At 43.7% G+C, this 134,365-nt stretch overlaps 1 protein-coding gene and 1 long non-coding RNA gene across 2 annotated transcripts; one reads left to right on the plus strand and one right to left on the minus strand.

Moving 5' to 3' along the window:
• Positions 1-8,299: 8,299 nt before the first annotated feature.
• SLX4IP (SLX4 interacting protein) lies at positions 8,300-80,823 on the minus strand. Its single transcript, XM_057529279.1, is given in 8 exon segments — positions 8,300-12,772; positions 12,774-13,239; positions 14,286-14,386; positions 30,674-30,762; positions 35,287-35,364; positions 71,588-71,708; positions 76,301-76,390; positions 80,419-80,823. Coding segments are annotated over 8 exon segments (1,410 nt in total). The 5' UTR covers positions 80,635-80,823; the 3' UTR covers positions 8,300-12,523.
• LOC130704879 (uncharacterized) lies at positions 27,991-39,510 on the plus strand. Its single transcript, XR_009005428.1, has 3 exons — positions 27,991-28,412; positions 37,971-38,058; positions 39,400-39,510. It is a non-coding gene; the product is annotated as an uncharacterized LOC130704879 (long non-coding RNA).
• Positions 80,824-134,365: the final 53,542 nt, after the last annotated feature.

A 134,365-nucleotide genomic window follows, 5' to 3' on the forward strand; every position in this document is an offset into this window, starting at 1 on the left:
CATTGAAACAGAAATCTGCTTCCTGAGGTTCTGTTTTTAAATAGATAGTTTGCAAAAACAACAATTATTTTTCTTAACATTTTTTTTCCCATCCCACAAGCAGCTAAACATGCCGGCTCGGGCTATGTCAGGCTCCAACTATGCCAACAGACAGCTTGGTCATCAGAGGTAGGAGGGTGCCCCGAGGCCGTTCCGTGGGGTTCTGGCCCCAGAAGTCTTAAAAACAAAGTTTAGAAACCATTAGGGCAATCGTGTTGTGTCACTTTAAGTCCATGAGATATTCCTGGGTCTGTTAAGAATAACGAATTTCCCTTTGTGAACAACTGCCTTCTGATGGTGGTTAAAAGTAAGGGCAAGTGGGGGTGATGCTCGCAGGGCTGTGGGTGCCGCTGCCTGGCACAGACGGGCCTGCACACCTGCACGGCACCCTCTGAGATCGTGTCACGAGGGTGCGGCTCCCTGGCTTTGGACATGAATTCTACCTGTGTCACTTGCTCCCGCATGCCAGGCACAGCCTCCTGGCTGACAGTGTGTTTCTTTCAAGTCCCAGGCGGCTTTTACAAGTCTTAAATTCTGTATCATTATGCACGGGCCCAGTATTAACCTGTGATATGAAAGTTGGGGAAATTAACTTGGATAGTAAAGGCTCTTAAACCCAATGAGGACCTTGAATCGAGGCCTCCCCGCCGTCCCGCCCCGCCCCCTGCAACTGTCCACATCAGGACACCCAAGGGTTGAATTACGCCGAGAGCAAAAGCAGATGCCAGCAACATGAAAGTAACAGCTTTGTTTCAAAGAGAAGCTCTCCTGGCAGGGACAGTGGGGCTCCTCCACGATCCCCAGGGGAACACAAGTTAGCAGCTGGCTTCCTAATGACTACTCAGCACCCAGACGGGTTGGCCCTCGGCTCTGTTTTGCACCTGAAGAGTGAAAAGCTGCTTTCCTTCATCCTTTCTGAGAAATGTGCAGTTGAAAAGCCTTCACTGGAGACTCGCCGGGTATTAATGCAATCGGTGACCTTACCAGTGAAAGGATCCATCCCTCCTTACTTTCCCAGAAGGGGAAGCTGAGGCCTAGAGAGGATCAGGGACCTGTCCCAGGCCACACAGAGTTAGCAAGAGCCAGGACTAGAACCTGGGGCTCCTGCTAGCTGGGCTGCTGCGTTTTCTGCGTCTTTCGGGGATTTGCCAGGTTTATGTCCAGATCCTGCCCTGGATGTGAGTTTCAAAGGTAAAGAATTGGGAGATCAGCAATTAACAAAAAGGGAGGCTGCAGGAAGCTGCTGTAAAGACAGTGGCGTTGATCTGAGCTGTGCCTCCTCTGGGCTTTGCCTAGAAAGTGACATCTTTATAAATCCGTGAGCAACAGATATTTTCCAAACCAAAGGCAGATGAAGACGCATCCCTTCGGAGATGATTTCCTTGTTCTTGGGCAGCTTCACATGTCCTTTTTAGTTTCTGCTTCATAGAATTAGAAGATGAATCGCAGGAAAAGAGGCTCAGAAAGGAAAGCAAGTGACAGCCCCCTATATCCTACTCCTCCCTGTGCGTTGCACACATGTGCACGCCCTTCCACAGGGGTTTTCAGGATGATCACGACGCTCTCAGTGTCTGAGGCAGTTGGGAGGGTGCCGGCCAGTCAGGTGATTTGCAATTACAACAGGCCTCCTCTCACACCCCCTAACCACGCTTGCCTCCTGGGCAGGCTACGTCCAGGTTATGGAGCCAAAAGCCCCTGAGCAGCTAAAAAGATGAAAAGCCAAGGCAGTTGAACATGATGCCACGCCACGACGGGGTGCAGCCACGCCACGACGGGGTGCAGCGGGGCTGGCACAGACGCACCTGGGAATTTCTGGAACCGCCCGTGGGCCGCTCTGCCTCTTCCACCAACACCTGTGCTCTCCCCACCCGCCGAGGAGGGATGGGAGCGGGTCCCACATCTCTAACCTGTTTGTCATGTTGGGGAGGCCAGAATTAGGCGTAGTATGCTAAAGTTTCCTATGCGCTGAGGCACCAGCGCCGACCAATTCGGGAAAACTCCATCCTGGGGACAGAAATGTCACCCCTCCAAGTTCAGGACATGGACAACCAGATACCCTCAGGGGGCTCTCTGGCTTGGCAGGGATGGTTTTTGGAAGTGTTTTTGAAAGAATCCAAGGCACAAAACAGAAAGGAAGGGCACAAATGTGAAACAGCTACAGTTTTGCACAGAACTAAGGACATGGTGGCTGAGATGTGAAGGAAAGGGAGTGGGAGGGGCAAGTCAGGCCTCCCCACCCCCTCTGCCCTCCCAGCACCCAAGGCCGGTAACTCGGCCTTTGCTTCCTGTGCATTCTTGGTCCAACACTCAACAAAAGAGGCCCTGAACAGGATGTAAATTGATGCAGCCACTATGGAAGACAGTCTGGAGGTTCCTTAAAAAACTAAAAATAGAGCTAACCATATGATCCAGCAATCTTACTCCTGGGCATACATCTGGAAAAGATGAAAACTATAATTCGAAAAGATACATGCACGTAAATGTTCATAGCAGCGCTATTTACAACATCCAAGACATGGAAGCAACCTAAGTGTCCAACAGATGAATGGATAAAGCAGACGTGGTGTATATATATGCAATGGAATATTACTCAGCCACAAAAAAAGAATGAAATATTGTCATTTGCAGCAACATGGATGGACCTAGAGATTATCACACTAAGTGAAATAAGTCAGACAGAGAAAGACAAATATCATATGATATCACTTATATGTGAAATCTAAAAAAAATAATACAAATCAACTTATCTGCAAAACAGAAACAGACTCACAGACATAGAAAAGAAACTTATGGCTACGAAAGGCGAAAGGGAAGAGGGAGGGATAAATTAGGAGTATACGATTAAAAGATACATACCACTATATATAAAATAGATAAACAACAAGGATTTACCGTATCGCACAGGGAACTATATTCAATATCTTGTAATAACCTATAATGGAAAAGCATCTGAAGCTGTACACCTGAAACTAACACAATATTATAAGTCAACTATAGTTCAATTTAAATAGATAGAAAGGCCCAAACATCTCCTCCTGGGTGCTCTGCCACCAACTGGGCCTGTCACTTTCACCTTCTCGGGCACAGGGCCAGGATGAGCACTGAGCCGTCAGGGGCCTGCACTCTGAAGCTGCACTTCCTTGATTCCCCTGCAGCTATCCCATCCCAACTCCTGGCGTTAGTATTTTCTGCCTGGGCGGCATGAGGCACACACTAGAGCGGCCCAACAGCAATTTCTGGGCTTTGGGTTTGGACAGGCCTGGATTCTAGGCTCTGCCACTTACCAACTCAGGGAAAGTTTCCAAAATTCTCTGTGCCTCAGTTTCCCCATCTGTGAAATGGTGATAAGAAATGTGTGCCACTGTTAGTATTCATGAAAAAGGGCCGCAGGAAGAAAGAACGCTGCTCTCAGTATTTCTCTTAGCATCCCATGAGACCAGAGAGTCCATTAAAAGATGAAGGAATCCAGCTAGATTTCAGTGACAGCCTCCGCTCTCACCATTGAACTGGGCCCCTGTCAGAGAAGAGCCAAGGGCTGCTGGATCTGGTGGTAGATGGCTCCCAAAGACTCCTGGTCCCTGGTTCTTTGACCAAACCCTAATCTAAGTCCTACTGTGAAGGGATTTTTCAGACCTAATTAAAGTCCCAAATTCAGTTAGCCTTAAAATATGGAGATTATCCCAGTGGGGCTGACCTAATCACAGGAGCTTTAAAAGCAGGGAGTTTTCTCAGGCTGGTCACAGAAGGAGAAGTCAGAGAGATTCAAAATATGAAAGAGATTCAGCACAAGGGGTTTCTCCATGACTGAGATGGAGGGGTAGGCATGTGGCAAGGTCCTGAGAACAGCCAGGAGATGCTGAGCAAACCCCCCGGCCAACCCCCAGCAGGACCCCAGGGTTCTTAGTCTCACAGCTGCCAACAACCCAAAGGAGCCTGGAAGTGGGTCTTTCACTAGTCCAGCCTCCAGATGAGGACACAGCCCAGCTGACGCCTTGATTCCAGCCTTCTGAGACCCAGAGCGGAGGACCCAGCTAAAAGGTGTCAGGAACCGAGATAATAACTATGTGTTGTTTGAAGCTGCTAGTTTGTGGTAATTTGTTACGCAGCAACAGCAAACCAGTGCAGGCCTCTTGTAAAGGGGATGGCACCAGGCCGTGTCTGGTGTGGGTGCTATACCGTATTTGGTGCTGACGATATAAATCGTGGACTTTTTCCTGGATCAGTTCAGTGTCTGCTACCAGTGTTGCAGATAGAAAAGCTCATTTAAGACAAGAATAAACTACAGGGCTTCCCTGGTGGCGCTGTGGTTAAGAATCTACCTGCCAATGCAGGGGACACAGGTTCGATCCCTGGTCTGGGAAGATCCCACATGCCGCGGAGCAACTAAGCCCGTGAGCCAAAACTACTGAGCCTGCGCGTCTGGAGCCTGTGCTCCGCAACAAGAGAGGCCGCGATAGTGAGAGGCCCACGCACCGCGATGAAGAGTGTCCCCCGCTCTCCGCAAGGGGAGAAAGCCCTCGCACAGAAACGAAGACTCAACACAGCCAAAAATAAATAAATAAATAGATTTATAAAAAAAAAAAAAAAAGAATAAACTACAGGATCACAAAAAATCTTGGTGCCCAATTAAATTCTACAACAGTGTGTGGTCTGAGAACGTAGATGACTCACTATAGCCTCTAAACCATACTAATAGAACATAGTTCTTCCATATCCATCCTCTTCACTGTTTTATAAGATTAAGGCCAAACAAGGTAAGCTCAGGTGCCTGGCCTTGCAGGACTCCAGGACACACCGTCTTGGGCCAGTTTTCTCTCCTCATGAAACGTGATAATGTCTGACTCCTGTTTCCTTGCTGATGCTTTCAGTGGACTGGACGTCTCAGGATCACTTCGTAATGCCTTCCCCTGTAGGGATATTCCTTCCCTGGCTGTCCTCACTGAGCTGTGACCCTCTCCTCTGCACTGAAAGGGGCTAAATGTCGAGCCCAACTTTCTCTCCCACCATCTCCTCTCTCCTCAGTTTGTGCTCTGATGGTGGGCGCTGGCCTGGGTGGGCATGCAAAGCCAGTGGCAGAAAGTGAAGATTCTCTCAAGTATGGTGCGCTTTTCTAAAACATTACTAGGACCTAGAATTAGACCTTACGATCATGAGGAACAACAGCCAGAGTCGTTTCTACAACCAGGACCCAGAACATGCGATTTGATAAACTGGTACTGAGAAACACTGTCTTCAAGAGAAAGGAAGGCCAATTTGATGTAGAAAATTCACAGATGGACTGAGAGTCTGCTTGTCTTTGAGCCTGTACAGAGACTTCAGGTGAGATCCAGAAGGTTCTTCCAGCTGGAGATTCTTATTAGCATCAAAACAAGAACTCCAACAGCACACCCCCTGCAGTTCTGACACAGAGAGCACTTCTTCCCACTGGAGAGCTACCTGAGGATGCTTTTCTAGCTGCCCCGGGCTCTGCCCAGGTAGGCTCCACCCTGCTCTACAGGTCGCTGAGCTGAGCAGGAGGCGCTGGGGAAAGGCTCACAGGCAAGCATTTTAAGGAGAATATATTACACAAAGCAAAGCAGGATTGCCGTTTCACAAGCCCCCATTCGCGCTGACATCATTTCGGGAAGGTCTTCCAGGCCCCTCCCACCGGGACACATTCCAAACGCACAGCCCGTGTGTCATGTCAGGCCTGGAGGTCGCCCTAATTTACCATTCCCCCTCCTCCCACCGACAACAGGAATGGATGGGCTGGTCTTAGTCCTCCCAGGCACCCACAGTGGGTTCGGGAAAGAGCCCTCCACATTCTTCTCACCAGCTGAGCATGTGAAGGAGGAACTGAAAAGGCCTTAGGAGCCACTGGGCCCAGAAAAACCCCCTTGCCAATCCATCACCTGCCTCCTCTGGAGAAGGGTCTGCCTGTCCATCCTGCAAATCCAGGGGCACGTGGAGAGAGGGGTGTGAGGCAGTGGGGGAAGTGAGGGCTGAGGCTGTGTCCCGGAGTGTGTGTGTGTCCATGTGTGTCCACCAGTGTGTGTATCCATGTGTGTGTGTCCGTGTGTGCGTCGATATGTGTACGTGTCCGTGTGTATGTCTATGAGTGCGTGTGTCCACAAGTGTGTGTCTGTGTGTGTCCGTGAGTGTGTGCGTCGATGTGTGTGTCTAAGCGCAGAGACAGGACTGGTAACAGAAGAACAGGCAAGAGGGCGTGGGAGACTGGGCCCTTATTTATAAAAGCTCTTCTGCCCTGAAGCAAGTCAAACTCCCTGCTGAGAAGCTGCTTTTTCTTCCTCCCTTTTGAGTCTTCTTGCTGAACTGACCTCTCCCCCGCAGAGGTCAGGGCTCTGCTCACCCTGGGCACCTCGCCTTCTGGGGCTGGATCGCCTTGGAAGCCCACAGAGGAGAGAATTCTTCAGCTCTAATTTCTGAGAGAAAAAGCTATAGTAAATCTCGTGAAGAAGCTGTGTTTTTTTTTTTTTTTTAAAGAAATATATGCACGTTATGATCTTTGGGGAACTGTGGAAAGAACAGAAAGCAAACATGAAAGCTGTACATCACCGGAGTCTCCTCCCACAGCCTGCTTCACCACCTAAAATAAATCAGTGTGGGTAATGAATGAGGTTTTAAGAAATGTAACTGAACTTAAAATACAAGGTCAGCATCTCATCCTAGGTAATCCTTTAGAGGATGAGAAATTCTCCTGATTTTCCCACAGGGTTATTTCAGATGCGCTTTCTGAGCCAAACTATTTTAAAAGCGTTCTTTCTTCCACTACCCTGCCAAATGTGAACTTGAGATTCACACGCACTTTTCGAGAGCTTATTAACGATATTAATGATCGTGGATCAAAGGCAAACCCCAGACAATTATTTAGGTGCTTTAAAAACTCATCTTCTGTACGAGGGTAACAATTTCTCAGTGCTGGCAAAGATGAAGGTAGCCTCATGTGTCGGGTCTAAAGCAGCAGAAGTAACGTAGGGGGCCTTCGGGAGAAAAGAGAACACGTCCCTTGTAGGATTAAAACTTACGCCTATTGATACCTTGTCACCTAAGCCCTTCCCATTTGTTTGAAAGTAGGCCCATTTCTCATTTGCAGAAAGCCTCTCTTCTAAAGGATACTCAGCTCTTCGCAGACCCTGCCTCTTTTAACATCCAGTTAAACACACTCAAACCTCCACCGCCACTTTTATTTTTTGGCCACGTCTCACGGCTTGCGGGATCTTAGTTCCCCAACCAGGGGTCCAACCCGTGACCCCTGCAGTGGAAGCGCGGAGTCTTAACCACTGAATGGCCAGGGAAGTCCCCACCCGCGCTTTTAAACAATAGTTCTTAACTATGGCATCTCATGAGAACTTGAGGAGCTTTTAAAACTGCCAATGCCTAGGCCAATAGAAGCTACCCAGGTAATTCCAATTTCAGTGTCAAGAACCCATTTTTAAACGGATGGTGAAATTAATACACGGAGTGGTACGCTTACCTCGGGGCTCTATGGAGCCAAGTGTTGCACTTAAACTATCAGAGATTATTTGACAGATGAAGAAACTGAGGCCCGGGAGGTTAAGTGACTTGTCCCCAAATACATGAACCAATTGGTGGTAAAACAGCAGGGCTGTCAGCAGCACCAGGCAGGGCAGGGCAGCTTTCCTGGGCCGGCCACACGGCACCCATGACCAAAACGGCAAGAAGAAATGGGCTTTGCTTTGTCGAGTGCAGCGGTTCTCAGCATTTCACGTACAGCTTTCAGATGTATCATTCCAACCTGATATTGAAATGCTTCTGAAAAATTATGTACAGGATCTGAGGGGAAATATATGTACAAGCAACCAGAGAGGCCTGGGATCCTGTCATAAAAGGCAGTGCAGAGAAAGAGTCAGCCCAGAGCTTCATTCGGTGCTGAACTAGGACTAAATTCACTTCGAAAATGGAAATGAATCCACTTGGGAAATGTCAAGATTCTCTGGAAAGGAGTCAAGGTCACATACTTTAACCCCTCACGAGAGGAGTCTATCTTGGCTCACAACTGGGAGCAGAAGCGGTAACATAGCTGCAGTGCAGAGACCACCCCAAGTCTTACGGGCCAATTTAATCACAACATCCCGCACAGGATGTTCCAGACCTAAATCTTTAGGGCCAATGGTTCAAATGAAGAGCCCCTTTGATTATTTTAACACAGTCTTCAAAACCTCAGAATTGCTGCAAGGCGGAAAAAGTCTCCAACCAATAGAACATAATTTTATAAATAGCATGTTCAGAAAAGGGCATTTTGAATGTATATTCCTTGGGGTTAATTCACTCGCTTTAAAGAAAAGTGACATACACTAATTTACTTTTTTAAAACAATTTTACTTTTTATTCATAAAACAGGCTCATTTACACTACATACTAGTTTCATCCCCTAGGCATGCACAACTATTTAAACTATTTTAGCAGTTTAAACAAAACAAATGAGAGGATAAGGCTAATGGGAGAAGGGAGCTCTCCTGGTGATGCCTGCAGTATTTGGCTTCCTACCTTGACTGAAGAAAGTTTATTCTGGGGATCTGTCAAATCCATACCTTTAGTTGCCTGGTCAGGTGCTTGGGGATCAAATGTATGGTTTCACTGATTTTTGTTTAATTAACAAGATTTTTGATAAGTAACTGTAACAGCAATCATCAGGTAATATCATGCTGCATAATACAACTTATGTGATTAAATCCAACCCCGGTACTGAGCAGTTCTCGACAATTAAAGGCAATAATTTCATCCACTCAAGTTCCCTCTGCTAAGCTACACGTTGACATGTATTTGTTCCTTGCCTTGTTAAGTAAACAAAGAAACCAAATTAGAGGGAGTTCTGCAGATTTCTGAGAATTTAATTGCATCATGAATTGTAATACCAATGATATACATGGTTAGACTTCTGCCCTGATTTTCTGAATTAACTTCATTTTACAACGCTTAATTTATTTTGTACCAAGGAAGACTTTAAACTGTTTAACAGAAATCAGCTTAACTTTGATTTCTTACTTGTTGCAACGCGTTTCAATTCATTTGTGTTTCAATAACAACGTTTGAAGTCTCTTGTCTTGACAAACCAAGCGTGGAAATTTCCTCATAAGAGAAAAGAAGAAATTAAAAGGATTTCCATACTCAAGCCACAGCACAGCACACTGAATAGAGAGGTTTTGGCTCTGAGGAAAGCCAAAGGAAGGCCACTCACCAGAATTTTGTGGAGATATTACAGTGGGTCCTGCCAAGAAGGAATTCAAGGAAACTGGGAGCGGCCACACCGTGATCCCAGGCCACTCTCTTGGGTACAGAGGTTTCCTTCCCTTACGTGCTCTGCTCTCTCTGAGCTCTTTCTGAAATCAAAAGCCACTGATAGGCACAACAATTCATGCTAAAGTCCAAACATGACACTGAGAGCAAACAAATTAACTGTGATCCCATTGTTGTCCCCAAGATATACCCTGAGATATCTCATTCAGAAAGAAGCTATATTCTCCAAAAATCAAAATACAGAGAGTTTTTGTGACTCTTGCTTTTTATAAAATGAAATACATTTTTCCTATTTTTTTCATTTAAAATAAGTGAGCACAAAAGCTGCAGCATTTACTCCTCTCTCCCCAAACGTTTGCTCCTTTGCAGTTAGCAATTTATATGCATATCTGGATGACAGTTAACCTCCAGAAGCAAAGAAAAGAAAAATGTGTAAGAAAAGTCACACTGACTGTTCTCAGACATTTGTGGACATTAAAAAAAAAAAAAAACAACCAACACCAATCTATTAAAAAGTCATTTGAAAGCACTTGGAGGTGACGTAGAAGCCATGACATCGAGAAAGTTAGGGAGTTCAAAGTTATAACATTAATCAAATTGGATCCATATTTCTTCCAAGCATCAGACTTACGGGAACTTGACTATACATTTAATTTGCTTTATTAAGTAAGTGGTTGAAGAACTTATTCTTTTTAACTAAGAATACTGACAAGGTCTCAGATTTTCAGATGCTGGAAATTATTAAGATTATTAAGAATATCAAAACACACCCACTTCTGGCAGTAGAGAACCAACTCTTCATTTCCCACCTAATAAGCAACAAAAAAAACCTGGCAGCCCTTTTCCACTCCGTACTTCCAAATATCCAAAGAATCAAAGCACCACTCAAGTAACAAGAGATCCATGGGTGTTTCAGACATGTGGAAGGAAAATGCTTAAAGGTGAAATTCCTCAAACACATGCCCTATTGCGGAAGCAGAGAGCTGTTCCCTCTGTTAATCCTGATAAAAATCCCACGTACATGATGGCTGTGAGAAAGACCCTATCTATCTACAGCCAAAGGTGCTATTTTCCCTCTAGATCACAGTCATTGTTAGGTCCACAAATACACCAAACTCTAAAACAAGACTTTTCTTGAAGGACGATCACTAAGCGTGTTAAGTATTGGCTTTAACCACCAGGCCTAGGTTAACTAATGAAATAAAAACTCGATAAAAACTTTCTCTGGTGCCTCCAGTTCAAATATCTCCTAGGTCTGGGGTAGGCAGCAGCTATTGGAATGGCTCTTTTTAATTCCCGACTCTTCCAGGGAGCTCATTGTTTCTTGGCCTATTCCCTGGGTTACTATTTGTGCCCTCTCTGCTTAAACTGTTCCAGTAATTGTTTAAGGAGATTCAATGACACACTGTGGTTCTGTCTTTAGTGAAGCGCACACCGAGAATAGCATCGCTCTAAGAGAGGGGCCCAGGATGGGCCACGTTCTACCACCTTCTCAGGAGGTTTCCACCCTGTGTAGTCTGCCCCTATTGGAGGAGCAGAATCTGCTCCACTGTGGTTGGTATTCTGTTGGGCTCCCTCTCCCATAGAATCCTGTGACTGGAATCACCTGGGGCAGGAAAAAAGCTAAATGGGAAGCGGAAGGGGCATCCGTGGGCGGGGCCATGTTCCTGGTGTGGGTGGTGAGGCTGGGACCATAGGAAGGGAACAGGCTACCAGGAGAGTCTGGAACATCAAAGGCCTAGCACCTGTATCCACGGCCAGGTATGGCAAGCAAGACTTAGCTTCATGATGCAAAATGATGCCATGAAATATGGTTGCCTCTTAATGAGCCTTGCCCTGCAATCTAAGAGGGGAAAGGAGAGTGGGGAAGGACACAATGAGCTGGGAGAAACCACTAATTAATCTTAAGCATGAACTTACACTGTGTCTACTTCCATATTCTTTTATATTGTTGGGCTTTTTCTGGGTTATTTTTTGCTAACTCCTACACTTTGGGGAATATACTTGATTTTCCTTGTTACTAGGGAGGTACTACTTCAAAGGACCACCCAATGTTGAGCAGGAAAAAAGATACATTTGATGGGTGGCCTCTGCATATGGTTTCTTCCTTATTTTAGAATGAAACTGGGTTAAGAAAACCTACTGTAGGTGCCCATCCAAAATAAGTCATTGCTATGATTCACTATGTGACATTTCAGCAAGCCCACTGGAGACAACAGTGGGTGATACTGCAAATGGAAGGCTCCTGGTTTGAAATTTAAACTGCCTGTGAAGCCTTCCAAGTGGAAAACTGCAAACTCTGGCCGCTGAGTTCCACTTGGGTTCTGGTCTGTCCTGAACTTAAACCAGAATCTTAGAGGTGGCAGCAAGGGCAGGGACATGCCTGAGCTACAAGCAAGAACAAGCTTCTCCCACATCTTCCCCTAATGTTGGGCTGAATTATATGTAAATGTCCTGCAACTCTTAGGATAAAGTCACAGCTCCCTGGGCTCTGTGGCCGCCCTGCTTAAGAAGCTGGGAACAGAGTGACTCATACACTGAACCCAGGTGCTTTACAGGTTTGAGGGAGCATGATGGGTGCATGTCCACACGTGGGCCCCTGCTGATGCGCTGGAGGCCAGAATTGCCAGGCTGGAGGAGATCAACACTAGGGAGTCTCCAATTAACCCGGTGGTTCTCGAACGTGGGCAGGTTTCAGAATCCCCCCCGAGCTTCTCATTCTGTAGGTCTGGGTGGGACCCAGGCTCTGCATTTCTTCCACAGATTCAGACCATGATGCTGGTGCCACAGGCAGACGGTGTGAACCGCTAGCCTGTTCCTCCACTGCTGCCCTCCTCAGGCTGAAGGGCAGGAGAACTGACCAGCAGCACCGTGGCCCGTCGTGTGGTCCGTACAGGGATGTGACAAGGAGGCACAAGATTGGTTTCTTCATGCGGTTCCTTCATGGACACTGTCACTGCCAACAAAGCGAGTGGCTATTTATCACTCAAGTAAATTTCTGAAGACAGTTATAAAGTGTGAATGAGAAAGTAGCAATGCTGTCAGAACAAGCATGTAGGCTCCTGGAGGCCGCTGCTTTGGAAGCTGACCCAACGCAGGTATGTATTTTCTATTTGAAACAATCCTCCGAATTCCTTTAAAATCACGGCATCTAGACACACTGCTCGTTTGTCACAGGCTTGGCCACTATATCCTCAACTACGAGTTTGCAATCTTCTTCCGTAAGTTAGTGGCCTCTTCCGTACTTCTTTCTTTTCTTGCTTGGGCTGCCCTGAGTCGTAGCTAATCTTTCAGTGTTTGTGGCTGAGCCGGTTTGCCGTGCCTGCCCTGGCTTATTTTTCATAAGATGTCTGGAGGAGAGATTTTCCAAAGCATGCAACTCTTCATTAGACGCGGTTTCTGCCAAATCTCGTTTCAAAAGTAACCCCGGATCTGACAGCTCCGAAGTTGGCAAAACCTTGACAGCTTTGCTTTTTTTCCACTATTATTTCCCTCGGGACTAATCGATCACTTCCAAGAGAGGCTCTCTTGCGGTGGTCGGCGTCTTCCACAGAGCCGCGGCTCCTGCGTTTCTGTTGCGCTCCGGCCCCTCGTGTACTTTGTTTTGGACCCGGCGATGCTGACTCACAGCTACAGACGGGGCTCCCGCGAGGAAGCCCCGTCTCTAACCGCGCCCCAGGATGAGGTTTCTGCTGGCTGCTGGTGCCTGCTGGCGGGGGCTGATGAACTCTCTCCAGCTTCGGAACAGGAAGCCCCCGGTGGCTCTCAGCTGCATTTATGGAAGCCTTCGCCTGTCCTGCGGCCGGGGGACTGGATGGGGCCTCGCTGTCCCACCTCTTCCGTGCTACCTCTGCAATCACTGAGCCACTGGATGTTCCCACACTGTTCCTGCTGCTCTGTGATCTGCTCACGACGCTCCTTTTTGTTTCAGTTCTGTTCACACTAAAACAAAGAAAGATTTTTTGGTTTTGTAAAGCTGTAATGGCCAGGTTTCCTCCAGATCCCCCTTGTCACACTTCTTACACTTGAAGCAGGACGCATGTGCTACTCTCCTTTGTCCTCACCCCTCGGCCAATCTAGGAACATCCCCAAGTGTATATTTACATGCAGACCGGATCAAGCAAGAGCCATCACATTTTCCAGTACACGAGGAAACACTATTTATCGATCACTGGGTTATCAATGGAGTTATGATGGAGTTCATATTTTAACTAAGGCTGAGAGGCATTCATTTCAGATGTTAAAGATCAATATTGCCTACATTTAATACATTGATTTTTTTCCCAGAAGTAAATGCTCAAATACATCCAAAGCACAGGCTGTGTGTGTGTGTGTGTATGTATAAGAACATGCTTGTACATACACAAACCCCTTTTCTACAACACACATACAACTGATAATGCAAACTGCACTCTAAGTAAGTGTGAAATTCACTTGGAGGAGCAGGATAGAAGCTGCCCACGGAGAATTCAGAGACTGGAGCCTTGTGAATGGCAAGAAGTTTCTTAAACCACCAAACCCGAAATATTGAGACTAAAATATTTCTTTAGGCTAAGCTTTAGTCTGGGAACCAATACGTATGTCTGTGTTCTTACTGTTGCTTTCAGGGCCCCGAGGATTATCACAATGACACGAGGGTCAGAACAGGCACCTTTAGGAAAGGAGTGTATTTTTTCAGATCTGTCTGGGGTTGCTCGGAAAGTTGTACGAAATACCCTCAACAGGTGCTTTTCATCTTCAAAGCGCTCGTCATTAATTACTCTCTGCAACACACCTGTGAAGCAAGGCCTTGCTCCCCACTGTCCAGAAAGCGAGAGAAAAAGAGTTTGGAAGGAGGAAAAGCCAGTCTGTGACTTAAGAGTAGGGTCAGCACCAGAGGGGCTTCTGTGATTAGGGTCCGAGCACTCCTGCTGAATTCTAGACCTCGTGTTATGTGCCAGTCCATACAGACAGTCCAGAGGGAGGAAAAGGAAACTCGTGGGACCTACAGGTCTTGCAGAGCGTTTCTCCTGAGCTCTGCACCAGGAAGAAGCGGCCTCTCCACGCACGCAGCACGATCCTCTGACGCTCCTTGGAGAGCTCTTCCCGGCTATTCCAAAAGATAACAAAAGTTCAACCAGAAATCTATTAGCTGAACAGGAGGAAAAACAGTTCCACTACAAATGCCCCAGTGAACAGATTTCATTTGGTGAGGACTGGATGAAACTACGTCGTGTTAAGCTATTCTAATGTTTTTTAGTTTAGAAATTTTTGGTAAATTGTCACTTCCCTTGGATTCCCAGCACACGTTTCATACATGAACGTGCACCACAAACGTGCAAGGAGGTGATTCCAAGCCATCTGGGAACTCTCGGCCACTATCTGATATCTCTGTGGCCCTGTGACGACGCCCAGAGTCAGGAGCCAGGCAGCCGTGTGACTGTGGGCCTGACCTTCTGGAGAGACCCGGTGGCACAGTGGTCTGTACCCTGATGAGCCTCAGAATTCTTACATTTTCTCTATTGACAAAAATGCAAAATATGGCTTTTGCAATACTCAAGACAGTGTCAAGAGTTAAGCCTTTCAATACGGGTACTTTGAAAACTGGAGTTTGTAATCTTGCTTACTAAAAAACTGGGAGGTTTTTTTTTTCCTTAAACTGACAGCACTAACATGGTTTTAGATAATTCTTAGGTAATCTATCTTATCTATCCTTATACATTCCCATGGAAGCTTCATAAGGAAGCAATTACAAAACGTAAAAACCTCCCAACCATCACCAACATTGACCCATTTCTTACTTTTGGAAAGTTGTTTCCTTTTTGTTAGCACGTAGATCATTCAGAAAAGGTGTTAACTTCTTTTATTTTCTGGTACATTTCTAAGTACCCTTCTCCATCCAATTCCACAGTAAAATGTTGCTGCCACAAGGAATGGTCTTGGTAAGGTACCAGCAGGTCCTTGCTTTAGACCTACACTGGAATTCAGAATGACAGCCCCAGAGAGCCTGGTAGGCGGCAGCCATCAGTGTGATGCCCGGGTGTCCCACAGAGCGATGCCATGAGCTTCGTCCAATCACTGCCCTGTGCCACTGAGCACCAGCCTTTAGCTCTCACTAACTCTGCCTATGGTTCAGACCTGGACCAATGTCACTCAGAGTCATGTCCAGTTATGACCCAAGTCAGTTTTAAGAGTCAGTGAATAGAATACAATCGGTTTTATTGGATTATACTGCATTTTGATGCTTGTCCCTTTTCTTTCCCCTAAGACTTACTAGATGACCAAAAAGGGCTAGTTTAAAAGTTAAATGACAGAGAGAGAGAGAGATTGAGATTTATGTGTGAAACACTTCTAAACATGCCCTATAAGTACAGTAGATCTCCCCCTTACAACCACACCCTGTAAGTGCTGTATTTTCAGAGCTGAACAATTAACATAAGGAGCATGAGTCAGGCTTTGAACAACTCTGTGGGAACCAGAAAGCCTTTTGCTATTAGGAATGATGTAAATTCCCCAAGGCTGGAAGAAGTCCACAATGGAGGCAGACAGGGTCATAAATAACAACAATGGATACTGCACAGACCACATAACATACGATGCTGTGATAGCGACACTCTTTGCATCTCACATTCGATTCAACCACTGCCTTTATTTATTTATTTATTTATTTTTTAAGCTTAAAGAGCACTCTGCATTTCCTATGGGAACTTCAAAAACATCTCTAAAAAACACAGGACAATTGACTCTCCTCCCGAATTCCTCTGACAACAAACAATGGGGGAAATGTCCTTGGAAGAAAACAACAACAGAAAGAGTGACAGAGTGACAGAAGGAAATGTCCAGCTCAAAAAGTGCAAAACCTGTGACTTCGTGTTAAAAAAAAAAAAAAAGAAAGAAAGAAGGAAAGAAAAGAAAAAGAAGAAAGAAAAAGGTGAGGCAGGGTCTCCGGCTTCCAAATTAAAACCACATTTGGCAATTTGTTGAAGGAGGCATATTTACATTTGTATGAAGACTGGGTGGGCAGGGGAGAAAAGAGATTAGACTCCTTCAGCCCTTGAACTGTCAGATCTCATTAGAAATCTCTCACTCTTACATTTTAGGGTTAATTCGCTCCCCTTTGTCACTAAATCGCAGCCTCCGGTGCCCCCCAAACAAGTATTCCAGAGGAAGCAGCTATCACCTGGGAGCAGGATTTCCCAAGGGACTTGTCCTGATTACTAATGGCTTCTCACATCTGGCACCAAAATGCAACCGCGGCTTATCCAGAAGCAAAAGTCTTAAGGCTGAGGTGGCAAATGCCTCCAGGGCTTACCCGGATGACACTGCTGCTTTTCAGATTCTGTGTGACTAATGACCCTGACATCTTCGGCAAAGAATACAGACAAACCCAACATATTCAAGAAGGCTACCGGCAGGCCATCCAAAGTCCAGAGTGAGCACTCCACGGGGACTCAGGATTTAGGAAACAGGTTAACCAAGAGGATTGCTATGGATCATCATCAATCACCAGTGATTCTTCACAACCTGGACGCTAGCTCTGAGTCTAGCTAGGGAAGAAAATGCTGCAACTATCCTTCCCTGGTCACCTCTCCCCGCCATTCATTTATTTACCTTTGGTAATACTCTGAGGATTTTGGTTTTAAAAATGTCCACCTGTAAGGACTTCCCTGGTGGCACAGTGGTTAAGAATCCACCTGCCAATGTAGGGGACACGGGTTTGATCCCTGGTCCGGGAAGATCCCACATGCCGTGGAGCAACTAAGCCCGGGCACCACAACTACTAAGCCTGCGCTCTAGAGCCCGTGAGCCACAACTACTGAAGCCCGCGTGCCTAGAGCCCATGCTCCACAAGAGAAGCCACTGCAATGAGAAGCCCGCGCACCACAACGAAGAGTAGCCCCTACTCGCCGCAACTAGAGAAAGCCTGCGCGCAGCAACGAAGACCCAACACAGCCAAAAATAAATAAATGAAATAAATAAATTAAAAATAAAATAAAATAAAAACGTCCACCTGTAAAGGTGTATCTATATACAGTTCCAGGGAGAAACCAAACTGAAGTGGGGCAAGGCTACCAGCCCCAGAAGTCTAATTAGGGAGATACCCTCCTCTGCACCCAGAGCAAGGGGTCAGGCCTGCCTCCGTTCCTGGGGATGCTCTGGAGACCAGTGGATGCACCGTATGTCAAGGACAGCCAAAGCCCATGCGCCCCAGCACAGGTCCAATGGGGAGGCAGAGCAGGTGAGTGTCTAAGTATGATGGGGGTGGGTATTACCCCCAATGCTGTCTGGTCTGACCTGGGAAACATATTTTAAATTCCTGGACAGAAAGGACTACAAAGAGAATACCCACCAGAATGAGCTGGGTTGAAATGTAGTTAGAAATACTAGCGGATGTTCAAGTTACAAAGCAAGTTGCAATTGTGGATAAATCAAGGATTTAGTCACTCCACAGTGACTTACTGAGTACTACTTTTGAACAGAACACTGTTGGATTAATGAGGGATGGGGAGTGAAGGTGGCCTAAAAAGGACATTAAAAATACCCGCTCTTAGGTTTATATCCTCCTCAAGGAGTCCATAAAACATACCCAGGCCTCCCAAAGGCTAGTGGGAAGATTAGCTGCTATCAGAGGCACAGGGGGATCTATTGATTCTTGGGACCCATCCCTGGAAGTTCTGAGTCACAAGATCTGGGGTGGGGCTAGGAGATCTATATTTAGGCTCCCAGGTGATTCAAGGACTGCTGATGTGCATGAAACAAAGCTCAACAGAGCAGAGCAGCAGGTACACAAATGTAAACTGGCACACCAAGGCAGCATCTGGCAGAGAGCAGCCCAGGTGTGCAGCATCAAAATCACCTGGGGAGCTTGTTCAAAAACGTCCAGGATTCTACCCCAGAATCTACTGCATTTGGGTTTCGGGGGTGGCGGTATCAGGGCACGCGCATTTTAGCAAGTTCCCCAGTGATTCTGACACCCGGCAGAGTTAACAAACTTCTGTTCTTAGGGGCATGGAATTGAAAACCAAGCAAAGTCATCCAATCAGGCACCACTGAACTCCGCACCAAGCATTGTCTGAGGTCCTTGCAGAGACGGACATGGACCCACAGAAAATGTTCTTCCCCTCATGGAGTCTCCATCCCAGTGGGGAAGACAACAAACAAAAAACCATACAATGTCAGGTGGAGATGATGTTATGAGGAGAAATGAACCTCTAAAGGGTTGCTGGGGTACAGTGTTACATACGGTGGTCAGGGAAGGCTGTGGGAGGTAACAAGGTAAGCTCTACCCACAGGCCTGAGTGGAGGATGGGCCGCACAAGCACCTGAGAAGAGCATTTCAAACCCGGGGAGGGGTCAGGGAGCAGGTAAGAGGTGCGTGTGTGTGTGTGTGTGTGTGTGTGTGTGTTGATGATGGTAAGGCCACTGGAAGGTTCCAAGAAGAAAAGTGACTTGGTATTTTAAATGGATCACCTTGGGTATAACAGCAGGACAAGGGTGGAAGCAGGGAGACCAGTGATGAGGCTACTGCAGCGGTCCATTCAAGGATGGTGGGTCTTGGGGGAGGCAGGTGGTGGTGAGAAGTAGTCTGACGGGAAATACAATTTGAAGGGAGACCCAACAGAATGAGTTGATGGCTCGGATATAGAGAGTGAGCAGAAGAAAAAAGTCGAGGATAACTCCATGATCCGTGCTTTAAACAGCTGGACGAAGGAAGTTACCCTTTACCAATACAGGAAGTACTGGGGGAGGGGCGGGCTTGGGGAAGCGAAACCAAGAAATCCGTTCTAGGTATGTAAGCTTTAGGAGCTGTCCTGGATGAAGAATGGAGATGCGGAGCAGGTGGCTCAGCTACAGCTTCTAGGAAGAGAGAGAGTTCTGTCTGCAGACACAAAGCTGGGAAGTCCACAGAGACGGTGCTTAAAGGCATCTGTCTGGATGAACTCCCGGGGGGAGTGCATTTGGACGAGAAAAAAGAAGTTGAGAAGACGAGGAGGACTCAGGAAGGAAGACTAAGAGGGGGTCGTTAGTGAGGAAAGAGAAGAGTCAACATAACATGGTGTTCCTGGAGGCAGGAGGAGAAATGGCTTCGTTAAAAGTGACAACCGTGTCAAAAGCTGCTGAGCCTTCAGGAGTGAAAACTGACCCGTGGAAGGTGACTTGACGAAAGCTATTTTTGGTGAAGCGCTGGGACCCAAGCATACCTGGAATGTGTCCAAGAGTGAAGTGGAGGCAGAGTGGAGACCAGCGCTCTCCAGTGGAGATATGACCTGTGCTGTACAGGTGACTTTAAATCTTCCAGGGACCCATGAAAAAGTAATAGGAAACTGGTGACATTAGACTTCAATAATGCATTATTTAACTCCAAATGTTACCTTTACAATGTGTGATCCATATACAATTATTGAGAGAGTTTATATTTTTGTGCTGCCTTTGAAATCTGGGGTGGATTCTACACTTCTAGTATATCATTTCTGACCCGCCACACTTCAAATGCTTAATAGCCAGATGTGGCCAGTGGCCACGGTACTGGCCAGCATGGGTGCGGACAACACTCTTGAAGAGTTCTGCAGTAAAGGGGGAGCGGAGAAGCTGGGTGGTAGCTGGACTGGGCGAGGTGGGTAATGGAGGGTGAGTCTGGGATGACCCTGCAACAGGCATATTTGGTGGGATGTGATCAGCCACCATGTGTCAACCTGCCACTGAGTTCCAGGCACTGTTTCAGCAGCTTTGCATGTATTCAGCAATGTCACCCTCAAAACAGCTTGGGGAGGCAGGGAGTTTTCTCATTACCACGCCGCATTCGTGGTCCAGCAGCACGAATGCAATCCCACTGCTCATCGGACAGCACGGCTTCTTGGGAACACGTTCCTGCCAGGCCCCTGGCACCTGGCTGCAGGCCCCCGGGATATCAGTATCAGTCCAGGGTGGATAGATCCTGGGGGCCATGATGCCGGCAGACCCTGTGTGGGCACCGGCGTCACAGCTCAGGCCAGCTACTGCCTGCCGCAGCCTGTTGCACTGGCCCCCCTTACAGCCCTGGGTGGAAGGTATGGCAGAAGTTATCCCGCCAAACTCTTGTCTCCAGGATTGTAGAACATTCTGCCAGATATGAAGGCAGTAACGGGAGAAGGGGAAAAAAAAAGATTCTCAATGCTGTTAAGATTTTTCTCACAGAGGCACTTAATGCAGTAATACGGTACTCTCAGTCTTCATCTTTTGAGAGTTGGATCTATTTTCTCATGGTTATATACATGAGTTTCTTCTGATTCTGTTTTGTTTACTCCAAATGAAAACAGCTAATAACCCAACCAGGATATTTTAAAAGTAATTCATAGAATATTAGAATACATAGCCGTTAAATCACATTCATAATGTGACTGTATCTGAATTCCTTGTGATCACATCTGCTCAGAACGACACACCCAGAATTGATCAGATCAGGTTAACGCTCCTGGGATGCAAGGTGGAGCACAGAGGTGAGGGGGACAGAGGCCAAGGAATGGCATCCCTTGGTGGCTTGTCCCAGAGCCAGTTCCTTAAGCCCCTCACAGTTGGTTCATGATTGTTTGGGGAATTTAAATGCAGCAAGAGGTATGAAACACACTTTGGAAACTGGAAAGCATTGAGCACGTTTTCTTGACATGGTTGTGAAAGAAAATCTGACGCCTGCGCAGACCACATGGGTTTATGAGAAGGTGAAGGATGCTTTGCATCTGTAGGAAACTTACATGATTAAATTCTTTCCCCACATCTCACTGGGGCCTCACTGAGTATTTGGCAGACAGGTAGTGTCCCTATTTGACAGAACGAGACCCAGGAGACTAAGCGTCTAAGGCCACACGTTTAGCTGGGGGCAGGATTGAGCCGAGAAGGCCTGGCCCTGGTGCAGCACTCTCCCCACTGTGCCCAGGGGGTCATTTGCCATCTTGGTTGGAGATGGAGACGGAGGAAGAGTACGGAACACTGAGCCTGAAGTCCGTGGGCCCAGCTTCCCTAGGTCACTATCTCACTGTGGCATCTGGACAAGCCCCTTATCTTCTCCGAACATCAGTTTCCTCATCTATTTTTAAAAAACAGGGGGGGAGGTGATAATAGCTATATAGGGGGCCCTCACCCATCTCCTGGAAACAATACACAGATTTTCTTCTAGGGAGTCGTGTCCCCACTGTTCATCCAAAGTCCATGCCTTTCAGGAGGACTCATCTCCAAGCCTGACTCCAGAAGCGGGCCTGTGACCCAGGCCAGGCGAATCGGAGTTCAGAATTCATGAGCCTCATAGAGATGCAGGGGCTACAGTGGCCCAGGAAGGGGCCTGCTCTCTTTTCCCATGAACCTGCAGCCACCAGGACCAACCACCATGTGGAGGCTGACCATGAAGCCAAACAGTGGAAGGCAGAGCCGACAGATGGTGAGAAACAGTCCTGATGAAAGTCTCTGTCCTCTGATCAACATACCTGAAGTCTGGGCTTTTGAGGCGCATGAGCCAAAAACCACCCTTTTTTCCCTAAGCCGTTTAGAGGTGGCCTTCCTGTCCCTTGAAAACTAAAAGGTTCAAGACTGATACCATCTCTTCTCAGGTTTGTTGCACTTAACAAGTTATTGTATGTGACAACACTCGGCAAACATAAAAGCCTTTTGCAAACAATAAAAGCAGCACAAAGGTAATATATTATCAGCTTATTCTGGGGGAGGGGCAAATACTAATATTAAAGTAAAACACTGGAACTACTGGGCTTCCGTGGTGGCGCAGTGGTTGAGAATCTGCCTGCCAATGCAGGGGACACGGGCTCGAGCCCTGGTCTGGGAAGATCCCACATGCCACGGAGCAACTGGGCCCGTGAGCCACAACTACTGAGCCTGTGCATCTGGAGCCTGTGCTCCGCAACAAGAGAGGCCGCGATAGTGAGAGGCCCACGCATCGCGATGAAGAGTGGCCCCCGCTCGCCGCAACTAGAGAAAGCCCTCGCACAGAAACGAAGACCCAACACAGCCAAAAATAAATAAATTAATTTAAAAAAAAAAAAAAAGGAACTACTTTCAGTTCTTCATGACTTTATAATAATAAGGCAAAAAGAAGTTTTCCTCCTAGTTTGGTGTGATGCCTGTTGACTTCCAGGAGCATCAGCATGGTGAAATGTGACCTGACACAAAAGGAGCTGCTCACAGAAAAGCAGCCCAAGTAGAGCATGAAATACGACAGTGACCACAGTCTTAGACGGTGACGCAACCTGGTCATGCAGAAACCACACGTCTTCAAATGAAGAGGTCTCTCTTTCCCAAATTTGACTTCTAAGATTTTCTTAAATTATTTGATATTTAATAAGTGAAGGAAGTGAAAAGGACAAAACAGATGGGACAGCGTAGTAACGAACAATTAAAAGAAAGTATAGAAACATACATGTGTGTATCGGCTCAAAGGAACCAGAGCAAAAAGAGGTACATGAAAAGGAAAGTGGTATCTCAAGAATCCCACTGTGGCCTGAAGGCGTTTTCCCTGCAGGTGATAACGATGGAGGACGTCTGTACTGAGATGCCGCAGACAAAGCCCTTGGTATAGGGACCAGTCCTCATGAGGCACCCGCCAGGCAGACATGACCTCCCCCATCACAGAGACGAGGAAAGTGACACCCAAGAGGCCATGTCATCTGCCCGATTCCCAAGGGACAAGCCTTTCCGCTTCACTGGGGTCCTCTGGCCCCCAGGCCCTCCATCTCTCTGCCCTCCCACGAAGGGACAAGTCTCTAAGGGGAAGAGGAGCACAGCCTGGCTGATGATGCTGCCACTTGGGTTAGCAGCAGATACCCTAAGATACCCTAGTGTTTTTTTTTTTAATAATTTTTTTAAAGTTTTCATTTCTTCTGAATTGATGACTATGAAACTAGCTTGTGCAGATCTAGGGAAGTACCAATAAAATAGTTGAAAAGAATGTTAACCTGAAAATGAAATCAGTGAAAAAAAAAAAAAAATCAAGGAAGTGATCTTGCAGTAAGTACACATTTCATAGGGATTTTCCAGTGTACACTTACCTAACCCTCGAGAACCTAAAAATAAATCCTAAACAGCCTTGGGCCCCACAGTGGAGCCTCTGGTGCCACAGAACTGTGAGAAAACTTGGGTGCTTGAAAGAATTTGTAGGTTTGGGGCCAGTGCTTCTTAAGAAGGGAGAGTACTCACTGACCACTCTGAGAATTGAAGAGAGCTATTTCACTTTGGCCAGAAAGACATAAAAATACATACCACTCTTTAAAAAAATGTCAGATAATTCATGAATCATAGGTTAATAATGTCCGGTTTAAAAGCTGAAGGGAAATAGCTGTGAAAAATAGAGAGAAACTTAACGGCAATTACCCCAGGCAGAACTACCCTAACCCTTGGAGGTCTCCTTATTCAAAAATACCTTCCCTCAGAGGCCTGTGGTTGAAAACTGCCGACACCCACAGGAAGGTTGCCAGCCCTTCGTTCGTGGTGGTGATCTTTTCCCTGACACCTCCCGTGGCCGAGCATGTGGGTCTGGACAGGATGGGAGAGGAGGGAGGTGGGTAAATGTGCAGAGCAGCCAGGCAGGTGGCGGGACTGGCCAGGGAGGGCCCACTGTGGCCCTGGTTGCCGGTGGGAAGAGGCGTGAGAGTCAGAGCGAAGACACCGCAGATGACTGTCTGATTTCACAATTCTGCTCAGAGCTGGCCCTCTGCCCAGGGATGCAGAAGGAACTGCTCTTCCCATCTCCCTCAAACACAGACAGTGAGACCCCCTTTCCAAGTCTCCAGTCTCATGACAGTAACAGACTTCTGTGGACTCGTCTGAGAACCTCGCCCCATTTATGGCATTGCTTCCTTGGGAAAATGAGCACCGAATTCTAAATCATCTGTGCACTAGTGAACTTTCCCAACATAATCCCCTTGCACGTCGACTCCGTCTGTGCTATCGCCGTGGGTGTTCTGATGGCCGTGTGGCTTTTAGGAAGTCGGCCTGAGAGATCTGCTGGTTCCCAACTCCTCTGTACCTCAGAGCAGTGACTGGGTCCTTCCTCCAAAGCAATGTCTCACTGGGAGCATACTGGCAGCTACTGGAAATGAAAGGCGTTTTAACCGGTGGTCTCTACTCTACCTCCTCCTCCCCTGGATGGTGGTTAACAGAGCTCCCGAGGGAGGTCTTGAGTTTATGCTCTTGTTGTATCCCTTTGTCCGTCACTGACTTGCTGCCTAAACGGGGCTTTGTCACTTAACTCTTTGGTACTTCAGTTTTTATAGTTGCAAAATGAAGCTGGGTTGGCAAACGGAGATGAAAAATGAGAGTGCTGAGCTTCTTGAGAGAATCACATGTGCAAGTATTTTTCTCATTTCTGGCACAGGGGGTAAGGTGTTTAGCTATCTGCTACTCTGGTGTCAATGGCATTTAAATTAACTCCTCTTTGGGGAAGAATGGGAATGATGGTGATAATGATAATTAATATTGCATTGGCCCTTTAGGATTTACATTTTTGTATTCATCATCTCACTTGATCCTTGGGAAGGCTTGCATGGCAGGCATCACCTTTACTTCTGCTTAATAAGTCTGGGGATGGATGCTCCGAGAAGCCAAATGACTCGTCCAAGGTCATCAAGTGAGTGAGGGGAGAGGCAGTGGTCAAAGTCAAGTCTTGTAATTTCACGTTTGATTCCTTTTTCACTTGTTCTATTCCCTGCCATGTTTTGCTTAATTCAATCGATCATCTAGGTAGTCATCAAAGGGAGATTATAAGGCCTCTCACAGGAAAGGTACATTATGGGGAAAAGGCACAAAGGATTAGAGGCCCCAGATACATCCTATTCTAACTGACCCTATCTAACTATTCTAACCGAGATACGCCCTACCCTAAGTTATCTATTCTACCTGTTCTAACACAGCAAAGGGCAGGTTCCTTTGGAGGGCTGGAGATGGGGGCCAGGAGACATCTCATTCACAAGTACTGCTGGCTAATCGTTTGGGAGAATTTTATTATTAGGAAGGGAGAACAAAACCTCAGTTTACTGTAACATACAAGCAAAGGATAGTTGATCTTGAAAGAAAATGACTGCCCCCGAGAAAAAATTTTCTTATGGTCTCTGTCATTGTCTAGAAAAACTATTCTAGACAGACCAGAGCAACCAAGAGCATCTTCATCGCCCGCGGCCCCCGCCCTGCAGCATTTTCGTTAGCGTCATCCACCTGCCGGTCCACACAAGGGAAGGGCAGGCAGGTGATGGATGCCGCTATAGTTCCCATCCCTATCCAGCCCATCCACAGGCCCGGCCGAGGACACAGACACCTACCACACAGCAAAAACGTCATGCAATTGAAAAGTAAATGATACACTCACTGAAAGTTATTTTCCTTACTATGTAAGAAGTTTTTATATAGTAAGGAGTTTGTGAAATACAAAAATACCAATAGAAAAACTGACATAAACAGACAATTCACAAATGAGTGGGTCCTAGTTAAAATAAATACAGACCAAACTTAGTTATCAAGTATGAACTACAGAGGAGTACAGACTAGATCATTAACAGAGGTTATCTTTGGGTTGGGAGTTGTGGGTAATTTTTAGTTTCTTCGTATATATTTCGATTCTAAAATCTTTTGTACAATGAACATGTACGATTTTGGTAAGCAGTTATTAAGTAAAAAACTAAGTTCAGAACACTGTGGGAAATGTGAAATATGGAAATGACCTCTTCCCACTCAAGGAAATTTTCCTAGTGCTACAGGAATCTCTTGTTAATGGCTTCCATGTAATTTACCACTAGCACTGTTTAGGAAATACAATAAGATAAGAAGAATGGATTCTTGAAGTCTATGATATAGTAAGAAAAACCTAGAAAAATCATCCACTACTTATTTAATTTTTTTGGTACAAAAAAAAGAGTTCCTCTCTTGAATGATCTGTTTTAAACTTGCGCAGAAGTTTCCTCAAGGAAGCTAAATAATTCTGTCATCAGGGTACAGAAGTTAGTGCACAGTCAAATTGTTGTTTACTTCTTCTAGTCTAAAAACTTAAGGACTTAAATGTTTCCTTATAATTTCTATTTATCTTTCCTAAGATTAAACTATAACTCTCCCCTGAATTTTTTTTTCAATCACAATTTTTAAAGCTATGAGTAAAATGCTTTTGTGCAAAATCATTTTGTGGTTTTCATTTAGCTACATTTTCATCTGTTTTCTCTGATAGAAATTCAGTGTGAGAAAGTATTTTTGAGATAATCTGATACCCTCCCCCTTGACTGAGAGGAAGGCTAAGGCCCACAGAGGTTCAGTTACGCACAGCTGAGAAATACGACAGCCGAGCTAAAAATAACCCAGGCTAGGGCAGTTTATTGCTTCTTTAGACTCATTTGCATTTCAGTTTTATACTCATAAACTAGAAGGAGGATTCTTTAACATTAAACAGTAGTTTGACCTAAGAGAAGTGTTCAGTTTAGTGCTGAAATATTGTCTTTTGTCAGGGCGTGCCAGCAATCCTTCCACTCTGGGCGAGGGCCTAGCACTTTCTGAAGAATCTTAACAGCTGTTTTCACAGCTTGGCCACAAATCAAATGAAGGTGAGGCAGAGCGTCTGAATATCTTAACGTACACATCCACTTTTCTGCAGCTCTAGTGCTAAATGCCATTTTTAAATTTCCCAAACAATCACAGACTTTTACAGCTTAGGTTTAAAAGAAAGTAACTTAGAATTTTGGACTTTCCTTCCCGAATTGTAGAGAGGAGCTGAATGAACCATTAAAGTACAGAACGGGTAAGGCTTTAAGAAAAAAGGAGGCTCTGTTAGAATTACAACTTTTAGGTCACCTGGGTCACCTTCAGTACCCTTGATCTGCCATACTGTAAGCTCCTTGAGGGCAAGCACACTGTTTTTCTTTTTCTTTGTTTCTGCAGTGCCTACCAGAGCTCCTGGCACAGAGTCAGCACTCAGCAAACTATGTTAAAATGTGATGGTGAGAGCAGATGGGAAGGGTCTCCAGAGACTAGGAGCGGCTGTAACCAATGTTCTATGAGACAGCAGCTTTGTGCTGACTCTGAAATGTCCCAGATATATAGAGAGTTCTGTGATTATTTACACAATAAAGTTATTACTTCGGAAAGTAAAGCTATGACTTTGGTTATGATTCGTTATTTCCTTTAATAAAGGAATGATAAAATGATAAACAATTTTAAATTTCCCAAAGCCCCCCTGGGCTTTACATCTGAGGAAGAAAGCAGTCTTTACATGGGGACCTGGGTTTGTAAACATGAAAGAAAACATTTGCTGGAATGGGATACACTGAGCACGATACAAATTTACTTTCTGCTCTTGGTATTTCTAAGGAAAATAAGGTGAAGGGAAAACAAAACTATGAAACTGAAGGTAAAAACTTGCAAAAAGGTTTCCCAGCTCCATTTCTAGCAATAGGTCCAAAACAGGCTATAAGGGCTTCAAGATTTCTTATGAGAAACTGTAGTAAGAAAAATACAATGACTCATCTCGTAATAATGCCCTTTCTTCCCAAAGTACACATCATGATTCCCACATCCCTGGCACGTGGGCACTCAGGGCAGAGCTATTGCAACACGGAGCACCTCCCCGCACGGAGTCCCTGGTGCACGGGGGTGTGCGTGTGACAGACCTCCCTGGTGCTGGGGGTGGGGGGGCAGCATTGACTGCACTCCTTCTGCCCCCAAAGGAGGGGGATTACTCCCTCTGGGCCGCCTGATCAGGAACAGTGGTTCTTTTGTGCGGCCACCTTTGGGAACCTGGGAGCTGGGTGCATCTGGCTTCCCTGTGTCCAGGCAGAGCAGCTCTGAATAGGCACTCCCAGATTTCCTAGCTGACTGTCATTTAGACACTGAGGATCAAGGAAAGGAAAGGAAAGGGAAAAAGGCAGGAGAAAGGGCATCTCTACTCAAGGCAACAGCACGAGTAAGGGCGCCCTGGCTGCTGCGCAGGTACCGACTCACCCCCATCACTTCCGTGGCTGGGGAAGAGGGAGTTCAGTAAACAGTTATAGGAAAAATAATTGACATTTATACCAAAGAAGTACCTCTGATACAGCTGCTCAGGAAGCCCATTCCCCAGGCCTCGCCCAGTCAGACATTCCTGGAGAGTAACTACCAAGAGAAAATGAGATGGATCCGGCCCTTCGGTGAGTATCAGTGTAAAGTGATAAAAGAATTCGAAGCTTTAAGGAATGTAAGGAAGTTCAAGGGATACTCAGAGGAGAGCCAGACCTCACTGGCTTTGGGCATCTGAGGGAGAGTAAGAATAACGGGAGTAACTTTGCCTTCTCTCTGGCAGAAGGCAATTCTGGGAGGGAAGGATTGTTTATTGATCCCTAAGTAGCTGAGACTGGAGGGATCTGCAGACGTCAAATATCAACGAGGACAGAGTCCAAGGCACTTGTAATGGAAGGACTGCGGCCTTGGCTGGACGGGCCATTTGTGGGAGAGAGGGCCCTCTGCTTGACCTGGGTATGTTATCGGTTCTGGGAGAAGGAGCTTGAGGAAGTGGTGGACAGGCCTGTGAGGAGGGGCGCTGTACAGGCAGGCTGGCCACGCAGAGGGGCGCACGGAGCCTGCGCCTGGGATGAAGCCATCTGGCGGTGCCAGGCGTTAGCTGACTTGTACACGTGTGGCTGGGAAAGCGTGTATGGGAAAGATGGTCAGAGGTGGGGAAAAGGGAAGCTCAAGAGACAGAGACTGACCACATCTAAAGAGAAGCGCTCCAAACAGTGAAAGATCCTCATGATGTAAATGGCACTTTTCTCATAAGCTAACGTGGTTCAGTCTGACAGTGTTATCCCTGGATAGCAGAACATTCTGAACATGAGAACACGGAACTGGCTCACGCAAAAGGCTCAGACCAGTCAACTTTTCAGAATGACAATTCTTAACATTTAGGATGTCCTCCAGATTATAAGATTTATATGACAGCAGCTATAGGAAACTTACATCTGTATAAATACCAATGCCCCTAAGGAGGATAATATTTCATTTGTATGGAGATGTTTTAACTCACCCTTAATAATTTAAAATATTACATATTAATGTAACATATCATACAAGATCTAATTTCTTCTGTATTCCATCTGAAAACAATAGTACTTTGTGGTACAATTAATTGTTGTTTTCTCAAACCACAAATCAATTTCTTCATTGGTCTGAGAATCAGTTAAGCTATATTACATTACAGTTGTTTGCCAACAGCATTACGACTTTAGTATTTATTAATTTACTAAGATAACTCAACATCCTATAAATACTTCACAAATAAACTTTCAATACTTTTCACCAGATCTGCCCCATTTATTTCACTTAATGTGTATACTTAGCGTTTAATTGATAGATGAAATAAGGGTCTCACTGGCTTTTCTGAAGGGCTCATCTGCTACAGACGAAGGTATCTGAATTTAAATCTGCATTCTCTGCTCTTTACTTTTGCTGGGTCTCTGTTCACCCTTCTAGTCTCTAAAACACTTTTCCTATGTATTTATTTAAGATAAGATAAGAAGCTGGTTTTAGACCATGTGGGCCAAATTTCAAATGGATTAAAAAAATAATAAACATAAGGGATAATCTAATATCCCTATAAATTATTTTAGAAGCATAATAATCATGTCATGCTTCATGTCCACGTTTAACGTCTGCTAGATTTTTTTCCCTCTTTGTTAAAGTTTCAAGTCACAAGTCCAAGTCCAAAAATATGAAAAAAAAATTGGTACAGAGGTAAGTTCTGATAGATTGAGCTGTGACTGCAGCAAGATACGCACACACACACCAAGGAGACTCTCAAACGTATATGCTAAGCTTAAAAGACAAAGCTGTAAGCTATAACATTAGGAGTGAATTTTCAGTATCCATTTGTCTGCGTAGAGAACTCCAGCGAAACAAAAATAGGACTGATGGAGCTCAAAACTTAGCACGAGAAAAGAGAGAGAAAACAAACCCTATCAGCTAAGAAATAACACACTGGGGAAAAGTACTGGTTCTCATGAAAATGTCAGTGATTCACCATGGAATAAAATTCAAAAGCCACTGACCCCAATGAAAGCTTCTAGTGGAAACATGTGGATTTTGCTTCATTTCATTTAAAGAATGCTTTATATTTCATTTAAATACTATCATAAGCATTTTCACAGTTTTTGTGATATGTTTTCTCATTTTTATACTGCTACGGAAGAGATACTATTGATCATGCTAAATTTTCAAGGGGCCTTCAAGAAAAGAAGCAGCACATCAATTAATCAATATTAATCATGCAAAATAGGTAAGACTTTTTGGTCCCTTAAAACATGCACTGAGGGCTCAACAGCTGAATGAGAATAGACGACAATACTCTTTTCTATTTTTCATAGTAACTCATCATTTAAGCAGATTTATTTGCTTACAGAATTTTTTTCATACGTACCAACTCTTCACTCTGACTTGCCAAAAAATCGTGACTGAATGCAAGCTGACTTACGCAGACCACAAATCTGTCGGGAAATACCCGGAGTTCTGTACAAAATGAAGGAAATCACATTACTAAAGGTATCAAAAGACTAAACACAGAAATGCTTGGTCCCAGACTTTTGAGTTACAGCAATAAGCGTGTATGTATCAGACACGTGTCTTCCCCCCTCCCCTCATTTCAGTGTTTGCCATCAATACTGCGGGGCAAGCACAAACCTCTAGGGATGGCCGAGGAGGCTGCAGATTGGTCCACCTGAGCCCCTGGACCATTATATCACATGAAACCCCCAGGCAGGGCCTTTACAGCTTTCCCGCTGTGTCAGTTTGCTGTTTTCTGTTCAGAACTCACATTTAGGAAATAGGGTCAACGTTTACTAATGAGTGTTGAGACGTACACAGGAAGATGACGAAAATCTGAAAACGTGACTCGACAGTGTTCTTACTAGATTACTTATCCTCTCCTCGGTCACCTGGTCTTGGAGAGGTTCCCCTACAACTGATCTGAACCAGGCTATGAAAACAGCAGTGTCACTGATTAGGAATTAATGATCAAACTTAAGGAAATGGTTAAATGTGCAATAGTAAAGCTGATACAACAATACCACAGTTGCAGTGATCTATTATTACAACTTCTTAAAGCAAAACCACTGACTTCCGGGTGGGGAAGGCTGAATGAATCACAGAACCAGACTTCTCAACACTCAATGAAAGGACTATAAAATGGTAAATGCTACCTGTGTGCCTCCTCCTCCACCTGTCTATCCATCTCTCCATTCATTCATGCAGCCTCCACCTATCTTTGGAGGGATGCTTAGCTGATGTTAACAGTGTACCTTCTGGGGGGTGGGGGTGGGAGGGTCTTCTCTCCCCTTCTTCTACTTGGTTGTATTGCCTGAATATTTTTTATAATACATATCATATTTATAACAGAAATAAAGCCATCTTTTTCTAAAAGAGAAAACCTTCCTCTTAGATGTGACCAATTTTTATTATGAGTCATGAAAGTGAAACCTTTTACATACATTGCACGCTTCCAACAACAGATGACAACGGGAGAGCACTGAAGGTAGTGACGGAAGCCAAGCATGAAGGTGTCAGTTACACAGACACACAACTTCTGCACAGTTAATGCCTCACACCACTCGGGGAGGTTAAATGATACCAAAAGGCCTAGTAAGCTGATGTTCCGGGATCTGCTCTCTCCTCACCAGGACCACTGTTGTCTCCTTGTGAGGGTCACTCTTCTCTATTCCAATTCATTCTACTCAGGGCAAGTGGGGTAGCAGTTCCAACAAGAGCTCCGCTTACCCTGCTCAGAACCCCACCCTGGCTCCTCACTGCTCACCATGTGACGGGCAAACATTCAGTCTCCACGACTGGGGCCTAACCTGCTATTCTGATCTGACTCTCTCTAGTCCTTCTCATGCAGAAACCCCCATTTCAGGGGGTCTAGTGTGTTTAAACTTTGACCCACATGGGTGCTATATCTGGCTAGGTGGCGAGGGAGGACATTGAAAAGGCAGAAAAACAAAGTTAACAAAGCAGTTAGTATTTATTCACTAATTCTTCCAATATCTTATTGAGATAAAAGGTGAACAGTCTACTTCCTGCTTTATGGAAGGGGTAACTGAGCCTCAGAATTCATTATTTGCACCCCTGCCCCCCAATATCACAATCTTGAAATATAGTTCATTAGTGGATCAGAACTAGAATTCAAAATGATCAGTTCTATCAAATGATTCCTCTCGAAAATAAGAACGCTAGGGCTTCCCTGGTGGTGCAGTGTTTAAGAATCCGCCTGCCAATGCAGGGGACACGGGTTTGAGCCCTGGTCTGGGAAGATCCCACATGCCACGGAGCAACTAAGCCCGTGCACCACAACTACTGAGCCTGCACTCTAGAGCCCGTGAGCCACAATCACTGAAGCCTGCGTGCCTAGAGCCCGTGCTCTGCAACAAGAGAGACCACTGCAATGAGAAGCCGGCACACTGCAATGAAGAGTAGACCCCGCTGGCCACAACTAGAGAAAGCCCGCGCACAGCAACAAAGACCCAATGCAGCAAAAAATAAATAAATTTAAAAAAAAAAAAGGAAAGGAAAGAAGAATGCTAGAATGGCAGATTTTAAACAATTTGGTGCCAGGTATTATATAAACAGAAAGCCACTTATGTACCCTTTCACTCTGCTTAGGTTATAACTGAGATTTATATTATGTCAATATTTAAATAAAGTAAAGATTTAGGCAATGGCAGTCCCTACCAGGAAGGGTAGCTAGGCTGTATTTTAACAGATACAAAGTTAACTGGTTTATTTTACTAAGAGAACTGAACAGAGTGGAAGGCCCCACTGTGAGAGTAACATAGTCAACTGACGCTTAAAGTTAAGAGAGTGCAGGAGGGTTCCTTTTTCACCACACCCTTTCCAGAATTTATTGTTTCTAGATTTTTTGATAATGGCCATTCTGACGGGAGTGAGGTGATACCTTACTGTAGTTTTGATTTGCATTTCTCTAATAATTAGTGATGTTGAGCATCTTTTCATGTGCCTCTTGGCCATCTGTATGTCTTCTTTGGAGAAATGTCTATTTAGGCCTTCCGCCCATTTTTTAATTGGATTATTTGTTTTTTTGATATTGAGCTCCATGAGCTGTTTGCATATTTTTGGAATTTAATCTGCTGTCTGTTGTTTTGTTTGCAAATATTTTCTCCCATTCTGAGGGTTGTCTTTTCGTCTTGTTTATGGTTTCCTTTGCTGTGCGAAAGCTTTTAAGTTTAATTAGGTCCCATTTGTTTATTTTTGTTTTTACTTTCATTACTCTAGGAGGTGGGTCAAAAAAGATCTTGCTGTGGTTTATATCAAAGAGTGTTTTTCCTATGTTTTCCCCTAAGAGTTTTATAGTGTCTGGTCTTACATTTAGGTCTTTAATCCACTTGGAGTTTATTTTTGTGTATGGTGTTAGGCAGTGTACTAATTTCATTCTTTTACATGTACCTGTCCAGTTATCCCAGCACCACTTATTGAAGAGGCTGACATTTCTCCATTGTATGTTCTTGCTTCCTTTGTCATAAATTAGGTGATCATATGTGTGTGGGTTTATCTCTGGGCATTCTATCCTGTACCACTGATCTATATTTCTATTTTTGTGCCAGTACCATACTGTCTTGATTACTGTAGCTTTGTAGTATAGTTTGAGGTGAAAAGGGAACCCTCCTGCACTGTTGGTGGAAATGTAAATTGATACAACCACTATGGAGAACAGTATGGAGGGTCCTTAAAAAACTAAAATTAGAACTACCATATGACCCAGCAATCCCACTACTGGGCATATACCCTGAGAAAACCATAATTCAAAGAGAGACATGTACCACAGTGTTCATTGCAGCACTATTTACAATAGCCAGGACATGGAAGCAACCTAAATGTCCATCGACAGAGGAATGGATAAAGAAGATGTGGCACATATATACAATGGAATATTACCATTAAAAAGAAATGAAATTGAGTTATTTGTAGTGAGGTGGATGGACCTACAGTCTGTCATACAGAGTGAAGTTAAGTCAGAGAAAGAGAAAAACAAATACCATATGCTAACGCATATATATGGAATCTAAAATAAAAAAGGCACTGATGAACCTAGTGGCAGGGCAGGAATAAAGACACAGACATAGAGAATGGACTTGAGGACATGGAGGGGGGTGGGCGGAGGGGGAAGCTGGGGCAAAGTGAGAGTAACATCGACACTACCAAATGTAAGATAGTCAGCTAGTGGGAAGCAGCAGCATAGCACAGGGAGATCAGCTCGGTGCTTTGCGATGACCTAGAGGGGTGGGATAGGGAGGGTGGGAGGGAGGCTCAAGAGGGAGGAGATATGGGGATATATGTATGCACATGGCTGATTCACTTTGTTGTACAACAGAAACTAACACAGTATTGTGAAGCAATTGTACTCCAATAAAGATGCATTAAAAAAAAAAAAAAGTAAGTGCAGGTAATTGCAGATACCAAGAGCAAACCTCCGCACAGTTAATTTTTAAAGTCCCTGTTTCATGTCTTATGTACTAAAATCACCCAAGGAAGCTGAGCTAGATTTTCTTTCCGGTCGTTAGCATCTGACTCTGTTGTCGTTGGCTGGACACGTCCGAAATCATTTCCTCAGTGGGCGTCTTGACCTGGGGAAACGGGGGCTGGGGCGGGGGGAAAGCAGGCCTCATCACACACCTAGGAAAGCATCTTCTTGTGCACGTGCTTGCTCTGTACTCCTGGGCCTTGGTGTGCACGGACAATGGTGAAGTGAGTCACAGTTTAACGGCCTGTCCAGTCTCTCTGGAAACTCAAGGAAAGTGCTCAGATGCAGCAGGAAAGGAAAGTGGAGCGTGGCACCACTCACTGCGCTCAGGCAGGCAGTAAACAGTGCAAGATGAAACCCAAATAATCGTAAGTGCTTGCAAATACTAAGTGTCCTGAAGGCTATGAGGCAACTAGGGATCTTCATTCCTTAGTTTTCACCCCTTCTCTAAGGACACGTTAATTGTACAGAATGCCTGACGACCCAAGAAATCGGCTTCTCACCTGCATTCTGTGAGCCCCCGAGGCAGCGGAGACGTATCCCTCTCTTGAGGAAGTAGGCTGTGATTTGAAAGCCATAACCTGTAAAGGGAATATCATATGATATCACTCATATGTGGAATCTAATTTAAAAAATGATACAAATGAACGTATTTACAAAACAGAAAACAGACTCACAGATTTCTAAAACAAACCCATGGTTACCAAAGGGGAAATGTGGAGGGGGAGGGATAAATTAGGAGCTTGGGATTAACATACACACACTACTATACATAAAATAGATAACCAACAAGGACCTAATGTACAGCACAGGGAACGCTACTCAATACTCTTTAATGACCTATATGGGGAAAGGATCTGAAAAAGAATGAATATGTGTCTATGTGTAACTGAATCACTTTGCTGTACACCTGAAACTAACACAACTTTGTAAATCAAGTATACCCCAATAAAAATTAAAAAAAAACAAAACAAAAACCTGTAAAGTGAAAGAAGACAGCATTAGATAATAAGCTTGTTTGTGACTGAATCCCACGGGCCCAGCCCAGTGCCTGCCATCCAGTAAGCATTCAATGATTACCTAGTGAGTAAAAGATGAAGAGAATCCGTACAGGGCCTCGCTTAGAGGAAGGGGTGAACAAACAGTGTACGCTTCGCTCTTCCAGGAGGCCCGGCCACGGCACCTGGAATAGCCTCCAGTCCCTGAAGCAGCTCAGTTACTTTATCTGTAAATTGGAATAAATGAGGTCTGACCAAACAGGCCTAACAACCAGTCCCTTCAGGTTGGAGGATTAATTCAGGCTGAGCTGGTGCACCAATCTTGGCCACCTTCTGATGCTCATTACTTATCAGCTCACAGAAAGAAGAGTTTAATACCTATTTGAAGATGGGTGTATTTCGCCCGTAAATAAGTTATTCTAATTCAAGTACAGTAAAGCCTTTATATAGGATGAGATGAAAAGAAATAGGACATGAACCTCCCCCCCAACCCAAGAAAAGAGAAGAGGCAGAAAGAAAACTCTCCAATCCACCAGAATGGCCAAACTGAAAAAGGCCAAGAGCACCAAGTGTTGGCAATAATGTGGGCAAATGGGAATTCTCATGCACTGTTGGTGGAAGTATGAAATGGTACAGCTTCTTTCAACATCGAAAGCTGAACTTAAGCATAAACACACAGAACATTAAGAGCACTTTTCACAATAGTCCCAAACTGGAACCAATGCAAATACCCATCAAAAGTAGAATTTTTAATTGAAAAAAAGGGAGGAGGTAATAGTCACACAGTGCAATCCTACTCTGCCCCTAAAAATGAATAAGCTACAACTAGAGGCAATATCAGAACTGAATCTCACACACATGATGTTAAGTGAAAGAAGCCTGGTCCAAAGGAGTGCATTCCATCTGTGATGATGGAGACATTACCATTCACCTTACAGGGTGGCAATGGAATTTCAGGTGGCTCACAGGAAGTACCAGCATAGTTCCTTCCTTCCTTCCAGCCCCCCTCCAGGTATAAACTACACTGCTGATGACCTTCCTGAAATAATCAAGTAAAAACGTCCGGTTAACACAGTCCAGTACTTGGTGGAAGAATCAGAAGTGAAAGGCCCACCAAAGATTGGTGAGGGTTCCCAGGTCCTAAAACAACCTCAGAAAATTGCTAACTCTTAAAGACAGTATTTTATTCATGAAATTGGAAGGTCCAGGAGTTAAAAGAGGTGGTCTCTAGGCCCACTGGATTCTCCAAAGACTGTCATTATGATTGTTTTGAAATAACTTGTACATAAAGAATACAATTAAAGTTTCCAGTTCTACATTCAAGTATCCTTCTGTCACCCTCGTAGACAGATCCAGAACATCAGTGACCACAGACTTGATGTTCTGTCTACACAAGCTACGGCTCTGACAGCACAACTGCTTCAGTCACGGGGATTTCGAAATAACAGTGACATCTATGATGGGATTATCTCCACATTTACTGAGATGAAATATATTTTTTCCTAACATACTTGAAGTGGATTGCACTTTGGTCATGTGGCTTTCTTCTGCTTAAAGTGTCAAACAAAATATGCACACCACTGGCATTATTCTGAGTGCTTTAAAACAAATACTTCAGCCCTTAGGTCACCGAGAGAGTGGAAGTGACATCCACATCTGTTTATTTGTCCTACTGCTGGGGGAGGGGGATGGTGAGAGAGGAGTCCTTAACAATTTGGGATTTACAAACACACAAAGAAAGGTGATTTTCAAAGTAATGATTTATCATGTAAGTCTTCCAAAGGACTGACAACAACAACAAAAATGCAATATCGAAGTCATTCTGCCTTTGCTGGTGGATCACACTTAATGCTTATAGTTCCAGGTGATCAAGAGTCCGATGGCATGCTCAAATTTTCAAAACTCTTTTCCCTGTACAAAATCTCCAGCGATAAAGTGTTATTAGTAGGAAGGGGCTAAATCTGAAGTCGACTAGGAAAGCTCGAGCTCGAGCTCAGGAAGCCTGGTATCTGGAGATACCACTTGAGTAATAACTAAATCCTGCTTGGTCAGCTGTCTCAGTAGGACACTTTCCTCTATAGAAAAATAAAGCAGTATAAGTCAAATTCTGACTGTTTTACTACTGACATTACTAGGAGAAATGAGTTTATTGAAATCTTTCCTCTTCTGTCCCCCACCCTCCCGGACAGGATTATGTTAAAGGCAATCATTCCTCAGCTGGTGTCTTGTTATGGTTTCAGTGGAAAACCCTGTCGAATGGCACCTATAAGAGAAATGGTAAGTTTACCATGTAAAAGAGATTTGCACCTGCTTAGTTCAAATTCTACTGGCTGTAGGAAACCTTATTGTTTAAAGAGACACTTGAAGAGAGAGAAAACACAATTATTTATGTCAGTTCTTACGGCAAACTAATTTTGATATGTAAACGAAGAAACTCACTGCTGTTGAAATATACTGAACTGAAATGCTTAGGGAGTTGTACTTCATTTATCCATAGATAATAGGCAGTGATAAAGACTACATTATCTTTGCTCTTTAATGAGACTGGCTTCACAGACTTGAGCAGGCTACTGAGATTCTGTACTTATCCAGGGTTAATGTAAAGCTGCACTACTCTCGAAAGCTAAATAGCAGCTTGGCAAAGAATCCAGGAGGCCCTCTGCTTCCCCTTCTTGGGCACCAGCTTGCAACGCTGATGTTCTAAGTGCCCGGAACCAGGGTCAGGGCCAGCGGGGGAAGAAGCAAAATGGAAATCATAAAGTGATATTCATCTGAAAACTACATGGCAATGGTATTCCAAGATCCAGAGGCACTTATAAATCACACTTAAGGATGCCTGTTTTCTTTGAGCTACTGTGGGCCTCCTTAATTTGAAAAAACTGTCTGTAGCCACAGAAAGAGACTGGGGTTAGAGAGAGGACTGCTTTGTAGTGGAAGCACCTTTCCACCAGGAGTCTTCAGGTATGTCTACTTCTAGAAATAATTTATATTTCTGCGTTGCTTAATGTCATGAGATGTCCAGTACCAGCAGAAGGCCATCGTCTCCCATGGTCCCCAAGCAGCCCCAAAAGTCTCCCATCCCTGTGCCTCCCGCATTCCGTACTTTATAAAGAGCTGTTGCACTTCCGGCTACCTTTCTACAGACAACCTTGCAACCCCCAATGAAGCCGCAGATGACGACTTGTTACCACATGTACTTCCTTCTGTTCTTCACCAAAGAACATTAAGTATCCAAGAAAAAAAGGAGGCAGGGGTCAGTAATACTTGTGAGAGAAAGAAAAGGTGGTCCATGTTTTAAGGACAGAGTTCTGCTACTATTTCATTTCACATTCTGTCTAAAATAAACTGTTCCAAATGGCTTTATTAGAAATTCAGAGATTTCATGAATAGAAAGGGAAAAAACAAACAAAAAAAATCAAATATGAGTTGAACAAATTCCATCCTGGCTTAGCAAGGCAATAGATTAGTTTTAAGTAGTACTGTGCTCCAATGAGTAATACTTTTGAAGGGAGTGGTCGTTTATTTGGGGTGTTACATTTCATAGTCCCAAGACACTAAGAGCAAATATCCAACATGGAGTTTTTACTGTAAAACTATCCAGCTTCCCTTGTTTTCCAGGGGATTCCTGGCCAACATGACTTGAGCTTCCCCAAGACTGCCAAGGGGAAGCTGTGGTCCAGTGCATCATGGTGGGAAGCCCTCTCCCACGGCGACTAGGAGACCAATTCACGGGGAGCCTGGGAAACTGCCTTGGGTCAGCCTGCTGAGCCCCTGGACAGCCGGGCAGGTAAGCACCCTTCACAGTGGGCTCCACCCACCACTTCATGGCTCCCCTCCAGCAAAGCCTTCTCCCAAACCACAGGGTAGCCTCAGCAAGACATACTGTGTCCCACAACACTTCTCTCCCGGAGGTGACTGCTTCCTTAGTATCATCACGCACAAGCATGAAAAATTTCAAATACTCAGAAAAGAGGAAAAACAGTGCCATGAACACCCAAAAGCCCACCATCTATACTCAGTAATGGTTAATATTGTATCATATTTCATATACCCACTTGCTATACCATTTCAGAGTAGACATCATAACGTTTTACTCCTAAATATGCAAGCACAGACTCCCAGACAATGACATTCTCCTATATCACAAAATACTATGATCGTAACTGACATGACATTATTGCTCAAATAGCCAGTCCATGTTCAAATTCTCAAAATGCCCCCAAAATGTACATCACTGACTTTCCTCCTGAACTAGAATCCAACCAAAGGTTATGCATTGCATCTGGTTATGTCTCTTGCACCTAGAATAATAAAATAATCTCTTCCTTTTTTCCATAACTCTGACCTTTTAAAGAGATCAGGCTAGTTTTTCTGGAGAATGACCCCCATTCAGGATTTGAACTTTAAAGAAAAAACCTCAGTTGCCTAAATACAAATTTTCAACCTGCATGCTATTTTAGAATGCCAGTCATTTATTAATTTTGATGGCTTCTTTAGCAGCTGCAGGAAATTGCAGGTTCAGACTAAAGCTATAATTACAATTCGAAGTCTGAAACACACACGACATGAAGATTCAGTCCTAAAGTTGATTTCGAAGAAACCAAATCTTAAATTTATAGATACTTCAATTTTCAGCAAAGGTAAGCAGGTGTGATAGTGGTCTCATATTGGTCTACATTTGTTTTACAAAAGGGCACTTGGTGGCAATCAGGTGACTATGGGCTGAACTAGAAGCAGCTCCATACTGTGCACCAGTTCAGACGTGAGACTCTCCAGTCTGAGGTCATGAGTCAGTGCTCATTCACTAGCTGAAGACTTGGGTGAGATTTAATAAGACAGTAGGAAGGAAGGGTCTGATACCTATCAAGTATTGACAATGTCTTGGTGCTAGACTAGGCCAGGAACATATAATATATTTAAAAGATGGGTAATATGTGTGTTTTAAAGCTATTTAGTTCAGGAGAAATGAAGTTATAACTCATGACTTCTGAAACTGTGCCTATTCGGAAAGTCATACCAGTCCTTATCAGACAGTCAAGGGTAGAGAAATCGTAAGCTTGATGCCATCTCTTGAAACATAAAGGAAAAACTAAGTATGAGACCCCGTCTTTGAAAAGCCTTTATGGAGCCCTTTGAAACATTTTGTAGGCCCAAGTGCGACCTTCACCATTGCTGATGTAGGTGGGGTTGTAGAAAGAAACTGTTCTGTGGGAACCAAAAAACAAGAGTCCTGTCCTAAGTTTAAGAATACACACACAGGATCCTAGTCTAAGACCACAACTGGGAAACAATTTGGGTGGGTAAGTGGAATATTTGATCCTGGGCTAAAAGTTTCACTTATTACCCAAGACATTTAGAGACTCCAAAAAAGTTCCCTTGAGATAACATTTCATGTCTTTAAATAAGGACAGAACTGGACTCTGAGTCACAATAAAGCTATGTCTATTTGATGCCAAAACAAATGGGCAAACTGGTTAGTTCCATTAAAAAAAAAAAACAAACCTGTGAACAAAATAATTACTTGAGGCCACATTTACTTAGAAAAAAACAAATTTTCTACCTGTAACTTAACTGACTTTGTAGGTAATACCACGGGCCACATGTGCTATTAATTTTATTATCTACAGGATCTATCAGAGATTGTTAACACAATGAGAAAGCTTCTCAGGGCAGACAAAAATTAGAATAAAACATACTGAGAAACTATCACTTTAGATTTCTTTCACATACCACTTTCTCACTATTTTGTTTATAAAAATATGCCCTTAACATTAAATATGAAAACCATGATTAGATAACATTCAAGCACAGATGAAATGATATTCAAAACGATGGTCCCCACGGTAATGATGGGAATGATGTGATACTGAGTACTTATAAAACTCAAAGTTACCTATAAAATCCTTCACTCACATTTATATAACTATGCATAAAAGCAACACAGTTTTAACAAACCTTCTAAATGAGGTAGCTAGTTGTTTGAACTGCTGGTTGTTGAAGCAGGTCCCTCTGCAATAGCTGTCAAACTTCCTGTGCCCAAGACGAGGATGCCAGATGAAGCATGACCTCTGTGGGCTCCTTGTCTTGCACAGGGCCCACTGCAGCTTTGATGACCATGTACATTGAGAAAAAGAGTTCTTGAACCATGGGATTTATTCCAACAGGATCGCAGACTCACAGGACAAGAAAGATCTCTGAGAAGTCACCTACTCTACTTCCCGCTTATTAGGACCATATTTATTTATTTATTTATTTAACATCTTTATTGGAGTATAATTGCTTTACAATGTTAGTTTCTGCTGTATAACAAAGTGAATCAGCTATATGTATACATATATCCCCATATCCCCGCCTTCTTGCGTCTCCCTCCCACCCTCCCTATGATACCCTCCAGATTTTTCTCAAGATATATAATCACATATATATTCTCTCTTTTTACAAGTTTCTGCTGTATAACAAACTCAATCAGCTTTATGTATACATATATCCCCATATCCCCTCCCACTTGCATCTCCCTCACACCCTCCCTATTCCACCCCTCTAGGTGGTCACAAAGCACAGAGCTGAGCTCCCTGTGCTATGCAGCTGCTTCCCACTAGCTATCTATTTTACATTTGGTAGTGTATATATGTCCATGCCTCTCTCACTTCGTCCCAGCTTACCCTTCTCCCTCCCCGTGTCCTGAAGTCCATTCTCTATGTCTGCGTCTTTATTCCTGTCCTGCCCCTAGGTTCATCAGAACCTTTTTTTTTTAGATTCCATATATATGTGTTAGCATATGGTGTTTGTTTTTCTCTTTCTGACTTACTTCTCTCTGTATGACAGACTCTAGGTCCCTCCACCTCGCTACAAATAACTCAATTTCCTTTAAACCATATTTTAAAAACAATACCGAAAGGCTGAATGAAAAATGCCATGCCTATACGTGTACAACTCAGTTCTTCCTTTACCACTTGAATTGAGGTTGCACACTTAAATGCTTAAGGGGCAAGACAGGTAACAGGAAAGGGCTGGGTTCTGACAGAGGTGAACTGGAGAAAGCACACACCTGGTTTAAAGGGGGCAGCAGCTACTGAACTCCAGCCGTCAGCTGCCGCTGGAAACTCGGGTGCAGGGTACCAGATTTTAAGCTTTGCCAGAAAAGCTGGAAATCTAAATTTTTATGTGAGATGTCCCAAATTTTAAATTAGCAATGAATTCAAATTTTTAAACTATGCCGCGCAGTCCAAAATAATGTTTCTGAGGGCCGCTTTGGCTTCGCACTGCCAGTTTGCAATCTCTAATCTGAATTGCTCACACTTTAGTTGAAGTTCATTTTCTTGTGTCCTGTCTTTGGCAGAGCTGAAGGAAAGCTGGCCACTACCACGTGCTTGGAGATAGGCATTCAGCTGCAATACAGTCATTTATTCTAAGCTAAATAAACCCTGGTCCTTAATCTCACTACACAGGATGTATTTATCTACGTTTAAATCATCTTTCTGACACTTCTAAGTCCTGACGGTAAAGATATACAGTGAACGGTTTGACTCAAGGTGGGGGAAAAATGGAAAGATTATACTATTTTAGAAAAAGATAATTGTATGAATGTGTGAGATCTGTATTTCAAAAAATCACAAAGCTTATATTAATTTAAAAAAAAAAAAAAGGACTTGAAAAGATTTGAGTAACATACCATGTTCTTGTTTGGAAGGGCTAACTGGTATAAAGATGTGAATTGTTCCCGTATTTATTTATTTAACAAACGTACTGAGTGCCTATTATGCACCAGACAATTCCAACCAAAATCACAATGAAAATGTTATTTTTGTGTGTGAAGGGAAGAGGCAGTTTGGAAGTTGCCAAAAATAATTCTAAAAAATAATCTAAAAGAAGACTAAACTAGTAAAAATAGGGGAAAAAATTGAAAATGAAAAATTTTTTTTTTCAAATTAAAGGTAATGTATACTTAATGTATTAAAAAAAAAACTAAACAAAAAGGAAGCATAGGGCTTCCCTGGTGGCGCAGTGGTTAAGAATCCGCCTGCCAATGCAGGGGACACGGGTTTGAGCCCTGGTCTGGGAAGATCCCACATGCCACGGAGCAGCTGGGCCCGTGAGCCACAATTACTGAGCCTGCGCGTCTGGAGCCTGTGCTCCGCAACGGGAGAGGCCGTGATAGTGAGAGGCCCACACACCGCGATGAAGAGTGGCCCCCACTTGCCGCAACTAGAGAAAGCCCTTGTACAGAAACGAAGACCCAACACAGCCAAAAATAAAATAAATAAATAAATACAATTAAAAAAAAAGGAGGCATAAAGAGAAGGTTAAATCATCAACAATCCAACCACCCAGAGATAGTCACTTTGTCACCTTGACTTTGATACCCTCCAGATTTTTCTCAAGATATATAATCACATATATATTCTCTCTTTTTACAAAGATGGAGACATGATTTTTTAATGCTGCTTTATAATCTGATTTTTTAAAAAAATCTCAATGTTGTGTACATTGACTTTGTGTATGGTGTCTGTGAGGAATCCACTTTCATTCTTACCCCAATGAATAACCAATAGAATAGTCAATAGAAAGTCCCCACCGATCTGAAATGCCAGCTCTGTCATACATAGACCTGTCTGAGTTATTTTATTCCATTGACTTATCAGTCAATGCACACTGTGTTAATTACCTGAGCTTTATTTATAATAAATCTTAATATCCAGGAGTGCACGTTCCTCTTCTGCTCCCCAACACTGTTTCTCGTCTTCATCAGGATTACCTGGAGTTATTCTTGGCCCTCCATGCTGTCATAGAACTTTTAATTATTAGCTTGTCAAGCTGCATAAAAAAACCCTGTTGGGAGTCTGATTAGAAAGGCCTTGAATCTATAGATCAAGGTGAAGAAAACTAACATCTTGATGATAATGAGACTTCCTATGCACTTAACATGGTAGATCTTCCAATTATTTTTAAGGACTTTTAAAATGTCTTTCAATAAAGTTTAACATTTTTCTACATAAATTTACTGCATACTTTATTAGGTTTATTATGAGGTACTTCCTATTTTTTTTATTGTTGCCATTGTACATGTTAGCTCCTAAAAATTACATTTTCCAACTGTCTGCTATTGTAATTGATTTCTGTGTATGGACCTGCAGCTGAAAAACCTATGGAATTCTCTTATTAATTCTAATAATTAGTCTGCATATATCCTTTAGACTTTTCTACGTATTCATTTACCCCCAAAATGACCCTTTTGTTCTTTATTTCCAATATTTCATCTGTATTATCTTCCCTGTCTTATTGTTTGGGCTGGAACCTCCAGTAATTATTGAATATTGTAGTAAGCATCTTTGTGGTGCTCTCAGTTATAAAAGGAATGTTTTTAATGTTTCACCACTGAGAACAATATTTGCTGTAGACTTTTTATAGACAGAATCCTAACCTTTCCAAGAGTTTTTATCATGAATGACAGCTGCTTTTTCTGCATCTAGTTATCATATGCATTGTTCTCCTCTAACGTATTAATGTTGTAAATACTACTAACGGGCTTTCTAATGATGAACCAACTTGGCATGATGTCATGATTTTTTTCTACATTGCCAAATTTGGTTTGCTGACATTTAGTTTAGGATTTCTGCTTTTACGTTTGAATGAAATTGACTTGTAATTTTCCTCTCTTTTATTGTCCTTATCTGGTTTTAGTGTCAAATTATATTAACCTCATAAAATGAGTTGGAAATGTTAACTCTTATTCAATTATATAAAACTGGAATTACCTATTTCTTAAATTTTGAGGGAATTCCTTGGTAAAATATCCAGACCTGGTACTTTCTGATGTATTGGTCTAAATTGTTTAATTGAATCTATTCAGGTTTTCTCTTTATTCTTAGCTCAACTTTGCAGTTTATCTTTTTCTATGATTTTTTTTTTCCTTTCATCTAAGTTTTCAAATTTATTAGCATAAAGTTGTTCTTAATAGTCTTTAGTCTTTTAATTTCCACTGACATCTAATTACATCTTTTTTTTCATTACTAGTATTTCTACTTCTAGTAATTCTCTTCGCCTTTTTTCGCCCTTGATTTTGACCACTTTTATTCTTGAAAATTTATTTTAAAAAACTTAATTTGAGCTATTTTAAAAATCCTTTCTACTATACATTTTCTGTATAATTTCTTTATATTCTTTTATTTCTCTCCTCTATTTTCCTTGAGTTTATTAATTTGTTCTTTATCTAACTTCTTAAGCTAGATGCTTAACTTATTCATTTTCAGCCTTTTTCCTTTTCTAATATAAGCTACAAATTGCTCTATGTAGGTATGCCCTACAACTTCTGGAAAGTAGTCTTTTAATTATCATTCGCTTTAAATATTTTCTGATTTCAATTCAGATTTCCTTTCTGTCCCACATATTATGTACAAATATGCTTTTTAATTTCCAAAAGTATCTCTTTGTTACTAATTTCTAAATTAGAGAATGTGATTTATCGTTTTTTAAAATTTTTATTTATTTATTTTTGGCTGCATTGAGTCTTCGTTGCTGCGTGTGGGCTATCTCTAGTTGTGGCAAGCGAGGGCTGCTCTTCGTTGCGGTGCACGGGCTTCTCATTGTGGTGGCTTCTCTTGTTGCGGAGCACAGGCTCTAGGCGCGCGGGTTTCAGTAGTTGTGGCATGTGGGCTCAGTAGTTGTGGCTTGCAGGCTCTAGAGCACAGGCTCAGTAGTTGTGGCGCACAAGCTTAGTTGCTCTGTGGCATGTGGGATCTTCCCAGACCAGGGCACAAACCCGTGTCCCCTGCATTGGCAGGCAGATTCTTAAGCCACTGTGCGAGCAGGGAAGTCCCCAGAATGTGATTTATCTTGCATGATCATATTCTGTGAAATTTTTTGAGGCTTGCTTAACAGTCTAATGTGATCTAGTTTTGTAAATGTTCTCTGTATGTTTTGATAAATATGAGCATTCTCTGGCTACAAAATATGTCCACTGGTTCAAGCTTGTTATTTGTTTTGGTCAAATCTTTCATATCCTTCTTATCTTTTCATCCTTTTCATCAATTTAGTAATGAGAATGGTGAGTTAAGATCTCTCTTTATGATGGTGGATTTATCAATTTCTTTTCAGTTCTGTCCATTTTGCATGATATTTTTAGGAACTGTATTATGTACACAGAGGTTTAGAATTTTTATATGTTCAACATAAACTGAACCTTTACTCAATAGTCAGTGGTCTTCTTTAACTTTAGTAATGTTCTCTGCCTTAAATATTTTTGATTTGATACTAATATACCTGCTCCAGCTTGCTTTTCAGTGGTATTTTGTCTAGTATACCTTTTTCCTTCCTCTTACTTTTGACTTTTCTCGAGTCTTATGTTTTAGGAATATCTCTTATAAATAGCACATGAATAAAATCTTTAACAACCTAGTCTTTAAAATATTTGACCACAATTATCAATAGATATGGATTAATAGCTATTGTTTTTTTATTTGCTTCACTTTTTCTCTGTTTGCTTTTTAAAGCTCTTTCACTGCCATCTTGGATTGATTTATTTGTTTTTCCTCCCTTCTTTCCATTTCCCTTCTTCCTTCTTGCAGTGTCACACTATAATTTTTCAAATGAATATTTAACCTAACAAGTCTAAAGCTAGTCTACCTTTTTACCCCCCTCCAAAAAGTCAAGACCTACGAATGCTTTAACTAATCACCCATGCCCCTCTTCCACTACGTATCTGCCAATGCTTTCCAGGATTTTAGCTTTATCTTGATTTTTATAAATCCTATAAATTATTCACTTCTGTTGCTTTGCTGCACCCACATAGTTATCATTTTCTTTGTTCACATTTGACTGCTCCTCCGGCCTCTTTCCTGGGATCATGCCCTGCTTCCGAAAGAAGAGCCTTTGGAAGTCCATATAATGACATTTTGTGAGTAGCAAGCTTTTTCAGTTGTCTCTATGTTTGAAATGCCTTTATTTCACCTTCAGTCTTGAAAAACAACTTCACAGAATATAGAATCCTAGGTCGACAATTATTTTTTTCTCAGAACTCTGAAAAAAATCATTCCAGTACCTTGGATTATATTTTTGCTGTTAATTAATTGATCAATTTTAAAAAGATGATCTGTCTTTTCCTTCTGGCAGCTTTTAAGATCTCTTTTAAGTCTTTGGCATTTGGGAATTTACTGCACTATATCTAGGATCTTTTGAAAAATTTATCCTGCTGGGATCTGCTGAGATTTCTTAAATCAGAGAATACATCCTTCACTCATTTTAGAAATTTGTCAGTCTTTTTCATTTTAATTCCCGCCTCCAATGCCTTTTTCACTGTTCTTCTGGAACTTTGATTCTTCTTATGATGAATCCATTTTCTCTTTTCCTAATTTGCTGGGATCCTGCTGAAACTCTGACTGATGTGATATTGCCACGTTCCATTCCAGAAAAAAAAATCTAATTCACATTCCCACCAAGAGTATAACATCATGTCCATTTCCCCATATTCATACCAACATTGAGCAATCAGCCTTTACCTGCCTAATAGGTTAATGCTCACGGCTCATGGCTTTTTAATTTCCAGTTCTTTAACTGTAAGTAAGGACAAACTTTATTTCAGATACATTTGTATTTCTACATGTCCTTTGTTCATTTCTATTAGGGTGCAGAGCTTTTTTTAGTTTATTTTTTTCACTGATTTGTAAGCATAATTTTACAATAATTACATTAACCTTTTATCTGAACATGTTTTCTTCCTATATTATCATTTATATTTTAACTTTGTTTATAGTGTTTTTTATTTTGCCAAAGTATTTTCCACTTTTATTTAGTCAAACACATATATTGTTTTGAAATTCTGACATAAAGCTTTTGCCCATGCCAAAAGACAACAAAATCACTTACATTATCATTTTCTTATAATATTTTTATCTTATGTTTAAATCAAAAATCACAAACTAGTGGCCTATGAAGGTGCACGTGGTGCTATAAAAGTTTTTTAATTAGTTACAAACATTCTAAGGATTGGGCAAGTTTACATGAAAATATGTATTTTCAGCTTCACTTGAAAAATCAGAATATGTAGCACATGGGCCTACGTTTCCACAATGGCACAGAGTGGCTAAAATTGGTAGAAGCTACAACAAGCTAAGTGGGGGAAGCTGAGGATTATTGGTCGTGATAGAACTAATGAGAAAGGGACACATTCAAGGGACACTTCAGAGACAGAAGCAGAGACAGGTTTGGTGGTCAACAAACAACATGTGCAGAGAGGGTGAATTCCAACGACGGTGTTTCCAGCTTTGTTGACTTGGTGAATGGGGGCTTGCTAAGGAACAGGGAGGGTGGGGAGAATTGGTAAGACAATGAACCAAGCTTTAGACAGAAGGACCTATGAGATATCTGGGAGCGGCTGTCTGGGAAGCAAATGGAAATAAGGTGTGGACTTCAGAGGAGAAGTGATGTCTGTAGATATATACTGAGGCAACTCTGACCAAAGGGCAAAGAGGTCCATGGTGGAGCATGCCAAGCGAGAAATAAAGAGGATGAGGGTCAGCAGAGAAAGAAGTGCCCACAGGAGTGGTCAGACGGGAAAAGGGATAACCATGGGAGTGAGGTCTTGGAAGTTAAGGGTAAAGAGAGTTTCAAGGTCAAATGCATTAGTAAAGGTGGAAGTAGAAAACACTAGGAGTTGACAATTAAGAGGTGGTTGACAGCACTTCTGAGGTGGCTTCATGGTAGAAGAGTGAATGAGGGTGAGAAAGAGGGCACAAAAAGACAAACATCTGTTCCAGGAACTCTGCAAACAGGAGGAGCAGGAGGCAGCACAGGAGTGTCAGGGGAAACTACTGAAGTAAAGGCAAACCGTCGTTTGTCCCTCTGGGACCACACTCCTGTTCCCGTTCCCCAGGCTCGTGCTGGCTTTCTCGACAGGCACTGCCTCACTGAGTTCTGTTAGGACCTTACTGTGGCTCTGTCCTTCATGACATGCGGTCACTGCTTTCTCCTCTGTGTTGACGTAGTCTGTTTTCTTTTTTTTTTTTAGAAATTCACGTTCTTTTTATTTATTTATTTATTTATGACTGTATTGGGTCTTCGTTTCTGTGCGAGGGCTTTCTCTAGTTGTGGCAAGTGGGGACCACTCCTCATCGCGGTGCGCGGGCCTCTCACCATCACGGCCTCTCTTGTTGTGGAGCACAGGCTCCAGACGCGCAGGCTCAGTAATTGTGGCTCACGGGCCCAGTTGCTCCGTGGCATGTAGGATCTTCCCAGACCAGGGCTCGAACCCGTGTCCCCTGCACTGGCAGGCAGATTCTCAACCACTGCGCCACCAGGAAAGCCCCCGACGTAGTCTGTTTTCTGTTCTATGTTTGCTAGTCAGCATTTGTCTGTAACAAACATTCCTCTCAGGATTGTCACTGTCACTTGGGATTTGTATCCCATTTTACAAGGTGCTAGGTCCTTTTGCCATTTTTGATGCATTCACTCAAGCCATGGATGAAAACACCAAATATGCCCAAAGTTTATCATCAATCCTACTGTTTCTTCCAGTTATCAAATAAACCACTGTGAAGTTCAAGTGACCACCTACTGGTCTAGAGTCTTTCCAACTCCCAAGCATGAGCTCCCTGCCCATATCTAAATCACTTGAGGAATTTGAATCTCCAACGCTAGGGTCTTTTACAAATGCATAGGATTCCTGTATCCCCCGCATCCGAGAACCCATGTAGATCTGAGGTGGGGGCCAGAGAACTGTATTCTTTTAAAAAAGCTCCAGGGGATTGTGATGCACAGCTGAGGTTTGGAAGTCACTGCTCTAAATCTTATTTTGTTGATTTACTGGTCTGTTATAATGAAATTAGTAGCAAGAGTCTCGCTAGAGTAATGGTGGTACTTTACAGAGTTGTTGGAAGACAAAAACAAAATTCGAGTCTGTAAGTGAATATAAGAGAGAAATTACACGAGTTCCTTAAACACAACAGATAGGCCTTTGGCAAGAATACTATAGCAACAGTGAAGAGGCATGGGGAGAAAGCTAATTTCTAAGGCACTCAAGGCTCAAACTACCAAGGCAATTGATGAGAAGCCAATGCATATTAGCTCTATTATTATCGCACCTCTGGAGGATTTCAAAGAACAGCTCTCATGCCTTCTTTGTTTTCTTCTCTCTCTCTCTTTTTTAACTGCCTGCAGATGAACTTTTTCACAGAAAAAAAAAAAAAAAAACCACCACATGCTTTTCCTTTTCTTATCTTCCACAAGTCCTTAGAGTTAACATAAAATTTACATCATTTTGATGTGTAAAATATTAAAGTGATAGGTATGCAATAACTTATGATCTTAATTAAGACGTTAAACCAGATCTCATATAGGCTCAGGTTAAAAAAGGAACCAGCTATGCATGCTATCGGCAAAGTTCAGAAGAATATGTAAAGGGGTCTTTTAAATTTTGTTTTGCTGACACAATATTTACTGATAATATAAATATCAAATGAACCAATCAAAAATACTGATTGATAAAAATATCATAAGAAACTCCATTTTCACCGTATACACATTGTTAACATGAGATTATGAGAGAGAAAACCAGGCATCACGTGCTGCCCAATGAGATGCAGTGGGAAGTACACCCCCTCCACCACAAAGGATTCTTGCACAAGAAACAACAACAGGGGACCAGACCTCATCAAGCCCTCACCACCAGGTTACAGAAAATACAGGGCTGGAAGAGCATGTTAACATCACCATGCAGATGCAGCCAAACCCAAAATGTGGGAAATTCCAGAGGACACTTGACCCAGTTTCTTCAACAAGTAAACAGCAAGAAAAAAAAAAACAAAAACTGGGAGGGGTGTCCCCATAGGTTCAAAGAGATATTTATCTAAGGTAAAGAGAATCAGCCAAATGTAATCAGTGTGTGGACCAACCTTGTTTGGACCCTGATTTGAACAATCCAACTATAAAAGAATTGAAGAGATATTCAAAGAACTCTGAAGACAGACTATATATCTGATAACATCAAGAATTTTTTTTTTCCTTAACGGCACTTTGATCATTTAAAAAACAAACAAACAAACAAACAGAAAAACAACCTCATCTTTTAGAGCTGTGCATATTGAATCATTTGTGTGTAAAATAATATGATATTCAGCATTTACTTTAAAAAAATCAGGGGGAGGGGGCAGGAAAAAAGCATAAGTGAAATAACATTGGCTATATGTTAAAAATGTGATACTGGCTGGTGGATAAGTGGGGGTTCGTTGTATGATTCTATTGTTGTGCTTATTTGAAATTTCTAAGTTACAAAATGAAAGTGAAGATTCTTTTAAAGAAGGCTTAATTTTTAAAAAGAAGCACCATCATTTGATGAAAATATTCAAGAATCTTAAAAAAGGATGCACTTTTTTTCTTTTAAATATTTGTGTTTCAAAGAAAGTCCTTCTTCCAAAGTCTCCAGAACATAAATCTTGATTAAAGCTTGATTTTCTAGGTAATTTTCTAACTTTGGAAATAAGATTTTATAAAGAATGCAAAAGTATTTTTTATTATGTTGTGAAACTTAGTCATAATCTTTAGAATCATCTTTCCTGAGGAGATAACGATTAAAAGGCAACCTAAGCAAAAATGGTCCAACAGGTGATTGTAAAGCTCTTATCTTCCTGAAGCCTCAATAAGCACACTACTATACTTACAACAGGAATCGTAACCTCACCTCGAGATTCTTTAACTATTAGCACTCCAAGTTGAAAATATAACTGATTACAGATATAGTTATAGGGATAGGTATAGACACAGATACATACCTTTTGCACACTCAAGCCACATTACCAACCTGTTAAGTATGGAGTAAAAAGTGCACCAGTATTAAAAAATACAGCTTGCAGTAAAAAGAGCACCTTACTAAAAACTGAATCTGAGGAACCTGGCAGCCTGAGATAAAGGAGACCTTCCCACTAAAAACACAGAATCCAGGTAAAAAAAAAAAGCGTGTTTAAATATTGATACATAGCTGAGCTCGAGACAAATGGAAATATCAAGGAAATAACCAGGAATGGAGAAGGCAAGAGTAGAAAACCAATGGGCAGACACCCTAAGGGCCTCTGGAGAAGGTCAGACGAACCCAGGCGAGGACTAAAGCTGTATACCCTGACCATATCCCGGTCGCCACCCAGCCCTGGGAGGAGACGCTGCTCCATCAGTCCATGAAAACCCCACTCTCGCCCGACTTGTATATTTTTCTTTTGTTGAATGCTGAGAACTGACCATCCCCTGAGGCTCCACAAAGCCTCCCATAACGTTTCATTATCCCAAACCTCCCAGCTTCCTGCCTAACCCTCCCACAGAACCACTTTCCTGCCCTGCCCTTTCTCTATCGCCACCTTCCAAATGCACACGTTTTCAAGGTCACGCTTGAACTCACTTGACTGAGATCTGAGATGTTTCCAGACACAGTTCTCCGCTCTTTTCATAGCAACTTTCTCTCTCCCTTTAATTGGTTTTATTAGAAGGTCCACATGATAAGAGGCCTTTCCCCTTGGTATCTGAAGGTACCAGACACTCTGCAGGGCTTTGGAGTCTCAGACAGGGAGTCCTGGGGATCCCAGTGGTGTCCTGGGGTAGGTGCGAGTCTCACAGCAATGGCCACCCAAGCAAGGGCATGAACACGTGTGTTTCCTTCTGCCTCAAGCCGTGCACCGTCCCTCCCACACCCCTCCCTGGCCTTGCGCGTCTCGCCGGTTTACTGCGTTGTCTTCGTCCTTTCTCAGTGGCACACCTCTCCCAGCAGCTCCACAGCGCCCAGGTTCTTCAAGAAGCTCTAGCCCTACTCAGGGTTTTCCTCGACATGCCAGCCCCGCCCATGCCTGCTGTCACCACCCCTCGCCCCTGGTCTTGCCCTGTGGTCCCAAGCTTATGCTCTGAGGGCCAGCTCTTCCCTATCCACCTGTGTCGGCACCCTCCACTCCGCTCATTTCCATCATTAAAACCCCTTCCCAGGGCATCGGAGCAAGACAATTTTTTGCTCTGCTCTCTTCTCAAAACACATCTTTTCTTAAAAAAACAAACAAACAAAACAAACTTTACTGAGCTCAGGAAAAAGAAAAAATTCCTTAGAAATGGCAGTAAGGCCAACAGGGTTAAACAAGCTTGGGCTGCACATCTTTGGGAATTCTATGTTAGTTATATAACAGAAGTTAAACATGACAGTACATATCACACTGACGATGAGCTATCACAGAGTGGGCAGGCTGGCAGCACACTGGAGCCTTCCCATATTAGTGAGGCATTCTACTGAGTGGGATCTTACTCTTTCTGACCCTGAAAAGGATCTCAGGAGAGGAGTTATAGGGACCAGTGTGAACAGGAAATATACATTCTTTTATTCTGTCAAAAGCTGGATGTTCCTCTAATAGTAATAACCAAACCAGAGGCATCCAACTCACGCTGCTCGTGCACCTACTACAGAGAAGAGACAGAAGAGTTGAAGGAGGACAGGTACAGTGCAAGTGCTACAACAAAGACATGTGCGGGAACTGGGGATGCCAAGAAAGGGTGTGTCTAATTAAACAAGGGAGAGTAACAACCTCAGTTGGGAGGAGAGGGATCCCCAAGGAAGGGAAATATCCAAGCAGAGTCTGGAAGCGTCAGGAGGATTCTGCTAAGAGGACTGAGAATGGGAGGGCATCATACCCATGTTCGTGTAAAGCCACAGGCGACTCCTGTTGCCTCCTGGGAACCCTGGTAGAGTAGACCGAGACTTAGGGTTCAGAATGCACAGAAGGAAAAGGAGAGATGAAGGATGAGGTTGGACGGATAGCAAAGGAGGTCAGACTTTAACCCACAGTCAACTTTACAACCTAAAGTAAAGGATTTTAATGAGTTATTGACACCCATGAGTGTCCCCAGTCATACCTTACAAATACTGTGAACTCACTAAGCCTTTTCCATTAATATGAAGACTTGACTATAACAAGAATCATTTTTCTCTACATCGATTTAGTTAAAATGGAATAATTAGAGTTGATAACATCTGTAAAAGAGTTTAATCTAAAACCCTAGAAATCCTTTGGCAGATTCAATAGAATTTAATTAATTCATTAAAAGTCAGGTGTTTATAACAATTTAAAGTGAAGTTTATACCCACTAAAACAGATTCTTGATCCTGACTAGTAAATGCCAGCTTTAACCCTGCTGGGAAGATGAGAAAATAGTTCTGTTAAAAGAATGGAGGATGATTTGAAATTTACTACAAAGCTACAGTAATTAAAATAGTGTGACACTGGCATAAGGACAGACGTGTAGAAATAGAATTGAGAGTCCAGAAATGAACCCTCTTATTTATTGTCAACTGACTTCCAACAAGGGTGCCAAGACAATTAAATGGGGATAGAATAGTCTTTTCAACAAATGGTACTGGCATAACTTGATATCCACATGTAAAAGAATTAAAAAATTAATTCAAAATGGATCAATGACCTAAATGTAAAAGCTAAAACTATAAAAGTCTTAGAAAAAAACATAGATATTTGTAAATCTTTGTGGATTTTGATTATGTAATTGTTTCTTAGATGTGACACCAAAGGCACAAGCAACGAAAAGAAAAAAAAAATAGATAAATTGGACACCATTAAAATTTAAAACTTTAGTGTTTCAAAGGATACCATTAAGAAAGTGAAAAGACAATCCTTAGAAGAGGAGAAAAATTTTGCAAACCATGTATCTGATAAGGGACTTGTATCTGAAATATGTTAAGAACTCCTACAACAACTCACTAATAAAAAGGCAACTCAATTTAAAAAATGGGCAAAGGATTTGAAGACATTTCTCCAGAGAAGATACACAAATGGCTAATAAGTATCTGAATAGATGGAAAACATCATTAGCCATTAGGGAAATGGAAAAATCAAAACCACAATGAGATACCACTTCACACCCAGCAGGATGGCTATAATCAAAATGACAGGTAATAACAAGTGTTGACAGGATGTGGAGAAAAAGGAACCCTCATACACTTCTGGTGGGAATATAAAATGGTGCAGCCACTTTGGAAAACAGGCTAGAAGTTCCTCAATATACTAAACATAGAGGTATAAAATTATCCAGAAACTCCTTTCTTAGGTATATACTCGTAAGAAATTAAAATAAATATCCACTCAAAAACCTATACAGATGTTCATAGCAGCATTATTCATAATAGCCAAATAGGGGAAACAGTCCAAATGTCTATCAACTGATGAATGGATAAATGAAATGTGACATATCCATACAATAGAGTATTATTTGACAGTACAAAAGAAACGAAACACTACTGATAAATGCTACAACATGGATGAACCTTGAAAACATTATGCTAAATTTAAAAAGTCAGTTACAAAAACAACGTATTGTGTGACTCAGTTTATATGAAATGTCCAGAATAGGCAAATTGATAGAAACAACACATAAATTGGTGGTTCCCTAGGCTGAGGGTAAGAAAGGTATTGGGGGAAAGTGGTTCCCCCAATACCTTGTGGGTATTGTAAAGGCTAGTGGGTACAGGGCTTCTTTACAGAGTGACAAAAATGTTCTCAAATTTATTCTGGTGATGGTTGCACAACTTTGTGAATATATAAAAACCACTGAATCATATGTGTTAAATGAGTGAATCATATGGTATGTGAATTACATCTCAAGAAAGTTATTATTAAAAAAAAAAGAAGGAGAACGGGACGAAATGTTCTTCAGCTAAATGGATGGGAACTGTCAGTGTTTCTCATTCGTAAATCCCTAAATCAAGTAGGAAGAATGATGCTTTCCTCTGACTGAAAATGTCTGAGACTTTCCAAATGGGAAATAATGACTGGCTGACATGCTGGCCAATTCTAAAAGGCTACACAGAAACAACAGTCCATCATTTCACTAGATTCAGCAAATGCATCGATGAGCATCGGATGTGTGAATTCTATAGTTTTTCAACAGTAGGCCTCCTAGACCTACATATCCTAATTAAATGTCATTGGTGTATTCTGGCCCATCAGAGTACCATATATTACTACAGGCCCCCAGAGTTTATTCAGCCTAATTTTCACTTTTCTAAAAGGCTAGGGAAAAAAGATTTAATAAGTTAGAACTGGAAAAAGAAAAAAAAAGTATGAAAAAGCCTCTTCACAAGAGGACTACTTCTGAAGTGTACACTTTTGTTATTAACTAGTATTTTACTAAAATAAGGATAAGCTTACACAATGCAACAACCTTACAGTCTTCCAAAACTTCACATTACCTTGAAAGGAAATCTAGAAGCTGTTTTATTTTCAAATATATCGTATACAGAAAGATTTGTTAAGTGTTTCAAAAATGTTTTCTATTTAAAAGAAACCTTTACGAGTCATTCTTGTAAATAATGAGCATTTCTTTTCCCCCAGGGGAATAATTCCTACTTCAGTGTTTCTAAGAATACACAGGGTTAAAACCGTGTAAAATAGATTTTCTCACAGTTGGGGGAGAGCAAAACACCGCAAATAGGAAACCAGACAGCTAGGAGGTCAAAACACTACACTTCCAGGTCAGACTTCTGGTTGCAATTAAGTAAAATTCCTGCAAATATTTGGAAGGAAATCATATTTTTGGTGTCTCCTTTCTGGCCTTGTAACTTTTTATTTTCCTTAGCAGCAACTTATGTATCTATATTATTCATTAAAGACACTCAGAAACACACAAACATACACAATTACGGGCACATATGCACCAACCTATGACCCCAGAATTGCGATTCGATCTTGGCCTCAAAGTTAAAACTAGCATCTCTTCCCAGGCACTCATTTTTTTAGGTTTGAGATCGTGTGGACCTAGTCTGGGTTTTGCTTAATGTAGACATGGATGATTTTCTCAAGACATTCCACACAATAGGTTAAGCCAAGTTTCCCATTAGTGAAATAGTTCATGATCAAATATCTGAGATCCATTTGAAGCTGATTGGAGTTTAGGCTCTAAGCAGTAACAGCACTGTGCTACGACAACAAATATAAACCAGCTCCACAATTAAGTGTAGCTGAGCAGGTATTAAACACGCCTCTACTCAACTCCCTGGGAATAGCCCGGGGGTTTGCAATGCTTCACAAATGCCCACCTCCTTCAGAAAACGGTGGTGGATTCATTTAGAGGTGATATAAATGGCCACTGTACCAAAGGGAGCAGGTAGTCCCTGCCCAGTTTATAGACGTTATTACAGTGAATATAAAATTGTTTTCGTTATAGACAATTGCAGTGGTAAGCTTCAAATACTAACGACAACAACTGTAATTTTAGATTCTCCACTTTTATTCTAAATAGAAGGGTGTCATGTTAGGGAATTTGAAAACGAAAGCGCTCCGGTTTTTAATCATCACTTGGGCTACTGGCCCCCAAATTCCCAAGATAACTAATTAGCAAATCCCAGTCCCAAAGCATTAAACCTCAGCATGTTACCCTCCACTAGATAGAGCCTCTTCACACGTCCTCCGTACCCTTCAAAGTCAAAGAATTCTTAGACATTTAATCAGTTAGATAACTACTATCTATTTTCTCTCTCGAGCTTCCCAATGGCTATTAATATTAGTGATGTGGAACTCAATTACTACGAATTTTAAAATCTTGGCATTGTGATCAGAGGGCCTGGCCAAAGGAAAAGAATTTAAAGGGGACAGACAGGCTGGTAAAAGCCATAAGCGCTTCCCATACATAGGAAAGGCTATTACTATAGGGCAACGGACATAAAACTCCCAAGAAATGTACAGTACATGCCAAGGTAAATAGTTTCCACTATACCTTGTCATCTCACACATTAAAAAATTATATGCAACTCCTGTGAGAAAAGGCCACTGCTTTCTGAGAAGCGGGGCTGGGGGGGTAGGTAGGGGGTATGTGTGTGTTAGCTTCCCTCGTTAGTACCTGTCAAATACAGGAGAGGGTGCCACTCTTTAAGACTTCATCTGGGATTTGCCAAAGGAAAGTACAGCTTTGTCGGGGGGGAGGCTCTCACTATCTCCTTCTGCTCCCCCACCCCTCCCAACACACACACACACACACACACACACACACACACACACACACGCTATGTGGCAGCCAAACCATTTGAACAATATAAGGCCAGTGTCCCAAGGGCCACATTCCCTATGTGCTAGAATGAGCCACAGTTTTCACTGGGTAAACCGTGAGAACGACAGGTCCCCCATCCAGTTGTCACCATTAGAAACACTGTGACAAAACACACAGATCACTAATAGAATGATGTTATCTCACCCCGATTATCAATGTAAGGCAGTGACTTTCTCTGCCAGCAGGGCAGGAGTGCCGGCCAGTCCCACCTGCCACCAAGCAGGACTCGTCTTTGGAAGATCTAGTAATAAACAGTCAGTCTTCATAGAGCTGGTAAATGGGCAGGGCTCTCAGCCAATTGGGACAACGCCTTTTAAAAAACTCTTGCAACCACCATCTGATGACAAAGACCTTTCTAGAATCCAAGAGTCCCAGGGGATTTGGTAAAGTTGTTCTGAACTTCCCAGTTCCTGAATATGCAGAAATTTGGGAGCAGAAAGTCTGGATGTAAATGTGAACCAGCCCAAGCAGACTCTAAAGTATAAATGGAGTTGCATCACCATAAAAGCCCCAAGAGAACTGGCATTGTAATTTGAACCTCAGCAATGGCAACACAGACTTCGTTTTATGAGGAAAAATCATTGTTTGTTATGTGCCGGGCAGGGGCTTTCAGGAGAAGGCCAGGGTGGGAGAGGAAGCAGCTGACTCACCAGCCAGCAGGGTCGATTTAATAAGGTTTATACTAACAACGAAAAGGCCTTCTAGGTGGTTCAAACTGGCGCTCGACAACCTCTTGGTGTGGTGAAAAGAATCCTAACCTTTTTTTGAGGCTTTGCACATCGGGTTTTTTTTTGGGTGTTTTAATTTCTTATAAAATTAAAAAAATACACAAAAGATCAGTTATTGCCACTTCAGCAATGTCCGTAACAGGTGACTATAACAAGTGGAAACACGATGCATAAAAGTTTACAGATTTTGCTTTCTTTCCATTTATTGCAATAAATGATTAGACAAGTCTCCCCAGTTTTTTGAGGACGCAAAGCCTCTCGTGTTGTCATTGCTGCTTTAGCACATTTACGGTAAAACGTATAAAACTTAAAGTTTTACAAATTTCCAACTCCTGGAAAAATCATCTTTGCTGAAACTGCGGCACGTTCACCAGAGGCCTTGTGGGCACTTGCTTCCATTACTGCCCTTGTAAGCTTCCCGTGCGGATGAAAGCCGAGCAAATGTTTTGATGGAGTACATTATGGGAAGAAATGTAAATAATAACCAAAGCTATTTAAACACATGTGTAAAGAGAAAACACATGTTTCCATGGTGCCCTAGGACACATCTAGGGAAATCCATTTCTCTTTGTAAAGGGCTGTGAATAGAAAAAAACAATGTCTCCATATTAAGAATATTTAGCAGCATGGCAGATTGTTTTAAATGTGCTGTTCTTTTTACTGTGTATCAAAGCGCAGGAGCTCCCAGCTCCTCCCGTTTCAGGCCGAGAAGCCCTTCCATGGCAGCGTCGGCGGCCGCCCACGGCTCCACCTCAACGGCCGGGCAGGGCAGGGGCGGGTGCTGACACACGGCCAAGGTGACTCCGAAGCTGGGAGTCTCTGCCAAAGGCCTATGTTTCATCAGGGCTGACAGCTGTTGGAAAGACGGTAACTTTCATTGTCCCTAATGTCTAAGGAAAGGATGGTCACGTGACTGCGTCAGGGCGGCGTTTCGGAGCAAGCTTTCACTGTTCTCTCTGCAAACGCCCGATGGTTTACATGGAGGAAGGGCTGGGCTCAAACGGAAAAGGGTTTCACTTCCAAAATTTCTTTTAAATAGGAAAAGGCCCTTTTTTCAATGGGCTGGGAAAATAAATACAAAGCAAAACAAACAGCACAATATGCGAATGTGCGCTCCTGGGGTCCCTGGGGGGCAGGGCTCACAATCGGGCCTGTGTCTGGAGAGCAGAGAGAAAGCTTTCTTTGGCAGGTACAGCACATCGGGCGATGGGGAAAGGAGAGGAACGTTTCTCAGACGGAGGGAAGAATAGGAAGAACTTGCTTGTTTTGGCAATTCTCGTCTTTTTCTTGTGCTCCTCCTGTTGTGTGCACACCCGCTGATTTCCTAACATGGTGGTAAAGTGCCCCCCCACCAGGATGCTGAGTGGGTGTCGATGGACGGATAGGAGGTCTGTTCATCTGGCCCCGAACATTCACAGAAGATGCCTCAGATGCCACAAGAGAACGAGCTGCACGCTGGCTGGAGATTTAAGCTAAGATTTTATAGGAGCATTCGGCTTAGAAGAAAAGCCAAATAGAAAGCCAAGGCAGACAGAAACCACAGTGCCCAGGAAAATTTAATCTATTTTACGGCATTTTCCAAAGGACTGGGTTTCTTACATGTTAACTGCAAGAAAAAGGTTACACAGAATGGAATATTAGGCAGTGAAAAAAAAAACAAACGAAAGATTACTGCTCTACAAACACAAAGATGTCGTAAAGCCCTAATATTTAGACAGTGTATTGTGGGAAGTGCTTGGAGCTGGAAGATGAGCTCTGTTTTGGGGTCTACTTCTCCTCTTCTATCTTGTGAGCAGAGAGGAGGGGGTAAAAAATCTAAAACAAAGACACCCACATGGTAGCTCGAGCAGAATGCCATTCCTGGCTTCCACATGGTTAAACACAGCTTTGTTTTCACGATTAGAGGAAAATTTTATTAAAAAAGAACACACACTCTCTCCCTCCCTCTCTCTCTCTCTCTCTCCCCCCTTAATAGGGATGCCGAAGCAGTGAAGAGAAGCCAGGCATCTTGACAGCCATGTTTTCATGATGCCTCTGACACTTCCTAGCTATGTGACCTCGGGCAAGTTGCCTGAACTCTGAGCTTGGTTCTCATCCTTAAAACCAGGGTTAAGGATGCTGCTAGAAAGGGCTGCCCCAAGGATCCACCGTGGGCACGCGGAAGCCCCAGCACAGTGCTGGCACCCATCAGGCTGAATCTTGGTAACAGTAACTAGTAGGAGTGGTAACGTTGGAGGGCACTTGTGATGGGCGGGGCTGGAGGGCAGGCATCTGCAGAAGAGGCAGAAAATACTGCAACTCACCTTACACTGGGGTAGGATGTGGTTTTGACTTTCTCAAAACCAAATGAGGAAAACCATCTAATAACTTGTAACTCGCAGACCACTTTTACCTCTGCCTTTCGTTGCAGGGGCGAGAGATGCTACGATGGAAGCAGCACACAAAGCCTCGGCAAATGAAATGTGACCGTTGAGCACAACTACAGTTCGTTCCTTTACTTCTTCCAACGCATGGGCTCCTCCTGAGTGACAGGCTCTGCACTGGGTGCTGCCCAGGACAGGACCCTTGCCCTCCAGGAGGAGGAAACGATGACTGTGCCACTGTCCAGGCCGCTGGAAAAGGGAGGAGCAGCTCCCTGAGAGCGAAGACGCACCAAGTCAGAGAAGGTTCCTTAAGGGAAATGACGCGGGCGCACAGGCCTGCAGGGTGATGCGGAGCTGGCCCAGCGGCAAACAAGGAGAAGAGAGAGTTGTGGGGAGAGGAAGCAGCATGTGCAAAGGCCCAGAGGCGGGAAAACATGATGTTCTGGGGGCCTGTCAGTTAGGCTACGGTGCCAAGCTGATAAATGAGGGTTTATCATTTATTCCCCCTGGCCAAAGCCATCTGGGACCAATGACTCCCCTGTCCCTAGAGGAGAGGGGCTCCTCCGGAACCCAGCTTCCCACAGGTCTGGATGGAGGGCCGCCCAAGTCTCCGGGTATCGGGCGGTTGGCTTGCCCAGTGTTCTCCCGAACAGCCTGACTGCTCAGTGCCTGAAACTGGGACTAAAATGTCCCGCCCCCCTCCCCGCCATCCCCACAAGGTCGTTTTCATGCTTGCTTAATAAAAAGGTTGATCATGGGGGAACTGGGGTCCCTCTGCTGGAATGCAGCTACAAGGTACATAGAGCTGTACCCCGGCTAAGCACACACAGCTACAGGATGGCAAGAGAGCAGAGGATCCCGTGTGAGACTGTCAGCCTGTGCCAAGTGATGCCCTGCATTCCCTAGAACCCTCCGCACAGGTGGGGGCCCAACATGGGGAGGACACTGCCACCACAGCTCTTTCTGAGTGGACCCTGGGGTTGAGGGACACCCTTCGGGGACTGAGAGCTAGTTGCTGGGAGGACTAATGACCAGGACAGACATGGCATCTGTAGACCACCACACCTGAAGAGTGGATGGGTCACCTGGTGATGGGGTGGCCAGAAATTTGCCGTCCACTAAAGCCTGTGGCTGGGTGAGCTACTTGGTCCACTAGAGGGCCATGAGCCAGTGGTAGCCTTGGTAGGAACGCTGTCAGTGGCTTGACCGACAGACATCTTTGGCTTATTGGTTAACTGATACGTCCATGACTCCAAATAAAATGGAGAACATACTTGGGCCCTACTTAAACTGTATGTTATGGGCTGAATCTTGTCTCTCCAAAATTCTTATGTTGAAGTCCTCACCCTAGAGGTACTCAAAATGTGACTATGTTTGGAAATAGCATCTTTAAAGAGATAATTAAAATGAGGTCATTAGGGTGGGCCCTAATCCAATATGACTGTATAAGAGGTGGACTTTATACGAGGAAGAACTTAGGACACAGACATGTAGCGGGAAAACCACGTGAAGACACGGAGGAAAAGGCCATCCGCGAGCCGAGGAGAGAGGCCTCAGAAGAACCAACCCTGCTGACACCTTGATCTCAAACTTCCAACCCCCAGAAGTGTGAGAAAATAACTTTCTGTTGTTTAGCAGTCTGTGTTATTTTGTTATGACAGCCCTAGCAAGCTAGTACACTGTATAATAGAAAAGAATCTAGGTCTGGTAAATAGGGGTCTGATTTGGGCGGGCGACCTTGAAGGGCAGCCGCAGCTTCTCATCAGACCCAGAACTGAGTCGGTTCTCTGACCCAAGCTCTTTGAACAGAGAGCCAGGCACCCAAGTAAGGTCCCCTCAAAAATATTACAAGTACATTCTATAAATTTTCCCCTTGGGATCTGCAATTGTTTACTAGGGTACCTGCACAGTGAGAAAAGGGAAATACCCAGAACTTTTGAGGATGACTGGATACTAGCTCTGAGACTGTGCTAAGTCTTGGGGTTTCTGGTTGCCACTGTGACCCACCAGAGGGGGATAAATAGAAACCTGGCTTCAATTCATTTGACAAAGGGCCCAGCAGGTCTGTGAAAATCTGTAGTTGTCTTCTCAGCTGTTGAGTATATGACTGAAATAGATTTACTCGGCAAATGACAGAAGGACCGGGACAAGGACATTTGGGGAAAAGTTATACAGAGTGTGAGAATATTTGCATCTGATGTGAATGTTCTCTGAAAGGCCCCATTAAGAGGTTCTTACAATAAGCTGGACCAGATGACCTGCCCCCATGCGTGCTGGCCAGCCTCCTTCCCCAGCTGCCCAAGTACCTGCTCGAGGACTCAGGAGTGATGTGGCCACGGGGGCAAGGATGGACATTATGCTTGGGCTCAACAACACAGACTTAACTGCATCAAGGCTGAGCCCCGCCAAACGCCCAATTGATCTGAGCCTCCCCACCAACTCTCATACCGCAGGGAGATGGGCTAGCCATGGAGGGTGGATTATATTAGACCTCTTTCATCACAGAGGCGGCAACAGCTTACCTTCATTGGAATAGACCCTTATTCAGGATTTGGATGTACCCTCTATGTCTGCCATGTTTTTGCCAGCCACATCACCCGTGCACTTCCTGAAGGCCTCATTCACCGTCACCAGTGCAGTGATTCTGACCAAGAAACTCATTTTGCAAAACAAGGCAGTGGGTTCATAAAATTCAGTGGTCCTACCAAGCAATCAAGCCAGGCTCAAATGCAGCTGGCCTTAGACGATGGTGAAAAGGTCTACTGAAAATTCAGTTATGATACAAACTGCAAGGCAGGAGAGCTTGTGGAGCTGGGGTGAAGCCCTAAAAGATGTATTATGTGCTCTGACCAGCAGAACAACGCATTCCCTTGGCCAGAATATGTGGTTCCTGGAACCAGGGAGTGGAAGTGGGAAGTGACCACCTCAGCACAAAGTTTGCCTTCCATCCCCATGACTCTGCTTCTTTAGTACTCGAGAAAAGACTAGAACAGAGAGGATAACATGAGTCAGGCTGAAAGTTCAAAGCGCCGTGTAACTGTTTCAGGCTCGTCATGCCACTAGACAAACAGACCAAAGGGCGGTTGAAATGTTGGCTCACGATGGTACAAGAAGAGCAACAAGGTATACGGGTAACACAGAAGGAATATAACACGTTCGACCTAGCAGAGCACATCCAGTGCTAAAACTTAACACAAACTATGGCAACCTCAGAAAGGCAGGACCACTGAGGGCTCAAATCCCTTAGGAAGGAAAGTTTCGGTCACCTCTCCAGGTCAAGAAACCTGATCAGCTGAGTTACTGGCTAAAGACAAAGGGAATACGAAATAAATATTAGAGGAGGGAATATACAAACACCAACTATTTATTTCATGTAACCGACTACAGAAGTTAGAATGATAGCATCTTCCTAAATTGTCTTCCTTGCTGTACCACATATATATTCATATATTAACTAAGTTTTTTGGTTTTTTTATGCAAGGTATGTTGGCAATAGTTAGCTCTGTCATTTAGTCAATAAGTAAAACAATATGGGCTGTGAATAAACCAAAGGAGGAATAAATATCACTCAGAACTCTCGGGCTTGGAGCTAGGATGTGAGACTTGGGGTTCTCTCTCATGGAGGAGGTGCTGAGCATATTTTGTCCGTAGTTGGGAGAGTTGTATTGTCAGGCAAAAGCTTGTTGTTATTGTTTGGAAGTTTATGGAAGAAGGAAGCCAACAGGAAAATTTCAGTGGATATTGGTAACTCGTATCCACCCACCCAAAACTTCTGCCCATCCTCCCTGCGTTTTGGTAACTTCCCACATTTTTTAAGTCCCACTTTCCCAAGGTAAAAGCCAAACATTTTGCACTCTCTGGCTCACCTGCAACCAGGATACAGCCATGGGATCCTCTCCATGGGAGGAGCACGGCGTCATGGCCACAGGCCAGGCCGTCAGGCTCCTGCAGGCTCAGTGCTGGGCTTTGCAGACGGCAGCTGAAAGGGCTCATGAACCAAAGCCGTCCCCCCATCTTGAGGCTGAGGCTGTGCTGTCTGTGTAGACTCAGAATCGGGCTGCCTGGCCCTCCTACAGGTAGATTCCGTTGAACTACCTAATATCTTTAATCAACTTCTTCTCTGCTGAAGAGCCAGACCAATTCCAGCTAGTCTCAAGCAGAAACGAAATTAAACAAAGGATATTAGGTAACTAAGGTTCCTGACCACAAAAGGTTTTAAGCTGGAGACGATCACATTTTTGTTTTCAAAAGGCCACTCTGGCAGCAGAGGCGTGGATGAATTGGAAGGGAAATCAGGAGGCTGTGGCAGTGATTCAAAAGCTGATTAATAAGAAGGGCCTTGACCAAGCGAGTGACACAGGGAAAAACAAAAATTTAAGACCAAAAAGGCAAACAACCCAATACAAAGGTAAGCAATAGTTGTAAATATGCAGTTCAGTCAATAAACACATAAAAACAGAAAGATAAAAATCAAAGGGCATGACATCTCTTTTTTTGATTTTTGGCCTGACTGGCAAAAATTAAAAATACCAGTAACACTCAATATTGGCAAGGCTGGCTTCCCTGGTGGCGCAGTGGTTGAGAATCTGCCTGCCAATGCAGGGGACACGGGTTCGAGCCCTGGTCTGGGAGGATCCCACATGCCGTGGAGCAACTGGGCCCATGAGCCACAATTACTGAGCCTGCGCGTCTGGAGCCTGTGCTCCGCAACAAGACAGGCCGGGATAATGAGAGGCCCGCGCACCGCGATGAAGAGTGGCCCCCACTTGCCACAACTAGAGAAAGCCCTTGCACGGAAACGAAGACCCAACACAGCCATAAATAAATAAATAAAAATTAAAAAAAAAATATTGGCAAGGCTAAGGGGAAAAATATTAATGAGGTAGAGTTGACAGAATCTGAAGCTAAGTCTTTAAAATAGAAACTTTCTTACAACATTAATTTTTACTAAATCCACTGAAATAACAATGCCAGGTGACTTAAGAAGGCTGAGGCTACTGGCAAATGTCTGTGCTATGCTGTTCGCTGACTGAGTTTTTGCCAGTACTCTTTGTATTCCTCAATATTACATGATTAAGGAAATGGCTTAAAAGTCATTTATGTTATTTTTTTAATAAAGATAACTCAGAGGATGAAATATATTAATTTTATTAAAGCAATCAGCAAAGTTACCAGCCTGGTGACTTCAGCTCACCCAGCATCAGGTGTTAAGTGTCTATCCCATGATGAAGCACGTTATCGTTACTCAGATCTGGAAATGGGAAAGGTAAGAAACTCACGCAAATAAGGAAGATACCCAATTTACACAAAAGCGAAAACCACACACATTCATCCTAGTCACCAAGACAGTAAGAGCAACTCTATCTTCAGGGAACATGAGACACAGAACTAAACAGTGAGGAGGAAATAGGCAAGGCCTTCATTACAGTTCGTGGCTCTGAAATTCCTTTTGAAGAAAAAGGCATTTAAAGTAAGACTATGGGAGCAGCCGAGAAGAGGCAGTTTCCATTTTTAGTGATGCTGATAATAAACAGTCTGGGATGGGCGGCATCACTATGTATGTCTGCTTCATCCCTGCGGGTGTGCACGGCCTAGAAGATGATGCACCTTGGCCCTATATGGAAGGCAGCCCTGGGGTAGAGATGGGCAAACAGCGCTCTGACCCTTAGGAAATTAACAGTTTAGTATGAGGTGAAGCAGAGTTACCAGTTTCTGCTCTTGAATTAAGCAGCGCAGTCATTTGGAGGGAAAAAAAAAAAAAAAAAGAGGCTCTGGGGTGGCAACCCCTCAATCTTTACCAACAAAGAATGGGAGAAAGGCAGGTAAACTGATTATAAAACAATTATAATACAATGTGACCAATGTTATAAAAGTGCTATGAGCAAGGAAGACAGGAAATTGAGGAAGACTTTGTAGAAGTAATATTTGAGTTAGGTCTTAAAAGCTGAATACTAGGAGTTTTCCAGACAAAAGAGAAACCTGAAAACGTAAAAGCACAGAGGTATAAAGAAGGCAGGTTTGCAGGAAATAGAAAAGTGAGTAGCAGGAAGGGACAAGGCAGGCGAGGTAAGTTACAGCAGGCCTTGACCTTACTAGGAAGAGGAAAGATGTATCCATGTGTGTAATTAATCACTTGTACAAACATTTATTAAGAACCTACTGCAAACCGGAAAATGTGCTCCATGCCGGGGATACCACGGATCATAAAAGAGGCAGAACCCGTCTTCAGGCGACCGGCACATTTGCGGAGAGATCAACAATCAAATGGTGTGAACCAAAGTGCAGGATGCTCCTGGGCCTGGCAGCAGGGGACCTGTGGACGGGACACGCTTCCCTGGGGTGTGGACTTTGAGCGGAGAGCTGAAGGTGGCAGAGGGGCAGGGGAGGACCAGCGCTCCAGCACGGGCAGAGGCCCCAGGATGAGTGGAAGAACGGGGCTTTGAAAGAGAGGATCTGAGGCTGCTGTGGCTGAAGCGCGAAAGAAGGAACAAGGGGCACAAGAGGAGGCTGGAGAGGCAGCCACCCCAGAGATCCTGGCCTTCACACGGGGGCCCTGGGGAAATCCTGAAGGGCTTTTTGCACGAAGATCAGACCTGTGACGTGAAGGGATTACACTAACTCAAGTGTTGACAGCAGGTGGGGCACCGGCCAGAGCGAGCGCAAGGGCGCCAGCGAGCGTGCTGCTGCAGGTGTTTGAGTGTCCAGCTGAGGCGGGACCATGGACTGCTTGGTGGCAGCAGAGAAGAGGACTAGCTCAGGTGGGGACATCGAAAGACATGCTCAGTCAAAGGTTAACTGTTCTCAGAAGCAGAAAGAAGGAAGGTGCTGCTTTCACGCCGAGTTGGCTTTCGAAGAGGGAGAGGCGTGAGCAGCACACTGTTGCATCAGCACCCTCCTGCTTTCTTGGGCAATCAACCGCGCTGCTTATCTCTGACAGAGAAGCCCGGCATTCGCCCCCACTAGCGGGCATCGGAGGCTCCAGGGGCAAAAAAGGCTTCTCGTTTGTGGTTGTATGTTAAATAAACCAAGTCAGAGGCAAATGACAAACTGAGAAAAATCTCTTGCAACATACATAACACACAGAGCTTGAATATCCTTAAGGAGCTCTTACAATGTATGAACATTAGAGAGAAATATTATAAAGAAATTGAAGGGTGCAAATATCTAGATCATCAAGATGTCCACCGTACCACTGTTTACAACAGTGAAAATATTAGATGTGACCTAAATGTCCCACTGATAAATCAAACTATGGACACAATGGAATTCTATGCAGTCATTAAAAACACTGATGTGGACCCCGAATGGCCAAAATAATCTTGAAAAACAAGAACAAAGTTGGAAGAGTCACACTTCCTAATTTCAAAACCTACTACAAAGCTATGGTAATCAATACAGTGTGGTATTGGCATAAAGACAGACATATAGACCAATGGAATAGAAGAGAGAGCCCAGAAATAAACTCTCATATTTATGGTCAAATGATTTTTAATAACGGTGCCAAGGCCACTCAATGGGGCAAAGGACAGGCTTTTCAACAAATGGCACTGGGAAAACTGGATATCCACATGTGAAAGAACAAAGTTGGACCCTTAACTTAAACCATATAAAAGATTAACTCAAAATGAATCAAAGACCTAAATGTAAGAGCTAAGTCTATAAAACTCTTAGAAGAAAAAAATAGGGAAAAGCTTCATGACACTGAATCCAGCAATGATTTGTTGGATATGACATGAACTGGCTACATCAAAATTAAAAATGTTTGTGTCAAAGGACATTGTCAAAGGCTTTGTTTTCTCCATTTCTCTCAGGAGGGAGAAAATATCTGCAAATCATACCTGATAAAAGATTAATATCCAGAATACATAAAGAATTCCTATAACTCAAACAAATAAGCAAACAACCTAATTAAAAAATGGGCCAAGGACATAAACAGACATTTCTCCAAAGATACACAAATAGTTAATAAGCACATGAAAAGATGGTCAACATCACTAATCATTAAAGAAATGCAAACCCAAACCACAATGTGACACCACTTCACATCTATTAAAGTTTAAAAATGGTGATGTACGTGTTTCAAAGGACTTTTATATTGTTAGGTGGGAAAAAAATAGATTACAAAATTGTATGTACAGTAAGATCACTTTTCTGTTTAAAAACAAACTTCTTGCCCACGTGAGCCCAAGAAAGGCTTTGGGTTTCATCTTGGGGCCAGAACACCTGTGTTCCCTGCCTGTGAGAGAGGCTGGGAAAGTGAGTATTTAGCTCTTCCCTCAGTCGGAGTGGAGGCCAGGGGAGGGGCCAGCTGAGGATCGGGACTGACTAAGCCACTACCACACTGGAGACAGAGGTCTTGGAACTTTCTCTGCTCCTTTTCCTTCCGTACCAGTTAGAAAGTGACACTAGCCAGGTCTGCTGGAGTACAAAGGATGCAAGCTCCTACGGCTTTTCTCAAGAAGACTTACAGTATTACTAAGCAAAATGCCAGCAAGCGTCACCTAATACAATATTGTCTGGACTGAAAATTCTATTTGTCTGAGGCTTTCGGTTTGAATAAACTTAACCTATCTGCCCACTTATCAGTCGTGCCCAAGTAAACAGTGCAGATTAAGTATGCCTTCAAAGGGGAGGACGTGACACCATTCTTTCCCTAAAGAGGTGTTGCATTAGCATAATCTAGTTCACAGCACTACAGTGAGGTCCTCTGAGGATTAACATGGGTTGACTGCATGTGTACTACAAAGAGTGCCGTGAAATGCTAACTTAAAATAAAAAAAATTAAGAACACCACAATGACAGAGTGGAGAGAACACTGGGCTGGGGGTTCAGGTTCTGCTGCTTGTCTCCCAAGTCCTCCTCCATATTCAACGTATCCCTGAATATGCTAAATATGAATCTGTGCATCAGGCACTGAGCTAAGTGCTGGGGGCAGGGAGAGGAGAAGGGAAGATGCCAGATACACGACATAATCTTTGTCCTCGAGAAGATGATCTTTTATTTGGGCAACCCCCTTAACCTCGCAACCTCAGCTTCTTCACCCATAACTCGAGGATATGACCATTCTCCAAGTGTTATTAGGATAACAGGGTGGATGTTTCAACCTCAGGGCCCTTGACATTTTGGGGGATAGTGTCTTGCTGCGGGGAGCTGCCCTGGGCACTGTAGGATATTTAGTGGAGTCCCTGGCCTCTACCCACCAGATGCCAGTAGCTCCCCGCCATGGCTATGACAACGCAGACTGTCGCAGACATTTCCAAATGTCCCCTGGGGAAAAGCACCCCCAGGTGAGAACTTCTGAAATAGGGTGACATAAATGAAAGCATTTAGAAAAGCATAAAGCCCCAAATCAAGTCAGTGTTAATGTAAACCCAGTTGTAAGACTACTTGTCAAAAAAAAAAAAAAATCCTTTAAAGAATTTATAGCTTCCTTAGGAATGTTTTATTTTCTATTTTTAATGTATTTTGCCTACCATTAAAAGTCCTTCAGGGCTTTCTGGTTAATCTTCTTTACCCAATCAAAGCATCTTCATTAGAACATATTTTTTTAAAATGTATCACTGTACTAACGTGACAGTCAGAGTCAAACATAACTGCCATCTCTACAAAGCAGAAATTTTATCCAAAATCAAAGTACTCCATTCCTACCTTTTAAGGACAAGGGACTGGATCTTGTGAATTCTGTATTTGACGGCCTGTGCTGTTTACGAACTCCTAAGTATTCCTTCACTCTTGAATCAATGGTTTCTTTTAACAGTAAACAGACTTCCTAAAGTAAATCAGAAAATTAGATATAACTTTCTAATTTAATGCAATGCAAAAAAAGTCAATATCATGCATATTTAAAAGCCAAAATCGAACATTTCATTTTGTTTGCTTTTTAAATTAGCTATGAATGAATAAAGGAATCTTATATGTGCTCATGGATAATGCTGCAGATTTAAATTTGCCACTGAGCTTTGCTTGAAACCATGATGTTGGCTTACTCTGTGATATAAGAAATACATTTCATTTCTCTCTGCCTCAGTTTCACATTTCTAAAAGGAAGATAAAAACACTTCAATGTAAAAATCAGGGCGATGAGGTGACAAAATCAGAGAGGTAAAGACTGTTTTCGTGTAAATATCAACCCGTGGGATTGTGACAAACAGAAGAGAGACGTCAAACAGAGCCAACTCTGGCTGGAGATGGGAGCCCCAGAGCCAGGCCCACTGGGTGGGGACTGTGGACCAGGAGAAGCTGGGAGCCAAGGCACAGTCAGAGGGAACCCTGACCCCAAACCAGTCAACAGGGGGCAGCCCCCTGTGCTTTCATATGGGGACACAAGACACAGTGATACCAGATCTTCCAATTTGTTTAAGAGGAACTAGAGACAGTGATTTTTGTACAAAAATTTCCCACTTTTTAAACTTGGTTCAAAAAACTTTTAATACCTAACCACCATAATTCATTAGTTTCTGGGATTTACAAATCTACTAAAAAGGAATAGCACTGAGTGGTGGGTTGAATAGAGAACTGGAAATCAGGAGTCTGATTTTCTTCTCATACTTGTTGATGATACTGTATATGCTTTTGTGAAAACTGTACTGTGTTCACCTATTCATGGTAAAAATAATTTAACTTCTTATATTGCTCAAAAGTAGACTAATATTTATTAGGCAACAGAAACACAGGGTTTTAATTCAATGTCAGCATCCCATACGACTAGCAAATTTCTGGAGCTACCGTTTTACGTATTGGTGTTATTGATAAAAAGAAAAACAAAACTTTAGAAGTCCAACCACACAGTGGGATGACACAGCCCATTCCAGCTACACTACCAGAAAAATGTTACCTGATGTAGGGAAAGGAAAAAATTGCCCACAAATCTAAATTTCTTAACTGAGATTAAGAACTGATGCGTAAGGATGGGTAATTCTGGTTCAGTTTCCAAGGACTCTGCAGAAGGCTCAAGAGTTTCCAGGTCACCTCAAACCTGTTTCACTGGTTTCTGGCAATGCCATCTCAGGTTGATCTCTTAGAATCTTCATAAATTAAAATGAGGACAGAGCTGTAAGCTGCTTCAAAGGGCAACGAGAGCCAAACTTTTCTTTTGTTGCAACTACGTGTACTCCTCAAACAGTACCGAAAACCCTTGACTTAATTGACAAACATGAGTTTCTTGATAAAATACAAACACCAGTCTCCTCTCTCCTGCTCTCATTTTGCAGCCCAAAGATGCAGTGCCTTGTGGAATACAGCCGTATTCATTTACAGTTAGGGTTTTGGCATTGTTCACGCAACAGAAAGGCAGCCTTGTCTCATACTGTTGTTTTAACAATTAAAGAATTTTGCTTCACATGCAGGGTTCAACGATGACTGAGCTAGAAAATATGTGAAAGACATACATGGAAACAAGGATTGTTAAAATTTGGCCATAAATGCCCTATAAGGCCAGAACTAAAAATAGTATGACAAAAATAAAGCCAAGGCCCATACACACAAACTCTCTCCCTATAGTTACGGGGCTTTCCTTCCATGAGTCAGGTTTGACAAATGGAAGGTAGATAGTGTGCGCTGTGGTCGAGATACCCTAGTAACTGACCACACTGCACTTGGTGAAGTGTTCTCTTCAGAACCAGAGCAAGGTGAGAAAAGACAAATTCCCAGCTAAATTGGAGGGGTGGCAAGAAGACTAAGTTCCAATCAAGCAGCAAGAGAGAGATGCGCCCAGCATCTCCAGGCTAACGGGTTCATGTGTGCTTCCCCAGGTTTACAAACGGAACAGTTTGAGTTCAACTGTTTGGGTACAAAGACTACTCATGCTGGACTCAAAATAAACACATGTTTAATACATGTAATTAGTTCCTTTTCCTGAAAAGGAACTGGATATTCTTAAGACTTTCACTATGCAAAGCGACTATTAAAATGCAATCAAACTGATTGCTCATGAAATCCCAGTCTTGAGATAATCTAATGATTAAAAAAAGATGAAAGCATTGGGACACTGAACACAGGCTAAAGTCATATCCTCAACTAGCTTTTCTCCTTTCTTATACACACACACACACAAATTATCCCAGAGCAATTTTAATGTCAGTGAACACACTTTGAAGGAACAACTTCAAGTAAAAGCCACAAACTACTTTGCTTTGAGAGGAACACTCAGCTTGCTGGCACTGCATCGGAGCTCTGCAGGTCTAATCGTGCTCTGAGCATCTTGCTAAGTCACGCCCTGCTGCCCGGACATAGGTACAAGGTGGAGCAGCACAGTTGCTTGTGGCACCCTGGAAAATTCTAGCCTTACGCTTTGGCTAGGAAGTGAGTCACATACCCACAGATTTATTGTAAAGCCTTCCAAATCAACTGAATCTTGGCAAAACTGACTAAATATCAACAAAAAAGGTCTAAGGCCGTGGTGGCAGAGCTGGGAGAGGATAGAGGAAAATGGAATGGTGGATTCTAGGATGCTGTTAATGTAAGTCAAACTTTTTGGGTGGGGTCCCCTGGGGTGCATATTAGTCACTTTGGGGAAATGAATTAACTGTTTTGAATCATAGGGACATGTGTTGAGAAGCCAAAGCTTGGAATGACATGAAGGTGAGCTGTAGAAGGAGATGCTGGCCTATCAAACGTTAAGTCCTGAAGAGTACGATTCACGGCTATTTACCTGAACGAAAATCCCATCATACAGAATCTTGTGCCTTCTTGCTCCAGCTTCAGGCCATGGGGTATCCTTCGCAAAATTAGGACAACAAAGTCCTGATAATATTATTATCTCCTGACTGAAAACGTATCACTTATAAATTTTCTTTTGGGAGATTTCTAGTTATCTCCAAAAGCTGACTGAAAACAGTTATCACAGTAAAGGTGTAAAAAAGTGGTATAAAAAAGTACCACTATCACTAGTTTCTTCTCCATATACTACCTTTTAATAAAATGTATTTTTATTTCTAGCTCTAAAAAGCTATTGTGACCAACGAATGTCATGGCAGACACCAAGTGCTCTAACATTTGGAAAGTTATGTGAAAGCCACGGGCTCACTGTCCCGCTCTCCCGTAAGCAGGGATCTGGAGAAGGGAGCCAAGCACGTGATGAGAGCTAGAGGCACCTTCTCATCCTCTGCCACAGCGGCACTTGGGTGGGACCTCGGAAACTGAGAGCCGGGAGTGGCTCAGCCAGGGTCTGGGAGAACCCCTTCATCTGCAGAGGAGGAGGCTGGGGCCCCAGGAGGTCCAACATCGCCACCCTGTCACATGACCACTTCCTTTACTGACTGAGCATCAGCTTAGTGACTGGCCACGGCGAGAGGAGGGCCATGATCAACCATCTCTACACTTTGCCAAAGGATCACACGGTGCAGAAGAGGATTTCAGACAGGTGAGAAAGACCAGCTTTATGTCAACCCCACATCTGCTCCAGGTGCTCAGTCCATCCTTTACAGCCAGTCAGGATTACAATCCCTGCTTACCTGGAAAAGTCACTTTAACTTCTTTTTTTATACAAAGAACCCTTTCCCCCAGAGAGGTAGGAAATTTCTGGTTTAAATACTAGAATAGCAAAGGGAATAGATAGATGTGTCAGTTTCCGAAGGAACAGCAACAACAAAAAAGCAGGTGTATGTCTGTTGTGGGGAACACAACTATTTTTCAAGGATTAAATAGCACTCAAGATTTATTGTCCACTAATGAAAATGAAAGCTGGAAAAAGAGCTAATATTCCTTTTAAGAGCAGCTCCTTGCATTTAAAATAGTGAAAAGTTTTAAGGATAGCACAGGGAACTATATTCAGTATCATGTAATAGGACTTCCCTGGTGGCGCAGTGGTTAAGACTCCGCCTGCCAAGCAGGGGACACGGGTTCGATCCCTGGTCCAAGAAGATCCCACATGCCGCAGAGCAACTAAGCCTGTGCACCACAACTACTGAGCCTGCGCTCTAGAGCCCGTGTGCCGCAACTACTGAGCCCGTGTGCTGCAACTACTGAAGCCCGAGTGCCACAACTACTGAAGCCCATGCTCCTAGAGCCTGTGCTCTGCAACAAGAGAAGCCACTGCAATAAGAAGCCCGTGCACTGCAACTAAGAGTAGCCCCCGCTCGCTGCAACTAGAGAAAGCCTGCACACAGCGACAAAGATCCAATGCAGCCAAAAAAGAAAAAAAAAAAAAAAAGAATGAATTAACTCCACTACTAATGAAATAAACAAATCCGGAAAGAATTTATTAAAAAAATATCATGTAATAACCTATAACGGAAAAGAATCTGAAAAATACGTGTGGGTGTGTGGGTGTGTATGTATAACTGAATCACTTTGCTGTACAACTGAAACACCGTAAATCAACTATACTTCAATTTTAAAAAATAGTGAAAAGTTTTCTGGTACCTCTTTCTTCTGTTCAGAAAACCAGCTGGTATCTTTGTTTGAGCCTTGCGGAGATATATGAAGATCCACCAGGACAGCAAAATTCCCACACTGAAAGACATTAATGGCAGAGTTAGCTCACGCCCAGCAAACAATGAGAGAAAATCTCACAAATTCCTATGTGGTTGCTCATGATGAAACGGCAACAAAGTTCACTACTGGACAGAAACGTTAATACGGGGCAGGGTAAAACTCATAACCCGATGCTCTTTGCAAGTTTATAATTTATGCTAGAAATGCTAGGGAGAAATTTAATTTTAATCAGGATAGGAAAGACAAAATATCTATCTCTGGGCCGTACCTTCAAGGGGGATGCCCAGAAATCTGGCAGCAGTTGGAAGGCTATTAAACACTGAGAAAAGTTAAATAGGTCAGTACGAGGTAGGCTCCAGAAAAGAATGAGTCCGTGGACGGCCAGGGGAATTCTTTCTTCCAGATAGGCGAGAACAGACAGAAGTTACTGCATTTTTAGACAGACAAAAGGACTGGCTGGGACCGTACATCTTGGACTATAACTAGAAGCACGGACAAATGAAAAAGAACCAAAGGGCAGAAGGTAGATGCTGAACGCCAGTTACGAAAACTAAATGAGTTTCATTAAAATATGCTACAAAACTGTACAAAGCCTGTCTCCTTTCTTATTTGATAGGCTAGTGCTGTCTAGCACTTTGGAAAAAATGGAAATCTTCTCTATCTGCACTGTTCAGTAGGGAAGCCAATAGCCTTATGTGGTTACTGGGCACTTGAAATGTGGCTATTGCGACTGAGAAGCTGAACTCTTTATTTTATTTAATTTCAATCTAATTTAAACAGCCACATGTAGCTAGCAGCTCTGCGGCATGGCTACAGACCCTGTAAAAACATGTAGCTTCATAAACCCTCATACCGTATGAGTAAAGTAATCTGAGAATATCAAGATAACTGTGGATGAACTAACTTAGAAAAGCACCGTGGGTTGGTTTATGGCCAGCAGGGAAAGTCATTTTTGTACCTCTTTGGCTAAACAATTTTTTTTTTTAATTCTGTGCTATAATTCAGTGGTGAAAAAAAAATATTCTCAACAAACGGCGTGAGAATACCAGATATAATATGGAAAGAAAATGGAACTCGACACCTACCTCACACTGTACACAGAAATTGATTTGAGATGAATCATACACCTAAACGTAAAAAACCAAATCTATCTTCCCAAACTTGGGGTAGAAAAAGATTTCTTAGACAGGATCCAGAAAGCACTAATTTTAAAAGAGAAAAATCAGCACGCTGGACTTGATCAAAATTAAAAACTTCTGCTCATCAAAAGACACCATTAATAAAATGGATATGGATGCCATAGACTGGGAGAAAATATTCATAAATGCACATGTCTGACATAAAGGACTGGTGTCCAAAATATGTAAAAAATACTTCTACAAATTGACGTTAAAAAACAAAACAACACAAGCTTGAACAGACACTTCACAATTAAGATAAACAACTGGTGAATAGGCACGTGAAAAAAAGTGTACAACATCATGGCTTATCAAGCAAATACAAATTAACACTGCCAAGAGATACAACTACACACCTACCACAACGACTGCAGTGAAAAAGACTGACACACACCAAATGTTGGTAAGGATGGGGAGTGACCCAAACTCACACACTGCTAGTGGCAATGGAAAATGGTTCAACCACCCTGGCAAATGTTTGTCAGTTTCCTATAGTTAAACACATATTTATTTTACCAGCTGAGCCAGCAGTTCCACCTCAGGTATTTACCTGCGAGAGATGAAACATATGTGCACACAAAGAAATGTACACAAATGTGTGTGGATGTTTTATTTGCAAGAATCGAAATGGAAGACAACCCGAAAGTCTCTCACCAGGAGAACAAACAAATTGTGGTATATTCATGCAGTGGAACCCTCCTCACCAAACTACTGATCCGCTCAACATGGACTAATATCAATAACATTGCACTGAGCAAAGCCAGGCTAAAATACATACTGCATGATTCCGTTTATATAAAGTTCTAGAACAGCAAAATTAAATCTATGGTCAAAGAAATCAGCGCAGTGATTGCTTAGGGAGAAATTGACTGGGGAACGTTCTATGTCTTGTTATACAATTAAGATCAGTTCGTTTCCCTGTATATACGTTACATATCAATAATAAACGATTTTTTAAATACTGTGTAAAAATATACTCATATTTGTTGACAGATATTTAAAATGTAAGTATTATATCCTTGAAAATGTGTGGGTATTTTGGGGGAGAACAAAGTGAACTTCCCTGGGTAATAAATCATAAAGTATAATGAAAAATGGTCTCCTACAATGTCAAACAGTGCAATGTCACCCACAGAACTACAGTTTAGTGAGCTGCAACCAGCATTTTATTTTAAGGAAAGAGAAATGGGATAAAAAAATATCAATGTGTCACATGGTAAAGTTAAGTCTTGTTTTGTGAAACTTAGGTATGAGTGTACTGAATTATGATATAAAGCCTATTTCTCACTGTGGGTTGTGGTCAAGAATGTTTGAAAACCATATTCAAATACACTTATTTTAAAAGTTTCTTCCATGTTGATTATCGATTTAACCTTTAAGGAGTATGCTGCCACCAGGTGGAGGTCTCATGTCACAACTACAGGATCTTAGCCAGGGATTATTAACCTTTCATGTGCCACGGACCTCTTTGTTCAGTTGTGAAGCTGATGAAACCTGTGCATAATAATGTTTTTAAATGCATGGAGACACAATGCATAGGAGTAAAAAGAAAGCCAATTATACTGAAGTACAGTTACCCATATTAAAAAAAAATTTGTAATATAGTAATGGATGTACTTGTTCAATAAGGCATTGGATCTTGTCACACAGTGGTGGATCTAAAAACTACTATAAATCCAAAGTAGTGATAAGGATAAATGACATTTTCAGATATCTGCCACAATTATAATGCAATATGAAAAGAGCTGTGATTTCTAATGGTAACAAACATTGCTAATACTACTGTGTTCTAAATACTTCATTCATAATAAAAACAAAATTTATTAGAACTTGGTCAAAGTAAAGATACAACTTTTTTCCCATCCAAGTTCACTGACCCTCTGAATTCTCTCACGGGCCTGTTGAGGCTCCAGGGATCCCAGAAAAAGAGCCCCTCCAAAGAGGTGAGACATGCCTCATGCACATTCTACCGGGTTTCCTGTGGGTGTTCAATCCTGACTGTTCAGTCAAACCAAGTTCTCTGCTACCCCTTTGTCATGAGCAAAGATGATTTTATAAATTAAAAAAAAATAGTGACGTTTGAACAACCTGAACTGATACTATGTAATAGTATCCTTCTAAAAAATTGAATAGTAAGGTCCAATTTGGTATTTTTTCGTCATTTTAGCTCTGATCACAAAGAAGCTAGTCTGTTTGATTATAAGAAGACTGATTAGAATGTCTTTTTTTTTTTTTTTTTTTAAATAAATCATAGAATCTCACTCTGGTGCTCAAACCTTCCCGGGCTTCCTGCCAGACTCCCCGCTCCCCAGCAGGGCTCTCCCTCTGCAGCCAGCCTTCTGAGTTTTCCAGCAAGAGCTCTCTCCAGCTCCCACAGTAATCAGAGATATTTTGCCTTTCTGAAGTTCCCTGCTCTCAAAGCTTTGCTTCTTTTCTCCCATGAGTAAACAGAAGTGAAAAAAAAAAAAAAAGAAAACGAAAAAGAACACCACCCCTGACTGCTGCTGGCAGCACAGCCCCGGCCCCTCCTGCCCCTTAATTAGGGGCCGTTTCTTCTCTGCTCTTCCAGGCAGAGCAGCACAGTCAGCAGCACTGGGCTCTCAGGCCAGAGCTGCTCACGCTACACAGGCCACGTTACCTCCCTCACAGCCCAGCAGCTACGAGAGGAAGCTGTGCATCCCACGCCTGGGCTGGGAACCAACCGGCTGGGGGCGGGTCCGGCTTCCTCCCCCTCCACCCAGAGGTTTCGGCCAAAAACCTGGGAGTCACCCCTAACTCCTCCCTTCCCTCACCCTCAGTCACCACGCCTGGTAGATTTGGCTTCTTCAAGAGCTAAACACACCCCGCCTCTCTGGCTCCCCAGCTCACGTCATCCCCCACTTGGAACATCAGGGCCACTTCTCGGAGTCCTGGATGAACTCCCCAGCCTCCACCGGAGCCACGCCTGCCGCAGACGGGATGCCGAGGCTCCAAGTCTCTGATGAGGCCCGCTCCCCACTGTCTCCCGCTGCTCCTGGGCACATGTTCTTTGCCCTTTGCTGCCAGAGCACTCGATGCTCCCGTGCTCAGTGGGCTCTCACGCATCCTCAAACCCTCACAGGAGTGCGGCCATCCCCATGGAGCTTTTCTGAACAGTTCGCCACTCCCTCCTCCGGATCAGCAATGCTTCCCGTGCTTATTTCTGCATTCAGTGGCTGGTCCATGTAGGGGCCTCCCCTGCCAGACTGTCAGCTCCTCAGTGGAGACAGGGTCCACACCTCAGTCCCTCTGCATCCCAGGGATCAGCACAGTGCCAGCTCACAGTAGATGCTTAATATCTAGTGGAGGGAAGGAAGGAGGGAGGGAGGGAGGGAGGGAAGGAGGGAGGGAGGGAGGAAAGAAGGAAGGAAGGGAGGGAGGGAGGGAGGGAGGGAGGAAGGAAGGATGGAAGGAAGGAAGGAAGGAAGGAAGGGGGGGCAATCACAGCCTTATCTGCAAACTGGGGGCTCCGAGCCCACTCTGGGGACAAGGTCACTCTGACTGAGCCCAGGACCCTGATGTGTCATATAACAACTTTCTCCCTCCTTATTCTGGAGCGGCGACAACTATGTCATCACCAGTGACAACCACTCATTTTCCATATTTTGGAAAAAGGGAATTCAAGGATCCTAGGATTACCTCACCCCAAACTCACTGCCAACCAAGCATGCTGGTGATTTTTCCTATTTCTTTCCTAAGAATTCCAAAGCCGAAACTTAACTGTTACCAAGTCTTCAGGGGTGGGAGATCTTGTCCTCTAATTGTACATTAAGTGTAAAATAAAGGTGAAACTGCTAACATTTCTCATACGTGTAGCTCTCTCAGATGCAGGTTCAAAACTCTGAGTTATGTGGAAGGTTCTCCACATTCTCTCATTCGTTCGTTCATTCATTTATTCATTCCCCACTGAGTTTCACAGGAGCCCTGGGCCAGAGCCGGTGCGGGGGCGAGTATCAGAGAACTGCAGGCAGTGTGACCACAGTGCACACCCAAGGGATCTGAGTGTCAACTCTCCCTGAGGGAGGCCAGGGCGGGGGCTGTGATGCTGCAGCTGAGTCCTGAGGAACAGGGTGGCAAGTGGTCGAGAGAGAGGCCCGAGGAAGGAGCTCGGTGTATGCTCTGAGGATGGTGGAGTCTGACGACACGGAAACAGGGCAGGAGGGCTCAGAGCACAGAGGAGCCCCGGACGGGCTGAGGGGCCACGGAGACTGCAGGCTGGAGGGTGGAAATGACCCGAGCCAGGCATCCAGGTTTAAAGCCACCACAAGAGCCCAAACAAGAGGCAGCAGAAGGTGATCCTGAGGTGGGGAGGAAGGAGCAGATTCGAGGGATACTCAGAAGACAGAGTCAAGAGCATGCGGTTGGGTGTGGAGGGGGAGGGGCAAGGGTGACCCCAGGGCCCACGGGCAGCTTCCCCCATGCCCCGGGGCTGCCCACAGGCAGCTCCTCCATATGGGTCTGTCGCACTGTCACTGGCCTTGTACACCCACCTATTATTAAAGATTTAAGGCAGCCTGGATTAACACGGCAAAGATTTAAAATGGGGGAATAAGTAAGAAAAACAAGGGTAAAAAGATAAAATGAAGCCAGTGCTAGGTCTCATAGGTCTGTACAAAAGCCCCACCATGTCCTAAGTCTCTGCAAGAGTCTGCTCTCAGTTTGCTAGTTACCAATGTGAAAAACAAGAGGCCAGAGGCCGTAAGATGAGAACAAATCGGTGCTGAGGATAACTCAATCAATCCCGATACTCAATCTAGAAAGACATTTCTCCTGAATATCTTCATGAAAAAACATGGCAATTATCCTCCTGGAGCAACAACTTTACTCAAAGGCTCTAGCAAAATATTAAATATTTTCATATCCAAACGAACCGCATATAGGTTATAGCACAAAATTTAAAAGTCCCATGATTTTGCAAGAAAGAGCACAGTTTAAAATACTGACTTTAATTCACAGAATTCAAGTTAATCCTCGCCACTAAGCTGTGAAGGAGCACGACTATTACTCACATTTTATAGGTAAGGCAGCGGAGTCAGAGACGGTAAAGGCCAAGTCCAAGATTACGCAGGCAGCGAAGGACAGACCCAGGAATCAAATCCTAATCTTTTACCCCTCAAAGCCGACTTGTGTGCACTACTTGGAAGAAATATCCCCCCTGTGCAAGGCCCCTCGGGACTCATTTCCTGACCCCACGTGGAGGCACGCTTAAGGCTGCCTGGCCTGGAACCCCCTCCACTCTACTTGGGAACTGGCCTCCTGTCCCCTCTAAGGTGAGTGATGGCAGCTGCGCGGGCCCACCCCATCGGTGCCTGGTGATGGAACCAAGGATTCTGAACGGGGTCCCGCAGCTTCCTTCCCTGGGCTGAAGCGAGGCCCCGAGGGCTCAGATCCTAAAGCTGCCACTGGGGTAGGTACCCTGCTGGAGCAAGAGTGCAGCGTGGAGGTGAAAGCCCCACTGCAGAGAGAGTGGGGCAAGAGGGCTGTGGGGAGAAGGAAGGAGGAGAAGGGTGACACGTCATGCCAAAGGTGGGGTCGGGTGGCAGGGCAGGAAAAGAGGTCTCCTGACATGAACAGCCCCATCCAGGGCTGAAGAAAAGTCAATGCAAATATTTTGTCAATTTCACCGCCCCCACCCCATTTCACCCCTGTTCTTCATTAAAATCCCAAGAAATCCAAGCTTGGAGTTTACATTCAAGAAAAGAAACCAGCACACCTTTAGGACGGCATATGCCATAAACACGCAGACAGTTAGGTCAGGGGACAGGAGAATAAACAGTTGTACTATCGGAATACAGGACACCCTTCATCTAATTGCAAAAACTTCCAAAGGGGAAATAAGTTGGCAATCACAACAGTTAAGATTTGCTGAGCACTTACTGTGTGCCAGGCCCTGCATCAAGCCCTCTCCGTGCATTATTGCATTTACTGTGCCCCAGAGAGGCACAAACTATTATCACTCATCATTCTGGAAACACTGAGAAGCTTAAGAGCTCTCCCTCTCTCTCATCAAAGATCTCTAGTGATCATGGCTGGGTTTTGTTTGGTGTGGTGCCTGCCAACCTGGCAATACTCGTCAGGACAGGTAGGAGGAACACTCTACATTCTTAGTCACAGAATGAGACACAGCCTGAAGTCGAGAGCACAGCACACAGAGAGGGCCCGGAGAAAGCCTTCTGCTGACAAATAGGAGAATGGCCTAGCACAGGGAGTCCAAGGCCGCAATCTCTTCTGGTGACACCCCAGTTTAGGAGGGGTGTCCCACCTCCCCTCTCTGGGTGTCAGTTTCCCTCTTTGTAAAATGACACAACTAGGTCTCCTTCAAGGTGCCTTATGCTCTAAGATCCCATCTCTTAGGGTTCTGATTTGCAACCATTTGCCTGGACTCCATTGGCCCACGTCATGTCTGCCCGCCTGTAAAGGTTCTGAAAGAGCCACCCTCAGTCTGGCACCTGGTACCATCCTCCATTGGTTCACAATGGGCCCTGCAAGCACAGCAGGCAAGTCCATCGTCGTTTCGGAATAGACAACAGGAGAGCACATGTCCTGCTGGGCTGACCTCTGTGGGCAGGATTTAGTCTTGGCAACCAATGACAGAAAATACCAGTCTCATGGATAAAAATCACGGTGTAAACCACAGGAAATGGAGAAGCTCAGTGGAGTTGGCCGAGGCAAAAATCTTAGCAACCAGCGAGCTCTTCCCCCCAGAGCACTCTCCGACCAGATGCAGACGAGACTGAGCTCTTCTCTGCCGCCACAGCATTTTATTTATGCTCCTGTCGTGGGACTCCTTACAGGCTGTCCGCACAGGACTGCGTGCTTCCTGGCTCCCGAGGGCTGCTTGCGAGAAGGAGCTGCTTTCCGTTACCTTTGGGTTGTCAATGCCTAGTACTGGGCCTGGCACAGAGATGGCCGGGAAGAGTGTTTGTTCAATAAATGAAAATAATACATCAGTGATGAAAATTACTTAAGTGTCTGCCCTGTTCTCTCTCTAGGAGGGATTATCACCCTCTCACCTGCACCTTGTCCTCAGAACAGAATCAAGCTCATGGTTCACAACTAAGTTTGCCTCATACATGCACAGAACACTATCACCCGGGAAAACGGGCCGAGGTGGCCACTGCTGCATGCCAGATGGTTAGTGTTCCATCTTGCAATCAAACCCTGGCTGATTATATGAATCCAGACTCATTAGAAGGAACCTACGTAGGGCTTCCTTCGTTGCAAATGGATGGCTAGTGCTTTGAGGTCAAGTTTTTCTGGTTGAAAGGGATGCAGGGAAGGGTGTGACTTTTCTCAACTGGAAAGGAATCAGGAGGGGAGGGAGTTTCTCTCTCCTGTTTGGTTTCTGCTCTGGGACAATCTGACTAAGGTCAGGGATGTACGCCTTTTCAGTCATTCGTTTGTTTTTCTTAACAGATTTATTGCTATGGTTGGGAAAAGGGCAGGGAGCAAATCACAAAGGAATGAGAGAAAAAGATGGCAGAAAAGCAGAGCTACTGAGTGTGATGACAACTTCTAAAAGGAGAAACAAATAGAGTCAGGGGCTGATGTCCTTCAGTAAGTTGTCTCTGGTCTCCTGCTCAGAAAGAGTTTCGGGGTTTTTTTGCCTAAAATGCTCACACAGTGCTTCACATAAGCTATGGATAGGATCTGAGAAGGGAAGCAAAGTGCTGCTGGGAATGAAGCGAAGGCCAACAAAGCGGTATTATGAAGCGACGCTTAAGTTTCCCACATGCCCCCTGGAACCTTTAAGTCGTATTTGAGGCCAAACCACAGCCTCTACAACCCATCACTGCATGAAGAGTGCAGTTAGGAACAGGCTCTCAGTCACTCCCTTTGAAAGATAAGAACGGCCTTCATTTCTTTAGATACTAACCCCAGTGATTTTTCCAAAAATTATCCTTTTAAATGTAACCCCCAGGCCACTATTCCTAGGAGACCGGCCTGTGGCACGTCCAGAGCATGTGAGCAGTGAGGAGTCGGGATGACGAGGGGGCAGGACAGACCTGGCGCAGCCCCCTCCCTGCGCCTCAGACCCTCAGGCCCCGGGTAACTCCCCGCAGTGCGAAATGGGCCAATAACGCAAGATGCTGCACAGAGTCGTTTTGAGGATTAAACGAGAGAATTCAGGTACAAGACTTCAGCACATCCGAAGGGCTCAAGAAAGAAATATGGGTCGTTTTGTTTTGTTTCTCTCCAAAGGTAGAATTTGTTTCAAATTCCAGAGAATTTTCAATGAACTCTGAACTGTCAGTTCCATTAAGGTTTACAAACAGGTCGGGCGCAGGTTTCCCCTTGTTTCTCCTAAGAGCTAATAAATGCCTCCTAATTCTTTTCCACTGTTTTACTCTGGCCACACGCTGCTTCTCAGAAGAACAGCAGATGGCTTGTAATCACACCAGATTACAACGAGCCCTCCTGCCACACATTTCTGCAACAGAGAACATGAAAGGAAAAGATAGTCTGACAGAAATTATTCTGTACTTGTCTACAGGGAACTTGTCTTGAGAGGGTCTTAAGTGGCCAGAAAAACAAGCAACATTCACAGTTTAGCAACATTTCGGCTGGTCAGGAGAGTGTTAAGGAGCAATTACGGCCAACCATCTAGGAATCTGAAAATGGAATCTGGTGGACACCAGGGGTGTTGGTCCCTACAAATTCTGCTCACAATTCTACCCAGCATGTGTCATCAAGAAGCTTTGGAATGTCGGTTTCAACTTAAATTCTAAAAATTAACACGTTGAAAAAAAAAAATCTTCTTTTATATTCCCAAAGAATCTTGACATTCTTCGCGGTCAAGAAGAACAAAAGAAAAGCAGTGCAGCCTATGAGTTAAAGAAATTTATGACAAATTATAAATAAATCAAACACAAATAAAAACAAAAACCCTGTAAATATTCCCTTAGTGATCAATGCTTAGAATCTGTGGATCATTCTAAAGGGTGGTCAGTCCTGGAGGGAGATTTCTTAAAAGAGGAAGGGAGATAAAAGACAGGGGACACAATTTTCCTACCTCTCTGGGGAGCAGGGGGTGGGGAACCAAAGAATCTTTGATGAGTACTTTGGAGATTCTGGATGACTCAGAGGAATTCTGTTCGTATGGTTAATGTAAAATAATTTAAGGAATCCCCCACGATCAGTATTTTTTCCTCTGGAATCCTCCCATCTATGTTCAAATATAACAAAGGGCTTGCCCAACAGAGCTGCGACAGACACCCTCTGTTCAATCCAGTTGTCATTTAATTTTCTCTGGAGTATTGATATTGTGTAGGTACTATGGATAAAGGGGGCTTACATTTGCTCTCCTAAACTGCATAGGGGTAGTGTTTTCCAAGCCAACTCTGACAGGCCAAAGACAAGGCTACATGTAATATTTTCAGGAAGGCAAAGAGAATCCAAATATATGGCTGCAACCAAAACATCACCTCAGAGCGAGGACCTCCTGAGGCCTACTGCACCTGAAGAGTTTCCACTTCTGCAGGGCTCAGGGTTACCGACGTCTCAGAGAGGCCCAACCAAGTCAAGTGCCAGCCCTCTCTCTGCGCTTGGCCATGGTTATCATCCTGGTTCTGCCAGTTCAGGAAAGCTCTCTGTGTGTACAACCTTAAGGATATGTGTCCACTAGAGACTGGAGATCTAGCTCTCAAAGTATCGACAGCATCAGTATCTCCTGGAGCTTGTTTGATATGCAAATTCAGACCTAGCCAATCAGAAATTTTCGGTGTGGAGTTCAGTATCCTGTGTTTTAACAAGCCCTCCAGATGATTTTGGTGCAGGTTCAAGTCTAAGAACCACTGCTGTAGGCTACTATATCTCTTTGAGGACTACTCTGGCATGCTCTGTACAATAGAGGAAATTTTTTGGAGGTTACATTAGAAAAGGAAGGGGAAAAAAAATCTGATTAGGTTTCATAATGTACCACAAGAGAAGGCGACAGCTCACCAGAATATATTACAATTCTAAAACCCATTAGGAAAACACATCACAATTTTATCATGATAAGAAAATAATTCTCTTAAGAGTTGTAAGAAACTCAAATTATGATTTTCTTTAAAAAGAAAAAACAAACACCCTCCAAAGGTAAATGTGATGTGCAGCCAGGGTTGAGAACCACAGATATAATAATGCCTCCCTGAGCATCTTAAAAACTGCCCTCTGGATTAGGATGATGGTGATGGAAATCCAAAGGGAAAAGGAAATCTACCTGCTGGAGGATCAAGGTAGAGCCTTAGGAAGAAATGGAAAGGAAAGGCCAGAAATGGAAAGGAAGGAAGTTGTAAGCCCAAAACAGACAGGGAGGTCACACAACTGCACTTAAGTCCTTAAAATGAGCTCAGATCGCTGGGCTCAGGGGAACCCACCCCAAAGCATAAAGAGGATGGGCTCTGCACGTGGCTTGGCCACTGGGATGATGAGTTGCAATGAGATCCTTGAGAGGGGCAAACGACACTGCTCTTTGCAAAAGGGGGAGGAAGATAGATTTTGCAACAGTCAACTTAATCCCTGATAGATTACTAGATGGGATCCAGAAAAAAACTCCAATTATGAAAAACTAATCTCATTTTCTTCTTTGCTGAGGTTGCTAGACTGTGACAACTGGTGAAATGTGATTGACAAAGAAGACATGAACCTCAGCCAGGAATCAGGCAGACTCTCCCATGACATCCTTTTGTCGAAACCACTGCACCACAGCAGCTTTTGTCAAGGTTACCTATGACCTTCATGTAGCCAATCCAATGAACAGGTCTCAGTCCTCACGTTACATGACCTCTCGGCACCATCTTAACAAAGTGGTTCATTCACTTGATCCTTGAAACCCTCGCTTCTGGGCCACTGTGCTTTCCTGGTTCTCCTCCCTCCTCACTGGCCACTCTTCCTCAGTCTCCTGTGCAGGCTTGTCCCCATTGCACCAACATCCAAACAGAGCTCAGGCCTTCGACCTCTTTGTCTCCACCTACACTCCCGTTCGTCTCAAGGTTTCAGATACTGACCATGCCCAGTGTTTCTGCTCCAGCCTGGACCTCCTCCCAGCTCCAGATCTCCACTTCGATGTGAAATAGACATTTACGATTTCACAAGTTCAAAACCCAAACTACTACTGTTTACCCTCAAATGTGCTCCCAGCAGGTTTAGTTGAACTGGCTTGGTAAATGACAACTCCACTCTTCCAGCTGTTCAGGTCAAAACCTTGGAGTCACCTTGGATGCCTCTCCTTCTCTCATATTCTACAGCTTTTCTGTTAACAAACCCTAACAGTCCTACCTTCAAGGCAGCCTGCCTGGTACACAGCAGGAGCTCAATAAATATTAACTGGACGAATCTATGAATGCACAAATGAATCCTAGTAAAGAAAAAACAGAAAAATATCATCATAAAACAGAAAAATTTCATCATGGGTGAAAATGACAATCAGATGGATTCATAACTAGCTCAACAACCATAACCCCCAGAGTCATTAATGGCCAAACCACAGCATGGAGGGAGATGGTGAAGAGCTCTTCCCTTGACCCTGGTCTTGGTCCACATTCTTAGCAGTGACATGATGAAGGTGGACATGCCACAAAATAGATGGATGAAGCTGCACAGGAGGGGAGAGTGAGTATCTGGAATAGCAAAAACTGAATCTGGCACAAATACAAGAAACAACCAAAAAACCTGGGTCTCTGTGACTCGGAAAGATGAGATCAACCTAAGAAGATGGAATTTAACAAGAATATATGTAAAGGTCAACATTTGGCTCCAAAAAAACTAACAGCCTAAGCACAAAGGTTGTCTTGGTCAAGAGAAAGCTCTGTGAGTGGGCAGCAAAATGCTGTGGTCGATGATGGAAATGTCATTTTAGGCTGCCTTAACAGTAGCAGCCAGAATAAGCATTACGGTGGCTATGCTTTTTAGGCATTTAGTACTCAATTAGTCTCAACATACAAACAGAGACAAACAATCATGTATCAGAATAAGAGTGACCAGGGTAAGACCAACACTTAAAATCATGTTATGAGGATCAGTTGAAAAAAGTGGAATGATTTACCTAAAAAAGAAAACCACCAGGATAAAATAATGTTACCAGGACATTTAAAGGCGGAAGAATGGTCCTTTTTAGTTCTTTGGGGCCTTAAGGGATACAGAGCAGAGAAACCCCAAGGAGACAGGTACTGCCTTCCATATAAGGAAGACTTCCTGGCCGGCAGGCTTTCCAACCAGGAAATGATCTGCCATGGGAGGTGGTATGTTCACCAGCCAAGCCGGGAGATCACACTGTATTGACATAAAACACATGAAAATGGACAACTGTATAAATATTGCTTTGTTATCACAGGGCACTGGTCTAGTTGTGAGGAGTTATCAAAATGACACAGGAAAGGGTATGCTACTGACTTGCTGCATTTTATTGATTGGCCACTGCAATCATCCAGTGCAGCACTGGTTACTGGTTTTTGTTTTTTTAGTGTATGCCTAAGGATGTGGGCTTACTGACCTCAAGAATCTGAGAAGTTACCTTCGGAAACAATTTAACATACAAAGCATGGGCTTTTGGAATCAAGCAGGTGTGCGTCCAACCGCTGGCTGTACCTTTTACTGGCCGTAAGGCCTCAGGCCTTATGTCCTTAGATGTCCTCACGATTAAATTCAAAGAGGAAAAATAAGAGTAGAGTGGTAGTTAACAAAGAGTAGTTAACTAATAAATTGGGAGTAGTTAACAAATAATGACATCATTTGCAGTCCCAGTACTCCAACTATAATGGGGGTGACGAAACTGACCAGCGCTGCCTGATAACTTCCTGTGATGATGGAAATGTTCTCTATCTTCGCTGTCCAACACCTTGGCCACAAGACACGTGTGGCTACTGAGCACCTGCATTGAGGCTTGTGTGACTTTGGCATTTGATTTAATTCTAATTAAGTTGGTTTATTAGCAACTAATTTATTAATTAACTTGAATTGCTACATGTAGCTAGTGGCTACTCTCCTGAACAGTGTAGCTACTTCCCTAAAGTGACTCCTGGTTCAGAAATCCTGGTTCTATAATTTTTTTTTTTTGTCCACACCGCATGGCCTGTGCAACTTCCCTGACCAGGGATCGAACCTGTGCCCCCTGCATTGGAAGCACAGAGTCTTAACCACTGGACCACCAGGGAAGTCCTGGTTCTATAATTTTAATGAGAGACTAAAACCAAAAGAGCAAACAACATCAGGAAACCCCGTAATAGGAAGTGCCCGGTGATGCGAGGGGATTCCCATCCCGCAGGGAACTCCAGAAGGCTCCTCAGGATGGCATGGGAGGGAATGATAGGGACTAACCTGGGAAATTTCTCTGAACTTTACCAAGGACGGTGCTGATCCAATAGAACTGTTTTAGTTCAAGGTGTTTTCCTTGTAAAGAGAAAATGAAGCCATAAAAGCTGTTACTGGCAATTAGAGGATTAAGAAGTTTAAGTTTCCCTTCACCTTTCACCCCTTTCACCGTGACCCTGCTTTATCAAATCAGAAAACAAAATTCAAGGAGAATTCTTAAAGTTATTATTGCAGCCACTATAATTGCTCCTAATCCCTTGGCTTTCACTGAGAATGAACCTTAAAATTTGGTGCTTGAATTTCCCTTCCAACTCTGCCCTGCGTCTCAGGACTCAGGAAACAATCCTCTAACTACTTTCATCACTGCTTCATCAGGTTTCTACAAAATGAACACGAGTTCAAAGGGAATTTTCAACCAATTCATGGCTAAGGCAGGAAATTGAAACAGCAAATGGGACAGAAGGATGTTAGACAAACACAGGCGAGGTCTGCTGTGGGGAGCCGGAGTTTTTCTTTCCCGACCCATTTTTAGAGAACTACAAAGGGCAATGAAGGGAGGCAGTTAATTGGTCACAGGACTTGTTTAGAGCCACCTCGACTTTCTTTTTCTAATTGACTTTTGGGAATAACACCGTCTTCAAGGACTGCTCAAAGGGCAACGTGCTGGGACAGGAGACCACTGATGAAATGGCTTCAGAAACTGAAGATCATTAAATAAGAATATTGAGAGCAAGGTTGAAAGCTTTGCAGAAACGAGTGGGGGGGGCGGTGGGACAACTCGGTATCAGCTGCTACCTACACGTTAGCAATTAAGCCTTATGAAGGCTCTCGGTGGAAAGTTACAGCTTCCAGGCGGTCCTCCTTGGATAAGTGAAGTCTCCTGAGGTGACTGAACTCTGAAGATAGTCTCATCAACTGTAGGGTAGTATCTCCACCAGCCACTATTCCATACCCTTGATTCTCAGGATTCAATGTCTTCCAAGCACCGCCACCCACTGCCTGAAACAGTGTTTTTCAAACTTGAGCGTGCATCAGATTCCCCAGGGAAGCAGGTGACAGATGCAGATTGCCAAGGCTCAGCCCCAGAGTTTCTTATTTCACAGGCTGGAGGTGGGGCAGAGAATGTGCCCCTAACACTGCCAGGTGATGCTGCTGCTGCTGGAGACCACACTCTGAGAACCATCAGCCTAAGAACAGGGGTTTGCAACCCTGGCAGCACGTCAGAATCACCTGGGGAATACTGAAAGCCTATGTTCTAATTCTACCCCAGACCAATTAAATCAGACCCAGGAGAGAGTGGGATGGGGCCTGGATATCAGTATTCTTCTAAAATCTCCCTACCTGACTGTAATAATGCTGGCTGGGTTGAGAACCAATGCAGAAAAGATCAGCCGCAAACCATTTAAATTTGGAGACTACATCCACCCCTACAAACTAGAGACAGGGAGGCAGATCCTGGCATCCGCTTGATTCCACCAACTCTTGGAGGTGATATTTCACTGTTCATTTCTTTTTTTTCTACAAGCCAAAATATAATGATCCTCATGGTACTAGCAAAACACATACACACACACACACACACACACACACACACACACACACATTCTCTCTCTCTCCAAGAATTCTCTGACGATTTACTAATGAGAGCAACTGAAGATCTATGAACACTGATAAATCTACTAATCATTTGAAAACAGAGTAGGTAACAAGTAATAAATTTTGAAATGAGAACCTTACAGCTAGATGAGCAGCAGGTAACGATTTTTAAGACATTCAAAATCATGTAACATTTCTTCCTCAAAACTCTTTTCTATTCTCTTCGAATTCCTTTCCCTTCTTTCCAAATCAGATTCTCCTCTTCCTCATCTCTACATATCATCTGACTGCTTCTACCCTTCCCTCATCTCCTCATCCTATGGCAAGGATCCTATGGCAAGGATGAAGTTTACAGTTAGTTATTCCTATGAAATAATGTTTTATGACGCCTGTTCCTCCTTTAACAAACTGGGGAACTAAATATTTTTTTTTGGTGAAAACAAAAAAGCTAAATTGAATTACTTTTGGTATGTACCCCCTGATTAACTCTGCCTTGAGCATTAGCACTCAACAGGAAACCTATTCCCCATCCTGAATTCCTCAAATTAATGAATCTTCAGGCTAAAATACACCATGTGCCATACATCAGCACCTACTGAGAAAGTGTAACAGTGCAATTATACCTCCAAGTGATAAAGCTAAAGATGAAGGAATATACAATTCATAATCCAGAACTGTGGTTCTGAGGCCAAACCACCCCCGTCTTCCCCTCCACCCCCTCAATGTGCAACGTCTGGAAACATTTAGGGTTGTCACGACTGGCATCTAGAGGGGTAGAGTCCAGGAAAGCTGCTAAACATTCTACAATACGCAGGAGAGCCCACAACAAAGAATCATCTGGTTCACGCTGTCATTAGTGCCTAAGTAGAGAAACCCTGCTCTGGAAAGCGCTACGTGAAGTCAGCTGACTTCTCAGGCACTGGAGAACTGGCAGGGATCTCAGGCCAGCCGGAAGAAGGAACAGAGAGAGGGCCTGAGGGTCCAGAGTTGAAGAAGTCCTACAAAATGCCCAGCCGAGGAGAGAGCTGGGGCTGCTGCTCCTCCTCCCAACTGCCCAGAACAACACAGAAAGGGTCTTCTCAGCCTTGACCTTGCCAGACGTGGCCAATGAGGGCTTTTTTCAATGAGGTTAAAGATTTAGTTTGGTAACAATTCTGTTCCATCATTCATCACATGGCCAACTGACAGACTACCTCCACTCTATAAAGCATTCTGTATCATTACTAACTTTGAAAAAGGCCTAAACTAAGGAATGAATGAATGAATGAATGAAAAAATGCAGGAATTCTGAACAGGTATCATTTTAGAAATCGACTATATCACTACTTTTGTAAAAATCTAAATGGCAGTACTGCCCATTCTCTGGAGAGACATTTTTATTTGGGGCAGTTTACAGAGGGTCTCAGCATAGGGGTAGATGGGGTAACACTGAAGGAGTTTTCTCACACATCATTAATATCATACTGAGATCATGACTATTAGATGTATGTCCTGTCACCATTAACTTCCTAGAAAAATTACACTGGTCAACAGAACCACAAATATCACACTGATCCAGCTTAAAAAGGTCAACATTATGTGTTTAGATCCTTAGTAACCAAAACAAGTATGGTAGCTAGCTTTGATTTGGGACACTCTTCAGGTTTTAAATGGCAAATAGCTACTTAATGGGTCATTTAAAAATCTATTAAATGGTGTTATATTAAGGAAGTACTTAAATGCCTCACAAAATAGTATTTCCATTCCAGGTACTCACGACAGGGTTCCTTTAAACAGCAAAGCCCACGTGGCTCACTCAAGGGCTTATTACCTCCTTCCCAGTTGGGGAGGGAAAGACAGGTTGCCAATCAAAGATTGATCAGAAAAGAACAAGCACCAGTAGGACAACAGGAACTGTCTTTTAGTTACGGCCTAAACCACCATATACGGTAACCCCATATTCTCATTGCCCCTTCCCAATAGAGTTAGTTATTTTAATATATTCTTAAGTTTTCCCATGTAACTTAAACTCATCTCTAAATTATAAACTGTGTAAATATGTCACCAAGAAATGTTAAAATGCCCCTATTGCATATGAATTGTTTATCCCAGGCCTATAATGTTCTGTGCCCTAATGCTCCAGAGATATTAGATACTAAAATTTTATTAAAACCATATTCCTTGCATTTGCTGCTATTATCAGTATCCTAATTCACACGTGTGTGAGCTAATGAAGCAGTCAGACAGGGTTTCATAGAGAAAAGGCTGAAAGAAATATTTTTTTGCCAAAGAGAAAGTGGCCCAACTGTGGAAAATGATATGGATGTCTAAGGTAGCCCCCACAAGCCAAAACTGTAAATAAGGTTAGACCCTCGCATGGTTCCATGGTCTGAGTATATGTTACAACATTTTAAACCAAACATTCATTTCATTATAGGGATTTCTGCCAGCTGGCAAAGTGTAGTTGACCAAAAGTGAAAAATGAGCTTGAGTTTTCCTTCCTTGTAAAACTCAGGACATTTGTAGCGTTAGCCCCTTACCAGAAGAGGGCAATGGCGGCCCAGCTGGCATTACACAAAGCCCTGGCAGTTACCTGCAGTCAAGGTAATAACTTGCCAAGGGAATCAGACCTCAGGAAACAGCCTGAAGAAGCGCAGGCTTCTACGTATCACGCGTGCAAGGCATTGTTGCCTTTCCTTTTCCTGGGATGAATTAACAGACAGCTGCAAGACCAAACCATTCCAGTGTTTCCAACTGATGATGCGGAAGTACGGTTCAGTGCAACCCAACCAAAGCATTTTAAAGTTACCATCTCTTTCTGGTCATACCAACTATAAAACTCTTCACATTCTAAAAACAAGAGGGTGCTTTAAAGATCTTTGAATGGAGATGAATATTATGTAAATAGTACATTAGAAGTCTGTAAACTAGAGAGACCATAAGAGCCGTTCTAAATACAGACTCCAGTCTACTTGTGGTACCCTGGCTTTTTAGACCCCTTTGCTGGGCTCTCAGTTCTGCTACCTGCTCTCCCTCACCATGTTTCCGGGTTCATCTTCCGAAACGGTGCTTTTCCAGCTCAGCGTCTTTGATCTTTTCGGGAAAGAGCATTCTCCAACCTCCTCTCCCTGACAAACTATTCACTCTGTTGTGTGGGCTTACTCAATATTTGCTTTTTATGAAGCAAAGGATTTGTTTTTGGTTAATAAAATTTTAGGCATAAGCGAGTAGTGGATGGGTGGGAGGGGCTGTGGTAGTTTTAACAGAGGTGGGACATGAGTCCAGCAGCATGTGTGGAGTTCGGTTATTTTCTCCTCGTTTGGGAATTCACAAGCCTAAGGATGAAGCCTCAAGTTCATACTTTGACCTCCCCACCTGTCCCAAACTACACATTATCCCCAGACCTGTTCCTCCTCCCTGTTCTAGCTCCACCAGAGGCACCAAAACCTGTCCAGTTCTGAGACCTTGACACCGCTCTTTGCTCAGCAGCCACGGGCAACCCATCACCACGTCCTGTGGTCCGTCCGCCTCGCCATCCCGGCCTCCAGTCCGGGCCGCCACCCTCCCCTGCCTGGCCCTTAAATGCAACAGTCCCATGATCTCCTAAGTCTAATCACTTCCCATCTGTTACAGGCCGTGGCCAGAACGATCGAGTCTTGCCTTTCCTCCACACTTGCACCCAAGCTAAAACCCCTTCGAGAGGCCTGGCACTGTTCTCCGAAAGAAGACTACACTCCCTATGGTGGCCTGTAAGAGGCTGACCACACATCCTAGTTTGCCCAGGTCAGTCTCATTTTACGTGCTACTGTTCAAACATAATTATTAATAGTACCCTCTTTTCATCTAAAAGCTGTCCCAATTTCCACAGCAACCCAGATGATCTCTTTAGCAACAAGCCTCTGTGAGGCCTGGCCCCTGCCAGCCTCCCCAGCCCCATGTCACTCCACTGTCCCCTGCACTCTCTGCTGGCCTTCGTTTATTCACTAACTCTTATTTGTTGATTGTACACCAGACGCCAGCCCTGTGCCAGGAGCTGAACACAGGGCAGGGAACAGAAGAGGCAGGACCAAGGCCCCAGCCAGCCTGCACCCACCTGCCCCTGGGCTCACACGGGGGCGTCCTTCAGCCTCTTCATCACGGAAACCTTCTGAGGCCCAGGGCATCCCACCCTTCACCTTGCCAGCAGTATCATGTGCCTCTCTTTGAAACAATGGTTCAAGGCTGCAATTTTTCCTGCTTCTGTGTAATTCATCTGACTGCCAGATTCTTCCAAGAGATGATGAAGTCTGCGTCTATTTGGTGGTGGGGGGGGGCAGGGAGCAGAAGCCCCCCACCCCCTCCATCACCGTCACCCCTCCTCAGCTGAGACGCACTCTGTGCTCTGCACAGACTCTCATGCCCAGCAGAGGGCTGCCTGGCAAACAGTAGCCAAAGGAAAAAGGGACAGCAAGATGAAAATCGGGACAAGGTAGCATTAAAGGCGAAAAGCATTCAAAGAAACTGAGAGATGTTTCATTTAAAACGATCAAACCATCCAGAAGCCACGAGTCACAAGCTTCATGCACCGAACAGTGTTCTTCTCCCTACCATAGTGATCTCAAACTTCTCTCCGTTTCAAAGTAGATCTCTGCTTTATTTGAACAAGTATGAGGCTCATCTGAGCAGTTTTCCCGAAGAGAAATATTGAAGTTTCCCCCTCTTGACAGAAAGACATTGCTTGTGGCTTACAAAAGTCCATTTTTTTCCTTCCACTTCTACCCATTATAGATTAAAATCTGAGTGCAAATTTCAGCTTGGTATGCCCACCCATCTGCGGGGGAGGGCAGGGGAGGGGGTGTCACTTAAACAGTGTGAAGCTCTATTCAATGTGAAAGCAACACATTGGTTATTTTCACCACAATATCCCACCAAGGTGGGTGGGGTGAGGTGGGGGCGGGTTGTGTTTTATGAAACCACCACACCGACAGCACCCGAAGCCCATGCCGCACCGCGTCCAGCCAGGAGAGTGACAGCAGGTGAGGGCCCCGCAGGCACACCCTCCACAGGGGCCCCCTTCCTCCGTCACACCACCTTCCCAGACGGAGGAGCCTCGGCTGCACCCGCCTAGTGAGGGTGCTGGTGGTAATCTTTTGATTAATTTTTTATCATGCTAAATGTAGAGAAGAGTTCTAATATTTTCCCTACAGCACGGGGGGCCATTTCCCTCCCTCCAAGTCCCACCTTGGCGCGCGCGCACACGTAACTCTGGAGACCGCTGCGGTCAACTGGAGGAGCATCTGGATGACTCGGAGGAGCCCGGGGAGTCAGTACGGGCACAGCCCCGCCGGCAGGGGCAAACCCAGCAATGCCCACGCAACCGCTAAATCGTACAGGAGGATGAAATGAGCCCAGGGGGGACACTGACAGTGACAGAGGATAAAAGCTACAAGGAAACGAAAGCTCTCCTGAGAATCCAGTGTCACACACAGCACACAGATGCAGAGAGAAAACCCCACAAAACCCGCTCATCTAAAACGCCACGTTTGTTTCTGTCTCGATGCCTTTGCCCCTCAGGTCTCTCGGCTACAACTCCCTGGGCAGGTGCCTCCCTCTTTCTACTCAGACTTCCACTCAAATGCTACTCCCTGCGAGAGGCTCTCTGACCTGCCTACTTAAACTGGAACCACCTCTATCTACTCCCTTGCCATCAAACTACCACCTTTCATTCTCTTCATCACTCTCCTCAGTATCTGAAATTATCTTGTTTCTTTCCTTGTGCGGCGTCTGTCTTCCCCCCCGCCCCCGTCTGCAAGGTCACCTCCATGAGACCAGGGACCTTGTCGGTCTTACTCAAAATTGTGTCCCCACAGCTGAGAACCATTCCTGGTACGTGGGAAGCAAGCGACAAATATTTAATGAATAAATAAAATGTTTAAAAACAAGAGAAACCCCAGAGTTGTAGAAGATTGAATCCACTTCTTTCAGCCCACGCCGGATCAAGGAAGCAAACATAAATAAGACCAAAAAGGACTTATAAACATAATGTTGATCTGAAATATATATATATATATATATACACACACACACATCTGATATATATATATATATATCAAACCCTATACAATAAAAGCAGAGAATACACCATCTTTTGAAACATTCACGAAATGGTCTCTGGATCTGTCAGTCTTAACTTCCAGTTTTCAAAAAATATCTGAACTTCCCTGTAGGCAGGAGGTGAGGGCAAGGGTCTGATCCCATAGCAAGATACAGCAGCCAGAGGTGGGGGGTCTGATCCTAGAAAGGGGATCAATGCCAAAGGCTGGGCCACTGCCCGATACCCATCTACTAGGCCCCTCCAACCCTAGTGTCACGTTGCTCAGCAGACTCTCCACCTACAGTCTAAACAGGGAGACAGACACGCTAGAACCCAGTTAGCCAGGAATCCACCTAAAGATGTGTTTAAAGCCGACGACTCTGCAAACATATGCTCCTTAAGCCACTGATGTGTCCACTTTGAGAAACATCTCATCAAGTATCTAACACGGTAAAAACTGTGTTAATCAGGACCCTGCCATTTACATTTTCAGGTAGAAGGCAGCTGCCAACATTGGTTCTTTTGAAAAGTATTAGTAATTGTTCTTTATTTTTTGAACTTAGAGTCACTGTAGGAACAGAATCCCCCTTTAAAAAATTTGTTTCAATACCAAAATTAATTATTTTCTTTTTATAATCAAACCAGTTTCTGAAGCAAGATGGAAAAAAGGCTTACAGCCTCTATACCAAACCCTTATGCTCATGCCATAAATAATTTATAGCAAGAGGGTTGCTTCTCGGCGGCAGGCTCAAATTCCCATTTTAATCAAAACTGATTTTGAAATCTATTTCTCAATTTACATGTGGTCAGGGAGCTTCTCACCATGTGAGCTCTCAGATTCCTTCATGGAAATGGGCACTCTTCCCAAACTCCTAAAACTCCGTGATGTTATTAACCACTGGTAATCATTTTCTTCTACCCTCTGATGCTCTTGACTTCATCAAAGGTTAACGTCATGGCGGCAGCCTCAGAAAAAAAATCAAAAGCTCAAAGCCACAAAACACCAAGAGTACTATGTTCACTGATATTTCCAAATGTGTAAACAGACCTCATAAAGAAAAAAGCTCAAAGATTCACTGAATCATCTAAACACACAAACTCATACCAGAAACATAAAGACATAATAAAGCAAAAGTACCAACCAGTGGAGTATCGTGCTTCAAATCTCCAAAGTCGTACCTTCACAACTGTATTCGTTGCCTTACTCTGGGGCAGGTAACAGAGGAAAGTCTTTCTATGCTATTTTTGCTTCCAAAAACAGTCTTTATTCACCCCCCTGCAAAGCTTCTTGACCCCTTTTTTTTTTGGTCTTTACAAAGTGGCTTCACTTAAATTAAATATTAAGTAGACAAGAGTGTCAGCCTGTTCATAACTGGATCCCAGTATGGATTCCCAAAACTTCCGAGAACCACCGTGCTCTGTGGCTGAGCACTGCCAAGGCAGCCAAAACTGTGACAGAGAGACCCAGCATCTTCACGTGCCAGCTCTGCTGGTTGATCCCAACTCCCGTCCCATAGGTGAAAGCTCTGTGGACTTCACGTGGTCTTGGGCTTTCCATTAGTGGAGAAATAAAACACCTGCCAAAATGAGACTTTTCCGAGGGCAGAGACTCAAAAAGGCTTCCCGAACTCATGAAATTCTCCTGGCATCAAGAATATTGCTAATGTTGGCTTAAGTTAATTTATATCCCGGTGGACGAGAACTGAAAAGAACATTTTACACAACGGCAATGGTGGGAAAGGGTCTTTGAATTTTCAAAGGCTTTGTTTGCTCCTTTCATAGTGATATGGAATTCTAACAAAGCTGGGATTAAAAAGAAACAATGTGAGTGATCAGGATCACTTTTCAACAAGGAGCCATTTATTTTATCTTCTTCTTCCACAAGGCTAAAGAGCAAAACATATGATCTAAACATAAAAATTAAATATCTCTTATTAGCATGATAGGAAAATTAGACTCACCTACTCCTCCCAAAGCTGGACTTTTAATAAAGTTAAAGCAGTGAACAAAATCTGAATCTACTTTTGGTTAGACACCATCCTAAACTTATTACTTCAAAGCAAAGAGACTCAGCAATCCATCCAGACAAATCACGAATGTATCACCAGGTATCTTCTTTGCACAGCTCAAAATGAAATAATAAAGAGCACCACGTTTGTAAGTCACACAACATAACAGAAAGCTCCAGGCATCTCCGACAGCTTCAACTTTGAGCTGGGTTGCATTTGGCCACATAGTTTAAGGGTATCGAGATGTTTACATCTATGTTTAAAAGGAAAATCTCAAATTGCAACAACATCTAACATGACCAGGCAAACACGTCCAGGCCAGGGCAACAGGATCAGTAGGGCAAATACTGGCCAGCCACTATAGCCGGTGTGGGTCATAACCTGGATTCAAGGGTTCTCTCTTCTGGGTCTTCAGACTGAGGCTGAGGAATCTGGGCCCTACTCCCTTGTTCTGAGATGTAAGGAGGGCTCACTCTAAAGACCTAGTCTGGTACAATAATGCAAGTTCCCAGGAGTTTAAAAAAAAAAAGAAAAAAGAAAAGAAAACTCCACAAATAGAGCAAGGCCAATGAAGCTTAAGTCCACAAGCCTCTTAACCCTCCCAGGTGACCTAGTAAAATTATTTCCCATTTCCTAAATGTAATTGGTGCTTTTGTTATTACTCGTGAGTATCAGATGAAGGAGAGGGAAAAAGAGGGGCAAGAGGATGAGTGACAATGGAAGGTACAAATCCTACTTGAATGACTCTCACCATGAAAATCAATTCCATTTCAGAAATGATGTTTATGAGACTAATGTCATATTCCCATGAAGGGTCCAGCTCTTGCAATATGCACAAAGATTCTACAAACTGCTTTGATGCTCTTTTGTTTTGATATCATTTCAAACTTTAGAAAAGTTGTGAGAACAGTACAAAGTTGGAAAATTTCTTAATAGCACATTTTAAATTACCTTCTAAGAACTTAACACTATTTTTTAATTAGCTTCAAAAGGTAAATATAAAATCAGTTCTACTCTTACCTGATAAATGGCTACAGAACCCATAATGATCAATTACTCAGGGAAGGTAGAACCACCAGGTCTGTCAGCCTTTTTGTTTTATTGGAACATGCAAGGCAGAGGGTGACATTTGTGACCCCTACTCCCGGGAGTGCACAGATAGGCAGGCTGGGGGTTATGTTCAATTACAGAGGCACCAGCTGTCCCTCCACCCTTTTCTTTCCCAAATGAAAATGCAGGATGGAGAGCAAATGAAAATAAGTAATTATATTAATGGATAACCTTAAATGTGTATCAATCTTTTTTTTCCCCAGTAAAGAAATCACTGACAAACTTAGGTCCTTTATTTGTGATAACAACCTGTCTAAAACACATTGCACTGTAAAGAAACCTTGGATTAGAACCTCTAATAGAAGTGATAATTTTGGATTTGTAAGTTATTCTTCCTTATTACCTGAGTCCAAGAGAGCCTCATAAGAATAACTGAAAGAAATCACTTTGAGTGCAATCAAGTATCCTAAAACAAATGAAAGCAATAAAGCATTTCCAAAGGCTGAAGACTAACTTCCATTTCCTTTGCACCTTATAAAAACATCTTCCTTGGGAATAGAATGGAGTAAATTTTTAGGGCAAGAAGTCAAGGGGCTCATGTTAAATAAACAGAGGATTCTGTAGAGAGTTCATCGTCTGGGTTTACCAAAGGGTTTGTGTTTCTATCACAAAGCCACTTTGCACACTAGAGGTCTGCTCAGGACATCTCTGGTTGGTAAAGCATGAAATTAGTCCTTTGACTAGTTCCCTCTTGCACCTTCTCCATGTGTCTAAAATACTTGCCAGAGGACTTCCCTGGTGGCGCAGTGGTTAAGAATCTGCCTGCCAATGCAGGGTACACAGGTTCGATCCCTGCATGCCGAGGAGCAACTAAGCCCGTGTGCCACAACTACTGAGCCTGCGCTCTAGAGCCCGCGAGCCACAACTACTGAAGCCTGCGTGCCTAGAGCCTGTGCTCCGCAACAAGAGAAGCCACTGCAATGAGAAGCCCGTACACCGCGACAAAGAGTAGCCCCTGCTCTCCGCGACTAGAGAAAGCCTGCGTGCAGCAACAAAGACCCAAAGCAAGCAGACTGGTGTCTGGGGAAGGAGCAGTGACTGCTAACGGGTACACGGTTTCTTTGGGGGAGTGATGAAAACATTCTAAAATTGATTGTGGTGATGGTTGCACAACTCTGTGAATATACTAAAACCCACTGAATTGTACACTTTAAATGGGTGAATTGTATGGTATGTGAATTATATTTCAACAAAGTTGTTAATAATAAACCGTACAGATGGTATCTGAAAAAAAAGACCCAAAGCAGCCATAAATAAATAAACACATTTACTAAATAAATAAATAAAAAATAATATACTTGCCAGAGTTTCTCTTTGTATTTCTAACTCCTTATTTCTCTTGTTATTCAGAAATGTATCCAAATAATAGATGAGGATCCTTGAGTAAATCTGTCCTTTCCTGCAACACTGTGTGCTACTCAAGGGCAGGGTTCTGTCTGTGTTGGTGTTTATAAAGCCAGGACCTGGCACGGGGCCTGGTTCGTGGTACCGTTTATCTGTTAATGAACCTGCAACATATTGATTGAGGTGTGGTCATTATGACCAAAGAACAATGTATCTTTTGATTATTGTCGGACACCACATATCTCAAAGGGCACCTCGCCTCAGAGGCTATCGTGGGTTGAATGGTGGCCCCCATTGTGCATGGACTAATTGCCAGAACCTGTGACTGTTACCCTATTTTAGAAAAAGGGTCTCTGCAGATGTTATTAAGTTGAGGATCTTGAGATGACGAGATCATCCTGCATTATCCAAACAGGCCCTAATCCAAACATAAGTGTCCTTTTAAAAGAAACATAGATGAGTATACAGACACACAGATGAGAAGGTGACAAAGAGACAAAGCAGAAAGATCTGGCCACAAGACAAGGAAGCTGGCCCCCACTAGAAGCTGGTAGAGGCAAAGGAAGGATTCTCCCTCAAAGCCTCCAGAGGGAGCATGGCCCTACCAACTTCAGGCTTGATTTCAGACTTTTGGCTTCCAGAACTAAGAGAGAATAAACAGAGGTCTACTAAAAACATCTCAGAAGATCAAAAATAATTTGATGGAAACAACCCCTGAATAGCAATCTTGAAGATACATTTCAGACAAACAGTCAGCATTTTTTAGTTTGCTGCTTACTGTCTCCGAAGTTACCTGCTACACTGAAATTATCTTATTTGAGGGAACATTATTAACTGTGTTTGTTAGTGAATTATACCCTAGTTCATTCCAAAAAGGATCAAGGTAGTTGACAAACCCAAACCCAACAACTGCCATACACCTGCTATAAAACTGTCATTTCATGCTCTGCCAAACAAAAGTAGAAATGTTCTTTCTCAACTACAATTTTATCGATATCATCTGAATAGATATCTGGTTTGATGACTATACTTTTTTACCAGGTAGAAAATTGGAGAAGAGCCCTCCAGGCTAAGGGAATAGCACCAACAAATGCAAAGGTGTGAAAGTACACAGTGATGTCGAACCATGCAGGAGGGTATGGTGGGAAAGATGAGGCTCTAAATGTAAGCAAGAACAAACAGGACAAGCCAGTGGGTCTGGCAAAGAGTCAGGGACAGGACTTCAGTGAACAGTGAGACCCTTTGGATGCCCAGCTCCAGGAATCCTGGCAGTGAGGCATTTACCACAAGACCCCTGAGTCCTTACCCCTCACATTCACAGTTCTTCCTCAGGAAGTTATTAGAAATGTGTTGCACCAAACAAACAATAAACCAAGAAAGTGGAAAAGAGTAATGTAAGAAAGAGAGGATCTAACATAGGAGAGGGGTGAAGATAAATCGAGGATGATGCCTGTGTGTTGAGCCTTACATGTCACCAGTCCAGAGAAAGCAGCAGGGTGACAACCGCAGGAAGAGACAAAGAAATGCCCTGACACACTACCTAGCCCAGTGGATTGTGGGAAAATACTCTTTGGAAGGACTTTATAGTTCGTTTGGATAATTGTGGATATAAACAGAGACAAAGAAAACTATACCAACAACAACCCAAAAAAAAGAAGCAACTCTAAACTCCAGGAAAAACAAAACATTATAACAATAAGAAAATATTCATGGAACACAGTTTGGCACAGCAATGAAAATACTTGTATAGTTATAATAAAATAAACATTAAAGACAGATTTAACTAAACATTTTGATACAACTATGGAGGACACCAAGAGGGGAAGTTTCCATGTGGGTAAGTGGGAAGCGAGAGGTATAACAGTCCTAATTCCCATCTACAGAAGTGAATAGATAATGTCAAAATCTGGAAAATCAAGAAATTACAATATAAACAACCAAAAAGAAGTATCTTCTGGGGTACAGGATTTGGGGATGGCTAGAAATGGGGGAACAGGGGCCTGTTACTGTTCAATAAAATCGTGGTACTGCTATTTGATATTTGAAACTATATACATATATGAAATGATAAAAATATCAACAATAAAGAAACCACATTTGAAAGAAAAAAAAAAAGGTAGAATGGACAAGGCTGTAAAGATTTTCTCATTTTCTTTCTTTCCTTTTATTTTAAATAACATGCTAAGGAGTTTTTATCACACAGGATAAACGTGCACACACACACACAGATAAATAACAAAGATCACCCTGACTCCAAAGGTGAGGATTGGTGCCAAAGGGAGAAACTGAAGGCATGAAGCTAGTTAAGTGGCTACAAGAGATACTGGAAACAGAAGATGATGGCCTGAACTAAGACAATGATAGCAGAAATAAAGAGAGGGGAAGGGAGAAATGTCCAAGAAACAAGCAAGTGCAACAAGGCAGGAGATCAGATTTCTGGACATACTGAGCTTCAGATGTTTGATGGAAAGCCTTCACCTGAGAATTTAGGCTTGATGAACTCACTTGAGGTCATCAGTGTGTAGGTAATGACAGAAGCTAGTAACATAAGACATCTAGGGACAGGATACAGAATGAGAGAAGGTGAGAGTTTGAGGCAAAACGTCCACCTAATCTTCACCAGAATCTTACAATATGGAGGCTTTGAAAAGATCAAACGGTGAGTAATTGGTGGATCCCCACTTCTCCTTCTCGACACTGTGTTTTGTTGCCTTCTGAACGTACGTATCTTTCCTAACACTTTTGTAGCTCCACTATCATCCTGTGCCTCTATGGGTCAAATAAAAACTTGAAAGCAACTCTCAAAAATATTAATTATTTTAGACATCAAAGACATTTGTATATATATAGTTAACTGAATTTCCAATTAAATCTCTTCCCTACGACTATTTACTCATCACCACTGAGTGGGCCCCTGGGAGCCCTGTGTGTTTCCGACTTCAGCCCCAGGCCTGGCCGTAGTGGATGGAACAATCATTTCATGTTGCTCAGCAACGTGGAACTAGGGCAAGGCGGGTGGTCAAGAGCGTCTCCCACCATGGCCACGCCTGTAACATGTAAACCTGGGAACCGTTGGGGCTGCATCAGAGTCTGGGAAGGGCCAAGCTGATGCCCACAGAGAAGCAGACATGAGAAACGATGCAGAGGGTCCCTCCATCCCCCGCCCGGAGTTCTGTGAACCAGCCCTGTAACTGTGTAATCAATGCCAAATGGACTTGGCCAGTCCACTTTACCACACCCACGAGGCCTGCCTCTTCCCTCGCACAGCCCTGGGACTAGCCTCGGCCTGCTGCCACTGGGCTTCCTCCGACCTCCCAACCCATGGGCCTGCTGTGGGTTGTGGGCCTGCTGGGTCTCTACCTTAGACCAGCCAGCCGGCCCTCCTGGGCCTGTGTCAGGCAGGAACAGACACAAACCACCCAACATCACAGCCTCCTCCTACTGATTCACTTTTTAAAAAATACTTCACCTACTTAATCTGCTCATGACTTTAAAGCTTCACATGAGCTTCTCACAAAATACATCCTCTAGCAAGACGGCTCCAATGTAGCATCTCCTGCAGTAAATTCTTCATTCGTTCGCTAAGGCAGCACTGGGTCCTTGGTGCCAGGCATCGTGCCAGGTGCTGGGGAGGATGAAGGGGATAGGCAGCTGTGGTCCCCGACTTCCCTGATGCTTAGAGTCAAACTTTAGAAATAGTTTTTAGAGTTTAACGTAACATTTAAAAAGGTGAAGGGGCTATTACTTTATTTATCCTACAATTAATTAATTTCTCTCCACATAACCATACCTCTATAGGTTTGGAGAGATAAATACAAAAGCATTTCACCATGTCCACATACAGAGGTCCGTTAAAAGAGGGGGTTAAAAGATAATCTAACAAGTATCATAAAAACCAGTTAAACGTGACTTGAATGAATTCAACTTCCCCATAAACTGGCTTAAGTTCAACTTCATCATTAGAAACAAATCTAATATAAACTGCTACCATGAGGAGAAAGCTATCAACCATTTCCACCTCTCAGTGACTCTCACGGCATCTTGTGGCAGAGTGTCCCTTCCAGGTGGAACTGAGCTGAGATCCACCTGGCCAGGAAGGCAGTGACTGCCACCTTCTCCATATGCTTGTACCCATTGACTATCCCAAGAAGTCCTCCCGAGAGGTCTGGTGCAGAGGAAAGATCTGAGCTCTGCTTGCACTTGGGGTTTAAACACACACAGGAACTTCTAGCAAAATTAGGGAGGGACAGAGGGCTGTAGACTTAGAGGCCAAATGGCAAGGAAAGACTGCAGGGCTGGGTGAGAGTTTGCAGCAGAAGGGAAGCGGGTTGTGTGCTCAGTCTGGTGGCTGTGACCTGCCATTCTAGCAAACTGTGTTCACAAAAGACCCAAGCAACCCTGCGGTGGGACCTGTTCGCCACCAACGGGCGGCGCCATGGAGCAGGAGAGATGCTCCCTGCATCACTGCACCTGGGCAGAGGTGGCACGGGCGGGTTAAGAGCGTCAGTGGCAGCGAACAAGAACGAGGAGGATGCTCTATGGGGAAGACCAGTAACAGCCGCCTGGGCTGATACACAGCACGTGTGAGACGACCCCGCCTCCCCTGGAACACCCGGAGCGGGTGGGGGAAGGACATTTTAATGGGGGGAGGCATGTAGGTGAGGACCAACGGATCAGCAAAATCCAGGTTTTAGTTTCACACGCTATCATGTGGTTTCACCCACAGGCCCAGGAGGCCAGGAACCTCGTCCCTCCCTCCCTTCCTCATACTCCCCTTTGCCCCCTGTTGAGCTGCCTGGGGGAGTGGGGGGAAGAGAGGACAAGCTCCCACCCACAGGGCACCTCCACTCTACTGGGGGGCGGGGACACAGAGAAGAGGTATGAAAAACATCAATTTGGATCACTGAGCTTTGGGGGAGGGGGCTTTAATAAGCCTTTACAAAAGATCTAAGATTCCAAGAGAAATGCAACACTAAGGGAGAACTAATAATCCTTTCCCATTGACTGCAACACAACCTGCATTTTCTATTCAGCAAAAGATCAAAACATTTTCCAGTTTTTTTTTCTTACTAATAATCATTTCTAAGGCTTGTAAGTCACCACACATTGAATCAAACAGCTATTCCGCGTCTCTGCACTACAAAGCACGCCTACCTGCTGCTCACTCTACCTCGTGATTTCTGTCACTTGCCACAGTGGTTTCTCCATGTTTGTGAATGTGGTTAATAGAAGCGCTAATTAGTTCCATTTACTTTGCAGGGACTTGATCAGCCCCCAGAATGAGGCTGCACCCTCTTGATGTTAGAGAGACCTGGCGTAGTCAGGGAGGTTCTGGTTCCACTTCTGTCCTGTATTCTCTGGAAAAATCTTAACCTCAATTTCCTCCTTTGGACAACCAGAAGGGGTCGGTCCTGTTACTGGCTAAAACCACTTCCAGACTTTTGGTTCTAAGAAGTGGCCAGACTTAAAGATAGTACCCCAAAGGACACATTCAGTATGTTTTTATTTCAACATGTTGTGCAAAACTTTCTGTTTTAGAATCTTGACATGCTCTAATAATAGATTTCCTGGTTAAGTAAGATGATGTTACAATAAGACATAAGGAGAAAAGGAGAGGGGGGTAGGGAGAGAGAGATCAGAAGATTTTTTTAAATATCACTGATATACTTATATACATATATATGTACATATATACTTCTTTTTAACTGATTGAACACAAATAGTTTTAGTGCTAGAAATGCCATTTATAAGGACAGTCATTAGGCTGTGCTTTTAAAAGCAGAGAAAGGGGGTAAAGTCCAAGCAGGTATTCTATTCTCATAAGGATATAAGGTAATAATTTTTTATTTGTAATTGTGACAAATGGATTGTTCTACATAAAATTACTTTCCAGAAAATTAAAACTTATTCCTTTAAAGGAAAGGGGGAGGGAGGGGGGTGGGGAGGGAGGAGGCCAGCCACTGAGGAGCGCCATAATGAAGCGACGCCTCTATGTGAGCCTGACTCTTACAGGACTTTCTGTAATAACATTAAATTATGTATTAAATGATGTATAATTCAGGTCTCTACCAATTATATGCTGATTTTAAAAGTAATTCCGCCTTCTGTCCCTTAGCTAACTGGCACTTGTTACAGCTCACCGTGTGCCTGTTTCTAGCATTCCCTTTGCTCCTAATTGAAAATTTTTTCAACTTCTTCTCTGATGTGCCCTAGAAAGCCAAAGGGCCAAGCACCTTAGAACTGTATATAAAAGAGAAGCAGATTCGATGAAGACAGGCACGGTGAGGAAAGTGTCTGACTTCAGTGGCCATGTCTGGGGACGCAGCACCACTTCTGTATCTCCAGGTAACCTCCTGGTTCCTAGAATTATGGTTCTGATGGATAAGACTTTTGTTCTGGGTAAGGAAGGTGTTCTTGACTCAGGATTCTTAACCGCTTTTAATTCATTTTCAGTAGCCATGAGCAGTAAAAGAAACAGGATATTAGTAAGGAATTTCATTAATCTGGACATCAGGTTCCTCAGTTGTATGTAAAGGATCCCTGGCTAATCCAGGAAGCAGGGGTCCCAGGCAGAGAATAGAGGAGAAGTGAAGGGAACTCCTAAAAGAAGAGCAATAGGAGTCTCTGGAAGACAGCAATACACAGAGCAGCCAGCTTGGAATGAACAAAGCAAGAGAGGACTCCAGGAAGGATGAACCCCAGAACAAAGAACACAGAAAGACAAAGGGGAAAAACAGAATAGAAAGATTACCCGTGGGGTCTGATCATGTGGAGAACTGGACTGGCAGGCACTTTAAAGACCTGCTGGGGGGTGGGGGACAGATAGACCAGACTGCAGGAGACATCAAGCAAATGCAAACAAAATGGGGGTTGGGGGGAGGTGGGGAATTAACGCAAAGGAAAACAAAAATGATACAGAAAAAAAAGAAATGTACTCAGAGTACACTACTTGGCTCAGCAGTAAACACTGTCATAATAATATAAAATATCATCATAATAATGAAACACAATATGGATTTATATAAAAATGGTTCAAATTTAAATATATTGAGTTTTATCATAATACTCAAGAAATAGCCATGTAAGCATGGTATTTAGAAATATGGAGGTAAAAATCAGAAAAAAACAGCTAAAAGGGTTTAGAGTGATCACTTCTGAGGAGTGAGAACAGAGGATGGAGGGGGTATAGCAGGGAACTATTGCTTTTCTTTCAAAGTCTACAATGCAATGCCAAGACAATTACACAGGGGAAAGAATTAAAAAGGGAAATAATTAAAAATGAAAGAAAAGAAAATACACATTCACACATGTAACACAGATGGTGTTGGGACAATTGGATATCACATGCAAAAGAATGAAGTTGGATGTATTCCTCAAACCACATCCGAAATTACCTCAAAATGGATCACAGACCCAAATGTTAGAGCTAAAACTATGAAACTCTTAGAAGAAAACATAGGTGTAAACCTCCATGACTTTGGTTAGGCAAAGATTTCTTAGACATGATACCAAAAACACAAGTGACAAAAGAAAAAATAAGGTAGTCTTTACCAAAATTAAAACTTGTGCTTCAAACTACACCATCAAGAAAGCAAAGAGACAATTCACAAAATGGGAGATAATATTTGCAAATCATATATCTGATCGGAATATATAAAGAATTCTTACAACAATAACAAAAAGACACATGACCAAACTTAAAAATGCATAAGATTTCAATAGACATTTCTCCAAAGAAGATAAACAAATGGACAATAAGCACATGAAAAGACATTCAACATCATTAGCCAACAAGAAAATGCATTTTGAGTTTATTTTTGTGTATGGTGTTAGGGAGTGTTCTAATTTCATACTTTTACATGTACCTGTCCAGTTTTCCCAGCACCATTTATTGAAGAGGCTGTCTTTTCTCCACTGTATATTCTTGTCTCCTTTATCAAAGATAAGGTGACCATATGTGCGTGGGTTTGTCTCTGGGCTTTCTATCCTGTTCCATTGATCTACATTTCTGTTTTTGTGCCAGTACCATACTGTCTGGATTACTGTAGCTTTGTAGTATAGTCTGAAGTCAGGGAGCCTGATTCCTCCAGCTCCATTTTTCGTTCTCAAGATTGCTTTGGCTATTCAGCGTCTTTTGTGTTTCCATACAAATTGTGAAATTTTTTGTTCTAGTTCTGTGAAAAATGCCAGTGGTAGTTTGATAAGGATTGCATTAAATCTGTACATTGCTTTGGGGAAAACTGGACAGGTACATGTAAAAGTATGAAATTAGAACACTCCCTAACACCATACACAAAAATAAACTCAAAATGGATTAAAGACCTAAATGTAAGGCCAGACACTATCAAACTCTTAGAGGAAAACATAGGCAGAACACTCTATGACATAAATCACAGCAAGATCCTTTTTAACCCAGCTCCTAGAGAAATGGAAATAAAAACAAAAATAAACAAATGGGACCTAATGAAACTTAAAAGCTTTTGCACAGCACAGGAAACCATAAACAAGACGAAAAGACAACCCTCAGAATGGGAGAAAATATTTGCAAATGAAGCAACTGACAAACGATTAATCTCCAAAATTTACAAGCAGCTCATGCGGCTCAATATCAAAAAAACAAACAACCCAATCCAAAAATGGGCAGAAGACCTAGATAGACATTTCTCCAAAGAAGATATACAGATTGCCAACAAACACATGAAAGAATGCTCAACATCATTAATCATTAGAGAAATGCAAATCAAAACTACAATGAGATATCATCTCACACTGGTCAGAATGGCCATCATCAAAAAATCTAGAAACAATAAATGCTGGAGAGGGTGCAGAGAAAAGGGAACACTCTTGCACTGTTGGTGGGAATGTAAATTGATACAGCTACTATGGAGAACAGTATGGAGGTTCCTTAAAAAACTAAAAATAGAACTACCATATGACACAGCAATCCCACTACTGGGCATATACCCTGAGAAAACCATAATTCAAAAAGAGTCATGTGCCACAATGTTCATTGCAGCTCTATTTACAATAGCCAGGACATGGAAGCAACCTAAGTGTCCATCAACAGATGAATGGATAAAGAAGATGTGGCACATATATACAATGGAATATAACTCTGCCATAAAAAGAAACGAAATTGAGTTATTTGTAGTGAGGTGGATGGACCTAGAGTCTGTCATACAGAGTGAAGTAAGTCAGAAAGAGAAAAACAAATACCATATGCTAACACATATATATGGAATCTAAGAAAAAAAAAAGAAAAAAAAAGGTCATGAAGAACCTAGGGGCAAGACGGGAATAAAGACACAGACCTACTAGAGAATGGACTTGAGGATATGGGGAGGGGGAAGGGTAAGCTGTGAGAAAGTGAGAGAGTGGCATGGACATATATACACTACCAAACATAAAATAGATAGCTAGTGGGAAGCAGCCGCATAGCACAGGGAGATCAGCTCGGTGCTTTGTGACCACCTAGAGGGGTCGGATAGGGAGGGTGGGAGGGAGGGAGACGCAAGAGGGAAGAGATATGGGAACATATGTATATGTATAACTGATTCACTTTGTTATAAAGCAGAAACTAACACACCATTGTAAAGTAATTATACTCCAATAAAGATGTTAAAAAAAAATTAAAAAATAAAGTATCATGCAGAATAGTAAAAAAAAAAAAAAGAAAAAGAAAATGCAAATTAAAATCACAATGAGATGCCACTTCACACCACTAGGATGGCTACAGTCAAGAAGACAGACAACAGGAAGTGTTAATGAGGATGTGGGGTAAGTTGGAACCCTTCTACGTTGCTGGTGAGATTGTAAAATGATACAGCCACTCTGGAAAACAGTTCCTCAAAAAGTTAAACGTAACAGTTACCATACGATTTCGTAATTCCACTCCTAGGTGTATACTCAAGAGAAATGAAAACATACAAGTGTACACAAAAACTTCTATATAAATGTTTATAATAGCATTATTCATAATACCCAAAAAGTGGAAACAACCCAGATATTCATTAACTGATAAATAAACAAAAGATAGTATATTCATACAACGGAGTATTCATCATAAAAAGGAATGAAGTACTGATATATGCTACGACATGGATGAACCTTGAAAACAATTTGCAAAGTGAAAAAAGCCAGTCACAAAAGACCACATATTGTATGAATAGTTCTACTTACTTGAAATGTCCAAAACAGGCAAATTTATAAAGATAGAAAGTAGACTGACGGTTGGCTAGGACTGGGGGATGGCCGGGGTGGGGGGGGATTGGCAGTGACTGCTAATGGGTGTGGCGTTTCTTTTTAGTGGGATGACAATGCTCTAAAGTTACCGTGTGGTAAGGCTGCACAGCTCTGTGAATACACTAAAACCCACTGGATTTAAATACCCTTCCCATGAGGGAGTTTTATGGTATGTGAGTTATATCTCAATAAAGCTGTTTTTAAATGTCTATAGGACAGTGGTTATTACACAGATGTAAACATTTGTCAAAACTCATCCAACTGTACACATCAATGGGTACATTTTATTGCACATAAATTATATACCAAAAAAGTGGACTTAAAAAAAATGTGTCTAATGGAATGGCTTTAGTACAGTGAATTTATACAAATGTTACTTTCAGAACCCAGAGCAGGAAAAAATATCAAACTCATTACTACCTTTCTATGGCCAGCATTAACCATCCTCTGCTCTGCCTTCCTTAGAAAGGTCTGTAGTGCTGCTCGGAGAGCGGCCATCTGTCAGAGTGACAAGATTCAATTCCCAGCAGGAAAGCAACAATGTCAGTTTAATCAACATTTTCCTGAAGTTAGCGAGTGTGCCTTCCTAGCAGAACTATTTGTTTTTCTAAACAGAACTCTTAAATATTAAAGTACTATTTGTTCTCAGTTAAAAAAAAAATAAAATTTTCATTCTGGAAGGATCTTGGAGAGCGAATCCCTTATTTGACAGACCTGGCAATGGACTGAGGCCTAGAGAAGTTAAAAGATTTGCTCAGGATCACACAGATGTGAACTGACACAGCTGCACCCAGCCTCCCTGTGGATGGGCCCCAGCACGGGTCACTTCCCAGCACCCCAGGGACAGCGGTCCCAGGTCAGCGGGCACGCGGGGCTTGCTGAGTGCCAGGCGCTGAGCTAGCACAGGGAATGAATGCTCTCCTCACTCACTCCTCAGATTGACCCTGTGAAGCAGGGACCCTCTGCCACCCCCCAGTTTACTGATGAGAAAGTAGGCACCAAGTGGTTAGTCCAAAACCTACAGTCACAGAGCTGTAAAAACAGAGCCGGGAGTCCCACACCAGCCGTATGTCTCCAGAACCTGAACTTCTAACCAATAAGATATGCCCACTTCCCTAAAGTACACATTTTACATGTTCATTTCTTTTCATAAATGTTAGCATTTTTCATTTCCTATATGTGGGAAGATACTCACTGACATCATTTCTGTCAGAACACTGTTTATCTCTACCTCACACAGAGTTCTGGCCTATGTCTATCTTTTGCCTCAAATCTAGTCCCTCCTTCCCCCTCTTCTCTCTGGTTTGCCCACTGTCAAGCCAGACTCAGGGGCATGGCAGTACCCCTGATCTTCCGCAGTGCAACAAAACCCAGCGTGGCATCGACCACATGACGGTGGATATGACAGAAGCACAATCTTTTTGTGTGTGGTATATACAGAAACAAAAAACCAGTAAGAGCTGATGGCATGTAGTGGAGAGAAAAGACTGGTTTGAACAATTTCATACGTTCTTACAAATGCTTTCTCAAACGTGATGGCTTTTGATTTTAAGTGATCAGAATGGACACGCACAGTTCCTCCAGTGGTCGCTCTGAGTTACTGTGTTACTAACCACTTTAGTCTATCAGGTTTTAAGTTGCAGGCTAACCTAAAAGATAATCTTGACCTCAAAATAAATCTATTAAATACTGTATAGACTGAAGAGAAAGAATAGGAGACCTCTCTGAGAAGCAATACCATATTTGGTCTTAGGAATCCACTGGGATGTAAAACATAGACAAAATTATGGGCCACTTTAGAACAAAGCTGTAACTGCCCAGACATTTTTCACTCTGTTAAAGGGGAAGACGATTAAAAGCCAATGGAGGAAAAAAAAAAAAAGCCAATGGAGACAACCTGAGCCACTCTGGGGTTTTCTTGGCTAATGCCAGCAAATTCCTTCTTAAGAACACGGCAGCTGACTTACTACTTGATGTTTGTTTCACGGCTGTCTTTCGTGGGATGAGCTTGGGAGTTTCTCCTTTTTAGACCCATCTTGATGGAGAAGGGCCATTAAGCAAGAATCTGACTTATTATAAAACATCCCAGTACTGACACATGCAAACAAACACACATCCTAGAAGCATAATGTTCATTCCTGAGCGCTGCCAACACCGGGAAGTTTTCTTCGGAAACAGTCCCCCAAGTCAATTTGCAAGCCTCACAGCCATACCTCAGTTTTGCTCAATAACCACCTTATCTACTATAGTCAAGAGCCTGTCATTTTCTCTGAATTGAAAATCTAAATCTCCCTTCAAAGATTAAAGACTTGCCAGGATCTACATTGTGTCTGTGTGTGTGTGTGTGTGTGTGTGTGTGTGTGTGTGTGTGTATGTGCACGTGTACGCATGTGCGTGTGTACTAACCATGGAAGAGAAGGCACTAGGCCAGGTACCACGGTGTGGATAAAAATAACCTCAAGAAGCAAGAGAGAGACTGCAGGTAACTACACAGCAAAATCAGGTGTAAAGACATTACTGCTCTTAAACTAGTATCGGCTTTAAAGAACGAACTAATTGATATTCTGATACCAACCATACAAATAGACCTAAAATGACAGTAACATATGCCAACATCTTACATTTTCAACCAAACAACAACAAAGTTTTCAAATTAAAAAAAAAAAAAATAGCATTCAAGTATAGTATTCAGGCAAGTGAAGTGATGAGCTAGGCTTATGTCATGAATTTCATTCAGAAGACATCATTTCCTCCCAAATAGTTGAGAAATATCAGTTTCCTAAGCCCTTAATTTATGCACATTATAATTGTAAGTGTTTTGACTGGATTTCATTTGGAGTAAGGAGCCAAGACTATTTTAAATACACCAAAACAAAGGAAAACCGGTAATTACATTATTGGACTTGATCCTTGTTTCAGTCAGTCCTTTCTGAGCCTCTGAAAACAACTGTATCATTTCAAATGCACACCTGTTTCACCAGAGAACAATTCCTTAAAAAACGCCTCAACTTAGAAGTAAATATGAATTCAATTTGATAACAACACACATCGACCTTTGACCTTTTTTTTTTCCCTCCAAAAGTGTAGTATTTTAAAAAATACATCAAGAGGGGCCAAATTCAAACAGTCCACATTCCCAATCAAAGAGCCAGGTCTTGGGGCCAGAGGGACCTGTGTTCCGATGCTGGTCTAGCTGTCAGCCCTACTCATCATCTCTCTGCACCATTGTGGAGGGACACTTCTCCCCAACCTAAAAAGTACTGAACTGCAAAGAAATACACAAAGCTCTGGGCTAATACTCTATTTCTATTATCTTTTTTTACATAAAAATTACTTTCAGAATATGCTATTTGTTTCTAGGCTCAAAGTTGCTTTGAAGAATTTCTCTCAACTTGATGCAAGTTAACTTGACAGTGAAGAAATACATTTTTACCACATTAAGGCTCCCATGTGGCCCATTAAGTGTCCAGGATTATTGTACAGTTATTAAATGTTTAATGCATTATACAGAGGGTGATCTTTCCGTGCTATGTGAACTTTAACTTTGGTATGCTCCAACCAGAATGCTCAAACATGAAAGCTAACTCTTTGCAGATTTTTGTGCTTGGTGCCCTAACATCAGTTAAAATGTGGAATACAAGAGGAAAGAACTTAGCCAACAGCTTAACAGAACAGAGAAAGAAGTTGGGGCAAGAGTCAGGCAAACAGGAAACATCCTCTTATTTGTCCTGATGCCAAAATGAACTTAGACAATTTTCCTGGGGCCACACTGAACGTCTGGGAAAGTACACCAAGTATAATACACCTCAAAGAATACACGCTGAAAAGCGGGGGCCAGGAGGCAGAACCCCTTGTTCTCCTCTCACCTCCCACCCCTGGGAGGAGTTTTCTAACCAAACCCACAGGCACCCTTTTTTGCGCTTTTCTCTGAGTAAGTAGTTTGCAAAAGCTCCAAAGGACTGTCCTCATTGTGGTTAGGGTCACTGCTTTGGAAACTGTACAAAAAAATACCACCCAGAAATCATAAGACTTGATAGGAATTATTTTTAAAGATTTCCTTTTGGCACAGGTTTATCTAAAGAAGGCAACTCCCCTTGAAAATTATATACAACTTGGTGCTCTCTTTAAGTCACTGAGCTAGAAATACGGGGGTCTAACCTGTAAGAGTCCAGAAACGGGTGGGGGCCATGCTCTCTCCACTGTCCCAGCTAGAAGCCACATGCATCCCAGGGAGATGCACATCGGAACGCCAGGCAGATGCAGTGCTGGGCGAGGACTTTTCACTCTGCTCAGGGCAGTGACCAGTGAGAAGCACAGCCAGGACTCCCCCGCCCCTCTTGCCCTTGGGCCCAGCCAGACAAAGCCCTGAGTAGGCCAGAGGCAGCTCTGATACAAAAAGCAGCCCCCAGGCTCCTCAAGTCCTCTCCCTCCAAGTCCAAGGATGCCCTCAGCCCCTGGGGCAGCTTCTGGCCTCAAGTCCCTCCAGTGCCCTTGAGGCTTCTTCCAACCAGAAGGCCTAAGGATTCTGTACTTCCTTTACTCCCCGTGAAAGGTCCCACCTAACACTCGCTGACTTCGGTGATGTTTATACCTAAGATGGGTAAGGTGGGAGGTGATATCTGCCACCTTTTCTACCTGGGAAAAGAACATGGTTCCACCTCATCCCAATCTTGTCCTGCTTCCATTTGACTGATTTATTTGCTTTAATTATTCCGTGCTTGCTCAGCCTTAGAGCTTGGGTTCTGAGGTCAGATAGTCCAGGTTCGAATCCAAATCCAACCACTAGCTCTGTGAACCTGGGCAAAGTTCCTAACCTTCCATGTCTCAGTTTCCTCATCAGTAAAATGTGGGTAATAATCATACTTAACTCATGGGATTAGTGTGTATTTCCTGACACGGTCCACATGAAGCCGTTAGTACCAAGCCCTGCACACAGGAAGCTCTGCACAAAGCTGAGCTATGGCTACTCCTCTGGAAAGTCTCTGTATCCCTCCCTCCAAGTGCTTCCCTCCATCGCCAGGCCCTCTTCTTGGACTGGAAAAGCATAGGAATCTACAGAAAGGTCACCTGATACAGAAAGGTCCTGACTAGTGAGCACAGAAAGCAGAGTTTCTATTTCATCGTAGTCTCATTAATAACCTTAAAGTGACATAATACTAGGGTGACAGTATATTATTTATTGATCAAGATACTTTTGAAACTAAAAGGGGGTGCTATTAATAAGTAGTGCAAAATAACTATGACTGTCTTACTTCACACCCACTCGTAAACCCTTCCTCACCATCAAGGAAAATCCCGTTAATGCAGACTGAGCCAAAGTCCAAACCCAGCTGCTGCCTGTTTCTGTAAATAAAGTTTTACTAGAACACAGCCGTGCTCCTTTGTTTACACATTGCCTTTGTCTGCTTTCGTCAACGATGGCAGAGTTAAGTTCATGCAACAGAGACTGTATGGTCCACAAAGCCCAAGATATTTAGCATCTGGCTCTTTACTGAAAAAAATCTGCCAGCCCCTGTTCTCGGCTCACGGAACTCAGAGACACTGCCTCCCAAGCCTACGGTCACATTTGTGTGCTATTCTCTGACAAGAATATGATAGCAAATTATTTCTCTTAAGCATGGGTTTCTACTATGTGGCAATTCTAGATTTCAAACGAAACTAAAATTTATCAAAATGCAGCTTCCTGATGGGCACCAAATTTTCAGAGGATTCTGTCAAACTAGAAAGGATAAAAAGAAGGAGGAATATCTGGGTGTCAGGTCTGAGAACATTCTATATGGGATGCTCAAAAGCATCAACTACTTAATATGGAAGAAGAAGAAAAGATTTGGGGTGGGAAGGATAGGACCTGGTCTTGGCACACAGGCAAGGTGGGAGCCAGAGTGCTGTGGGGACTCAGTGCTCTGCCCCTGAGCGGCGTCCTACCTGGGGTCCTCACCTTCTCTGAGCCTCATCTGTGAAGCTGGGGCAGTAACAATACCCTCCTCACAGAAAGACGGTGACCATCAAGTGGAATGGAAAGTGCCATTGCTGTTGTTGCTTTTATTAAATTAATCGTTTGTATTACTGTTATTATTGTTGAAAGGCTGGTAGACATATTCTGTTGACCACATTATAACAGTAATTGTTATACTGAGTTTCAAGTAGGCAGATTTCAGCTCAACACAAGGAGAGTCTTATCACCTTACTGCCTGCGGACAGTCAGATGAACAGACCATTCACAGATGTTCAAAACCCCTGACACTGCCCCAGGAGGCGGCACAAACCAGGGTGGATGCAGTGGGGACTGCAGAAGGGTGATGATTTGTACTGAATGACTTCAATGTTTTTTTTTTCCTCTGTGATTATGTTTAAGAAAGTTTTATGTGTCCCTGAAAAACGAGTACGTATCATCTTCTTGATAGGGAAGTATGACACGCCAAAGGTTAAGTAGATGTCGGCGGATTATGAGGACAGTGTATTGCAAACTTGAAGTTTTAAAGGACTCAAAACCGGATAAGAAAACAAGCTGGCTCCATTTGCCAGAAAGGTGAATGGAGGGGCAAGACCAGAGCACCAATGAACGCACGAAGCTGATGGATTAACCCAGGAAGTGGCCGGCCCCCAACAACAGACCCAGTGGTTTTGGCCGGCAGGATCCTCCTGCAAAGGCCCACTGTGCCCAATTCATCTGCCAGGTGCCTGAGGCTAAGCCCAGGCTCCCTCTCACTGCAGCCGCCTTATCTTTAGTGGACAAGCCCTGACCCACTGATCACGGCATCTGAGAGGACAGCCGATTGCATAATGGGCCTGCAGCCCCGGCTGCCCATTACCCAGGATGCAAGTATGGCCACAGAGCACAGACTCAAGCACTCCTTAACGCCCTCGGGGCTTAAGGGTCATTCGTTCATAACCTGAATACAAATCAAGAGTTTAAAAAGTATAGAGGAGGAGAAGGAGGAGGAGAAAGCATGGGTGTGCTATAGAAAATCACAGGTGAAGCACTGAGAACAAGGCCACTGAGTCCGGGGGTGGATCAATGGATAAAGGCACGCATACTACTAGAACACACGCAGTCCATGTTTGCCTCATGAATTATTAGCATGAAATGCCTCTTCATAAGGTGATTGAATCTTCGGTGCCATCCATCTCAAGTCCTCTCAGGTCGGAGAGGCATGGAATGCGTAACAAATGCTCCTCCTTCCCGTGGTACTTTACAGTTTATAAAGCACAACCACATGCAGAAAATAGTATGGTGGGTAGTTCTACACTCATTCTTGCAGATGAGGAAACGGGCTCAAAAAGGCAAGTGACTTGGCCAATATTGCACAGCTAAAGAAGACTTCAGCCTGCCAATCCAAAGCCCTTTTGTCAATTAGACAGCTTTTCAGAACGAGGGTCCACAGACTGGGTGGGAGGAGAATGAAGTGGGGACAGAGGGAAGGAGGACGGCGAGGCCCTTTCTCACATGTTATCTCCTCACGCCGTCCTCATGCCAACCCTGCTGGGTGTGGATGAGTTTCCTCAACGTGGCAAGTGAACCCAGAGGGCTCAAGTTCAAGATCACACCAGGACCAGCTGACAGCACTAACTCCAGGCTGTTTCCCCACCTCAAGGCTGCCTGGAGAGCAGGTGTGGAGGCATCAGGGCAGGAGAAACATTGGGGGCGGCACTGGCAGTGGCACGTCTGCACGAGGATGAGGTGCTCGCCAGCTTCAGGGGGTGCGGTGCCGGAGACCAGGCCGGAACAGCAGCAGGGGGACACAGTAAGAGCTGGCCAGGGGGCCAAGGAGTCCCGAGGAAGAAGGAAAGGGGGTGAGGGTGCGGGCAGGAGGAGAGTGGAGGGCTGAGCAGGCCGGGAGGACCTGGCACCGGGTCTCCTCCATGACCTCAGGCGCGTGTTCCCCCACCTCAGCAGGTGGGCTAGAGAGCCAGCCTGAAAGAAGACGGTGCTTTGCAGGTCAGTCTTTGATTGGGTGGAAAGAGGAAGACACTCAACCCTAAGGAAGCAAAAGCAACTTACTAGCTGCTGAAGCTGCAGCTGCCTCCTCTCCACCTCTATGCCCCGCCCATCCGCTCACTGCCACCTGGAGTGCTGTCCTGACCCCTCAGAGACCTGTGGCCTTGTTCTTTGCAGATATTTCCAGAAAATGGGCAGGAGGAAAAGACCAGGGTTTGAACGTCTGTTGGAGTTTTTTTGTTTAGTTCATTTATTTTATTTATTTATTTTTAGCTGTGTTGGGTCTTCGTTGCCGCGTGTGGGCTTCTCGTTGCGGTGGCTTCTCTTGTCGCGGAGCACGGGCTCTAGGCGCACGGGCTTCAGTAGTTGTGGCTCGCAGGCTCTAGAGCGCAGGCTCGGTAGCTGTGGCTCGCGGGCTCTAGAGCGCAGGCTCAGTAGTTGTGGCGCCCAGGCTTAGTTGCTCCACAGCTTGTGGGATCTTCCCGGGCCAGGGATCGAACCCGTGTCCCCTATATTGGCAGGCGGATTCTCAACCACTGCGCCACCAGGGAAGCCCGCTGGAGCTTTTTGAAGCCCAGTTCCACGTCTGCCTTCCCAGGTAGACAACAAGGGCAGTGAGGACAGCAGGGTGGGGCACAATGAACCTGGCAGCTCCTATGGCCACACTGACATCCGTCATGGCGACAAACGGCCACCTTGGCACAGTCCTCGGCCAGGGGCTCTCTCCTGACTTTCCTGGAGTGAGAGATGCCTGAAAGTGCTGTAGGCAGAGGAATGATCTGGGCTTTGACCTCTGCAGACCTGGGTACAAATTCTGACTCTACCAAGTGCTAGCTGAGTCTCAGTTGCCTTATCTGAAAAATGGGGGGATGATTCTTCTCGCAAAAGGTTGCAGTAAAGATTCACTGAGATTGCATCTGCTAGAATCTGGTACTTTCCGTCTACCACATGGCAGCTAGTGAATAAACATTAGCTCTCTTTATTTCCTCCCTCTCCAGCCAATACTGAGGAGGTGGGCTGGCCTGGCAGGACGAGGGGCACACAGGTAACACCCCTCTCCTCCCCCTGCCTCTCCACCCTGTCACTCCTTTTCTCTTTCCTTCTCAGGTCCCAATTCAGAGGTTGATCAACGCAACACACAAGGGAAAAGACCGTGTGGCGAGGCCTCACAGGCCTACAGGGGCACATCAGTAACAACGACATCTGTTATCAGGCACACAGAGTGGAATCAGAGCTTATATGACAACTGGGTTCTAAAATTCACCAAGAAATGACTGTATGAAAAATTACTCCTGAAAACATCTTAAACACACAAATAAATAAAACACTGTGTGGGACTGTCTGTGTATAAATCAGTCCAATGTGGCCAATTTTTCCTTTCTCCCCTCCAGTGTTGGAACAAATCTCTGTTTCTCTGGTTAAGTACCAGACGATTACATTTAGGGATGACAGTGTAAGAAAAGTCCGCCCCGTGTATGTTTGGTGGCACTACGCTCGGCGTGGCGAGGTGCGATGCCACGAAGGTGGGCCATGCAGCTTCTCCTACTGTGTCCAGGGATGTTTAAATATGGTTTCTCACCTTGTCTCCCTAACCAGAGCCGTTTCTGCACTCCCCTCCCCACATTACATCATTAAGAAATATTTTTTAATTTATAAAAATAGTAGATGGGTATTCTAGAAACTCTGTAAAGTACAGGAAAAAAATAATTTAAAAAAAAAGACTTTCACAAAAAAAGACAATCTCATTTTGGAATATTTCCTCGCCAGACTTTTTTCTTTTTAAAGTTTTTATACAGTTAAGGTGATATGGTACATAATTTTTATACTATTTTCCTTACTTCTTAATTTTGCCTGTTTGACTTATTATGCTCAAAAACAACCAGTGACTTTGTCAATACCCTTATTATTAATAACTCTGTACATGTAGTTTTAATAACTGCATAATATTCAACTATGTAGCTATTTCAGAATTTATTCATCAGCCCCATGGTGGACCAGCTGTCTCTAATTTTTCACTACTGCAAATAATGCTGCAATGAACATCTTTCTGGATAAGCCTTTGTCCACACAGTGAGTAAGTAAGTTCTCAACCACTTTTTTTAACCACTAGAAAATCTGGTCTGCACTGAGATGACATCCCACCAAGCTCGGGAAATGAGGCACTCTTCCCCCCTGCCAAAGCACCTACCAGCCTCTGTGCTCAGATTCCTGACATCCAACAGCAGGGCACCTCTGACCACGGTGGCCAGACTGTTCCAAGATGGAAGCGCTGCTCAGTTAGCAACTAGGGACTTAGTGGTCTCCGTCATGTCATTTCTCATATGGGGCTTTGCTTTCTTCAGCTGTAAAGCTAGGAGCTAGAATGAGATTATCTCAATGTTCCCTGCTGCCTTTATAACTGAACAACTGGTTCTAGAAAAAAGAAGCTTTACAGAGCCAGCAGTGACTTTCCTCAACAATTTTAGCCAGATTTCTCTAACGCTGAATTACCGCTTGAGGGCAGCCACCACAGCAGCTCATGAGAGGCCCTGTGCCCCAAGCTCTTGGTCAGGGCAGGTAGGGAAGGCGCAGTGAGTGAGACCCTGGCTTGTCATGTAAGGGAGAAATGGAGCCACTGGGCCTCAGAGGGCGGCACTGCTCTCAGTATTGGCCACCTGGAAGAGACCATGCGTCCAACCATGTCTGCTGGCCAGTCTCATGATGGCAGGCTGCGCAGTCTAACAGACACTCTGACTTAGAGGAGCCTCAGTGGAGAACACTCACTTGGAGCCTTCTTTGGCTTTACCTGGAATTTTCTTCCTTTGACTATCTGCTTCCCAGGCCAAAGCAGACAGACACTCCTAGGTAAGGCGTGAGAAGTGGGACTGGGGGAGAGTTGGAGGCAGGCCGACTGACAACAGCAAGAGGGAGGGCCGCAAGTTAGCGAAAGCAGGCAGCAGAGCTTTAGCAGAGCAGTTTTGGGTCATGCACTGTTGCAGGAAGCTGCGCGTGGCCCCGGGAGCACGAGTGGATATAGCTGCTGATGCTCAAAAGAATGACCCTGATTAATTCACACTAAAGATCAACAGACCTCATTTAAGAAGCTCAGAAAATCTAAATCTGCAAGACATTTTAGGATAATTTCCACCATGTCTCAAAGAAAAAAGGGATAAGCTTTGGCTATCTGGAAAAGTTGCCCACACTGAGCACCGCATGCGCTGACGGTGTCAGGAGCCGGGACAAGCTGATCCGGGACACATCATGCTAAAGGCATGCCAGCGACAAGGGAGGGGTTTTCAGGGCGGGGCTGTCAGAGGCTCTGCCCACATTGGCATGGTGCCCAGCACTGTGGGAAGCTCGCTGAGCAGGCCTGATGCCCCAGAGCGGGGTCTGTGCACAGACACTCCCCCAACTCCAGCCAGGGGAGTGCTGGACCACAAGACCTGCCACACAGCCTCTTAGGAAACGCCGGCTCTCCTCTCTGCCTTCCTTTTCCCCAGATGCAAACCACAAACAGGCGATCTGCTAAAAAAAACTATTAGGCCAACTCATGACATGGCTGCCTCTAGGGTGGGGAAAGCCACTGAGGATGGGAATTGAAAGGAACTTAAACACACACACACACACACACACACACACACACACACACACATACATTTTACAAAGGCTGGAAGCAAATACGCCAAAATGTTAAGTGCTATAAATTCTGGGTGGCTGGTATATTATTCTAGGATTTTTGTGTCTGTGTTCTCCAAATAACTCAAAACATAAAAGATAACAGGCCTCTGTTCCCCCAGGAGGTATGTCACTAAATCATTCATCCATGTGTCCAGCCATTCAAACACGTCCTGCTTTGTGCGCCTCATTAATCTGCCAGGCACGGCTATGCTTCGAGGGCCAGCGATGAAGGAAGAGGATCAAGTCCGGCCCTCGTGCAGCTTTTCCTCCTTACACGTGGTTTATGCCGCCTTCTCCTTCCTTCTCTCAAACCTTAGAAGACAAGTAGAAGGGAGCACCTCACCTCATTCTACCTCTCGTTTCACTCAGAGTAAAACCCGTACCCCTCACCCCGACCACACAGGGCATCCTGAGCCGTCTCCTTCCTCCTCTCCCATCTTCCCCTTCCCTGCTTTCACAGGACAGCAGGGGCAAGGGGTGGGTGGGGCGCCTCTTTTCTGTCTTGGGCCCTTGGTCTTTGCCGTGCCCCCATTCCCATGCCTGGACCATTCTTGCCTAACTCTTCCCATGTATGATAGGCTCATCAAATCCTTCAGGTTTCAACTCAAGCCTCAAAACCTCATCCAAAGGCCTTCCCGGACCTCTCGTGTCTAAAAGAGCAGCCCCACCACTCCGTCAGCTGCCCACCCTGCTCTCACACTTACACCCTCGGTATCTGGATGTCCTTCCCCCGCCCCCCTACTCACTCCACTCCAGCCACGCTTGCCCCCTGCTGTTCCCAAACACTCTGGTCCCCACAGGCCTAGAACATTCTTCCCCCAGACACCGCTGAGCTGACACCCTCACCTCTTCAAGCCTTCTCGGTGAGGCTTTCCAGGATCACTGCTGACGTATCCTAAGTGTCTCAAAAGTGCCCTCAGTAAACATCTGACGCTGAGAAAACCCATTTCAGAGCAATCACAAATATCGTCTTTCTTGTTTACCCGATTTCTTATTTACTGTTTCCCCTGAGACAGCCAGAGAAAGCACCACGAGCCAACAGCCTATCTATCCTGCTTAATCCACACGCCCAGTGCGTAAAAGAGAACCTGACACGTTTGAGGTGTTCGGTAAATATTTGAAACCAAAGAAGACACTGGCAGGCCGGGTCCGATGTGAGTTTTTCTATAAAAGGACTTCATGGGAATTCAGCTACCCATTTTCCTCCGATTCCCTGAAAGAATCTTAGCCGCCTGAAAAGGAATCATTATTTCAACTAGCCTAATCATGATGCGAAAATAATGATTTCACTCATCCTGTGTCCCAAGTTTGAAAGTCAATTGCAGGCTGTAATTGCTGCCTAAATCCCAGTAGTACACAAAGCAACTTCGTTTTTTATATGTTACCACGAGGCTCTCCAGGTTTGCTCTTTCCAGCCAAAGAAATGTTGACACAGTTGCTCACCAAGTTTCAACATGCTGATCATGTTAAAACAGTGCACAAGAAATATTTTTCCACTTTATAAAAAGCCAGACTGTTTACATGCTTAAGTGGCCAGAGACTTTGCTATCTGTGTGTGGTCCTGAAGTTTCAATATCACAACCACGAATACAGAGCGGAGCAGCATGCAACCCGACTAGTGGATGTGGTTCTCCCGCCAAACTGGGAATCGAGATGTTACCATGCAAGGACTAAGGGAGAAATGGGCTGGTTAAAAGGGGCGGGGAAGGGGGGGCTTTAAAAATCCCATTTTAATATAGTTCTGAAGAAAAAGAATAATTTGATATAACTGCGTTATCTGTGCACACATATAATATAGAAAATATATATATTAAATAGAGAGAAATAGAGAAAGAAAGAACAGGCGAGTGAGAGGACAGAAATAGCACACAAGGTCTTTGGCCTACAGATTTCTAGTCAAGATCACATACAAATATGCTGAGCCCAGAGTCAAGTGGCAGAAAGATTTAAGAAAGAGTTCCCAAGCACCGGCCTTCATACAAGATGAGAGGCGTTAATGGGCTTGGCCCAGGAGCTTCACCCAGGCCTTGTGCAACCTCCCAGGAACACCCACCCAAGGAGGGGTCCCAGCCAAGTTCACGGCCCGGCCAGACAAGAAGGACATGCCCCATCTCCTCTGCCTTTCCCATTTTCCAAGTAGCACTGGCTTTGGTCTACAATAATTCAGTCGTTCTGCAAGCTAGAAATAGACTCTAAGCAGGGGCTCCACCCTGTCCAGACAATATATAAGTGAAAAAAGACCTCACAGAAAGAAAAATGACCTACAGCTGATGGACTGAAGACACACACTCATTCCCAGAGTCTAGAGTTCAGATGCTCAAGACGGTTTCTGGATTCTGGGCTCTTTGAATTTATCATTCCTGTAGGTTAGTGAGCACAGCCGGTTCTCACATTTTTAATAGCTTTCCACTTGAAGGTTCTTGTTCACTGTGTCTAAACAAACAAACAAAAATCACTTAGTGTAAGCAGGTTCATGTTGTAACATGCAATGCCGTTTCCCATTTGATTGCCAAATGCACAAACTGCTATTCTCAGTTGACTGAATAAGTGAAAGAATGGTACGTTATTACAGGGTTGTTTTTTATTTTTTTTTCCTGGCATTATTTTTTTTCCTTCTACAGTTTCTTTTACAGAGTCTTCCACAGCTATAGGTCAGAAGAGTTTTCCTGTTGCTATGACAATGGTGTAAGTAAGTCAACTTTAAAATTCACTTTGGGGGTATGGAGCTGCCACGTTTCCGGCTACCTAAGCCCTGCTGGGTGTGTGATGTTGCACACTCCTCCCCGCAGACGGAGGATCACGGCCATTTAACTGGCCTCCCTCCATTGTGGCCGCCATCTTTCTCGCCAGGAAAATCCCACAAGCCTCTCAGAGGCCCCTCTCTAACTGCTGGGCCTCCTCCACACAGATCCGGTCAGTACTGGGCTCCTGCACTACCAGGAGAGGAATATGAGTCCCGTGTCCTACTTCTCCAAATGCAGAGCCTCAGATGAGAGGAGCAAGGTGATGTCTGCCTCTCCAACTCTGCCAAGCATCGGTGGCACCTCCCACTTGTCCCACAGCAACGCCACAGAGCAACGAGCAACGATGAAGAGAAGGAGCCCTAAGGACACCTTTGCAGGATAAAGGGTATGGGAGAGCCCTTGAGAAGGCGGCTCTTTACATGAAAGAGGCTCCAACCACTTTTCCACCACCCCGCTGTCCTGCTGCAGCCTTCTACAACTGCCCCACTGGAGGTCCGAAAGCCCCCACGAGGGACCAGCCTACACCCGCAGGAGGATGGTTCTTACTGTATTTTCAGGGAATTCGCCATTCACAGTTCATCTGTTCTCTCAAGGCTCCTGGACTCCAGAGGAAGAAAGAAGGTACACGGGACTCACTTAACTGAATCACACACACTCCAGGGTCTGAAAAGGAACGACCCCAGTCCTAGGATAAACCAATCAATAAAGACAAAAAATTTAGGGAATCTCAAGGCTGTCCAGAAGAAGTCAACTCTGCTCTCTATCCTTAGAAAATGTCCAGGCTTTCTCCCTGGTTGCTGCTTCTGCCTCAAAAAGAGTGTTGCTGGTTGAACTGTGTCCCCCTCCACCAAAAAAAAAAAAAAAAGATATATTAAAGTCCTAATTCCCTGTACCTGTGAATGTGACCATATTTGGAAATAGGGTCTTTGCAGATGTAATCAAGTTAAGATGAGGTTAGTAGGTCCTTATAAGAACAAGAAAAGATAGAAACACAGAGTGAGAAGGCCGCTATGTGATGATAGAGGGAAAGATTAGAGGGAAGGAGCTCCAAGGACTGCCAGAAAACACCAGAAACTAGAAGAGGCAAGAAGGATCCTCCCCAGAGCCTTCAGAGAGACAGCATGGCCCTGCCAACACCTTGATTTTGGACTTCAAGCCTCCAGAACTGCGAGACAATAAATTGTTCTTTTTAAGCCACCAAGTTTGTGGTGCTTTGTTACAGCAGCCCCAGGAAACTAATACAAAGAGCAATTTGTCTTCAGCTAAAAAAAGAAATCTGGCATTTGTGTATGCAACTGTCCTTCAGATGAAAGCAAAGCTGCATGTGAAAGCACAGGGCATACACATCAGCCCCTCCTGTGGCACGGTGGCAGCAAGGTGGCCTAAAGTGTAGTTTTATACAAAACTGCATGTATGGCTACGTCTCAGTGAGCACTCAGCATCTGGCAATGTTTGGCTCTACACTTTCTAGGTTGTTTCCATGGCCCATCCACCCCAGCCATGCCTCTAGGCCACCTATACTTCCGCCCATCAGTCACCTGCCAGCTGTTCAGGAGACTCAGTAGCCACTTCACCCCCGTGGAGCTCTGAAGACAGTGGGCCTGCAGACCTAGTTGCTGCCAAGAGGCCTGCAACATAGGCAGCCTTAGGTCCCACCTAAACCTCGGCACATAGAGGGGCCCATTCATACCCAGAGGGAATGGATTAAGGGGATATGGGTTAAATAAATGAGTTAAGGGAATGTGGGGGAAAGATAGTAGGGGAGGCCATAACGGTGACGGCCCCTGGTTGTATCAATGCTGGAAGGGTGCCTACAGCAGCCCAAGGCACTATAACTAGATAGAAGGAGAACCAGACTGATGGCCACTAATGCCAAGGTCAAATAGCAAGAAAGGTAGTACTAACCATCAAGTCTAAAGATCTAGAGGTACGTTCTGAAGGGTGCCTAGTACAGCAGTACTACAAATTCACCAAATATTTACTGAGCACCTACTGTAGACCAGGCATATTTTAGGCGTTAAGAATACAGCAGTGAAGGACTTCCTTGGTGGTCCAGTGGTTTAGACTCTGTGCTCCCAATGTAGGGGGCGTGGGTTCAATCTCTGGTTGGGAAACTAGGATCCCACGTACTGCACGGTGCGGCCAAAAATTTTTAAAAATTAAAAAAAAAAAGAATACAGCAGTGAATAAGCCAGGTAAAAATCCCTGCCTGTAATGGAGACAGACCAAAAAAAAAAAAAAAAAAAAAAAGTAAAGTATTGTCTACAGCATTAATGATTTGAGTAGCAGAGAAGGATAAAGCAGAGATGAGAACAGGAAATGTGGGGATGGGGCTGATTATCAGATTAAATGGGGTGATCAAGAAAGAGCTCGGGCTTCCCTGGTGGCGCAGTGGTTGAGAGTCTGCCTGCCAATGCAGGGGACACGGGTTCGAACCCTGGTCTGGGAAGATCCCACATGCCGCAGAGCAGCTGGGCCTGTGAGCCACAATTACTGAGCCTGCGCATCTGGAGCCTGTGCTCCGCAACAAGAGAGGCCGTGAGAGGCCCGCGCACTGCGATGAAGAGTGGTCCCCGCTTGCCACAACTAGAGAAAGCCCTCGCACAGAAACGAAGACCCAACACAGCCATAAATAAATAAATAAACAAATACTTGAAAAAAAAAAAAAAAGAAAAGAAAGAGCTCAAAGAGAAGGCGATAACTGGGGGAAGAGCATTGTAGGCAGGGGGATAGTAGAGCAAAGGCCACGAGGGCAGGAGCCTTCAAGGAATAAGGCTGCCTGTCAGTGAGAGCCAAGGGGACATGTGGCCATGCATGCAGAGAACAGCCTGGTCATAGAGGGCTTCGACTCTGACACAATCTGACTGCTGCTTTAACCAGATCACCCAGGCTGCTCCATGGAGGGCAGGCTGGGGGGCGGGGGCAGGGAGGAGGCTCCTGCCATAACTGCCACACCTGGGCTAGCACTGAGGCTTATAAACCCCGGCCAATGTGGTGCAGCTGGTTAACTCCCCTTTAAGTATCTATCCTAAAGAAAAAATAGTAAGCTGTCATCTCAGCTCCACCCAGTGAAAAACCTGCCCATTCTCTGCTAAGTGAAACTACATGCAAATCAGAGATCACATCTATATTTATTTAAGGAGAAATGGTCTACCCTATTCATCATAACTCTGTAAACACATTTTATAAAATGTAATGGGCAGTTAAAACATTCCAAAGCAGAAGTACATTTTCTAAAATAACAAAACATTGTTAAAGTGTTGTATAAATTGTCTGTGTCTCAAAAGAAAATGAGAAGCAATTAATACATTAAGACATCAACTTTTCTTGATGGTGCCAAAAATTCTCATTTTACCATCAGACCTTCTTAAGTCTATTTGCCTGGGTAGTAGAAGCAAGTATAACTTGCCACCTGGCACAACTGCCATCTCTTTGTGGCTATGCAATAAGTCTAGAGCTCTCCGACAGGGGAGGTCTTTGGCAACCCTGCCCACCAGACTAAAGGACCAAGTGGATTGGCAACAGCGGAAAGGTGGTAAAGCAGGGAGCCTTCTGTGGAGGGAGAAGTATTTATCACTAGAGTGACCCCCCTGAAGGAAGGGTATCTGCTGTGGTACACGAGCACGTCTTCTCCAGGACCCCAGAGAGGGTCTACCAGCCTTCTGGCAACTGCAGTCAGTCAATGTAACTCTTCAGTGAAGGTGGACTCGATTTATGGATGAAGACAGCTCTCTTTTTAAGCTCAAGTTCTTTCTACTTATTAGCATCTTTTTTGAGAGGATAAATGATGAAGGAGAGGGGAATAAATAAAATTCAAATTTAAATTGAGTCATTAGCGTATGCCAGAAATTTTTCTGTACTGGCTCAGAGCACAGGTTCTGGAGTTAGACAACTTGGGGTGTCAAGGGAGCTGTCTCGGTGTGTTAGTTAGGGTTCTTCAGAGAAACAGAAACAATAGGTGTGTGTGTGTGTGTGTGTGTGGAAGAGAGAGAGAGACAGAGATGGATGGATGGATAGATAGACTTATTTTAAGAAACTGGCTCACACAGCAATCAGAGAAGAAAAAGAAATAAAAGGAATCCAAATCGGAAAAGAAGAAGTAAAGCTGTCTCTGTTTGCAGATGACATGATACTATACACACAGAATCCTGAAGACATTACGAGAAAACTACTAGAGCTAATCAATGAATTTGGTAAAGGAGAAGGATACAAAATTAATGCACAGAAATCTCTTGCATTCCTATACACTAATGACAAAAAATCTGAAAGAGAAATTAAGGAAACACTCCCATTTACCACTACAACAAAAAGAATAAAATACCTAGGAATAAACCTACCTAAGGAGACAAAAGACCTGTATGCAGAAAACTATAAGACACTGATGACAGAAATTAAAGATGATACAAACAGATGCAGAGATATACCATGTTCTTGGATTGGAAGAATCAACATTGTGAAAATGAATATACTACCCAAAGCAATCTACAGATTCAATGCAATCCCTATCAACTACCAATGGCATTTTTCACAGAACTAGAACAAAAAATTTCACAATTTGTATGGAAACACAAAAGACCCCGAATAGCCAAAGCAATCTTAAGAAAGAAAAACGGAGCTGGAGGAATCAGGCTCCCTGACTTCAGACTATACTACAAAGCTACAGTAATCAAGACAGTATGGTACTGGCACAAAAACAGAAATAGAGGTCAATGGAACAGGATAGAAAGCCCAGAGATAAACCCACACACATACGGTCACCTTATTTTTGATAAAGGAGGCAAGAATATACAATGGAGAAAAGCCTCTTCAATAAGTGGTGCTGGGAAAACTGGACAGCTACATGTAAAAGAATGAAATTAGAACACTCCCTAACACCATACACAAAAATAAACTCAAAATGGATTAAAGACCTAAATGTAAGGCCAGACACTATCAAACTCTTAGAGGAAAACATAGGCAGAACACTCTATGACATAAATCACAGCAAGATCCTTTTTGACCCAGCTCCTAGAGAAATGGAAATAAAAACAAAAATAAACAAATGGGACCTAATGAAACTTAAAAGCTTTTGCACAGCAGAGGAAACCAGAAACAAGACGAAAAGACAACCCTCAGAATGGGAGAAAATATTTGCAAATGCAGCAACTGACAAAGGATTAATCTCCAAAATTTACAAGCAGCTCATGCAGCTCAATATCAAAAAACAAACAACCCAATTCAAAAATGGAAAGAAGACCTAAACAGACGTTTCTCCAAAGAAGATATACAGATTGCCAACACACACATGAAAGAATGCTCAACATCACTAATCATTAGAGAAATGCAAGTCAAAACTACAATGAGGTATCACCTCACACCAGTCAGAATGGCCATCATCAAAAAATCTAGAAACAATAAAAGCTGGAGAGGGTGTGGAGAAAAGGGAACCCTCTTGCACTGTTGGTGAGAATGTAAATTGATACAGCCACTATGGAGAACAGTATGGAGGTTCCTTAAAAAACTAAAAATAGAACTACCCTATGACCCAGCAATCCCACTACTGGGCATATATCCTGAGAAAACCATAATTCAAAAAGAGTCATGTACCACAATGTTCACTGCAGCTCTATTTACAGTAGCCAGGACCTGGAAGCAACCTAAGTGTCCATCAACAGATGAATGGATAAAGAAGATGTGGCACATATATACAATGGAATATTACTCAGCCACAACAAGAAACAAAACTGAGTTATTTGTAGTGAGGGGGTTGGACCTAGAGTCTGTCATACAGAGTGAAGTAAGTCAGAAAGAGAAAAACAAATACCGTATGCTAACACATATATATGGAATCTAAAACAAACAAACAAAAAAGGTTCTGAAGAACCTAGGGGCAGGACAGGAATAAAGACGCAGCCGTAGAGAATGGACTTGAGGACATGGGGAGGGGGAAGGGTAAGCTGGGACGAAGTGAGAGAGTGGCATGGACTTACATACACTACCAAATGTAAAATAGATACCTAGTGGGAAGCAGCTGCATAGCACAGGGAGATCAGCTTGGTGCTTCGTGACCACCTAGAGGGCTGGGATAGGGAGGGTGGGAGGGAGACGCAAGAGGGAGGAGATATGGGGATATATGTATATGTATAGCTGATTCACTATGTTATAAAGCAGAAACTAACACACCATTGTAAAGCAATTATACTCCAATAAAGATGTTTAAAAAATAAAAAAGGAACTGGCTCATGTGAATGGTGTGGCCGGTAGTCTGGAGATCCAGGGAGGAGTTTGTGTGGCAAACTTGAGTCTGCAAAGCAGTCCGGAGGTAGAATTCTTTCTTCCTCAGGGAAGCTCAGTCCTTTCTGTAAGCCTTCCACTGACTGGATGCAACCCACCCACATTAAAGAGGACAATCGCATTACTCAAAATCTATAGATTTGCATGTTAATCTCATCTAAAAAAAAAAATACCTTCACAGCAACAGTTCGACTGGTGTTTGACCAGAAACTGGGTACTATGGGCTAGCCAAGATGACACAGAAAATGAACTATCACATCCAGTTTCTCATCTGAGAAAAAAAAAAAGTGAAAGATCACAAGACAGCTCTGGTTGTGGCTCTTACATGAGATACTCCCTGTAAAATGCCAATTCGGTCACAGAGGATACTAATTGAAAGGGCTCATATATATACATGCTAGTTACCATTACCATTATGCCTGCTGCCATCAGCAGTAGTGCTTCTACTACATAGTAATTGCAGTAGTTTCACCTATTTTAGCCACCTTTAAAGCAAGTACACACGGCTAAATTAGTACTTCCTATGGGAACGTTCCTG

Source organism: Balaenoptera acutorostrata, chromosome 15, assembly GCF_949987535.1.
Source record: "Balaenoptera acutorostrata chromosome 15, mBalAcu1.1, whole genome shotgun sequence".
In the NCBI taxonomy this organism is placed as follows: Eukaryota; Metazoa; Chordata; class Mammalia; order Artiodactyla; family Balaenopteridae; genus Balaenoptera; species Balaenoptera acutorostrata.